Source organism: Diadema antillarum, unplaced genomic scaffold (assembly GCF_040938485.1).
Source record: "Diadema antillarum isolate AM-2024a unplaced genomic scaffold, OU_Dant_1.0 seq00000565_RagTag, whole genome shotgun sequence".
Taxonomy (NCBI): Eukaryota; Metazoa; Echinodermata; class Echinoidea; order Diadematoida; family Diadematidae; genus Diadema; species Diadema antillarum.
Window position 1 is genome coordinate 2,325,782 of NW_027271504.1, and position 144,179 is coordinate 2,469,960.

General features: G+C 38.8%; 5 protein-coding genes across 6 annotated transcripts in view; 3 read left to right on the plus strand and 2 right to left on the minus strand.

Moving 5' to 3' along the window:
- The first annotated feature begins 1,476 nt into the window (after positions 1-1,476).
- On the plus strand, positions 1,477-69,760 carry LOC139735185 (uncharacterized). 2 transcript variants are annotated; one of them, XM_071645946.1, is made up of 9 exons: positions 1,477-1,515; positions 2,741-3,350; positions 18,880-18,979; positions 21,214-21,321; positions 42,215-42,436; positions 55,931-56,071; positions 62,932-63,046; positions 63,622-63,776; positions 65,801-69,760. In XM_071645946.1, exons 2-9 carry the CDS (start codon positions 3,133-3,135, stop codon positions 67,346-67,348), a joined length of 2,607 nt encoding a protein of 868 aa, XP_071502047.1. In that variant the 5' UTR covers positions 1,477-1,515; positions 2,741-3,132; the 3' UTR covers positions 67,349-69,760. The 2 variants fall into 2 exon arrangements, with proteins under 2 accessions (XP_071502047.1, XP_071502046.1); XM_071645945.1 differs by having other exon boundaries at positions 1,489-1,576.
- Positions 69,761-79,741: 9,981 nt separating this feature from the next.
- Positions 79,742-100,191, plus strand: LOC139735166 (proline dehydrogenase 1, mitochondrial-like). The gene is made up of 12 exons (XM_071645926.1): positions 79,742-80,112; positions 82,728-82,936; positions 84,067-84,095; positions 89,544-89,693; positions 90,666-90,730; positions 92,291-92,487; positions 95,036-95,117; positions 95,912-96,004; positions 96,274-96,420; positions 97,162-97,436; positions 98,973-99,061; positions 100,007-100,191. Exons 1-12 carry the CDS (start codon positions 79,810-79,812, stop codon positions 100,189-100,191), a joined length of 1,824 nt encoding a protein of 607 aa, XP_071502027.1. The 5' UTR covers positions 79,742-79,809.
- Positions 100,192-110,490: 10,299 nt separating this feature from the next.
- On the plus strand, positions 110,491-119,591 carry LOC139735218 (deoxynucleotidyltransferase terminal-interacting protein 1-like). The gene is made up of 10 exons (XM_071645976.1): positions 110,491-110,609; positions 111,220-111,308; positions 111,897-112,002; positions 112,632-112,730; positions 113,138-113,296; positions 114,628-114,699; positions 115,422-115,597; positions 116,930-116,990; positions 117,780-117,904; positions 119,444-119,591. Exons 1-10 carry the CDS (start codon positions 110,529-110,531, stop codon positions 119,589-119,591), a joined length of 1,116 nt encoding a protein of 371 aa, XP_071502077.1. The 5' UTR covers positions 110,491-110,528.
- Positions 119,592-125,947: 6,356 nt separating this feature from the next.
- LOC139735220 (uncharacterized) lies at positions 125,948-138,502 on the minus strand. Its single transcript, XM_071645977.1, has 9 exons — positions 138,458-138,502; positions 136,281-136,419; positions 135,158-135,310; positions 134,045-134,211; positions 133,342-133,460; positions 131,753-132,171; positions 129,943-130,153; positions 129,295-129,371; positions 125,948-126,885 (listed from the first exon to the last, which is right to left on the minus strand). The coding sequence occupies exons 1-9, from the start codon at positions 138,500-138,502 to the stop codon at positions 125,948-125,950; spliced, it is 2,268 nt and encodes a 755-aa protein (XP_071502078.1).
- Positions 138,503-141,614: 3,112 nt separating this feature from the next.
- LOC139735221 (uncharacterized) overlaps positions 141,615-144,179 on the minus strand; it is a 3,038-nt gene continuing 473 nt past the window's right edge. The window contains exons 2-3 of the mRNA XM_071645978.1: positions 142,328-142,465; positions 141,615-141,855 (exon numbers count right to left, since the gene is read on the minus strand). Of these exons, the coding sequence (XP_071502079.1) occupies positions 141,615-141,855; positions 142,328-142,465 (379 nt within the window). The remainder of the gene's footprint in view (positions 141,856-142,327; positions 142,466-144,179) is intronic.

The following is a 144,179-nucleotide window of genomic DNA, read 5'->3' on the forward strand; positions in this document are numbered from 1 at the left end:
GAGGCATCTTTTGTTGGAATATATGCATTGATAATCATTTGACTTGGAAAAGTCACATACAAGCTGTAAATAAATGTGTAAGACGGAAGGTTGGTATTCTTTTTAAATTACGACACTGTGTCCACCAACATACACTTATTCTCCTGTACAAATCTTTTATCCAGTCCAACATTACATATGGAATTGAAGTGTGGGGGAGTACATGCAAATCTTATTCAAAATGCCTTCGTCTTAGTCAGAAAATGGTCATGCGAGCTATCGCTTTCAGTCCACTCAGAACACCTTCTGATTCCCTGTTTCAAAAACTGGGAGTAATGGACGTATTTGAACTGCATAAATTTTACATCTGTACATCTATATTTGATTTATCAAAGGGAAATATGCCACATGATCTAGTAGAATATTGTCAAAATATTCAACATTCTTATTCAACAAGGGGCAAAAAGAAGGCTTGCTTTATCTACCAAAATGTGAAACTATATGATCAACTCTCACTTTCTTATATAGGAGTAAAATTGTGGAATGCTTTGCCAAAAAATTTATGGAGTATTAATACCAGGAAAAATTTCCCAAGTAATTTAGCAAAACACATTGAATCTGTATAGACAATGGTATTACAAATCAATAACGTAATAACAGTATTTTTGTATGTATTTTATTTGTTCATTATGTAATACGTGTTAAAGGACCAACACCTACTAGCACCTGTGCTACCTCTTGGTTCTTTTTAGCAACCTCATTGTGTATTATAGATCATATTCAATATGTTTTTGGATCGTTTAGACAGTTATGTGTGCTATGTATTAATGTTGATGTATAAACATGTATTCAAACTTTCTTGTACATATGTTGTTGTTATGAATAAACTCAAACTCAAACTCAAACTAGTACCCGGTAGATAAATAGGTATAAGGACTTGCTACGAATGTCAGAGTGCGCAGTAACTACGATGCAAAATATAGGGGAATGCCCCCCGTTCAGATTTTTTTTTTCCTATTTTTTTTTTAATCAGCCGCAGTCTCGCCGTGAAGACTGTCCCCCTGTATGCACGAATTGACGAATTCTGTTCCGTCCATTTCCTGCATGTGATTCGTATGTGCACATGTGTACTATACGCGTGTACGAGGCCGTCTATTTGAAGTCTCCATTGATACTGTATGTACACGTGTATCCTATCGAGCGCGCGTGTCATAGTGGTGCACGTATTATCCCTTTGGCCTCATCGTGAACCCCGGGGCCCGGGGTGTGGGGTAAATCGTACGCAGTAGTCCGCGCCTTTCTATTCGTCGTGTGTGTATTCTGATGGCCCGGAATTGCGCACATATCTATCGCCCAGCTGACCTATGCAAAACAATGGAAGTCAAATCGTTGGTCCACCACATACAGTGCGTACCGTAGACCAGCGTTACGACCGTTCTCTTCGGCCGGTAGCAAGTGGGGCTCGTGTCTGCGCGGTGGACGTCATTACCGTGGGATATTTTAGTCGAGGCATAGCCGAATATTGACAAGGCTGAGGTCAGTTAAATTACGACTAGCGTTGCAGAAAGTGACGCTGGGTGCGATGTGATTTGTGGACGTGAGTTACCGATAAATGCTGTGGCCCAACGGATTCAGTACTGTTAGTGGTTCGTAGATTGTGAATACCAACATTTTATTTATGGAAAAAATGTCTGTTGTTGTGGTGGTCACTTCATTTAGTGTGTGCTGTCTGAAGAATCTCTACCTGCATGCACATTCCACAGAAAGAATGCTTACATGTGCAGTGTATTCTCGATCGATACGAGAATTGTGTTGTTCTTGACTTCCGGGGTAACCGTTAGAGCATCATCAGTCTGTAATACTAATCGTTCACATGCTAAATACAGATGTTATGTGATTGATATTGCTGACTTATATGTACTTGTAAACAAGATACAATCACATCTCTGTACTCTGTTCTGCTGTAAGACGTTTTTGCTCTGTCTCGGTTCTGTTGCTGGCTTGTAATTTTGTTGTAAATTTATTTAATCTGTATTCTCTCTCCTCCTTCATACGGCCTACTTACACTTACAGGTGTTCTGTTGACAAGACTCCACTCTCCATCTTTGCTTTGCTAGTTTGCTCACGCTCTGCAGTCTTACGCATTAGACTAACTTTAGCAGTAGAACTAGATTCTAGAGAGAGTCTGAACTAACCATATTATTTTATATGATTTATTTACCAAATGTTAACCTTTTCTGTTTATGGTTTAGTTCTGCTGGTTCAGTCTTCAAAATTTTAGTGGGAGTGTCATAACCTGTCCCAAATTTACTGTCATTAAAACTGGTTCTCAAGCCAAGGTTTAACGTTAGAAGTATCTAAATGTAAGATACAAACTGTTTTATATACAACATGTAAGTACATTGTACAAACCCCATAGTGGTCAAACATGCGTATTGCAAATGTGCAAAATATTGTCTGATTTTATGAGAATACTGTACATATTGCCCCGCACTGACAGGTGATATCCTACAGAGTTGTCCTTTTAAAGTTTAATTCAGTTGAGTTTATTTCAGCATTTTCTTTGTGTGTGTGTGTGTGTGTGTGTACAACTACCTAAATCATAATTTACAGTAAACATTGTCTATTTGTCTACTACTCAGTGTACTAAATGTCATGATTTACACAGTGTAGAATCTAGGTACGGTACACACATGTACAAGTATAGAACCAAGCAAAATTGATTAATATCGGATCTACATGCAATTCAAATTCTTTGTAGATTGGAATCAGCTGACGTGCTGTGTCAGAACTGAGGAGTTCGTCTGAGACTGGAAGGTCTACTGCTGGGGCTTGGATGAAGAGGATCAACAGCCAATACACTCCTGCTGGAATTTGGATGTACTCACAAGGATTTAATTATTCCTCAGTTAATGTCATCACTATTGCTCTCTGAAAATGGTGCACCAATAGTGACCACAAGTCTTCTGAGATAGGGTTTCTTGCAGAAATCCCTGATTCTTGAGTTTCTAGGACTTGGATCCTCGCTTATCTATTTATGCTGCTTTTTTAGCATTTTATTAAGAGTTTGTGATAAAGATACGCCTGTATCTGACAGTGACACACACAAACAGTTCTGGAAGCGTGCAGACTTTTTCAAAGGAATCTGCGGTCATGTCTATTGAGAACGAGGAAGGGTCATCGATCGGCCCTGGGGTGTCCAGCGACGAGGATGGGGAGATGAAGGTTTTGGGTGGGGCCTCGTCGATAGGGAATGGCTCGGCCACGGGAGGCATGGAAGACAGTGACCTTAGCGACGAGGAGGATGGAGACCCCACTTTGCCGCTTGTGGATCGTTACGGATTTACTGGGGGAAAGCAGTTCACGGGAGAGTAAGTCTCAGATACGGATTTCTATTTATTCAGTAGGTCCAGGATCTGTGAAGGCTAGGCACAAAATATAATAACAATCAAGTCCCTCATGAATTACCTGGCCAGGATACTGGGATTGTAGCTGTGCTACTTATATGTTGATTCTGGGAGAATAATGCATTGTGAAATGCATTCTTCAAACTATATTGTATCACAGGCATTAAAGGAGACCTCAGGATGATTTTCAGACTTTTACATTTGAACAATTATAAATTGGTTACACTGGATACAGAGTTTCAGAATTCATAGTGATTGGGTCGAGGAATGAGAACGTTTTCAAAATTTATAACAAATCACAATGAATGAAGATGAGGGCTCAAGGAAGCAGGACAAATTATGAAGAAAGCATGCATAAATTTTTCACAGGTGACTTTGTTCAGCAAGTTGTATTGCAGTGGATTTTTGAAATACAGTATGTGAGCCTCCTATGTCATCCTCCTTGTTAAGTGTAATTCGTTTTGGGTTTTTCAGAGTATTAGTATCTCTGCTCAAGGACCATGCAATAAATTCCACAAATCTATGCATGGAACTGTTGATGTACAGTGTTGGTGTATGTACACCGTGTACATCGTGCTTTGTACTACTGTACATGTACAATGTACATGATGTAAAATTCTGAAAATCATGTGGACTTTCCCTTTAATGGCCTGATACTTACAAACTTCTTCCCCCCCCCCCCCCCAAAAGAAAAAAGCATACCAAAGTAGCTTCTTTCCCAGCGCCATGTGTGTGTGGAATGCTTTACCCTCTAGTACAGGCTCAACAGTGGTTTCGGCCTGTGTCTATCAACTCTTTCCGGAGCCGCCTAGCACCGCTTATTCTTCGTTAGCTCTCCAGTTTAGATTTTTATTATTATTTTTTTAAACTTAAATGCTCTAGTTTAGTTCTTTGATACTGCACCAAGTGTCATGTGTTCTCATGGTTACGACCTCGCAAACGTAAGACAACACTCTACAAAGAAGACTGTACAGTAAAGGAAGTTTAACTACTTCTGTGTGCAGTGTATACATTTGCAATTCCTTACAATGGGCAGATTTATACCAAAATATTGTGAGCTATACAATGTCAGTGAACTCATGCAATTAAGATGTTTCAACTTTTTCACAAAGATGGGATTGAAGTGGTTACAGTAGATTGTATGTAGCTTTAAAGTGCAAGTACCAGAAAACAGGTGAATGATGGTAACCCCTCCTGGTTCACCCCAGGAGACTAGCAATACTGGGTACATGTACTAGCAACTACTCCTGCAGAGGGTGCCTATATTCAAGGAAATATGCACATTTAAAGGCAGAAGATACTAACTCTACTTGTGGCAGCAACATTTTTCCTTCAATACACTAACAGTGCATTCTCTTATAGTATACCTTTGTGAATTTGTGTAATAAACCTCTACATCCTGCTAAAAAAAAAAAGAGAAAAAAAATACTTTTCCAGTTTGAATCTTGTACATTGTATGTTAGATTGCTCAGTAGCAGCTGTGGATGTTGGCATGGCATACACCTTAACAGAACGAGGAATCATAGGCTCAAAAATCACATCTTCTGCATTGGTTTGCTGGTTTCATAAAATTGATGTGAACTTGTCAAATTTATGATAATTGGGCAAACAAGTCTATGTTGGGATCCATGTTTGAGGCGCAGTAAAAACTGGATGCAGTTTGCAAATGACCAGATTTATGAAATGCTGTACATGTAATGCTACATGTGTAGTCATTCATTGTAGGAACGTGTGCAAGATCTCTTTGAAGTGTAGCAGTCCATGGAGGGGGATTCAGGAATAATCCCATGTCATCGAGTCATGCTTAAAGTGGGGTTATCCTGGCTAATAGTCACTTTCCTTCAGGTGCAAAGAGTAGCACCCACCCAGCACCTCACAAATTGGGTCTTCCTCAGTTTGCGACTCTGTAGATTCCTTTACCGTTATCGTCTCATAGTCGACATATTTTGGGCTAAGATTGGTGTATAGGGATATGACATGGTTTACACTGCAGTGTATATTATTTGGGATGCTTTCAAAAGTACCATTTTATTTATCAATGTGCATGCTAAACTTGTAAACAAAGAGCACCTCTAAGGTCGTTGTCAATTTTTTTTTTTTTTTTTTTTGCATAGAATTGGAAAGGCAAAAAATTGAAAATGTGATGCTTGCTTATGATATACGTGTACTACCATAAAAACACTAGGAGATAGTTTGAAAGGAATCAATGTTTCTGTACCAGTTTAACAGCAATCATTATAAAATGATTGCAACAGGCGTGGAGGGAAACAAAAGTCTCAAAGCCAAAGGGAAAGGATGCAAAAATCACTGTTTAAAAAAAAGAAGAAAGATATATTACAAGTATACACATACATGTAGTTACAAATGTATGTACCTGAGCTTGTGCATGTTTAATACAGTCACAACCTGAGACCAAGCAAATAAATGCTCACCTACTTTGTACGTTTTACATATACCTCCCTGCTAAGACTTCATTATTTTGTAGAATACACAAACAATGTTCTTTGGAACCCAGGCTGATAATACTGCATGTATGTAGAAATTTACATTGTATGTGTTCCATGAATGCGCACGTACAGTGTACAGACTGTATGTTTCAGTGTATGTACAGTAGGAACTGACTCATCTAAACGTGGAACAGTTGAAGGCGACTGAGGGCATACAGCGCCTCTGTGATGCTTTGGAAATAATGCTTCCCTGGGGTTAACAGGGCTCTGATTCAGAGACGGGAGGGCACAGGCAACAGACTTTTCACTCAGTCAGCATTTGCTTGAACACTGTGTGATAGAGGAAGTTGCTGTGTTCCATGATCTGTCTAATACAGTGTACTTGAAAGAATTCGTCTCTTCTCAAGTTTGACAGTGATTTTTTTTTAAGTGATAGGTGTCTTTATACCAATCATGAAATGCCTTTGAAGGATGATACATGTACCTACAGTGTAATTCTAGAAATAAATGATAATGATAAAATTATACAGGTGTACAGTACACTGTGTATAACGTGTTATGGATTTCTCATACAATATATGGTTAAATGATTATCAGATCATTATGATTTCAATTACAATGCACATGTAGAACTAGTACTGATAATGATAAGGGTGCTGTTTGTTATTCCGAAGGTTCGCTCTTCCGAAGGTTCGTTATTCCGAAGGGTCGTGAATCCGAAACACGCAAATTCCCTATACCTACAGGTTCGTTAATCCGAAAATGAAAAAGGGTTTGTTAATCCGAAAATTTGTGGCGTTATTCCGAAGGTTCGTTATTCCGAAGATTGGTTAATCCGAAAATGAAATTTGGAACAATGAACCCTCGGAATAACGAATCTTAGGAATAAAGAGCCTTCGGAATAATGAACCTTCGGAATAACGAGCTGTAACCAATGATAATATTGAGAGCATTGTATGATAACTGAAGTGCAAGGTGATTTGATTTTGTTGAAATCTGAGCAGTGCCACAAAAGAATGACGGCCAATGTGCCACTTTCTGATAAGTGATAAAGAATGCTACACGGCCCCAATTTGGTACAGTATGTTGTCAATACATACATGTACTGTAATTGTACAGTGTACTACATACCGTCATACACCTGGAGTAGCATCTCAATCAAAGCACTTTGTACATTCTACTGTAAAAGTGGTTATTTTTGCGTGAGTAATTTTTCATGCTCGGCTGAGTGAGATGGATTTTTTGTGTTTTCAATTCCACGGAATCAAGACATTCATTGGTAAAACATAGGGCGTGCAAAAAATATTCTAAAGTGTTTTTATTTTTACTCTGGTTTTTGGTTGTGCGAAATGTGCAAAAATGTCCACGCTGTGAAAATTTCCACTTTTACAGTACCCCCTGTATGCCATACATTACATGTGTACTCAGCAATGTTTTAATTTTTCTAAATTTCACAAGGTGACTGATTTTCATTAAATCAACAATTTGTGCGAAGACTGCAACACATAAAACAAAATTGCATAGTACAACCGTGTCTATTGACTCCAAGAGTACAGTACAGTAGATATCAATGATTTTTCCGCTCGAAACAGGTTAATACAGGTCTATACAGCAGATGTGTATACTGTTTAACATTTTCATTCTGTCACTATGGCTCTCAATTGCATAACACAAGCACATGAAAATGTCTTTAGTGCTCATTTGTGAAATATTACTCTCATAAAAGGTATGATGCGTGCAGCATTTAGTGGGATACAAAATCACTTCATGATTGCCATGCTTACCACATGTGCCAGAGTTCATCAAGTTTCTCCTTCTTAATAGTAATTAGATAATGGTGTCCAGAACAAATACCTATTCTGTCAATCGATATATATGACAAATTTGTAACAGAACTGGGCACCCGAAGCTCAGGACAGCTCACTTCATTTTTCTATTTGAGGGAATGGGTGTTATATATTAAACCCTGACTGACAGAAGGCAGTTCCCTTGGAAATATTGTATGGCTTCCCAGAGAAAGGGGCTGACTGAAGTGCTGTAATAGGATGCCATACATATTTTTTAGCCGACAAATTTCTTCAAAGGGCATTGTGGCTATTTTTAAGATATTTATTCCTCATACTGAAAAAAGGGGGAAATTTTATGTAAAAGCTGCAGAACAGCCATTCCATGTAACTAGACACCAGGACCTTAAAATTTCAAGTTCAAGCAATTAAGAAAGAGCATTCATATTTGGGTAGGTATATGATCAAAGGGTGTAAATCTAATTTTTTACTGCTTTTCACTTCCTAACAGCCGAGTTACACCTCCCAGAACAAAGATCACATTTGCTACAAAAATGATGCCTCTTTGGTACTTTTTTTGATTTCACTATTTAAGGCATGTTCTATTATTTATAGATTCATAATTTTTTGATGCAAGGTCTTATTGTATACCCATTTTACCATATCAAGTTGTTTTTTTCATTTATATGTAATGGGTTTGGCAATATTTTCGATTGAAAACACCCTCGAAATGTGTCACGCGAGTCACAAAAATAAGTCTAAATTTTAGATTGCTTAAAAAGTAGTAGACTATATGAATTCTAGCTGATGAATAATGAGGATCTAAGAGTCCTCAGTCATACCAGAAAATAAGGTTTCCATTTGTAAACCCCTTCATTGTAAAAAACACCAGAACATTTGTGTCACGCGAGTCACGCAAGGATTTCTTAGGGTTGTCACGCGAGTCACAGTTTACAAGTTTGAGAAAATTAAAGACCAGAATGATTGAGATTTAAAAAAATAAATTCTGCCTTGAAACTAAATCATGTAATATGTTTACTTTTCCCAGTAAAAGTAAATTTTTATGTTAATTGGTAAATAAGTAGTGTTATAATAAGTAATGAAAAGCTAATTGGATTGTCAGCTTTCGTCTGGTTGGTCAGTAGAAAAACTGGTAGGAGGTGGGTGGCCTCCTCATCAACAAAAAAGTAAAATGCATCAGGAACTCTTCATGAAAATTACATCTACTTGTACTGTATGTCAGCTCCACTTCTGTGAAGTTCTTAAAAAATTGCTTCATAAAGTGGCAACAATCAGCAAGTTACATTGTATGAAGATGACAAGAAAATTGCTTCAAATCTTCCCTCAGATTTTGCTGTACTCCAAATTGACTTTCCTGAGAATCATTCATGCTCCAGTTAAGATAAAGTCCAATCTGCCATTTGGAATCAGGTGCAAATAGCTCTCTACATATACATCAATCATGTGACCCCAGGAGAAAATTATTACAAGTCATCATCAATGATGAGGCCTACAATGTACTTTAATAGACCATGACAAAACAGTATTATGTTGTAGACTGTAGATTTTTTGGATGAACTTCTTTAAGTGGTCAGCAGTGAAGTGCATTAGTCAAAATATGGTTATGGTCCTGCAAGCCAATTCAAAATAGCTTTGTTATCAGTGCCCTACCTATGCTGAATGGAGAAACACAACATTGACCTACAATGTAGTGTGGAATTTCAGCACTACAAGTCAAGGGAAAGATCCAGTTGAGTGGAGCAAGCCTGAAGCGACAGAGCTGTGGCTATGTTAAAAATCAAATCTTGTGCTGTATCTCCACTGCTGAGGAATTTTGTCTTGCTGTAATTCTTTAAACTCTTCCTACAACTTTCATCACAATCAAAGGGAAGTTGAAGATTGTTCTGAGGGTTTGTACCTGCCTGTTATCTTTGGAATATAGCTGCACCACATAACTTAATCATCCCTTCGATATATCACCTTCAAAAAGTGAATATCTTGTCGCAAAAAGGTTCACTTCTCAGAGAAGCAGTGGTGATCTATCCAATAATGGCCATAATGATGGAGGAAATGAGGATACCATTGGGCCTGCAATTGGCTGATGGTGGCAACTGCCTTCAGCAGAAAGCATCCCGCTGCATCTCTGGCACAAGCCTCCTAAGTGGTCAGAAGTGACAATTACTTTAAGTCACCTAGAGAAAAGAGGAATATATTCCACTGGCTGGATAAAAGAGCCATGGCAGCCTGAATCTGACATCTAATGCAAATTACAGCAGCCATATCTTGTCAACAATAGGAGACTTTAAATGAATGAAAACATTGAGTCTTAAAAATAAAAATAAAATGGCCCCAACAAACTAGGCATGAAAACTGTCTCCACGAAGCAGTGACAAACTTTCTCAAACTACAGAGGACACTTTGGCAAAGAAAACTTAATAAAGTATATACTGTATCATGTACATGTAGTTTGCTATGATTAAATAAGCAAAACATGGTGATCATTCTTCACATCAGACTCAGTAATGGTAGATAAAGAAAAAGAGTATCAGTATGTGTGAACATTATCTGTTATAAGAAGTGAGGATTCTTTGTGCATCAAAATAACTTTGTTGTCCCCGCCGAATGAGTTCGAGCAGGGGACTATGAAACGGGCTCCGTACGTGTGTGTGTCTGTGCGTCCGTGCGTCCGTGCGTCCGTGCGTCCGTGCGTCCGTCCGTGTGTGCGTCCGTGTGTGATCAAAATGTTCAATTTGCTACTTCTCTGTCATTTATGAGCCAATTTTGATTCTGTTTGCTTTATATGATAGCACTACATGGGAGCTTTAAAACTTCTACACAGAATTTCAGTTGTGACCTTTGACCTTGACCTTTGACCTATATTGTACATTTGCTACAAAATGCTACTCCTTCGCCATTTCTAACCCGATTTCGATTCCGTTTGCTTTATATGATGGCACTAGGTGAGGGCTTCAAAACTTCTACACAGAATTTTGACCTTTGACTTCTTTGACCTTTGACCTTGATTTTTGACCTATATTGTGCATTTTGCTACAAAATGCTACTCCTTCGCCATTTCTAACCCGATTTCGATTCCGTTTGCTTTATGTGATAGCACTAGGTGAGGGCTTCAAAACTTCTACACAGAATTTTGACCTTTGTCTTCTTTGACCTTTGACCTTAATTTTTGACCTATCCGCTTGGCTACAAAATGCTACTCCTTCGCCATTTCTAACCCAATTTTGATTCCATTTGCTTTATGTGATGGCACTAGGTGAGGGCTTCAAAACTTCTACACAGAATTTTGACCTTTGACTTCTTTGACCTTTGACCTTGATTTTTTACCTATATTGCACATTTTGTTACAAAATGCTACTTCCGGCGGGGACATATATTACGCACCGCGTAATTTCTACTTTTCCTTGTTTCAAAAGGAGCTTAAATGGATTCATATAAATCCATAAGCAAATATGCAAGCTAGCCTAAAGAAAGTTTAAATTTGATTCATTTTGAATAGAAGACTAGTTGATACAATTATAGTAAATAAGAGAGAAAAAGAAAATTCATTGAAAAATAATGATTTCCCAGAACTCTTGATTTGACAAGGAAAAAAAGAGGTTCAAGTTAATTTTTTGCTGGATGTTTTATGCATTAAATGTGCTATGAGCTCCCATGATTCCATCAGAGATTGGAGTTAGATGATTTCTTTGTTTTAAAGATATGTGTGATGAAACTAACCATAAATAACATGTTAGGTTAAACATTTGGCTCATTTCACTCAATAAAACTATTATATTAGGCTCAACTTTTGGTCCTGAATGATACTCATCACGCGAGTCACACCCATGTGTCACGCGAGTCACATTTTTTATATGCCATCTGAGTTCAAAGGAAAAGTCAAGGCCTGATAAAATTTTTACTATTTATCGCTTAATGTCTCAAAATTGAACGCAGAAAATTCTGTGTACATAGGACAAGTACTTTCTTACGAAAATTCATTTACGTACAGTAAGGTCAGAAATCTTCAATAGTGTCGCGTCACGCGAGTCACAACAAAAAAAGTCAAGTATCTCTTACTAGAATGACTTCACATCAAAAATTTCTATGAACCAATGTGAAGGGTCCATACCTTGATTGAAATATATAAACTAAACAGGTCTGCAAAATAAATTTTTCAAGTATCAAACCATAACAAGTCAAAATTTTGTATAAATGTCACGCGAGTCACAATGGAATGGCTGAGAACATGAATAGAGTCAGATGACTGCCTTTGTCCCATCTGGTGAGGCCCAATCAGTATAGAACAAGAGAATGATCATGTACATACTGATTACTGTAACTTTGCCCACAAAAATCAAGTGATGTACATTGTAAAAATAGCCTAGAAGACAGATTTCAAATTGTGCAATTAAAAAGCCATTCTGACCAATGAGTACAACATCACCATACAATACATTTTGGTAGTACCACTTCAACATTTGTGTTATGTTTCAGTGCTCTGTTTGGATTACCATTAAAGCCAGTACAAATATATAATGTAGGCCTATTCGCATACAGTGTGCTAAGAAAGCCACCAGCATTTAGCATTATACTGTACATTGTGCCTTTTATATACCCATACAGTATTTACCGTACAGTTATACACTGTATGTCACTTTACAGTTTGTAGGTAATGCTACAACTTTGAGGATGTCATGTTATTAGTCACAGAACTGTTTTAGACTGGACTCTGAAACACAGTTCTTGGAAAAAAAAAAAGAAGTCAAAAAGTCAAAGCTTCATCTCAGTGGTAGTGTTGCTGCCTGGTAAGCAGTACAATATACACTGTACTACAATCAGGCCAAAAAAAAAAAAATGTTGCATTGGCGTAACATGAGATTTTCAAATAGGGTCGGTCGGGCGGATTTTTTTTTATTTTATTTTTTTTTGCTACCTGCATTTTACGTGTAAAACTCGTGCTCAGCTCAGTAAACAGTTACAACTGCTGCGCCGAATGTGCTGTGTTCATCTATTCTACAAATCATTTATGAGGCCGATATTACTGGAATTATACCCCTTCACAGAATTTAAAGATGTTGAAATCCCTATCCTGAATGTGTTCACTTCAAATTTTACTATTTTGACTTAGATAAGATAGATGCAAATTGACCCATATGTACGATCTTTTCATCGCACACGGCGATCTCTATTACAGTCCCACATATACAGATTCGTGTAATTTCTCCACACAAGAAACCTATGGCAAAACTGTGCACAATACAACATGTACATCGCAGTCTGAATGCTACGTATACACTGAATAAATCTTGTTAGAGTACGTGTCCGTGTTGGAAACAGATGACGTACTGATCAAGGAAGGCTTATGCGAGGTGCTAGATCTCTCCGTCGTACATCCGATATCCCCAGAGCCATTTCCACTTCCGGGTTTGTGCGATCGCGATCGCAATCAACAAGATATTTGATATCGATAGCAAAAAAAAAATAATAAAAAAACATGGGGTCGGCGGAATTTTTAGGGTCGGGCGGGTTACGCCAATGCAACAATTTTTTTTTTTGGCCTCAACGTAGATGATGCGGATTCAAATCCCAAGCTACACATGTAGATGTACACATGGTGTAATTCCTTCTTTTTCACTTGGTGTTCATAATATTGCAGATTGAGCAAACAATCTTATTCATAGAGAGTAACAGCAACCCCCCCCCCCCCAAAAAAAAAAAGGGGGGAAAGACAAAAATCTCTGTAAGAAAGAAAAGTTATCCTGAATGCTGACATGACATAATATTTGAAGAGAATACATTGTAATGTACATTGTATGTTGTGTACTATAGTACTTGTACGTTCATTGGTTCACCCAAGGAGGTTTCTGTTGTCTCCTCAGCTCACCATGGCTCAGAACAACATTTCATGGGATAGAGGAATATCATTGTATTCAATTCTTCATGTGGTAGATTTGTTATTGTCAGATGGAATTGAGACTCCCTGTTATCATCTTTTCTTATCAGTATTACAATGTATGTAGGCCATTCAGTTGAAAAACAACATTTTCATTGAGCATTCATTATTTGACCTTCATATGTTACATAAATGCCTGTCCACTGTTACATACACACTGTAAATTATTTAAACAAATCATTTTGGCAATGATTTCTACTAGATTGCTTAGAACTTTGAAGCAATCTAAGGGCAGAGTTATGATCTCTCATTGAAGTGTTATAACAAATTGTAAATTGTGTTGGTGGGGTAATGCGCATTGGAAACAGAAAATAACCCAACATCCCTGAAATGTAAGGCCTATCCTTTAACTGTGGAAATTCCCATTTGTACACTATAGTTGTTGCTATCCCACATATCACTAGTTGTCACAAAGTTTGTAAATTAATAAAAAAATCAACAAAACCCACAGTTATGATACTTTTTGTGATATATTTCATTGTCATGATTCTGATTTAGTTCTTTCAGGCCTGCTATCACAAAAAGCCATACACTTGTAGAGATTGTATGCACTTACAATTCTGTACACTTGTAAGTCACTGGTGGTACAGTGTATTAAGAGTTAACTTAAAAAAAAAAATACAATTGCATAGTACATTTTGTAATACTGTAAAAGTGGAAATTTTCGCGGTGTTCAAATTTTCGCGCATTTCGCGCAACCAGAAACTAGCGCGAAAATAAAAGCACGCGAATATTTTTGCTTGCCATATGTGCCTGTGCGTGATGTCTTGATTCCGCGGAATTAAAAACATGCGAAACTCTTCCGACCCGGCCCAGCGCGAAAAATTAGTCACGTGAAAATATCCACTTTTACAGTAGTGTACCAGTGCAGAGTAGCAATATTTAGCAAAATCAAATTATTTCATACATTTACAATGTAGTCATTTGATTGAAATTGGTAGAGCACACATGTGTCTTGTACAGATGCCTTGACTTTATACAGTTGTACACTTGTACATCTTGTACCAAGGAGGTAATACATACACGGTTGTATGGGTTAAAGTTACATTCATCCTATAGTATCTACTGCGTAACCCGCTGGCAGTTACATTGTGCAGTATTGTTTGATACCCAAATCAAGACAGTGAATTACAGTGTCATTACAAAAATTGTAGTTGTGAAATTGGTATACTGATCATCAAACTCCATTTTGTACCAGCGAGCTACAAGTACAGTTAACACAATACATACAATGTACAACATGCTACTGTATGAGCTGTTATTTTCGCGAGGGTTTAATTTTCGCGAATTTCGCGAATCACAGTTGAATCGCGAAGTTAACAACACTTATTATGCGAAAATGCCTTCATGGGCTTTTAGAGCATTAACGTAAGCATCGGCGTGTTTGCACAGGTGTTTGTCCTATAATGTAATCATAGCAAGTGGAGTGTAATGTAGAAATAGCAGGTAATGTTTTTTTTTGCTATATGGGGTAACTACATGTTGTACAGTGTCTGTCAAGCTGTGTGCTGAACAGTTTATCTAGATGTAGGGTGCTCGCTTATTGAACACTGTGCGGATGACACACCATGTGTCATACATGGCCATGTATGTACATGTTTCACAGGACATGAAAATGTGTAATTAACTTTGTGTACCAGGTATTACTTGTGTGTGCATGTGTGCATGTGTGCATGTGTGCCACTGCAGACATGTGTAGCCGAGCACAAGGCATCTGACTTCATCACCTTGTTGATTTTAAACATACAGTGTACATGTGCAGTATCCGAACACCTCAAACAATGATATAATGTACGAAATCCACCAGATAACGCCATGTCCTATGGACCCCTAAAAATGTGTTTGACAACAAGCCACCAAACTGGTTGGCAATGGTAGTCCTCTATAATAACGATCCAAAAGATTAGTCTACAAGTATGTCATGGCGGAAAATGATGGAGAAAACATCAAGTTTAATTTCTTATTTTATGATCTGCATATCATTTATGCCGGTAGTATTGTACAATGTAGCTGCTGTGATGAAGAACATTCAAAAGAAGTTCTTACTGTATAACAATTTTTCAGAGCTACCTGTACAGTACAAATTGAAAATGGCTACATAATTTTGTACTTGCCCACACCTGGGTACCCCAGAAATCACATCTTAGACACTGTACATACATTGTATTGTACGTAGGGTAAGTGAAAAATGGTACATCTTTCCTGTACTGCAAGCAGTACACATGTGCAGCATCATGTAAAATATATTCAGCTACAGTGGAACTGGACTGTGCTTCGTGAGGTCTTTTGTGAGATGAATTGTGAAATGAATTATGATGACAGAGTAAAGAACTTTTTATAGACCACATAATGCATCTAATTCACAAAGATACACTCTGTAGTTTTAATGGAAATCAAATCCATGATTTAATTTACTTCATGGACTAAAATAAATGTGAAAAAATGTAGGGTACACTTGTGCCATACACATTACATTGTATTTACTGGATGTCTGTTGGTGTAAGCCATATGTAAAAAATAATGTGCTTTTGCCAGCATGCACTCAAAATTTGCATAATCCATGAACAATTAAACATTTAAACTACCTTTGTGAATGTTGGCCATAGTGTCTCTTTAAATGTCACTTGTACAGTGGAGTACAGTAAGGACCTTACATTGCCCATTTAGTTTCTCGCCAACTGCCATGTGAGGAGAGTGTGTAACGGATATATCACAATAAAAAAGTATTTGTAGCACAATATAATATGGACTGGCCTTGAGGAGGGTACATTTATTGCCTGAGCTAGATTGTATTTCCCTTGTCTCCTGACTCGGGCAATATCATTCTAGTGAGGGCAATTGATGTTGTATACCCAGAGAGTAGCCATGCAGTCAATTGATATCATTATTATAAATTTAAACAAAATCAGACATCTTTTAGAGCGAACTTGAAAATATCAGCAGTTAATGTAATCACATCTTCAATCGCATTCCTAGGAGGGGAAAACGGATAGACCACAGGGCAAGTTGTTATTACTGTATGCACGGTACCACTAGCCATCTCTTGATATAGTGCGCGAAGGCTCGGCAAGTGTGAGTACAGTTGTATATATTGTAACTCTTTTGGTACAAGTGCGAGATAGAATGTTTACAGCATCTATCCAACTTTATTGCCCCCCTATTTTACAAGCAGTTTGCCATTGACTTTTCTGAGCACGCAATAACAAAATTATTGACCGGTCAATAATGATGATAGTCAAAACTTGGGTAATAAAGTATAATTGAGTTGCCCTGCTCAGATGTCTGATCAGTATGGTTAAGATAATGAATTATGGTGTTCATGTACGTACAGCTGCTCTATCATACCATACAATGTAATTTGTAGTACCATGAAATGAATGAACACTGTAATACAGTGAACGTAGTGCAGTAGACTTCCAACCTACTATACCACCTTGTGTGATGTGTGAAATCGCTTTTCTTCGACCTTGAGAAAATGATGTCACAACCCCCCCCCCCATACCAGCTGAACTTCAGAGCTTGCCACCAGCCGTCATTGCTTGCTGTGTTGAAACTAATCACAGCTGTGTTAAATCCATTGAGTATCGGTTACATTGCACTTGAAGCGTAAAGTGAAGGAAGAGATGTCAGAAACTCGGGCATAGTTTGAGGCTTCACTGTACAAGTTGTAATGTGTGTTGTTCACATGAATTTTACTTTGAATGCAAAGTACTACATGTACAGTATTGTATGCATACAAGGCACTGTACCTGGAATGGCCCACGTGTACACTACACATAATTGGCAGCGCTTTCATGTATTTTTTGTGTGTTAATGCTGAATTTATGACTCAAAACACTTCAAGAATGGCAATGATAATTTTTGTGGTATGAGCTGTGTACATTGTATGTTAGATTGTTATACACTTGTTGTAGACTACGGTAGATCAGTCACTTGCTGTGTCAGTGGTACTAAATCTGTTGACGTGTTTGTATGCATACATGTAGATTTTGTTGTTGTTGTTGTTGTTTTTTAATGACATACACATTGTACATTTAATATACTGTGCAAGGTATTTCATCAGGACAGAATGCTCATAAGATTAACATACAATGTACAGTACTGTAGCCCCAGCGCCATTGGATCCAGCTTTAAGATGGGTTGTTTTTAACGTGTCAGCATCCCTATTTATTATCAGTGTCAAGTGACCAAGATCATATCCCATTATTACATCTGTATAGTCACATTTCATCGTTTCCTTGTAAATGGAGTATTTCCATGATTGAATTAAAAAAAAAAAAAGATGACAATACTGATTATATCATACAAATGTACAGTAAATACCTACAATGTACACGTACTGTATGCTAGTAATGGGACTCTGCCTACTGTTAAATAATAAAACGTGTAGATGAATAACAGTATGAAAATTATACAAAAGAAACCAAAGCAATCATAAACATGGATATAATGCATTGCATATTGTGTATCATATTTGATAGACTTAGACAATTTTTTTTTTCATAAAATATGCATACATTTACATGTATAGGGCCATACAAACACTGTACATGCAGTGTACCAGGTACGACTGTATACAATCAAATTGTACATCGTACATCCAACTGTACAATAATGTGTGTATGTGTGCGTGTTGTGGTGTTTTTTGCTTTCTGCATTAGTCATGTTTCCATGTATCATGCAGTACAATCTCATTGAAGTTTTAGTAGAAACCAGGAGTATCCCAAATTAGCACATACAAATGTAGATAAGTCAGATCTAATAATAACTCAAATCACTCAGTGCAAGTGTAGAACCTGTTAGTGGGAACAAGTTAAAGTGCTCTGTAAATTTCCCATATTTTTGGCATCATGTACAACTTACTTGCGAAAAGAGAAATTGGTCTAATTTCATGGTAATGCTGATTGTCTTTCAACATAAAAGTGATAGTCAATTCTAATGCAATGTGGTCTTTGTATTGCAGAAGGAGACTGACTCATTTACATGCAAAACACACACATACAAACTGTCCACATACACACACACATTCTCTCCTACTCTGAAAAACATTGATTGCCTTTATTCCCATACTGACAGTGCAACAGGCTTGCTGTTTCAAATATACTGTTCATTGAATATTTGCCCAATAACTTTTAGATTAAATTTATAATACAGTACAAACATTTAACCCCGAGAAAATGAGATGCCACAAGGGGTATAAACTACAATGCACAAGCAACTCCAGAGTGACTGTTTTTAGATGTTTTGAAGAGCTAAATTGATCAATATGAAAGTAATTTTCTCCCTTCCTCCCTTGTGTCTCTCCACATCAGCGATGTCGGAGTGCCGATCAACATCCTGAGGAAAAGAGAGATGAAGTGGCTGGACATGATTGATGACTGGGAGAAATGGATGACCAAAAAACCAAAGAAGGTAAGAATTGGGGATTTCCCCTACCCGAAGAGACTAATCTTTCTATTCTGTAAATCAGTCTGTAACCAAGATACGGTAATCTGTTTTAGCACAAATATCGTGCCTAGCCAATGCATGTTACACATGATACAGATCTGGAAGAGCAAAGTGTCAACCCTTTACATTGTATACCGGTACACATTACCTGGTAGTCAGAAATAAAAAAAAAAGAAAGAGAAAAATCAACATACAAATGTATAGCTCTGTGGTGTAACCTGGGAGTCGCTATAGAAATCTTAAAGGGGATGGCTAGTATCCGATCAGTGGGAATCAGTGGGAATGCTGAGGGATGATTGTTCCAATCATTGTGGGATTCATTTAAGAGTACATTATATATCTACTGCTGTGTGAAAATTATTTGCTTCAGAATGGTCTCATATTCAAGTAATGTGCAGATTAATGCCCCGTCACTGACCAGGCACGCTAACCTGGAAACATTAAACTGCACATTACTTGAATATGAGGCCATTCTAAAGCAAATAATTTTCACACAACAATAGATCTATAATGTACTCTTAAATGAATCCCACAAGGATTGGAACCATCATCCTCCAGCATTCCCACTGATCAGTTACTCGCCATCCCCTTTAAGTAGTAAATGTATGATTTACATCTCTGCAGTAATTGAAATCTGATGATTCATGTACTTTATCACAACTATTGCATTTCAAGTAGAGTCTTTCATTTTGTGTCTTACTCATAGATCGTATTCAATGATATGATGCTTGATGCAACACGAACTTGTAAGCTTTTGTTTTGATGAAATCAGCATAGAGCTGACATGTCAATATCAGATGGCATGCGATATTACTGAATAGTGTACTCTGTATGTGGTGGCTGGGTACTTTTCTCTCCCCTGCAAAACAACAAAATGATTTGATTTGATGAAACCTCCATTTTCAGCTCCAGAAGCGACACAGCATGGTTGCTTCAAATCGATCCAGCTGGTATTGGACTAGATTTCAATAATGGGGGCAAATCTGGGTTCTATATGGATGGCGTCAGAAGAGGAAAATGTTTGTACCTTGATCATTGCTGTGCTGTATGATCAGTATGGGGCCCATCGATCTGAATTCTGCTAATGTTGCGTCTAAATACTCAGCTTGTTCATTAGCAAGTGTAGTTTTGTTTCCGCAATCACCTGCAGTGCCTATAAAGCATGCACATTGGTTGATCTAAACAAACAGCAGAATTACCATGACAACCACAGCAGTCTTTAAATCAAAATTAGTGTCTTTTTTTTGTTTCCTGTTAGTGCATTTTCTTTTTCAAAATTCTATTGAGAGAAAATTGTGGTGCTTTTCCGTTGTTATTTCTCATCTTAAGGCAAGAGTTGACTAGCAAAAATAAGAAGTTGTTGCCTGAATGGAATTGATGTGATCTCTGTACCGCATATCGGAGAGAGTTTTAGGAAAATTGGCTTGGTGTGACTCAAGAATTGTGGGGACACAGAAGGAATGTGTTGTAATGCAAGGAAGCCACTGTGTTGCAGCATTAGAACACTCTTCTATCCTGTACTTCTTGTGTACAAACCTATGGAAGAGTTTTTAGGGTACCGGTATGACAGCACCACTTCTTGAAAGTTGCATTCATATGTGGTTGCAAGTACAACTGTAATAGCCATGTCATTGTGAATAACGGTACGGTATGTGAAATTTCTGAGTCTCATACCTTCCTCATGTATGACATCGATGGGACATTTACCTGTCAGTTTGAATAGGCAGTGGAATTGCAAGTATGTCAAACACTTGTCTTTAGAACTTGTCTGAGTGTTTGCGTGTACAAACATGGCCTCTTTGGTACAATTTGTAGTGAGTGCATGTATACACATGAAGTATGCCAGCTTGATCTCAGTCAACTATTAGTCAACTTTCTAGACTCAGTATCTAGACATCTAGACATCACATGAACAGAATGATAGACTACTGTGTCAGATCTAAGTTATAATTATAATTGTACATGCAAATGGTCATAAACTTCTTCGTATCAGCCTTATTTTAAAGCAAATTTTCATTAACTTTTGCTGTCATTACAGAATGTCAAAAATAATTTTCTCTGTGGGTTGCATTATCCTTCAGTTTTATGTACTGCAAGTATGATGCATTTCTATTACCGGTAGTTTACAACTTTCTCAGGGATCTTTCTTCTATCTTGTTCTTTTGTGATTTTTGTGGTATGTGTGTATATTTTATCAGGTCAGAGAACGATGCCGGAAGGGTATCCCATCATCCCTCAGGGGCAGGGCGTGGCAATTTCTCTGTGGCAGCAAGAAGTTGGTAGAGATGAACAAGGACCGATTCGCGGTAAGTTCCCCCCACCCCACCACCTAACCCCTGCATACATTATGCACTCTTAACCTTAGTTTATCTCCACACCTGTTTCAGTCGCACTCAAGACATGGGCATCAATTTTCAGTCAGTCAGTACTCTCTCGGCATCCGCCTAGGGTGGACATACTATGTACATTGTACTACACTGTATGCATGTAGAGATCTATATGACCAAAGTTGATCCCGATAACCAGAATGCTTGACACAACATGGCAACAAGTTTTGCATCTGAAATGGTTTGCATGATATATGAGGATGTATTCACTCGGAGGAGTATAAAGTAGTACCCCTTTCACACTAGGGAGATTTTCACTCGGTGCCCTCGGTAAATATCCAATCATGAAAACAAACTTGGTTGAAACACAGATGAAAGTATCCATTCAATTTTGGCTCATTTTACCCTCCGAACTGTTGAGGGTTAACACCAATGAACTTGTAGTTGTTCGCCAGTCAAAGGTGTGGCTACACGTAGGTGAAACATCTGGCGAAATACCAATTGATTGTTGGAGGTTGTGTTTTGTTTCTGGTCATACGCACTTTTCTTGCTTGTCAGTGCATACACATTTTGAAATTTCATTGATCCACATAATTTACGTATGCACAGACTACATAATGTGTAAAGTTTGTGTGTTTTAAATTTTTCTGCATTCACTCACGTCTATGGCTGGTTTGTGGAGTAAGAAGGAGAAGAAGAAGAAGAAGGGGCAAAGAAGAGGAAAAATTGTTCCAGCAGTTCCACAGTGAGCAAAGGCTAACACAGAGCTCAGTGATACTTTGGCCGACTTGGCTAGATATGACAGCATTGCACGAAAGCTCCAATATCATAAAGTAGTTCAAACCTAAAACTTAAATGTGCAATAAACTCTAGTGCATCAAAACTAAATATCTGAAACTAAGATGGCACAGTAATACAAGCGGGAAAAGAAAAAGACCTTGTCTGCTAAGGACCTGTGTTTTCCTCATTTGGGAATGTACATGTAGGGCTGTCAATGAGCCAAGTAATGTGGTTTTGTCAATGGCTGGATTCTCATACAGTGTTAGACACAAATTCATTGGAATGTTCTTCAATAGGAAAAGAATTGTCACCTGTGAACCACCATTTATAATTCAATGGTGAATGCAAAAGTTTTCAGCTGTGAATCACCATTTATTTAAATGGTGAATTCAGCATTTTCTTTTTTTGCCTGCAAACCACCATTTCATTCAATGCTGCATTCAGCTGTTTTCACTTGTGAACCTCCATGTAATTCAATGGAGAATTCAATGATTTTCAGGTCTGAACCACCATATAATTCAAAGGTGCATTCAATGGTAGTTCACCATTGGAAGCAGTGTGAAAGGGAGATACTCCTTGAAGAAACAATAGCTCCATGGATTTGAATACATTGTGCAAAACGGACCTATTTCAGGCCGTCATGGCATTAGAGAGCAATAAACTGAGCTCATAGACCTATGCTGAAATTGGTGCCTTGTAGCTAGAAAGGGCCACCTGCCATGAATCACATTATACTGTAGAATGGCCCTATGAATCTATAGACAGTTTTGACTCTGCCAGGAAATGTCAGTCTACATTCTGGTGTGGGATGATGGTTATCGGCATTGGTACCAGTATGTATCCAAAATGCTGTGTCTATTATTTGCTTTTATAAGGCACTGAGACATTTATTTTTTTATTTTTTATCATTTAGTAGATCATAAATGATGGTTAATGGGTATTTTATGCCTGTGGGGGAAAAAAAAATATCATACATGTCTACATGCATTTTTATTTTGTGACAAAGAGCAAGTTGAATGGAGCCTTAGCCCTGTGTAAGGCAGTTCTTGCATGATTCATGGTTAAATTCACAGCAATCTCATTCACTGCCATTGGGGAGTTATGATGGGAGAAGTTCAAGGACAAGACCAGACTAATGTGAGCCTGATAATGGAGAGTATGCGGTCATTAGTGGCGATGACTCGTCTATAACCTCAGGCTCTTCATGGGGCGAGATTTATTTCTCTATCTGTACCACCATGCCATGTCTATAATACATGGAAGAGTGTTTCTTTTATAGCCATAGTAACTTGGCTAGCTTACAGCTTACATTGCTTTTACGGGTTTACTTTTACTTTCGCGTGTCTTGGCTCCTCACAAAATTTGCGACAGTTTCATGCGTGCAAAAATTTTTTGTTTTACAGTACCTGGTAATTGATAAGGGCAAGTCCCACTGGTAGAGCAGTGCCAACACTGAAGATGCTGGTATGGATAGATAAGAGTGTATTACATATTACCTCCGTCAAGGAGGTTATGCTTTTGTTGGCGTTGGTTTGTCTGTTTGCAAAATAACTCATAAAGTTGTGAATGAATTCAGGTGAAACTTGCAGGGAAAAGTTGATAATCACACAAGGAACAAATGATTGAATTTTGGTAGTGATGCGGGAATTTTAATGAATTTTTGAAGAAATTTTTATCTTTTTGGCAAATAGGGTCAATGAACTCAGAAGTTCAAGCTGTGCTTCTTTTCAAGGTTTGCGTACGCGCAATAAAGTGCTTGCTCTGCTCGAGGCACTACAAATATCGTAGGCAGCATGCAGGAAGCTGATGTGGTAAACAGAAGGCTTCTTTATCATTAGTGGATTCACTCTAACTTGTACAAATCTCAAGACTTGGATCGTGATCATTATCCAACTATTTTAGTGTGAATGCGGCTATAGGGCGATTTTCAGCATGCACGTATGGGTGGAAATGAGCTTCTCTGAGTGCTTTTTTAGTTCACATGTCAACATTTTTTGTTTGATATGTGGGATGTCAGATGAACAGTGTGTACACATGGCAGTTTCCTGTTATTACTCTGTCTCAGGGAGAGTTGATTGGGTAAACTCTAATTAGGATGGAGGATGTTTTTCCTTCATCTTGGAAAAAAAAAACCTGCTGGGGAGTGTGTCACTGGTGTAGCCTTGAGGGACGTGTTCTGCAGGTCTTAACGAGCCTGAGCGAGAGAGAGACTGAGACGGAGGGACGGATTAATGAGAGAGAGACAGACAGACAGACATCCAAGAGACAGACGGGTATACTGCTGCAGGTACCTGAATCGACACAAAGAGAGAGAGACTTTTAACCGGAAGAAGAGAAATGATTTATCATGTAGACAGGTATTCAAAGTTAGTTGATAAATGCACAGAGACAGAAAGGAAGATTAAACAAACATTGGCAAAGAGAAAGAGAGGGAGAGGATGATAGTACATTGTAGATATGAAAGAGAAACAGAAACAAGGAGATTTGAGAGTTTACTTGAGAGGTGTGAGGAAGCAGATATACCAATGAAGATTGATAACTACGATGCATCTGAGTCATGAGTAGGCATAAGGACTTGTAAAAGCTGTTATTTTCGCATGTACAAATATTTTCGCAAGTGAGGAGTTCACAGACATTTTTGCGAGATGTTGTTTTCATAATTTGACACAGAGGCTGTCGTAAGTGTACTTATTCCTGCTCATTTACTCCGAAACTTTATGCGATCAAGTTCAGGTGGAGATATTTTACGTTTTGTTAAATTCAAGGCGCAACTGTGATTGGCAAAATTTGTGAAAATCAAACCCTCACAAAAAAGGAGTTTTTACAGTAGTGTGCATAGGGCGTGGTGGGTGAAAGAAATAAAAAACAGAACAAAGATTAACTGCATGGAATAACTTTTTATGTACATACAGTGTGTAGAACCAAGGAGCTTTAAAGACAGCTTATTGGTTGAACTGGCTCAGAAGAAGAGTCCTGCAAGTCATTCTGAGAAATAAGAAAACAAGACACTTTCCTTTTTCAGCCTGCAGTCTATAGACTTATCATTGTCCAAGAATATTGTATAAACATAGTCTCTGTTTCGAAAATTAGAAGGTGAAATATGATATGGCAGTATCCTATTATACATCATCAGGTAACACTCGTCTTCTTTACATGATACAAGTTGTTCATTGCTAGTATGGGTGAATAAGTGATCATTAGCGTAAAAATAATCCAGCTGTGCTAGTATGGGTGAATAAGTGATCATTAGCATAAAAGTAATCCAGCTGTCCAGTAATGAACAGAATATTAAAAGAATTCACACTGAAATATTCATTATTCAGCCTTGTATTGATTTATATTTTGCCTCAAATATGGACAATATGGGATTTTCAAGATACGTTGTAGTCCAGTGTTTGCTGGGGTGGATCCAAGAATTCTGTTAAGGGGAGGGGGGGGGGGGGTACACTTCATTCCCCATTTTTTGTTCCTAATCTATTATTTCTCTTGATTTAACAAAAAGTAAAGAGGGGGCGCGTGGCCGCTGCGCCCCTCTCTGGATCCACCACTGGTTAGCATGTTGTACAGTTATGTAGTCATTGCATTTCAATGACCTGTTCCTGTGGAATGCTGACTTATCGTGTTCTGTGTTTTGTGAGTGGTGGGAGAATTTTCAATGGGGAGTCAAACAGATTTTCCCTCCTCTTGTGCAATCAAGGATTTCCTTTAATATGATAAGCTGTGTTACCTCATTTTCCTGTATGCTATAATGTGTATTGTGTGTGTGTGTGTATATATGTGTGTGATATTTTATATGTGTAATTGTGCTTGAGCTGAGTGTGTGATTGAGATGTATGAGTGATTGTATCCAATGTGTGTATGTGTGTATTTTGTGTGTGTGATTTTACTTAATTTTTGTGTATGTCTGTGTGTGAAATGTGTGTGTAAATGACCTTATCTGGTGTATTTGCATACAATGTATGGTGTGCGTTTTGTGTGTGGGCTTGTGCATGTGATTCAAATACTTTTTGAATATGTACAGTATGTGTAAATGATTTACATGTATATTTGTGTGTATTTGTGTGTGTGTGTGTGTGCATGTGTGATTGTCTCTGAATGTGTGTGTGTGTAAAGCTGTATAAATGTCTTATCATTGATGGGTTTATTTTGGTTTGGTGAAATGGGATTGTGGAGGTAGTAGTTTTAGTAATGCCTCCCTGTTAGTAATACTTCCTTCCTTGTCCCCCCCCCCCCCCCCCCCCCCCCCCCCCCCCCGTCCATTCTTTCCTGTCAGTGCTTCTGTCATGACGCAAATCCTGCCAGACAAATGACCCCCCCAAAAAAAAAAAAAAAAAATAGAAAAAATAGAAAAAATAGAAAAATATATATAAGGTGTTATAAATTTGTGAAGCTATTGACAAAACACAAGTAGAAACAAAAACAAAAGTAGATCAGAAAACAAAAAAGTTTATTGTAAGTTTATTTATTTATTATATATTTTTCATATAGGGTAGTCTCTTCATCACATGAAAACTGCTTTACAAGAGAGCCCTGCATTACAATAAAACAATTACAATGCACTTTAATATTTAGAACAATTTGTTGAACATTGAAATATTACAATCCACAATAATACAATACAAAAGTAAGAATAAGTTATAACAGTAGAAAAAAGTATAGAATTGAATATGTAGCATTGCATTGAAAAAAAAAATATATACGTGTGAAGAAGCTGAACTTACATTATTACGACAGGATGTTTTGTGGAATACACTCGCTAGACATGCATGCAGCTATTTGCCAGAATGCAAAAGCACCGAAAAGGAAGAGATAACAAATTGTATCTCTTCCTTTTCCGTGCTTTTGCATTATGGCAAAGTCGACCAATGTGAGGGGAAATACTTGAATCTTACATTATACAGAGCTGCCAAGTCTTCCGGCTTCTGCAGAATTTGTCTTTAAAGGGATGGTATAGTTTTGATTGAGATGGGGATTCAGGTTTTAACTCTTTGCAAGATAATAAGAAACCACTTTAGAAATATTAAAGAGCATACAGTTTGATGAGGTATTAAAAGCTTGTTTGATGAAAATCGGTTTTGAAATGACTGACATATCCAAAAACAAAACCAAACAGAATGGTCTTAATAAAAGGTGGGTCCACCTTTTATTAGGACCACCTTGTTTTTTTATTCCTCGGCCATGTCAAAACCAATTTTCATCAAATCAAATTTTATTTCCCCCTGGAATCATATGCTCATTAATATTTCATATAAAGTTGTTTCTCATTATCTAGCAAAAAGTTAACTTCTGAATCCCCATCTCAACTAAAACTATACCATCGCTTTAAAAAACATCAATATCTCTTTGTGTAGACCTGTATAAGAGAAAATGGAAATCATCCTGATTCAGGAACTATTTTTGCCAATAGAAATTACTTGTATTTACATGTATCTCGTTTTTGTGGAATATCTTTGATGTGGATAATGTGTGAATATTGACAGTCCTGCCTCATACAGTAGTTCAATACCAGTGCTATTCATATGTCTTTGAATGTGATTCCCTTTATTCCACACAGGTGAATCCTGTCATACCACATTGTGTCTTGTGTCATGTTTGACATTTATCAAGATACAATATTTCATGTCCTTCCTCCAGTGCATGCAGGTACAGGGTGCGTCTTATGATGATAGTTGAGCGGTTATGATTGCATTTTCTCCTTTTTAATCATGGTGTTTTTTGTTTCTTGTGTGTGTGTGTGTGTGTGTGTGTGTGTGTGTGTGTGCGTATATGTGCAAGTTTGTGTTGACAACTTATAGTCATCTTGCAGAAGAAGAGCAATTTCAAAAATTTCTCAGAATTCATCTTTCACAAGAAAACCACAATCAAGGTTGTGTGCTTTATGAATAGTTTTATTTCTGAGGTATAATCATGGAGCTAGCTCCATGGTATGATAGACCGTTTCTGTAATGTATTAAATTTCAAGGATGTTTCTTTTCCTGCAGGCGAGTAATGAACCGTTTTGTTCACCTGCTCCTTCCAGTGAAGTTTCTTTAGTAGGCAGTAATTCACTTTAATAGCATTTATCAATTCTTGCGAGGTAGGGCAAGCCTCCAGCAAGCCGTAGTAGTTGTTACGGCAATCTTTTGTGATCAAAGCATTCATAGAATTTGAATACATTTCAGAGATGGTCTTTTGCAGACGTGGAGCTGTAGTTTCACCCTGTGTCCCAATAAGATACATCTCTATGTTGAATGTTTGAACATTGATTTTGATATAAGATAAGTGATATGATATTTGTTCCATCATGTTTTAAAATATTGGCAAAATAATGCCTCTCCTACAATGTCTTATATGTCATTTAAATGGTGATGATGTAATCGAATCCTTTTTTTTTTAAAGCATGTGGACAAAACAAATGTCCATGATGTGGACAATAAATGAAATAAAATGAAAATGTGATATTAGTATAATATAATGTCACTAGTAGATAAAGTCTGAGGCAAAAAAAAAATAAAGAGCTCAGTTATTAAGAACACTCACACGATTGATGCTTTCTTGACAATTAATGGAGAATACAAAAATCTGTGAATTTCACCACAGACGTTCCTGTCCGCGTTACAACGTTTATAATGACAGGAGAATGCATATATCGTGGCTCTGTGGTGATGGATAACTCTTATGAGCATCAGTACAGCGGTATCAATCATACAGGGCCGAATAAGGTCGCGCGGGATGTGGTTCCTTTTGATCGGTACCACAGCTGGGCTGGTCGTACCCTGGCCTCCACAAATATTGACAGTGGGGAATGCCTGGTTGAGAGGAAAGTTTGCCGATATTGGGGGAGGAAAACCTGATTAAACGCAAACAACCATGTTGGGTCGGTGCAAATGATTGCATATATACACGTTGGAGCAAAGTGGAATTGAAGGAACATATTCTGATGATTGGAATTATACAACAGGGCAAGAAAGAGCACTGGATGTACAGAGCTGTATAGACACAGTGGTATGAGGACAGAGAGAAAGATACATGTAGATAAGTTAATGAATAAATAGCATGATAGATCAATAGACATGTTACAGGGGACCACAGGGTTAATTCAATGAAGACTTTCATTTAGTTTAGCCAATGAAATATCTCTAGCATGGTTAGGATTTCTGTGGAGAGAATACCAAGAAGAAGATACACATTGTGTTTACAGAATTTATTGAGTACCTGTATTATAATTTCCAAGTGTGACTTTTATCTATGAAGTGTATTTGAATGAACGCTTTGTACTTCAATGCTTATTGCTTTTAAATTATCAGGTCTGCTTATCAATAATGGAAGAGCGCAGGGGTGGATCCAGGAATTCTGTGGGGGGAGGGGGGGGCACTGACAAAGATGGTTTCTGTAAAAATACGAAATTAAAAAGGGGGCGGAGGTGCCTCCTTTCATTTTTGTCCCCGCCGAACGAGTTCGAGCAGGGGACTACATATGTATGAAACGGGCTCCGTACGTGTGTGTGTCTGTGTGTCCGTCCGTCCGTCCGTACGTCTGTGCGTTCGTGTGTGATCAAAATGTTCAATTTGCTGCTTCTCTGTCATTTATGAGCCAATTTTAATTCTGTTTGCTTTATATGATAGCACTACATGGGAGCTTTGAAACTTCTACACAGAATTTCAGTTGTGACCTTTGACCTTGACCTTTGACCTATATTGTACATTTTGCTTCAAAATGCTACTCCTTTGCCATTTCTAACCCGATTTTGATTCCGTTTGCTTTATGTGATGGCACTAGGTGAGGGCTTCAAAACTTCTACACAGAATTTTGACCTTTGACTTCTTTGACCTTTGACCTTGATTTTTGACCTATATTGTACATTGGCTACAAAATGCTACCCCTTCGCCATTTCTAACCCAATTTCGATTTCGTTTGCTTTATGTGATGGCACTAGGTAAGGGCTTCAAAACATCTACACAGAATTTTGACCTTTGACTTCTTTGACCTTTGACCTTGATTTTTGACCTATATTGTACATTTTGCTACCAAATGCTACTCCTTCGCCATTTCTAACCCGATTTCAATTCCGTTTGCTTTATGTGATGGCACTAGGTGAGGGCTTCAAAACTTTTACACAGAATTTTGACCTTTTACTTCTTTGACCTTTGACCTTGATTTTTGACCTATATTGTACATTGGCTACTAAATGCTACTCCTTCGCCATTTCTAACCCGATTTCGATTCCGTTTGCTTTATGTGATGGCACTAGGTGAGGGCTTCAAAACTTCTACACAGAATTTTGACCTTTGACTTCTTTGACCTTTGACCATGATCTTTTTACCTATATTGTACATTTTGCTACTAAATGCTACTTCCGGCGGGGACATATATGACGCACCGCGTAATTTCTACTTTTCCTTGTTTATTTTCATTTCGTCTGTTTTAACAAAAATAAAGATGGGCGCACGCCCGGTGCCCCCCACCCTCGGATCCGCCACTGGAGCGTCGGCTACATGCATGTATACATACAGTTGGTCTAGACTAGCATATCATGCATGCGCAAGTGGTAGTTGTGACTGGGCGCATGGAGGGGCCAGCAATATACATGTAATAGTGCCCTATGTAAATATCACTTGTAACAAGTGATGTATCACCATGGGGCATGAACTTGGCAAAATACTGCACAAAAGTTGTCCGTTTGTGGAGTCGGTAGGTACTTTTTAGATGTAAAGGCTGTTCTGATATGTGTATGACTGGTGTATCTATCATTCTACTGAGTAAAAAACAGTCCATGCTCAGTGGTATCCTTTAAAGTTGTAAAAAAGAGAACCCAGAAAAATAGAAATGTAGCAAAAAGGAAATGTCCATGAAAAGTTTATAGAATATTGGCTCATGCTCTATAATCTTTAGAATGTTGTGAAATGTTAGTTTAATGTTACAGGTAAAAAATCTGAATGCTGATTTATGATATTATTAGCAGGCTCAGAATTATTTTGAGGCTCTGCAATGCTACACCTTTGATGAATTAACTATCTCGCTGAGTTTGAATTACTTTTGGATGAATTGCTGCATTTGGATTGATGTCAAATTATGGAGTTTTTCATTGAATCTCAGGTTAAAGGTTATCGAGTCCCATCAAATCCCAATTTAGTAATTTCCATATTAGAACTCCTGGGCTTGATGAAGCATTCATGAATTTGATGGATGTTGAAATGCTGATCTGATATCATACATCATACACAACTGCTCAAAGGTCCAGCCACAAGGCCCTGTTTCATGAAAAGATGCAATCAAACAAAAAAACATAAATCATAAGATCAAACATGAGTCAGGTATCAGTGAATCAGAATTGAGTATTCAGTGACTTACTGTGTGTTTGATCTCAACTTTTATGCAACAGGGCCCAGGTGCTTATACTGTATACGCCATATATTTCGCGAGTCTAAATTTTTGCTAATCGGGAATCCCAATGATTTCGCGAGTGGTTACATTCGCGATAGTGGAGTCTTGTACTGAACGGAGAAGTGTACGTGTGTACGTCACATCCACATCGGGATCAGAGTCAATATTTTCGCTTGTCTTTGATTTTGCGAATAGCACCTGACTCGCGAAATTCGCGAAAATTAAAACCTCACGAAATATTCGCGGTATATAGTAATTGGTCTTTTAGTGCTGGCGAGCCAGCTTCACACCAAGGTCTCTGTGTCAAAGAAATGTATATCAGTTATCGCAGTTTGACTGGTGCTAATCCAGTATCTTCAGTGGAATTTATCCCTCGCATCTAATGTGTATTGTGGGTTTTCAGTGAATACAAGAAAATTAGAACAGATTGTCCTATTTTCCACTTTCTTCGCTTATCTAACGTCACCAATTTTTCTACATTGAGTGATGTTTTTGAAACTTCTGAGCAGCAGCAATATGTATATAAAAGTGTGTCATAGCACATTGCAAAATGTATAATGTGAGTGTATAGATGTGTGTTTGTGTATGAATATATGTATAGTAGTCTGTTCCATATGTGTTATCATTGCTTGTGTTCAATAACACATATTTATGTGAGATACAGAGGCCCGTATTCTGCTAAAAACTTAGACCCGAGTTTAAACCCACGCTTGGGTCTAAAGTGGGTCTTTGGGGTTTAAACCTGGGTTTAAACCACCAGTTTAGACCCAGGTTTAAACCCAGGTTTAATTTGTATTCTACTAAGTCCAGATGTGGTCTAAATTGGGTTTAAATTAAACCTACCCAGGAGGAGGTTTATTTCGAGTTTAAATCGAGTCTAACGATGACTGGTAAGGGTACCAGCACACAGATCAATGCCAAAATGGCACAAAACGAGTGGCTGGCTGGATACACTGCAGCTAGCTTGCCGGCCACACGTGTGTACACACAAGATACGCCTACTACTGGTACTAGCGTTAGATCCACGGTACTTGTACACTTAACAAGTTAGAAGAGACTCGAGATCTAAATGTTAGAAATACTACTACTACCTAGTATTACACGTACTAATACGTTAGTCTAGACTTTACGATGAAAATAACCTGAAGACTAGACCAAGAACTCAATGTAACTGTTAGGACTAGAGGTACCTAGAGCCTGCAGATGAGGTCGATTTGGCATAGATAGACTAGATCAAGAACCTAGATCGTAGGACTAACGTTAGGACTAACGGTGTTAGGAGTAGGGTCCTACTAACGTTAGTAGATCCTATTCGAGTAGCTAGAGTACATTATTGTAACGTTAGGACTAACGTAAGATTTATTAAAAGTTAGGTTAGTGTGGTACGGTCCCGTCGGTAGGTAAAATCTACTTTTAACAGTTAATTATAATATCGAGACAGGGTTGATATAGGCCTAGATCTATTTCTAAATTTTAGAATGGTTTCCATTTTTATTAACTGACAATCTTAAGAGAAAAGCTTTTATTCAATTTCCTACCTCAAAGTCCTGGTTTGATCAATCGCCAATCCATTCCGAATTATTCACGATTCAATCGACCTAAAAAGCCATGTCCCATCCAGCGCACACAGCAACTGTGCCGCCGGCCGGCGCGGCGCGATGACTCTGCTGGTAACTGAGCATTCAAAGCTAGCTAGCTAGCCAGGAATATAATAGCGCTACGCTATAGTACGCTTACCATGTATCCTGTGATGTGCGTCGCACACGTACACAAACTGTACAGTAATGTACAGTGCTTCACGAGTCGTCGCAAGCAAAAGTACAGCATGCCCTTATTCGACACAAATACCCGTAAAAACTATTCAAAATCCAAGAAAGTCACGCTCATGTGGCTGATACACTGCCAATAATAAATTGAAGTGGATTTGTGGAGAGAAAAGTACTCAGAGAGGGAGAATTTCTTCTTCCAAAGAGGGCACCATGGTGGCTTGACCCAAGACTATTTCGGGTTTAATTCAAACCCGAAATAGACTTGGGTTTAACTAAACCTAGCTAGCAGAATACAAAATTAAACCTCGGGTCTAGCTAAACCATAGGTGAGTCTAAAATGGGTTTAAACCTTGGTCTACAGTAGAATACGGGCCAGAGTGTTTTTGTTTACTAGTAGATCAACTGTCTGTAATCAATTCAGCAAGAACAGAGCTTACTGTTGGATGGCTACTGTGTGAGTGCAGTCGACCATACACGAGGAAGTGTCCCATTTCCTGCGATTTGCGAGAGTTTTTGGTCTCCAGTTGTCATCCCAAAGCTTAGCGGTGTGCCGAAAATAGCCGGGCTTCCGAGCTCTCCACGCTCCCACCCTGTCGACATATATGTGGCTTGTTCTTGTATTCTATCACTTTGTTGCTGTGACACCAACACTAGTTATTTGTTTTGAGTGTGCAGAGGCTGTTGGGAGCTATATTCCGGTGTGTGCAGGAGTCTCCTGTAGTCATCAAGATTGATTATTTTGATCCTCAACCTCCACTTTGCTGGAGTGAGTGTACAGTAGCCTTTGGCTGTCCTTCCCTTTGCAGTTATTTATGGCATGTCATTGTTGTGTTGCTGTAGTCACATGCACAGCTTTTTTTTTTTTTTTCTCAGTCTAATAGAAATATTTTGCTCTTTTCCCAGGATGCACTTTTCATATGTAGATAGGAAGATGTTAAGATTTATGTGGGCAAATCATAAAATGTTATAAACCCTGTTCATGAGCAGTTGATTCTAGGTCAACCTCATTTAAGGTGCCTACCCATAGGCCCAAACTAAATCGGTATACAGCTGTCCGTAGCTTGTTGACATTCAGGAAGAGAAATATACATAATGCTTTGAGCAGTTCATTCAACTGCCATATGAACTTCAGCAAAGTGCCACTGGCATTCAGTGCATTAGGTAGACAAAACCTTTTACATGTATTTTACTTTTTGCAAGACTTGGCTCCTCACAAAATGTGCAAAAGTTTCATGCACGTGAAAATTTCTTGTTTTACACTAATGTCTTGTACATGTTGACCATAAACCTCTGTGTACGCTCTGAAAATACATGTGTAAGGTCCGTCCAACTGAGATAGGATGATTTGCTGTGATTTGGAAGACAAGCTACAGTTTGTCCCCACTCAGGCCCACAATTCTCCTCAGCCAAAAAGAAAAAAAAGCCTGTCCCACTGAAGCGGGGATGATTGTACAATGTACTTTGGCAGAAGAGGCTCATAACTGTCCTGATCCACAGGTCTCCCTCACAGGCAGGGTTCCCTGCCTATCTCTCGCTAAAGTGGGAGTGACTGTACTTCACAGAAAAAGTTTGGGCCGCTCTGACTCACTTGGGACTGAGAGGCGGTGGGTTTATTCATGTGACGGAGCCACAACCTGTATTGGAAAGAATTAGGATGAATGAGGGGACGATAGTGTGTAATGGCAGTGATTAAGAAACAGTGTGTTCAGTTGAGAAACAGAAGGGCAGTAATGCTATGATTCAGATAGGCCTTCTATATTAAGTCAAATCAAATACATTGTACCTATGAATTGATAGGCATTACCCTGATTGGTGCTGCCTGCTTGAGGGCAACATCCTTTCTTATAGTTGGCACTGCATATAAATATTGTGTCCCTTTAACCCGTTCCATACTGAATTCTGAAATGCTAAAATTAGACTTAATACGCAGGCCGCCGGGTTCGGGTTAAGATGTTCTGCTTGAATAACATGTGGCCCAAGACTCAGAAGCATACTGCATTGTGTCCCTCTAAATGTTAGAATAATTCTCTTAATTTGTAGGTTATGATTACAGTACAACATGAGAGTAATTCAAAGAAGTTGACATCAAGTGCAAGCTGCAACCTCCAGAAAATTAGGCATTTTGAGAAAAAGATAATCCCCTGAAAGATATGCCATACCTTCGTTTTTTTCTGCATTAATAGATGATGATGTCACAATATGCATTATTACATTCCAATGCACTTGAAAGGTACATAGGCCATGACCCAGAAGTTCAATGGCGACAGGTACTTCATTCATAGAATGGCTTGGAATGTTCAAACATACCAAGCCCTTAAAGGGGCACATTGTGTTCAGAGAGTGTCATACAAGTAGCTCACAAATATTTTCAGTGAGTTCATTTTGATGGAAAACTGTCCCAATGTTGTTGTTTGTGATAAATTGCCCAATTCCTCTGATCTATGCAACAAATTTGTATCCAGACTTATGAAAATTACACTTTTTAGACCAGCAGAAGATTATTTGTCGTAGAGCTCTTTCAATATTCATGAATCTGTAGTAATGATATATTACAACTGATTGAATTTTTATTTGCATAGTATTTATAATGTGTAATACTGAAATCCGGAATATCAACATTTTGTTAAAAAAAATAATATTTAATTCTTATCTTAATTTGTACCTACACATATTTAAAAGTGTGAAGAAGTCTTTTTTCTTTCCAATTTCCAAAGTAGTGGTATGACTGTATGCATGCTGCTTTTAGTAAAGCATTTCTGCAATGTATTAAAATTCAATGCATGACCAAAAGACTAGCTTAACAACCACAGAGCTTGCCTAGCTACAACTGAGAAATGATAAGTGAATTCCTGCCTTAAAAATGAACAACAACAACAACAACAACAACAACAACAACAACAACAACAACAACAACAAAACATCTGTTTTGTGGCATGAAACTTTCGTGAATTGCCAGTGATGGCATTCAATACATTATGTAGACAAACATTTTTGCTTGCATCTTACTTTCGCGAATCTTGGCTCATCATAAAATTTGTGAAAGTTTCCAGCGTGCCAAAATTTCTTGTTTTACAGTACGGTATACTGTGCTGAACCTTGCTACAAGCAAGTATAATGCTTTCTTCATCAATTCATGCATGCAAGGAGCACAACGTATCAGAAGACAGCCTTCCCCCTGAATATGAGGGCTGCAACCTTTATAAAAGTCATCACGACTCCTCCATTATTGACTTTGGCCTGTGTCTGGTGCGGTTCTGCAGTGCCACCCATAAGGTCTCAACTTCCTTGTAATGCTTTACTGTCAGTCTGCATGTCGAAATGTCACAGGTATACCCCCTGTAAATCTGTGTATAGGACTTTGCCCTGTATTAGAAAAAAAGTTAACTTGATTGAAAAACAACGACAACAACCCCCCAAAAAACAAAACAAAACAAAACAAAACAAAAACAACACAAAACTGAAATGGAAGTAGCTTGAAGGAAGAGGTGACCCTGGATGAACTGTAATAAATATGTCAGCACAAAGTAGATTTCAGCGTAGATATAGGACTTGAGCAGCAGTGATTTTAAAATGTGATACAGTGACCTTTCTGTATTTTGAGGCTCTACCAAAAAAAAAAAACCGAACAAAACAAAAAACAAAAAGCAAAACAGAAAGTAAAAATCAATAACACACAGAAAGCAAAAATGAAAGAAAAAACCAACAACAACCGTTATATAATTTTCACCTGGTGCTATGCCGTGATATCTACTTTTACAAATTTATACATTTTACCTGAATGAAATCAAGGTCCGAATGAATAAAACTTTTGACATCATGACACGTTCTTGAAGTATTCTCAGTCATATATTTTTTTATACCTTAATGAAAATTCTTACTGCCTCCCTTTACAGGTAAAAGTGAAACAAACAGAAAGTTGAATCCGAGAAAGGAATATATACAAAACTCTCCTTTTTGTTTGATTTTATTTGATTTTAATCACTAGCTGGATTTTGTAATACATTGTACAGGTGTTGTTCGTGTTTATTGTACATAGGTAATCCTGCCCCTCCTCCCCCCCCCCCCCCCCCCAATGAGAAAAAGAAACCCCAAAATACAATCTCAAGCATATTTCATGTCCTTGTATAGATTTCGTTCATCACACCTTGGTATGTCTTCCGTAACCAGTATTCTTCGTTTTTGTCACAAGTATCAGTTCACACGGTTCATGGATACAGCTAAAGGATGCTGTCTATATAGTTGCGTGTGATTATGTGTGCGTGCGTACCTTGAAGCAATCGATGAGTGGAATGAGTCACTCAGTGTCTGCAGGTTATTAACATGCGCCGTCTGGGGTGGGGATCACTGTAAACAGTCTCCTTGCACCTGGAGATCAACAGAGTTTTACACTACACAAAATGTTTGCATGAAATCACATCATCTGTTGACTGCTTTGTATCCAGAACCATGATGCTATGCAGACATTGAAAGTTGTCTCCTCACAGACTTGCTTACTGTAAGCAACATTTTATACAATGGCTGTATCACACACCCTATTGCTAGATAATCTAGCAAGCAACATTTCATATACTGGTATGATTTTACAAAAATCAGTCGGAAAACACCTCTTGACCAAAATTGGCCAAATATGATTTAAAAACCATGTTTAGAGGAAACTTGTTTCGAGTGAGCATTCGCACGCATATTGTACCAACATCACTACATTAACATGAAACATGCTTCTGAATATATGTTTGTAAGCAAGTGCTATGGTAAGTCTGAAACTGCCCCCAAGCCAGCAGTCGGCATCATTAAGTGGGTGGGGATGTTTTGGATGCCATGCTGAGGGTTCTGACCCAGTTGGTGGGAAGATGTGGTGGGAGAAGGAGAAGAAACTGAGATGTGAGGAGACAGGGATTGGATGTGGAGACTGTATTGAGGAGAGAGAGTCAATTATCCTCCTAATTGTTTAAAGGAGGACTGCAGGCCATGTTCGTAAAGTCATCCGAGCTTAAAGATATGGTTCTCTCATCTGTGATTGATGCACCTGTTGCAATGACATGGTGACCATAATGACAATAAACCCATTTCAGATGGATGCTTCTGACTGTACACTTGTGGAAGGGAAATTGGCTCATACAGTGGACAGAGTATCAAACCAGGGAGGTGTTAAGAGAAAGAGTGAAATCTCTTTGTAATTTATGCAAATTTATGCATAGGTTCTATAGCATGAAAATATGATTAATTGACAGTGTAAATGGAATGCAGATGACTGTACAGATGTACACGTATTATGTCCACACATTTTGGCCGTAATATTTTCCCTTTCTGGCAAAAAGCTAGTGTCTATTTTCAGTTCAGAGTAGGTGAGTTCTTGGCCAAGTTGTCTGACACAGAAAACCTCTGTCTCAGAAACTCAAATGCTCTAAATTTAACATAGGCTTGGCGTGCTTCATTGCAGATAGAGTATATGCTGTTAACTATCAAGTTCCCCCCAATCATTGACATGCATCCAAGGCTTATTTGGTATCATCGTGGGTTTATCTCTCCTACGCAACATCTTTAGAAAGGAGGAACATCATTCAGTTTCATGTTCACTAAGTACTTTCATTGAAGAAACCAGGTTCTGCAGTTGACATTTTACTTGCGATGATCTCTATCTTTGCTGTATACTTGTGGATAGACTGTACAGTCTGTGTTTCTATAAATAGCTGTTTTATAGTTTACATGATATTTGGAGTGAATAGAAAATGAAAGGGGTTATATTGTATTTCAGTTACAGAAAAATCTGTTCATTTTCTTCTGGCTTCAGAAGTGAGAGAATACATTCAGATGATTTTTTTTTTCTCTCTTCTTATGTTCAACTGATAACAATTGAACAGTTAAACTGTTAAAGGGATAGTACAGTATTGGTGGAGATGAAAATTGGGCTTTAACTATATTTGCAAGATACCAAGAAAACACTTATGAAATAATACAGATCATACCATTTTAACAGGAATTCAAAGTTTATTTGATAAAAATCGGGTTCGGAATAGCTGAAACATCCAAAAACAAAGTAAAACAAAATGATCGTAATAAAATGTGGGTCCCACACTTTATTAGGATCACTCTGTTTTGGATATCTCGGCCATTTAAAAAACAATTTTCATCAAATAAATATTAGATCCCTCTTGGAATTACATACTCTTTCATATTTTATAAGAGGTTTCTCACTATCTCACCAAAAATGATAAAAAACCTGAAGTTATAGCTCAACCAAAACTATATGATCCCTTTAAACAATATTCATGGTATGCAGAACAAGTGTAGCCTCCGTTTATAGTCCGTACGTTTTTAGCGGAGACCACAGCATTCACATTGGGTTTTTTTTTCTGAAAACGTGGGGGGGGGGGGGGGGGGAGGGAGTGAAAGAGCAGAGAGGGAGTACATCAACCTGTATATACATTGTACTTAGGTACTTAGTATGAATCCATAGCCTGAATGCAGTGAAAGTTCTCCACGTCCTATAAGTGCTATGGCGTGTCTGCTTGGTCCAAAATCTGTACTGAGGCGATACTTACTACGTACAGATCCCCAAATTTTGCTCACGTTTTTGCAAGTAGACAGCATGCACTTGCAAGTACGGCGGGTTGTGACCGAGGCTTGACATACTGATACTTGAAATGCAGTTCTGTAGCACAACTGAGTTCCGGAAAATTTTGAACAACTAATTGTATTCCTAGTTTCACATGTGACTTGATATGAATAGAAAGACTTTAGCACTTAGTGGTTTGTGGTCATACTCCCTTTCGAAATAATTAACGTTGGCTTTGGTACTTTGCAGAAACCATTATCAGAAGAACTGCAAGTGAATCTGATATGTTTCAGTATACTGTTGTTTGCCTGTGTGCCTATCTGCCTAGTAGGATGATGGAGGCTTTATAGGTTGTTCAACTTGTCCATTCATCATCTGCCTATCCACGTGTCATTGCACTTAAGGGGAAAATAAAGAAATGCTATGAATTTTCTGATCATGCATGCTACATTTAAGGAGAAGATGAGCTGATTAGATTTTTGGCTGAAAATTCCTCATGGTCAAAGGTCAAAGGTCCCTGAACTTTGGCTAACAACTTTGTTTTCAGCTGTAGCTTCATCTGAGAATGACCAGTGGTGATAAATTTTCAGGAAGGGTAAATCAGGAGTAAATTGATACTATCTGGTAAAAAGGATAGAAATTGATGAATAAGTTGGTTCAATGAATGCCTGTGTGGTCAGCGGTCAAGCTAAAAAAAATTATAAAAATTTAGATATAATTGTTTTCTGGCCATAGATTCCATTGGTAGATCTAGGGCCCCATTTCATACAGTTGTAAAGCTCTTTTAATCATAAGTTGCAGTATCTATGGCAGCAGCGATGCAGCTGCCATTCAGATTTTATTGTTGGAGTCATTACCATGGTAACTGCAGTCAAAGCTACTTTCACCTATTTTAAACCCCTTTATGAAGTGGGCACCAGTGATGATCTTTGTTGTAATAAAAAGAAAAATACTGGTTAAATATTTCCTTTCAACAGAATCCTTGTTCAGTGGGCAAAATCAATGAACTTTATCACAATGGAAATGGATCTAAGGGCCGTTTGCATACATATACATCTTCTTGCAGATAGTGATTATCTTTTGCGCCGTATGTCTAGTGAGTCTAATTGTTGCGAATCGGGACTTCTCGAAAATTTTGCGGGTGATTAAATTCACGATCATGGAGTACAGTAATGCATGGAAAAGTGTATGTGTACACTTAGCATTCACATCAGGATCAGATTTAATATTTCTCATGCATCGTTACATTTGTTATTAGCACCCAACTCGCGAAATTTGCGGAAATAAAAATTCTGCGAAATACATGACGTTTACAGTGCCTGAGTAGTATTAGTAGAGGCATCACAGTGGACTGTCGGTGGCAGTTTAATTATTCTATGCGGTAGTTAAAGATGGCAGAGTGCATTTCAGATAATTGATTACACACCCATCATAACTAGGTTTAACTTTTATGAGGTCACCTATTCAAGTCTTGTGATCAATGAATGTCTGATATCAGAATGGTACAGTTTTTTTGTAGTACACAGTTTATCTTTCTTCTATATAGACTTAACACCATGAGATCTTACTTTTTTTTAAAATTTGAATGCAGTCATATTCACTTCGTTTATAACTGTATTAACTGTTCTAATGCTGTCTGCCAGTGTGTACTTAAAGTTTACGTGCAAGTGACAGTGAGCTTGAGTCTGGCCATTTGAACGTTTTGTGACATTTGGTCCCTTGCAAATAAAGTTATTGCATTACTGGGACGAATTTGAGAAAATACATAGCGACAGATGTAGGCAGGTTGCCTGTGTGGACAGGAAGCCCCATTCTAGACAGACATTACTGTATTCGTACATCCCAAAGTCCTCTACGGTGTTAAAACCAAGGAGTGTAGTAACTCCTTCGTGAATCTGACCAACCTGTGGGCACCTGTGCTAGCAGGAATGTGATCTCCAGTTACAAGTACAATTAAAGAATATGTACAACAGGGGACCTTTTCTGAGGGGCCTATCAAAGAGTTAGGGAGGCCTATTCCTCCTCCTGCCCCACCCCCACCCCCACCCCCATACATTGGCTGTACACAAACACTTCTGCAACTTTGTTTTAGAACTAGTTTACAACATTTTTCGAAAGATATGAAGACGCATTTAAATATGTGAACATTAGTGAATATGTTGTGTTTTGGCAGAAATGAAATGGAAAACGAAAAATACATTACACTGTGGGAAATCCTCACTTGTATGTAAAAAGAGTGAATGACCCAAAATGTATTCAGTGTGATGCAGCAGATCTGATTTGGTTTTCAATACATTATCATCGCATGACAGTCTGTTTTGATCTGTGGAATATCCCAAACAGTGAAGTCCTTGCTTCTCATACTTTATTTTTTCTTGTCCCCTTTGTGTGTGTGTGTGGCCAGGAACTGGACGCCCTGCCCGGAGATACCAAGTGGCTGGACGTCATCGAGAAGGACCTGGACCGACAGTTCCCGTTCCACGAGATGTTCGCCAAGAAGGGGGGCAACGGACAGCAGGATCTCTTCCGCATCCTCAAGGCCTACAGCATCTACAACCCACGGGATGGCTACTGCCAGGGGCAGGCACCGGTTGCCGCAGTCCTGCTGATGCACATGCCTGCAGAGGTAGGGATGAAGAAAAATGTGACACTCAAACTGTTTCTATTCTTCTCCTTCTTCTTCTTCTACTACTACTTCTTTTTTGTCTTCTTTTATGTGTGGTTACCTTCTTGTTTTTGTTTTTCTCCTTATATGTCGCCATTACTGTTGTCTTCTGTATTTTTCCCCCCTCTCTTCCACCACCTCTTTCTTCTTCGTCTTTTTCTGCATTTTGTTTTTCTTCTTCTTCTATGGCTTCGTTGCTGTTCTACATCTTATTCCTCTCTTCCTTTTAGTCCTGTTTCTTCTACTGTAAACGCAGAAATGTTTGCGGTTCATTAATTTTTGCCTACTTCGTGCTACGTCTGGCTAGCGTGAATTCTAAAACCCAAGAAATATCTTCACAATTTTCTGTGCGCGTTGTAAGTGGGTTGACAATTGCGCAGCGTGAATTCAACAACCCATGAATATGTTTTGAGCCACTCAAAGGGAAAAATTGATAACGCAAAAATATCAATGTTTACAGTATATCTTTTTCTTCCTCTTTTCCTCCTCCTCCTTTTCCTCTTCTTCCTTTTCTCATTCTTCTGTTAAGATGAATCGACAAAAGGAAAGAAGAGAGGCATATGTAATTTTACTCGTGATTCTCTTCCCCCCACTCCTAGTCTACTACAGGGAGAGTCATGGAACCCATCAGGTTAAACACGCTGTGCGTGATTATCATCATCAGTATCATCTTTACATCATCACCATCATTATAAGATTGGCATGAAATAGGCTGAAAGGGAAGGGACAAGAAAAATGAGACATGTAATGTATACAGGTAGACGTAAAACACTTGACACTCGCTTCAAGAGATTGAAGTGTAATTGCATGTATTGTGGCAGCATTATAGAGAGATACCAAAGTTCTATCCATTACAGGACTGGAAGTTGGTGCTTAATGAGCCATTATTTAGCCAAGAGTCGGTACCAAAGACATGAATGCGAGTGAAACAAAGTCAGGTATCAGTGGAGGCTATTCCTGCAAAGACTTGCTGTGGATGCTAGAAAGTAAAAGCACATCTGTGTTTGTGTGCATGGTCTATCTTTTCAATCACACAATGAATCTAATGTCAGAAACCACTGGATGTCACTGGAGACACAGCAGTGTTAGCCTATTGGTAACTCCCAAGCTGTTGGCCTTTTGTTTCCCAATTCACCTACAAGTGTACACAATGTCAACCTCAGAGACATGACATTCACGAGTAGATTGCTCTTGATAATGAGATATCAAAAGCTTGTGTAATTCCAGACTACACTTCAGATGCAAAATTACGTCTCTGAAGATCTGGGACATTTGCAACTCCAACAACAGTGATATACATGTAGTAATGATAAGAGCTTCAGATACATATATACCTTCATCGCTTTTCTGTACCACACACAACTGCAACACATAACACAATTTTACTGTGGTACTGCCAGGTTTTGTTTGTTCTGAGGTGGACCGACTTCAACTGGTCACTAGAAAAAAAAAATGCATACCGCCCCCATGTTATTTCCATCCCACGCTGAAGCATAGATTTAGAATTGTAGACAAATAAATGGAGAGATGACTCTTTAACCCGTTGAGGACAGGCTGATTTTGCTGCAACACGCATTTCCCCGCAGACACTTGCCCGAGTATACTTGGGACTTGTCTTCAACGGGTTATTACTAAATAGATCCAGTGTTATTTGACAATACTGGAACAGCAGATTATAGTAGAGTTTGACAGTTTATGCAATGCAATTTGTGTGTGTGTGTGTGTGTGTGTGTGTGTGTATGCGCTCGCGCGCATGCGCATGTATGCTTGGTCATTTAATAGAGTATCTACTTTGTGTGTTCCTATTAATATTGCAGACTGTCATCACATTACCTTTTAGATGATATAGAATCACCTTGACAAAATATACCGTATATGCTGGCATATCTTATTTCAGTGTCATTTGCTCATTTCAAGCCAATACGCACCAATGGCCTCTCAATCACAGCTTCCACTTTGATGGCACTGCAGCCCTGTAGAGCTACATTCGTAGGGACATGTGCTGGCAGAAAAGTTTTTGAGAAAGAAAGTGAATGCCAATAGTTCATACTAGTAATTACTCACTGCAAAAATGAAATGTCTTTGATGAAGATAAAATCTGAAGGATGAAGAAACTTGCATGGACTTTCATAAAGGTTACAACCTCAGATTCGAGGTTGAGTTTCCCATTTTCACCGCAATTGTTATCTCGTTTTTCCCCATTTTGGGCAACAAATAAGGGCGCGGCATACCGGCAAATATGGTGGGCCCCAGTTCATAAGGTTTTAAGGTTATAACTAAAAATGCTTGTGCATATAAGATAAAAGACTTCACATATCTCTTCCTGAAATGTGCATAGCACTGAAATAAAGCTAGGGTAGGATAGATAGCTGTTTGTTTGTTTGTTTGTTTGTTTGTTTGTTTGTTTTTTAATCACTTGGCCAATTCATATTTCAGTAATGGTTGGGCTCAACAAATTTTGTGGACGAGTCAAAATTTTCACAGGATTTTTCTCTTTTTTTTGGGGGGGGGGGGGATGAGTTAAGGGGCAAGTTTGCAGACTATTAATAATGTAACTAGCAGCACCCGTGGAAATCCACGGGTCTGAGGGGTTTTATTTTTTTTCTCATAATACGATTTTGCACATTTTTATTGAAGAAATAAAAAGAAGAGTCTTCTCATTCTTTCGTTGATTGTGCTGTCTTCTAAATGACCACCCTTCCCAGAAATTTTATAATACATTTTTGTAGTATATGCCAGGCGATCCGGTCCATTAATTGGTAGGGATCATTCCCGCCACTACTTGCTTTTATTATAGAACTTGAGTTTCGAGGGGTTATTTGCACCCGTTGAAGTCCAACAGTTGTCTTGTTGCCCCTCACCCCTCACGCACACACACATTTCCACCTCCGCAGGGCAAAAAACAAAAACATTCAGGGAAAAATTACCAAAAACGCAAATGAGATTCCCCGAAAGTTCTGCCCACAGGTTGTTCCCGTCGAAACGGGAAGATATTAACACTATGACTTTGATTACCCCCTGCTCTTGCATCCACGCGGGCACCCGCGGGAATCCACGGCTGGTCTCAAGGCCTCGGTTTGTTTTGTGTTTTTTTTTTCATGTTTCTTTTCCCCACGTTATGAGAGAAAAATAAGATATTTTCGTCTTCATAATTTTGCTCCCTCCTTGTTGTTTTTAATCACCAAAACTTGGCTTGATATATCATATTAATATAGAACTACATCTGCTTCAGATTGTACATTATCATAATTAATATTAGGCCTACAATTATTGTTCCTATTATTGTTATTATTATATCATTATTATCATTATCCTTATGACTATTATTATTATTATTATTATTATTATCATTGTTATTATTTGGGGAGGGGGAGATCATAGTCATCAGGTTTAATAGGCACCCGTGGGAGTAGGTTCTCACGACCTTGTATTTTTTTTCTTTAATATTTTTCCCATGTTATGGAAGAAAGAAGAATATTATACATCACTGCATTCGTCTTCATTTGCTCCCTCTTTTTTTTTGTCACCAAAACTTGGTTTGATAGACCATAGAACCACACATTCTATTTCCACTTGCAATTTTAAAAATAGGCGGTCGGCAAAGCGAGGTTTTCCTCTACGTCCGCTCATCTTATGAATATGTATGATTACAGCAGCTCTGCAGTAAACGAATGGACACAGCTGCGCGTGTAATCTGATATGTAAGGGTACGATCGGCAAATATATTTAGCCGCGTCCTAAACAGTCTGCGTACAATGACACCGGACTTGAGAGCAAACGGCGAGCAAACTAAATGACGTACCTGAGCTGCATATAGTATTCTGCAGTTGTGCAAAATACAATTACATAACCAACGTTCGTTGTTTTCATTTGGGGACGCCAATAATGGCGAACTGTACGTAAATGCCCTTGTAGTCCATATCACGCACACACAGATTCGTGTAACCATCGTCAATACATTCAGTACACGTAACAGGCGGAGGCAAAGGTACATCACAGAACTATATACACACAGTGTAGAGTGTGTATAGAGTTCTGCGAGGTACATTGTGTGTGTGCGTGCGCGTCCGCCGGAAGATGTCAGAGATTTCGCTGCACCATCATCTTTAGTATCCCCCAGTGTCTCTGCAAGCTAAAAGATGGAAGATCGAGAAAGCAGCGAGGCCAGCGCAGGTTCCGTGAATATTGAAACGCTCGGCTCTTTCGTCACGCACAAAAATGCATTATGCATGTAGCTAATTAATTTTTCTTTTTCGTCCTCGACGTCGACACGGAGGCGGAGAGGGGACGAAACCCACGCCATTCGATGTAGGATACTCTCCTGCGGCCGACGGCACCGGTCGCAGCTGCCCGGAGCCGACGGCTCGGGAGGAGATAGAGAAACCAGCAACGCCGAAATAAAACAGGAAATACATAAGGCCGCGACAACAACAACAACTTCGAGTATTATAGTATAGGAAGTTACATCAGTGATGTTCATTTATTAGGAAAATGTACTTCATTCAGACACATGTACCCAGTTTCTGGAGAAATTGCAAATATTTGTAACTTTTTTCTAATTTAAGTGTTGTATGGTTTACTTCTAATCAAAGTAAAATACGGTGTACTGTAGCATGTACAGTTAATTCAGTGTGAAGAATAGTGCGTAAAGTACAAATATTGTGCTTTATTCACTGTAAATGCTGAGCTTGTATACTATGTATTACTGTGGTTGTGATTATCTGTATTTTTGTATGATTTTGGTGTGTAAGAAAAGGTATTGTGGATGTGTGTGTACATGTGTATTTGTGTGTGCACATTTTATGTTTGTGAGTACTGCATGTTGGAGAAGGTACACTGTATTGTGTGTATTTGTGTGCATGTGTATTTTAGCGTTTGTGCATGTTTTATGTGTGTGTGAGTATGTTGGAGTGGATATCATATATGTATATGTGTGTGCATGTGCATTATGTGTATGAGTCTGTTTTGTGTTCATGCGTCTAAGTATCTTGGAGAAGGTATAAAGAAAGACAGCTGGTAACTCGTTCCTTAGTCTCCGCTGGTTAGCCGAGCTCACTGGAGCATCGTGTCCCCCCATCAGTTCTATTAATAATCTGTCTGATGTTAGGACATAGTCACATGTCTCGCCATAGGGTACCAGCCATCGCTCAACATAACCAGCGCCGTTGTTTCTCCCCGGGGAGGATGGGGTGGGGGGGGGGGGGGGGGGAGGATGCTCAGCCACAAGTCTCAGCCAAGGGCTGCGTTCACACATAGTGCATGAGAGGAACAGTATCCATGATTTGAATCTCACACAGTCATAGTCATGTGGCACCGTTCACATACATGTACCAGTAGTCTGCTTTCAAAAAGTGTGAAGGGATAGAGGGATAACTGTGTGCTATAATATACTAGTGTGTATTATTTGTGAGTTAGAGCAGAAAAAAAAATCAACAAGTGTGTTCTACAAATCAATTCTCCAAATGCTACCATCTGAAAATCCTAATAGGTTTGTATTTTGAGCATGTTGCCAATTGGGCTGAAAGAAGATTAACAAGATTACTTTAGAGAGAAATCACAGATAAGGAGAAAAAGTCACGTCTTTACTCCTATGTGTAACATTAAAGTAATGGTTTGCCCTTGAAGATTCCGTGTCAAATACCAACTGTAGTAAATACCTAACAGGAGAATATCTATGTATGTGATCAAACCTGTCGAGGTACTTACTGTTGAGAATGTACGTGGAAGTCTTGTGTTACTTTGAAATTTTGTTGTACGAGTAGAGACATCATGTAAATCTGTGTGTCCAGAGCAAAAGTTTATTGACTCACGTGTGATAGCTGTAAACCGCTCGTAATATACTATGCAATGCAACACATGAAAATTTGTTTCAGGATCGTCCATAAAAAGTGCAGTCCCTTGAATAAATTGAAACTAGCTATCAAAAGTACAATGTAGTTGATAGAGTTGTGTGGATTCAAATGTCAAGCCAGTTGTGAGTCATACTGCAGGAAAACCAGTGATTGCCAAATTTTGCAGTGTTACCAAAATTACCCAAAATACAAACTCAAAGTTGTCTTGCTTTTCAGACAATATATGTATAATCCTAAAATCTGTATGGGCCTTTGGATGTGGAGTTAAAGGGAAGCAGTCCTGAGATTTTCACTGTACTGATAATTAAGAAGAGTAAAAAATATAACCTTTCACCAATTTATACGCGTGGACATCAAAAATTGTCTTCGTACGTGATCTTTAAAAAATAATTCCTGCAAGGGATCGTGTAAGAGCCTGCCAAAAGGTGCAACGTCATTGATGCCCTACTCTCAAGTTGACAGCCGTGCCTCAGAAAACCAATTTAAGTGTTCAAAATGATCATATCTGATTTTTTCATAAAATGTGACAATATGTGGTTTTATTATTTCAAACAAAATATTTCAAGCTTATCTATATATACAATTAATATAAAAATAAATAGTAAACATGTATTCATAAATAACTAGGGATGACGAGCAGAACACCGCTGGAAAGAGTTGTGCATCGATGACGTATGACTCTCCGCCAAGACTTGCTCATTTGCAGAGTCACACTTTTTGAACCGAAATGTACGAGCTTATTTGGTGATTTGAAAGTTTGTTTTTATTTGATGAAAGTAGTTCATTGGAGGTACCAACAACAACATATTTTTTAAAATTTTGTGAGGACTGCATCCCTTTAATGTCATGCAAAATACTGTGTTTCGTTGACACAAACTAAGATGTGGACTTTCAAAGAAAGGTGATGATTAATTCAGTACTTCTAAAATGTCATTTAGTTTTGCTATGTAGGCCCTATAAACCACTTCAATGGGCAGGTAATGGACGTTGATCGTTCTTTCAAACAAATACAAATTGAATATTTCTGTGTTATTGCATGTCTATGATTTATATAGAGGGGAGAAAATATTGTGATTATTACTCACATTCTGTTTGTTCTTCTTTTAAAGTCCATACTTTATCAAAACAGAAGTAAACAACCAGTGCTAATACCTCTAATTTTCTATCAAATCATAGAAAGGAAATTGTGATTTTCATTTTTGTAGGTGCTCTACATACGCACTTCATAATATGATCACAAAATGCTATCTATGCAAATGTATACATAATATGATATACGTTTTGCACATACCTACATATCAAGATGCTCAGTGTATTTGATGCTTGGTTTTCTGTACTTCAGTTTTTCATAATCTGCATATCAATCAGCTGATATTTTGTGGAAATGGCTTATGATTCAGCTGGAGGTAATCTGCGGGATTACCGGGTTATTTCGAATCGCTATCATATGACGACTTGTCCTCGGGTACCCTTCTTCAGTCACTAAATTTAGATGAGTGCTTGTTCTCAAGCAACAAATTATTTGCTGCACATAATTATATGAGTTTGAGTTTGAGTTTGCTTTTGGGAGTTGTAATGAATGGCTATATCATGGCTCGACACTAACTTTTTTGTTTGGTGGCCCGATGGGGCCACCAAAATCCTAAATTTCAAATTTTTGGTGGCCCGAGAGAAAAATTTGGTGTCCCCCCCCCAAAAAAAAAACAATAAAAAACATTAAAAGGTCTTTTTTTTTTAATGAGTCAAATGTTTAAGATTTATGATAGTAAGAATTAGAAGTTGGACATATCTATTCATAAATAAACTTCAACAAACTTGCAACACTCACTCTCAGGCATTCATTCAGTCCTTTTCATCCATCCTTTTAACAAATTTAACTGCTAATTTCCGACGCAAAAAGTTACGAATTTATTGACATACTTTTCAAAAAATTTTGGTGGCCCGAGGCGGGCCACCAAATTTGCCCCTTTTTGAAATTTGGTGGCCTGACTTTAATTTTTGGTGGCCCCGGGCCACCGGGCCACCATTAGTGTCGAGCCCTGGCTATATGATGTATCAGTCTGGCACAAATATGTTTGAATCCATATCATGTGCTTGAATTTTGTTGTTGTTTGAAATGAATAGCATTGCTGTGCAGTATAAGCTATTGCTAAAGCTGTTGATGGACAACGGCATGTGTAGTCATTCAAAATAAATGAACAAAAACGGGAAATGTACATCTCAGCATTCCTCTACCTTGAGAGCTATTTTTGGCATCAGTGGAATCGGTCCCAACTTAGAGTCAAGCGTTCACATGCTCGCAAAATGTAGTCGGAGAATGTGCACATACGTGCATTGTAGACGGGCAAATTTTGTATGGCAATCCTGGCCTTTACCTGTGGGATCAGACACATTCCCCCCATGATTCATGAAGCTACAACCACATTTAAGCTGGAAATTGATCATGGGCTTTTAGTGTAACCACTCATAGTATAGCTTTGGTACCAGGCTGATAGACATTTTTTTTTTGGGGGGGGGGGGCTGGGATTTGTAGGAATCTTTCTCTCATTTTGTTATCATACGTGAGTCTGGAATATTTTGTGCACTATGTGCTCCGTGGTATACATGCCACTAGAACTGCTGGATTATTGTGTTATCTTTTCAGACTTTGAAAGAGAAAAAAAATGGGGAAAAATCATGACAGTGTGGCTTGAAGCCAGACTACAGTGCCTTGTGAAGCGAGTCATAGTGACTTGTGAAGAATGTGGCAGGGGAAGAAGAATGGAAAAAGATTAATTCTGTTCTGAGGATTTGTGACAAAAGCTATTATAATTCACACAGGATTTTTACGATCATACATCTGAGTTGCTGGTTACAGAGAGTGTATGTTCAGATTCTTTGCGCATTCATTATCTAATTGAAGCTTTGCACATTTGAGCAGGATTTCTTTTATAGTGTTCTTCAGGATTTTTTTTGTCTGCTTTTATTGATCGTTTGGTGAAAGGGATAGTGATTTGAATTATGTGCATCGTGCCTCCTCTTGCATTCAGCTTTATACAATACTGAATGCAACAGTCATTGTACATATCTGGACTGAGCCAATTCAAATGCTATGACTGAAAGATATAGTGAAAGCTATTGATCCAGTAGTCACTTGCTAAGCTACAGAGGTCTTGAAAATGATTTTTTGGCTGGTTTAGGTTCTTGTAGCCCAGTCGGAATGCTATTCCTGGACCATAAGGTTAAGTTGAGAAACCATTCTTGATGAACCTAGTAACATTGTCAAGTAAGATTCGTAACTGTCGTCATAATCAAGTTTTTACCACTCTTTTCTTATCATTATTCATTCTTTGAATAAATTTGATAAGGATGACTATCACATCTCCCCCCCCCCAAAAAAAAAAAGATCGCCTTCCCAACCAAAAATGGGAGAATGAATCAAAAGATTCAAAAGAATGTTTTGTCATTTTAAAGAGGCATGATTATAATTGGATGCAATTGTATCCATTGGTCTTTTCATTGAAAAAAGAAAAGAAAAGAAAATCTTCCTCCTCCCCATTGGCCATATCAGGGGAAAAATGAACAATGCAAAAATCTTTCCTGGCAAATAGGTTACAGAGACATCTGCTTGCATATATCTGGAGCTATTCAACTGAAATACTGCTGGAGTATTTGATTTATTCATGTCCAGTTCATGCTTTCATTCATACTTTGGTAATACAGCACTAAAAATCTGCCTTGCACTTAAATTGACATCAAGAGCCAATTCTCAGATACCCATTCAAATGGCTGATGTCTTCAACATGGCTAGGCTAACCTAATCTAGACATGTGCATGCATGCACACATACACGAAAACGTGCATATGCATGCAAATTTCATCAATTATTGCTGCCGACATGGCAAAGGGCTCTATAAAGTATGGGGTCTGGTGAAGCAGACTAGGCGAGATGCGGAGAGGCTAGAAAACGCTGATAGTGGAGAGGGAGTACATAGTGAGAGTCATGTGATAGGTCATGTACGTGACTTTGCGGCCCTGACACTAATTCATCATCTCCCCATCAAGTGGGATACCAGCGTGGAAGACAGGCTTTCCCCTGCTGTGTTCCTGCCCCCCCCCCCCCAACGAGCAAAAAGAATGGCCATCTCCTCTTTGTTCTCTGCCTGAATATATTGCACATTACCTGAAGGCAGTAGTGTGGCATATCAGTGTGTCCACAATGCTACACATTTCATCGTCCCTGAGGACCTTACGATGGAACATTAGATTCCATTCAGTTCAGTTAGATTACTTTACTTCTTACAAGTAAAATGTGATCAGTGCAGTGGATTGTCAGTGACATCATACAAAATGATGGGATAAAAACAATGAATGATGCACATGACTTTATGTGCACTGCACTGTAAAAATTCATATTGCTTTCCTGCTTACACTACTTGAAATTCAGCATGCTGGAGTGGTTGTTGCTACATTGGGCAAGCCCTGTTTAAGTTCCGAGATTGTAAGGAACAATGCTTATGAAAGATATGCATAGAATTTGCATACGTACCGGTAAAATAGATCTGTTTTCAAGTAGAGAAGCCGAGAGGATGACAAGGCAACAACTAATGCATGCAAACTTGATTCCAAGTACTATTTGTGGGTACATTTTGCAGTGTGTAACATTTGCAAATGTTATGAATCCACCAAAAATCGCAAAATCTACAACATGAATATATTGCCTCCTTGAACACAAATCTATTGTATATTGTCTCCAAGGGGAAAAATGCCCTAGTTTTCTCTTGAAAAGGGATGATACTTATTTCCTATTCCGTCAATGATAGCTGTACATCATAGCTTCAACTACTCACAAAATTCCCTTCCAAAGCCTGATAGACCGTTTCTGTAATTCATTACAGTTTATGAATGTTTATTTTCGTACAGCGTAAGTAACAAAGTATTTCATCCACCTACTCCCTCCCAGTAATAAGTTCCAAATGCAGGAATTCGCTTAGCTGTTGCTAGGTCGGGCAAGCCTCTGACAAGCTTTGTGGTTAAGGGCAACTTTTGTGAACAAAGCATGCATGAAATCTGAATACATTACAGCACTAGTCTATTCATAAAATTATCATACATGCAGAATATGTAGAGTACATAGTATTGGGATGTGATTGATTGTGACAGGTGATGATATTATGACCACGTCGTCAAGGAATCGCCTTCCGTACATTTCAGCATCGGCTAGTATTTATGGCCCATCATCATGCAATTATCCACATTACAAGCAAAACTCTGTCATTTGCTTCATCATTGTCATTGAGAACGTTGTCATGATCTGCAACTTTCACATGTATGTGAATGACAAGGGATAACGATTTACATTTTCTTCAAGACTGTGCTTTCTCGTTGGACTCGTTTCAATGTTTATAGAAGGATATTTTTTCTAAACAGAAGTACAAACTCAATAAAAAAGTCTTGCACACATGTATCAATTCAATCATAGTTTATTTCCAATCATCGAAAATCAAAAAACATAGTACAAAGTATACATGTGATGAAATAATATTGTTCAAACGTTTGCAAAAGGTTCATGTAATATATATACGAGACAAATTATAGAACAACATATAACATGTACAATATTTAGGAAAAACACTGTATAAATACTTTGTGGGCGAGCGGAAAATAAATTCGATTATGGAAAATAGTGATCCACTAAAAAGCAAAGCTTGTCGGACGTGGATCGCTAGATAAATAATGAGTAAATGATATACTATTCTATAACAATATACATGTAATTATTTTGAGATACACCGGTTGGGAAAAAAATATAGAATACCAATGCTAGTGCCCGGACACTGCTCACTGAACCACGTGTACCGGGAAATTATGACAAGGACGACAAGTTCGTACACACATTCGATTACCCACACGTATATACACTGTAAGACGCGAGACAGTACCGAGAGGAGAGAAGACGGTAACAATACAAGTCTACGAAGAACAAAAGACGGTAACAATACAAGTCTACGAAGAACAAAAGACAGGAAAGGAAGAGGAGAGAAGAAAGAAGAGAAGTCTGCAAGTCTGTATGGTAGGGTGGGTTGTTATGAAAGTGCCATGGGGTCATATAGTGGTCTGTAACAAAGAGCTAATAAACTGAATCTAGTCAAGTCTGAGAGTGAAAGGTCGAGGGAACGCCAAAGTGTGACAGTGATAATATGACAAATACCTCACATCATACGAGCCACAGGAAGGCAATTTGTTATAAACACAGCGCCGACCGTGGGCAAGAGATAGTCATTATCGATGGCATTTTGGTGTGGAAGATGGCCTGTATCAGCAAGCTCAGGGTCTTATGATGTCCTCGGCATTCGTCTGCAGCATTTGTCTGGCCGTAAAAAGCCCTCAGGATACTTGTGAGCAACAGACACAAAGTCTTGTGATATGTCAGTATCACTGATGCTTGAATGTCAGTGATCTTCGTACAGACCAGAGAATTCTCAAAGAAAAAAAAAAAGGTCATTGTGTGGAGATTTTGCCACTGCAAAACAAACCAAAACCACCACAAAATTACAACAGACAACATTGAATACAAAGACAATTCAGAAAATATGACAGTCACTCATGATGTCATACATTAGCACATGAGTGCAAAGTACAAGCTACAGCTGTCACGCCTTTTTTTTTTCCTCATAAAATTGATGACGTGCCTACTAGCATCCCCTGTGCATCCGTGTGACTCATATTGAATGATATGATCCAGATGAGTGGGTTAGTGTATCATATGTCAACATTATGTAATGCATCTGGACAATTACTCTTGATGTCTTTTCTATGGTTACGCTCAGACAGTGATTTTTAATGTAGAGGATATGCTCTATGGGGTGGCAAGTGTCGCACTGTCAATTTTGCTATGAAATCAGTTATTGTGTCAACAGAATGATCATTTCGTCTCAAAATCAGTCATTTTGTGGACGAAATGACTGATTTAGTAACGAACTTGACCATGCGACACTTGGCGCCCCATAAAGCTTATCCTCAAAGTTAGCTTATCCTCGAGATTAAGGATCACCATCTGAACGTAACAAATCTGTGTTGGATAAGTATTTGTACACATTTACTTCTGTATGGAATGCCAGAGAGCAAGCAAGTCTGTTTCCGTGAATATGATTGGTTCATTTCAGTCTTTCGTAAACCGTACACGCATCCAAGAGAGATATGAAAACTGCATCTCTGAGAGTTTTGATTCCTAGGTTCTTCAACGAGGAAAGTAAAAAAGAAAAGAACATTACATGCAAAATGAATCAAAAGTGTTGAATTTGTATGTTTAGATTATACTTTCTATTGTGAAAAAGGACAAGCTTACATTCATCTCACATGGTTAGAAGAGGACATGAGATCTTATTTTTTTTCCCTGCTTTCCAAGTCTGTCCTTGCTATCAAAATAGTTACAAGCAACATTCATTTAATGAGACCAACTTTTTTTTTCAATGAAGCAAGACAAAGAGACTAAATGGAAGAATTCTGAAGCAAGACACACAGACCATGCAAAACATGATGAGAAGACTAGCAATAGAATTTTGAGTAAAATGAGATAAAAAGACTAACTCAAAGTATATCCTTGTTTTGTTCTTCTCTATAGGAGGCATTTTGGTGTCTGGTCCAGATCTGTGAGCGCTACCTGACAGGGTACTACAGTCCTGGCCTAGAGGCAGTCCAAGTGGACGGAGAAGTCCTGTTTGGTCTCATCAAGAAGGTCTTGCCGGCGACCCACAAACACATGGTACAGTTTTTTTGTTTTTGTTTTCTTGTTTTGTGTTACTTTTTTTCTGTTTGTTTACGATGTATTCTCAATGAATAATTTTCCTGGTATTGAGTTGCAATGTGCTCTGCATTTTTGTGCAACTGTGACACCAACTGTATCTTTTGTGTAGCAATTTTCTTCCATAGAAGTATACAGGAGTCAATTTTGAAAGATTATTCAGCAGCTGAAATTGCTTATCAAATTCAAGTTGTAGAATTATTCCCTGCATTCTTTTAATCAGAGAAAGAGTTAGTTTAGAGGACGTGTTATTAGGAAGTGTAACCTGCTCAGGTCCATTATTCATGAATGTCCTGCATATCTTATGGATTGTTAACCTCCATCTGAAAAAGAGAATAAAAAATGTGTGTTTATCTTGAACAAGCTTCTTCCAAAAGTGCTGTGTGTGTGTGTGTGTGTGTGTGTGTGTGTGTGTGTGTGTGTGTGTGTGTGTTTGGTTTTTTGTTTTTCATTTTAGGGGCATTAAAGGACAAGTCCACCTTCATATACATAAGGATTGAGAGAATGCAGCAATATTAGCAGAACACATCAGTGAAAGTTTGAGGAAAATTGGACAATCCGTTCAAAAGTTACGAATATTTTAAGTATCTGCGCAGTCACTGCTGGAAGAGAAGACTACTACAGTGTATGATGTCACATGCGTACAACTATATAAGGGAAATAAAAAGAGAATTTCACAAAACTTTACTTTTTGAATAAAGTGCACATTTCTTCTACTTGCTACTGATGTATGTTAAGGGTGATAATATTCCCCCTGCCTTCTGAAAGAGAGAAGTCGAGTGTTCTTTTGTTAAGCAAGAAAAATGAGACTATGTTGAATTTTCTTTATTCTTTCTTTATATCGTTCAGCCGTGACTGAGCAGAAACTAAAAAAATCCATGACTTTTTAACGGATTGTCCGATTTTTCTCAAACTCTCACTGATGTGTTCTACTAATATTGCTGCATTTACTCAACCCACATGTCTATGAAGGTGAACTTGTCCTTTAAATTTCCTGATTTGTACAAAATTAGCCAGATCATACTACATTCTAGGAAGAACTCTGTTGCTCATATCTGTTGAGTAGTTATTTCCCGGGATAGTTGCTTATTCTTTGAGCCTGACATGACTTGTGGGGGGGGGGGGGGGATGACATCCAGAAAATAATAAAAGCTGCTGTGGAACAGGAAATGTGGGCTCAGATTTTCATCGATGAGAAACCCAATATCACCCAACTGGATGCCAGCCTTGCCTTTGAAATCTGAAAAGGAGACGGACCCTCATAAGATTTTCCTGGTCAAACCTGCCAAATTGGGCAAATGTGAATTCATGTACATTCATGAATCTCAAGTGCGATGATACTAAAAGGAAGTGACTTTTTTTTTCCTCATATTGAATGGGTTGGAAATGTGATCACAGGCTTGGAATGAATCACTGTGAATCACTAATGGGAGTTGTCCGCTTAGAAGTACGTTTTCCGTGAGGTTTTCCGTGAGAATGCTCCCCTTTTCAGATATTTTTATTCTTTTTTATGCCTCCGCAACGAAGTGGCCGGAGGCATTATGTTTTCGGGTCGTCCGTCCGTCCGTCCGTCCGTCCGTCCGTCCGTCCGTCCGTACGTCCGTCCGTCCCGTTTTGTTTTTGTCGATATCTCAAGAACCATGTGGTGGTTTTACATCAAACTTGGTATGAGGGTATATCCTTAGGGGATAATACTTTGTGTGGATTTTAGGGTCACAGGGTCAAAGGTCAAAGGTCACAGGTTATCTTGTGAAAAAAAAAATTGAAATTTCATGTTTTTCTCCATATCTTACAAATGGTTCAAGGTATCTTCATGGAACTTAGTATATATGCTTGTACCGATGGGCAGTGATTATCTAGGGAAGTTGGGGGTCATGGGTCAAAGGTCAGGGGGTCAAAGGTCAAGGTCAGCTCCTCAAAATATCTCCACTTTCCTTAAAATGCAATATGCCTGAAGGTTTTTTTTTTTTTTTTAACTTGATGTATGGCATGTATTACCCAATATATATTTTGGGGGAAGTTTCTTGCCAAAAGGTCAAAGGTCAAAAGGTAAAAGGTCAAATGGAAGTGCTAAATTGCACTTTTTCCTCCATATCTTGAAAGTAACTCAAGGTATCATCATGAAACTTACATATTTATGCATGTTCAACCTAACAGTGATTCTCTTTGGAACTGTGAGGTCAAAGGTCAAAGGCCAGGTTTAGATAATGCTATTTTCCCATTTGATACTGAAATTATACTTTTTCTCAATACCTTCAAAATTACTCAATGCATAGACTTATAAAAGGGTCAAAAGTCAAGTAAAAATCATCAGTTCCCCAAATACCTGCACTCTGACATTTTAATCATTCATCCAATTGAACCTAGTTCTAGGAAAGTGAACATTCAGCACATTTGTGTCAAACCTGTCATTTTAATATTTTGCCAATTGTGTGAAACTGTCATCACACATTGTCAAGACATTGTACTATAGACCTATTAGGAGAACCATGCATTATGGCGGAGGCATATCAGTAGCCGTAGCGATATATCTAGTTTTTAATATATATTTCTCATCTATCTGACAATGATTTTCCTGAGACACTGACAGCTAATATGTCACAGTGTTATATGACGTGGCATCATCCTCTTGTCTTGATAGAGCGATGAGTTTATGTATGTTGTATTCTTTACCACAGTCTGAGTAGTACAAATGAATGTTTTGCCAGGCTTATCTCTAAAAAAGAACAAATATAAAGAGTGTTCATCTATTTGCATCAAACAAGATGTAGCATCATTACTTTCACTGTGTTACTGAACGTTTACCTTAGTGTATGGCAACATGAGTACAGCATTACCCATATACAGAAGAGGATCAAACAACTTTAGCCCCTCTAGATGGGAAATTGAACTTATTTTTCTCCATCTCAATAGATATCTAAAGGAGAATGACTCACCTTCAAACCCCAACAAAATACAAACTACCGGTACAAAAGCAGTTTCAGTGTGAAATTAAGTCAAATTCTAGCACACGAATTAAAGGCTGTTGAAAATATCATTTCAAAATCTTAACAGCATTTACCTGTCGGCCTACTTTATCAGAAGAAATGCAAAGATACTCAAGAAGCTGATAAAAGCAAATTATTATTACATACAAGTGTATGATGCAGCCAGTTTTAGAACATCATCACCAGCCAGTTCTGTTAGACATCAAGTAAATAAACATGTCTCGGTGTGACCCAGCAGATTGACTGTCTCTAAGTTACACTGCAGTGGTTAGCTGACATTTAAGCATACTATGGATGCCCCTTTGGATTAAAATGACAGTACAATGTCTCGTGCTTGGTGACTTCCAAATTTGAAACGGTGATTCCTGTCGTGTCTGGAAGCTGACTCATGAATTTGCATTCCTCTTTCTTGTTTTTTGCCGAGTTCCTCGTGTAATCTCGCACACTGACATTCTTGAGAGGAACTGTCCTTAATGCCAGTACCCATGCTAAACCCCCTTTTGCTTGTAATCCAGTCGGGCAGCTGAAATAATGGGTAGCCACTGTTTCCAAATTTGGTTATTGGCCAACCAAACTCAAAAGCCCAAAGGAAAACAAGAGTAGAAAGAAGGGAAAGATATTGAAAGCAAGAGAGGAAAGAAGGACAGAAGAAAGAAAGAAAGATTTAAAAACAGAATGCTGCCCTTTCACCAGACAAGGCTCTTGTCCTTTTTTTGTGTCTGTATCCTTTCATGTCGCCCTCTGGAGTTCACTATCCACATAAGCCTATCGCAACACGCGGCGTAGAAATCCCTCTACCCCACAAATCGCTACCCCACGAAAAAAGAACAAGGAATCTTTGCAACCGCCGCTCACTGGCCTGCCTATTATGCACAGCTTGCGTGTAAATGAATGACGTAATGGTACTGTTGACAGGCATTTCAGAGAGCCAATGGGAAATGTTCCATTTGAATTTGTAACACCCACGCATATTGACTGCGTTACGATCATGATGCGAATCATCCAAAGTAAACCTGGCGATATTTATGAGGTTGTCTCTACCAGCCCTTTCTATTATTGAGCTACAGAGGACATTAGTTTTAATTGGGGGATGGAAAATACGGCCCGCGCAGTGGGCTACCCTTTCACCAGATGGTTACATGTCTGACACATCACGCTGTCATTTCCCAGGCAAAAGTTTTGATTGCAAGGAATCTGTGGTCATCCCATTGGATCTTATGAGAACTAGAAAAGGACTCAGTGAGCGCAGACCTTTGCCAAGCAGCTCATTTCTACCCTAGTGCCATGCACACATGCAGAAAATCACCCTATTTCCCAATGATAAAAGGCCTTTCTGTTGTGTCTCAGAGTCTACCTCATCTGCAGCTTGTATGCTGCACCTAGCTTGAGCGAGCATGTGCTAACTACATGCACGCCTCAAACAATACAGCCTGAACTCCCTCTTTTTTCTCCCTATTTGCCAATGATAAATCTTCAAAAAAAAAATGGAGTCCTGGATCCAGATGGTTAACCGATCACATTTCTAAAGTTTAATTATGTGTTCCTTGTGTCATCATCAACTCTTCCAGTAAGGTTCATGCAAATCCGTTTACAACTTTTTGAGTTATTTTGCAATCAGACAGTCAGACAGACAGACAGACAGACAGACAGACAGACAAACAAACCAACACCGACAAAAACATGGCCTCCTTGGTGGAAGTAGTTATGACATTGTTGGATAATCACCCCTCACCCAGCACTATCATATATCTAATAAGCAGTGATTTCTCCAGCAATGTTAAAATGTCACCTGTGTACATTGCCAATTTAAGCAGAAAATGTTAACCAAAGGGAGCTTAGTTACTGTACATACAGTAATAACGTGAATCCACTATTTAAATAAGCTTACATTAGGATTGAGATACAATTCTTTGTAAGTCTCGGTATGATGTTTGCTTCCATAGGGTGATCAATGACTCTCCAGAGCAATGTTTAGATGAGATGTAAACGTGGAATGTAAACAATGTACAGTGTTTTAAAATAGTAGCTGGAAATAGATAGTGTGTTTAAAATACACAAGAGGAGACATGTGGTGTTGGAAAAAAAAATGTTATTATTATGTGAGTCACGGCTTTGTCCGTCAAAACTGTCGTGGCATTGTGCCCCTGAAGACCAGGATAGAACAAGATTAAAAGTGTTGTGTTTTGTTAAAGGTGGAACAATACTTTTCCCAATGTCAGTGCTATATACGGCATGAGTCACCAGGTTATTTCAAGAGTTTTTCTTCTGCAAACAGTCAATCAGCAAAACAGACGCTTGTGAACTCCAATAAAGGCAGTGTTTATCAGGGGAGGCATTGTTTTGGTGTATTCCTGTGTTAAAGTAGAATAATATTTTCATGTAGTCAGTACTGTGGAACATGACCCATCTTGGTTCATCAAGATTTTTTTTTCTTAATTATCATTTTATCATTACTATTTTTTTTTAAATTCATTTATCTATTTTTTTTCGGGGGGGGGGGGGGAGGTGGGGGGTGTTATTCCTCCAGTTGCTGTGCAAACACAAAACACACAGTAAATTGTCATATTCATATTCTAAGACCCATTAAATGAATTCTGATAAATGTGTTATACTCAAGTAGAGGGGCTGTTACGAACTTATAACTTCGTGGGTGCGACAATGACTACAGTTAATACAAAGAGCACCCTGGAAAATTCATCAAATGCTGCTCTTACTTGGGAAACACCACATCTACCCAGCATGGATGAAAAGGGAATATCAGTAGGCTAGGAGTGTATTTGAGTTTAATGTTTCCTTTAAGGACCTTCATGTACATCAAACACTTTAGTCCACCTTCCAGTGGTATGCATCTGCAATGCATTTTAATACTTTGAACGCAATTTGCATACTTCAGTTGTAGCTATGTTGAGCAAGCTTCGGGCAAGTTTTTTTTTAGTATTATATAGAGAGAGTCTTTGATATAAAGGTTAGCATGAAATTTGATACGTTAGTAAAGTGGTCTCCTCTGTATGGCAGTGTACTCACGGTCAATCAGTAATGGTTGTCTCTTGCTGTTTGCTGCCCTCTTTGCTTCCTCTCACAGCTGCCGTATTTCTTCTGTGTCATGATAATGTACACATGTAATGCTACGACTTTATACAGTCCATGATATGTTGTATGCCATTGGCATTGCTTTCTGCTATTACTTTCCTTCACTTTCTCTTCTCTGTTCTCTGTATTTCTCCTTTCTCTTTCGTTCTATCCATCTTTCTGTTTTCCTTCCCTCCTTTTGTTATTTTCTTTTTCTCACTATAAACCTTAGTTCTAATTTTTTCCTCTCAGACTTCCAGACCTACTTTCTGTATTACTTGTCATTCTTTGTGTGTGTTTGTGTGTGTGTGTGTGTGTGTCCTTCCAAGTTATCTTGTACCATTCTTTCTGTCAATTTTATGTTGTTTTTTTTATCGTGATCCCACTTACAAAACTTGTATTGGTGTCTTCAGCCTCCTCTGAATGATGCTGCATGGTATGAGAACACTCCATAGACCTCGCCCAAGTCTTCTTTTAAAAGGCTTTTACAGTAGAGGAAGATGTGATGGCTGATGTGGTTGAATATGTAGTATGTGATTAGAACTTTCCTTGCTTGTTTATCTAACTCTCCATTGGAGTAGGCATACAAATTAATGTGAGATGTATGGAGAACAGCAACAAATATTAGTGAGATCTGGTGTCAAGGGAATCATCACCACCCTATCTCATTTTTTGTGGTTGGAGTGGGTTGAGAGTAACACTAGGGAGAAAAAGAAATAATTCTCCAACTTTTCTGCCCTGTCTTCATCTCTTATTGCATGACAGAAAAAGCACAGGATAGAGCCGATCCTGTACATGACAGAGTGGTTCATGTGCATCTTTGCCAGAACTCTGCCGTGGACGTCTGTGCTGCGTGTTTGGGACATGTTCTTCTGCGAAGGTGAGATACTGCATTGGATATATATGTTTTATTTGTGATGGTGTCAAACATCTGTTAACCAACTGTCAGTCCAATCTTGTTGGGATATATCCTAAGATATCAACAGACTAGAAATGAAATTCAATCAGAAATGTAGTTTTTATAGCTCAACATTTTTGTGTAAATACATTCAGGAGGGATTAAGTTTCTTAATACAAGTGTCTTGTTTCTACTTTTGAAATTATGATTCTGAAGTCTTTCAGTGAAGAAACAATCTATGTGATGTACCAATATGGTTTCCAAGTGGGTTCATGTGTGAAATCATCGCCATGGTTTCAAGAGAATGCAAGATTGGGCGAGCTGTACCCCCCCCCCCCAAAAAAAAAGAGAAAGCAATGGAGACTGCTTTGTGTCACTCTCCTTTCCTCTTCTCTTTTTATTTCTTCTTCATATTCTCATAAAAAAAGAAGAAACTTCCATTTCACCATCCTCATCTTTGTATTTGTTTTGTTGTTGTTTTTTTTTTTTGGCAATAATCTTATCAACACTATTAATGAACTATGCCATCTCCCCTCTCCTCCCCTGATCCTGTGCAGGTGTGAAGATCCTGTTTAGAGTGGCCCTGGTCCTGTTGAAGCACACAGTGGGATCGGCCCAGCAGCTCGCAGAGAGCCAGGGGCTCTACGAGACCATGGAGAAACTCAAGCACATTCCAGACGCCGTGGTCCAGGAGGACTTTCTCGCTGGAGAGGTAGTTAGAATAGCTCAGGGAAGATCTGTGCTAAAACGTTTTCTTTTCTTTTTGTTTGATGACTTGGTTTTTCCATGTCGTCTGTTATCCTATTCATTATTGGCACTCTTTAGGAGAAGTATACTGTATACGCTATATATTTCGCGGGGGTTTTATTTTCGCGAATTTCGCGAGTCGGGAGCTATTCGCGAAATTAACAACACGCGAAAATATTACCTTCCAAAATGAATCCCTTGCCTTGATGATACGAACATTTCAGTACTAGTATACCATGTCATGGCTTACCGAACAGACCATACTGGCTAAGCTTGTTTACGCACGTCCACGTCTACTTACGAATACTGTAGAGAGCCAATCCATTATCGCAAAGGGAACAATCGTCAGAAATCTAGCGCGAAGGACTTAACCACTTCAAAAATGTTGAATTATAACTTACTAGTTCGCAGAGTTTGGTAAGTTTTTTTCATGCAGTGTATAACTAGTATCATTCTTATTTGCTAGTAAGTTGAAAATTCACACTTTCTTTGCCACTTAATATTTTCTCTAGTCCCCCAATCGCGAATTTAACCACTCGCAAAAATGTGTGACAGCGGCAATTCGCGAAAATTTATGAACGCGAAAATTATAGCGTATACAGTATCTTAGAGACAAGGGTCCCATTTCATAAAACTTCATGTTGGTAACAACTGCCACATTTCTATGACAAATTTGCTCTCAGCCAATCAGATGCAAGAATTTCAGTAGGTTACAGCAACTATCTTAACTTGCTATTGATAACAAGTTTTATGAAACGGGACTTCGGTTTTATGGTGATTTATCGGTGGCCTGATTCATTCAGTGCCCACGAGGATACATTCGAAAACCACAAATAGTAGCACCAGTCAGCAAATATATGCATCGAAGAGAGTGCTCATTGGTAACGGTCAACTCCAGTTGAGATTCTTTGGCCATGTGTGTACTTACATAATTATAGAGATTAATAATAAAGCTGTACACTATGGCCCGAATTCACGAAGGTGGTACAAATGAAACCATGGTTTAAACCATGGAAAAAAACCATGGAGCGCCAAGTGTCGCACGGAATATTTCGTTACGAAATTGGATCATTTTGTCAACAAAATGACGTTTCGTTAACGAAATTATCATTTTGTGGAGGAAATGTTCATTTAGTTACAAAATGTTGTCATTTCATTACAAAATAATCATTTCATTGACGAAATGACTGATTTCGTAACGAAATATTCCATGGGACACTTGGCGCTCCATGGTTTTTTGTCCATGGTTTGAACCATGGTTTCAATTGTACCTCCTTCGTGAATTCGGGCCTATCCATTTTGGGAATTCTCGAATATATCCAAGCTGGGCCAGCCTTCCCACTCCATGGTATCACCCACACTGCAGGGTCTTTAGGCAGCGTGTAGTATCTATGTGATTTCCTAGGATCTGTAGCTCAGGATTTAGCTTCGAACAGGCTTTGATTATCTTCTTCTTCTTCTTCTTGCATCTGATATCAGAGTGCATGCTTGTTTGACTATCGTAAATGTAGATTTTTTTTTCTAAAATTCCTGTTGAGTGTTGTTGGGAGCTTTCTTCTTGTTTGAAATCATTTTTGGATCATTATTTACATGTATGGTATAAGTGGCTTTGAAGTCAAATGAGTATCCTAGTACTGTATTTGGTGTTGATGAGGCTATACTATTTTGATACAATGTATCATAGAAAAATAAAAGAAATAAATGAAAATGATAAGATTATTTTTTTTTTCAATTGTTTCAGAGAGAAACCACCATCTCCTGTAAAATTTTATACATTTTTTTTTGTGTATGTGTCTTTGAACTCCAAGATTTTTTGCTGTTGTTGTTGTTTGCAGTTAGAATATCAGTGAAGCAGCCAATAACCTCAATGAGTTATTGCCAGAAATCTAATGGCTACATCTTCTTTGTGGTCATCACCCCTGTCACTTCATTGAAGACATTCCTTTATACATATATGTTTCTTTTTGTCTTTGTCCTGTCACTATCCAGATGTTGAGGATGAAGGTGTTCGAGAAGGATCTGGAAGCTGAGCACTCGCTCTCTCTGGCCAGGAGAAAGGCCATCAGGGAGAGGCAACTCTCCTCGGAGAAGGCCGCTGCCATGGCCCGTGACATCGAGGTCAAGAAGAAGACATCCAAGGTCAAGAACCCGGCTAAGGAATGGGAGAAGGAGAAGAAGCGCAAGGAGAAGGAACGGAACCGGCAGTTTGACACAGAGTCAGTGACCAGCGCCACAAACTCTATGGACTTGCTGGATGAGCAGGAGGAGGATCTGGAGAACCCCAACCCTGACCTGGTGAGCAACGGCGTTGGGGAGGAGAAGGATTCCAAGGACTCTAAGAAGAAGAAGAAGAAGGACAAGAAGTTGAAAAAGCAAGACAAGCTGGTACTTAACACAGCTTGGGCGGCAGAGAGGAAGACCAGTAAGGATCTGTCGAGCCCAGACCTGGAGAGGGAGTTTGAGATCGTGGACCGGGTGAGCATGTCGTCAGCGAGCCCTACGAAGAGCATGAAGGGACGCAACGGAACGTCCTCGGAGAGGGACTACACCAGTGAGGACATGCTGGATGCTGAGGATGGCAAGAAGAAAAAGAAGGAAAAGAAGAAGAAGAGTAAGGGCAAAGAGTCGGAAGGCCAGGGGAAGGGGGCGGAGGATGCCGGGAGTGTGGTGACAACACCAGAGGGAGTGATGGACCTGAGCGACCTGAAGAAGGGGAAGAAGAAGAAGAGCAAAGGCAAACACAAGGACAAGGATATGGTGTTCGAGGCGAGGTTGGACGATGCCAGCAGTATAACGACAGTGCCAGATGATAGGAATTATGGCTCTCTGGGGAAGGACAAAAAGAAAGAGAAGAAGAGGAAAAAGAGCTATGACGGAGGAATTGGATCCTCCTTACCAGGCATGGTCTCGAGTGCAGATGGCAGTGCAACACCAGAATCAGAGCAGCAGTGGCAAGGAGACACGGAGTCCATCAAATCCGTCTCCAAGAAGGACAAGAAGAAAGACAAGAAAGGCAAGAAGAAGAAAGACAAGGAGCCCAAAACCGATGCAGCGAATGGCTCCACCAGGCCGGAAGATGTTAGTGACGGCAATCTGTCCTCGCCGACAAACCTGAGCGACTACGAGGTGGTGGAGCGGTGGAAGACTCCGTCAGAAAGCTCGAAGCATGGCTCTGAGAAGCGCAGGGGGCTGATCTACAGCGACGAGGATCTGGAGCAGTGGAATGGGATGGCCAACATCGGCCCCATCCCGGAGATCCCCAGCTTCGAAGACCTGCTCAAGAAGAAGCGAGCCCGGGAGCAAGTGGAGGAGGAGAAGCGACGGCTCTCTCCGACGTCGGAACCGTCGAGCCCTGTGAAGGACGCCAAAGAGGCCGGCAGTGGGGGCAGGATCCCCCACTCGTACTCCAATGGTACGGACTTGGGCGGGGGCATTGCGCACATGAGCAATGGAAGCAGCGACACTGGCCGAAGCGAGCGGGCGATGCGACATCAAACAAGAGACTATCACAGCTTTGATTATGGAACAACGGTATGATGTCACAAAGTATGATTTGGACAAAATTTTTCCCCTGCAGCAGGTGCAGTGTAGCTCCAAACATGTGGCAGTTACACAGTGAAGCGCACAACAAAAGGACGCGAACAAATCGTTGTTGCTTACAAGAAGCTATTGATACATCGTGAGTGCGTCGCGGCAGTTCTTGACAATGCGCAATATTGATATCAGGCTCTCAATGTAGTATGATAACAGTGATCTGCATCTTTAGTCTTCATGTCCAGCCAGTGAAACTCATCATACCCTGCATCCTCAAATCCCTTGAAGGAGCTGATACCAGAAATAGCCAAGTGGGACCACTGAATAGGATGTAGGATTGCCGATTATTGGATGACATATATGGGTGAGGCAGAGCAAACCTCACTCACAGAAAGAAATCGCATGCTGGAGACGTGATATACCAAACTTTACGCATTACGGACAGGTAGCCATCCTGTATACTGTTGACTGCATCAGTATTGTCATCCATTGATGTTCTAGGCAGTTTCATTATGGGAAATTGTCACAATTTTATGCTCACGTAATGGCTGGGGAAAAAGATGCACATACACTTTATGAAGAAATCCCTACCTTATGATTTTGGGAAAAGGCAGTATTTTTTCCATGTCTTAAGTATTACAAATTGAATGTACCTGTCACATTGATGTTTGCATAGACAGGTAAGCCTTCAATGTATACATGTAGTTTATATAACCTAAAGGAAATGCAATGGACAAATGTGAGTGAAATCTTTGTTACCCCTTTCTGTGCCAGGAACTTCCGACAGTGCGTAGAATACTATGAAGTTTCTGTGTCGATTGGCACTCAAAAGCCCACAAAGGGTTAACCTCTTCTTGTTTTTTTTTCCCTCATCACACTTGTGTCATCAAGCACATGTACAATATATACATGCGTGTGTGCAGTGTACAACCTCACCAGTACAGACATCACATCAGTAGCATGTTATCCAGAACGATGTATGTAGATCATATGTAGTCATTTTTATTACGTTTGTCTAACAAGTGTCGCTGTGCCAGGCAATATTGTGTCCCACAGAGGTTAAAGGTCCCTATAGTGGTAAGATGCAACCTGTAAGTAATTTTGTGTAACAGATTAAGGGCAACTGTAATGTTACTTGCATGAGAGGACATGTATTAGGGAGAAGATAGAGATCTATGAAGATTTTGAAAGGGAATGAGAGATGCTGTGGATGGCTTTGAGTGCTGGTCCCTTGTGTTTTTTTCCCCCAATTTAAGATGTGAATTCTCTTGCCTCGAGGTTTTATATGTATATTTGTATGTGTGTGTTTGTGTGTCTGTGTGGTGTTTGTGTGAATGTGTGATAGATTGTTCACAGACGCATCAATTGATTTGCAAGAATGCAAAGTTTCCATCTGTGAGGCGACACCCGTGGTCACTGTCTCCCGCTCTGACGAAAAGTATTCCCAGTTACCTCAGGTTATGATACAGTGGGTAGTTTACGCATCCTCTTATGCACCCACCCAGCGTCGTCAGAAATTAGTCTTATTGCACAGCAATTTTGCCTATACAGAAGAAACTGAACAAGTCCAAACAAAATCAGCAGTTGGCCTGTTTAATTTGCAGACTTAATGTGAAAGTCTGTGATCATTTGTAAAAAACACCAAAACTGTTCCTTATGTGTGATTGCATGAAATACTGCAGATACCAGCAGTAAGTATGTGGAAAATTTTGTAATTTGCCACTGCATATTTGCTGTTTTTGTTTTGAGACTGAGGTCATCATCTTTCGTGATGTTTTCTTGTTTGAAGTGATCTGCCCCAAGTCACACACAGTGCGAAAAGGAAGGAGGGGCTGTCTGCAGTGGGCAATACATGTACCCAGAACTGTTGGTTAGGGTCAGTGCCATATTTTCAACTAGCTTAGCAGCCAAATGATATGATAATGACACAATAATGATGATACGATGAACCAAAAACAATGACAAAGATGAATGAGAGAAAAATGTTCTTTAGAGTTCACCAGGGGCCAGCTGTAGGAGTATAAAAAACAGAAATGATAAAAGGAAGTTGCTGAAAGGAGGGCAAAGCAATTTGTTTGCATATGACGACAGAAGTAATAAATAATGCTTAATCAGGTGTGTATAGAGTACGGAAGTGATGATGTCACACACTGCGTTCAGATGATCTCGCACTTTGCGGGGAATGTTCTGTTTGTCAGGACTTTCCCCGGCAATCCCATCATGTGAACACTTGGTAGGACATTCCCTGTTTCCCCGGCAAGCTTGTCGAGTCAACGTACGTGTGGACAGTCGACCGTAAAAAAGATTAACATTCTCCAAACTTCCCCTGCGAAGCGGGGGATCGTCTGAACATACTTAGGGTGTGTCTTTTGTAACTTGGGTTGGGACCAGGTGCGTGCGTAAATGCTCAAGCCAGGTGAGGTTGTTTAGAACCAGTTTCCATGGCGATGAATGGCTATGACATCACATTTGGTACTCTCTTGCTACTTGCTTCTATTCATAAACGTTGTTCCAGCTGAGGTACAAAATTTTGAATGGTGTATGTTGATGAATGACAGGGGCTGTAGTTATCTCAACAAACAAGGTGTCTGAACAGTATGTTGTCCCAGTATTGCTCTAGAGTACTGAAGTGATAATGTCACTGTCTTTTGTTATAGCTTGGGTTGGAGCCAGGTGTGTATATAAACACTCGGACCAGGTGAGGTTGTTTAGAATCAGTTTCCGTGGCGATGAATGGCTATCATATCACACTTGTGTTCTCTATTGCAGTGGCTACTCCAAGAGAGTGAAAAGTGTGGCTTGCTGTTGTCAGTGACAATCACATTGACAAATGTTCAGAGTTTGGAATATTTAAAGCTATTTAAGTTTTACTTAAAAGTACACGTGGGGAAAAGTGCAATTCTTATTTTTGTTTTCTCTTTTCTTTCTTTTTTTCTTAAAAAAATCAATGTAGCAATGCTACCAAGTAATGGACAAATGACATCTTGCCAATGAAAGGGTGGAAGGGGAGAAACGTAGAAATAGCTTGGGATATATTGTAGAAGATATTCCTAACCGATGTGCACATATATATGCCTTTTATATATTTATATATTTTTTTTTCTTTTTAATGAAGGAGAGAAAAGGAGATGAGAGAGATAGAGAAGGGGGGAGGGAGGGAGAAAGAGATAGATGTTATGTTCAATTGAAAAGCTTTGCTCTTCTACATGAGCTTAGATATGTATCCATATCATGCATCCAGAGATGTGTCTAAACTCCATTGTCTTGGGGAGCCCCCCCCCCCCCCCTCTTTCTCCCTGTGTCTAACTCTCTCCCCCTGTCTGTTTCTCTCTTTTTGCTGCTATATCTTGCTTCCTCTATTTATCTTCCTCTCGCTGTATCTCCCTCTCTCTTTATCTCTCCTCTTGTACTTCTCTTAAATTTGGCAACAAGATATCTACAGCGGGCAGGGCAAACTCGCTTTTATGTGTGTCTTGGTCCCAGCATCATAAAGTTCCTTTGACTTTGACATGCCATTGAGATATCTTATATGACAAAGAGTGTATAGATGTTGTTCAAAGCTCTATACCATTTTGAGAAACATTTAAGTGTTTTGATAGAAATGTGTTCATGATAGCTGAGAGTTGCCTGAGAAGTGAGGGTGCTTATATTACTTAGGTTTAACACCAGTGCCATTGTTATCATTAAAGTTAGCACTTGCAACTACAACAACAAACATTAGACCCATTTCTTGATATTCTTTGTCAGTGCCATTGACAGCCCCAAGAAAACAAATTGTGTATTTTCCCCTAATGTTCCGTAGCTGCTTTTTCCTTCTCAGTACAATCAAATATAACTTTTGACCAAGAGTTGCTGTTGTCCTGCACTATATATGATATTAGTAGAACGAAATTGAGGACTAGTTGTAAGCAGTTTGAATACTGAACCTTCTAAACCCAATTTACTGTTAGATATGGTGCATGAAAAATGCTTTTGTTTCACCATGTTATTTATTTTCATTGAAAGCAAGTACAAACAATATGATTATATGATGAGCTCTTCTTCATCTCTTCAGTTACATTGTATCTAGTACTTGTACAGAAGACAACTTATACTGGATGTCTTAAAGAGAAAGCAAGCAAGTGTTTTCTCTCTATCATGGTGTTATTTAAGAGATTTTAGCCCCGTGTAATGTATGAGATTTCAGTTTTATGGAAATGAGCATAGTGTAATGCTAATCAGATTAAGGGATGTTTGTACCCACATAGATACCAGTATATTTAACCCAATATCGTGACTGTCATATAACCCATCTAGCCTTATGTGGTTGTCCCAAGCTCATTTGACCCAGTGTCTCATAGGTTTTATGTGATATATCATGACCAAATCATCTTTTACTAATTTAAAATTAATGCTTGAAAGATTGCTCAATGTCGTAAGAATCCAGTGCCGAGGGAATGATAGGGGAAAAAGAGATGTATTAAGAAAATTGAAAAGGACCATTCACTGTTGTTACATATCATTGATTACTCATCCTTATCAAATGATGTCTTCTATGACATAAAGGAATATAGTGTGGACTGTTTCCTTCTGACCATATTTGTTATTCTACACTGAAGTATAAAGTCTTCAATAAAGCTTATCTCCAATAAAGTTTGTCTGCAATTGTAAGTTTGTTTTGAGGGCTTTCAACCAAAATGCGCTAAATCCATTGAAAAATGATTGATTTCGGGCCTTCTGGAAGCAAGCTCTTCATTTACAGATCGTGCACAGTGACAAGGTGGTAGGTTTTCTTCTTTGGTTTTCATTTGAACTCAAGCACTGTGTGAGGGGGCTGTTATGTATGCAACAGCAGGTTGGGAAGGTTTAAATTTTCTATGCTGGAAGAGAGAAAAAGTTTTTATGCTGTTTTGAAAAGAATTATCAAATTTCAAGTTGAATTGTAAAATGCTTTGACAGTAAAAATAAAGTACCACGTTTTGGTGACACTAGCAGCGTGTCTAACATTCCTGTTCGAGAATGCATAGTTTTCTCCAAGTAATTGAAATTATTCATGTTTCCAAGCCATTGTGTGTGTGTACTGTGTGTGTTTGTGTGTGTATGTGTGTTGTGTGTTTGTGTCTGTCTTTCTGTCTGATAGTATGATCTGTAGCCGATATGAATTATATATATTGTTCATGTACAAAGAAGCATTTGTATTTCACTTCACATGCAATATCTTCATCTGCATATTTGTTTGTTTCTTTGTAGGTTTTTTTTTTTTTAATTCCTCATGATGTAATATTTGTAAAGACTTTATGTTCTGTCTGCATGTTTATTAATGTATATTACTTTTGTATATTTTACTACACTTTGCTTTATTTATGATAAGCTGTGTTGCCCCTGGGCAGACAGAAAGTGCCAATGTGTGTGCTGTTGTCTGGTATAGCGCCCTCGCTCTGTTATTTTCCTCCTCTCTCTCTCTCTCTCAATCAAACTATACATTACTCCCAGTTGAGTCTTTGTCACTCGTCCTTCTCTCTCTCTCATCCCCCCCCCCCCTTTCTCTCTCAGCACATTTTAGTGTAATGAGCCTGGCAAGTCACATGTCGTGCATAGGAAACTTACGTATGTCAAATCACAAAGTCAAAGGTTCATTTCATTAGAGTAAATTTTATTTTTGCCCAGTCATATTGCTTGACTGTTTATGATATGTTGTTGGATAGAGTGTTTATTTCTCTCCCCCCCCCCCTTTTTTTTGGGGGGGGGGGATGGGTGAGGATGGATGGCAATCCATTCAAATGGAAATTATATTTCATGTAAAGTGAGGGGACTTTTGATGATGGCCAAATAAGCTGTAAAATAATGTGACTTTTTATTTGCTTGTGGATTGTCCCTTTCTAGTTTTAGACCGATGTAGTTTCCTGAGGTATAACAGCATATTACATGCTACCTGATATCATGCCAACAGTTTTTTCATATGGGAGTAGGGTTCTGTTTTGTGTGGAGAGATCCTCTTTAGCAAAGTATTATATGATTATACACACAGTGTATTATTTGCTAAAGACCCCACTACCATATACATGTATGCTGAAAAGAAGAGTAAATGTGTCTCAAATCAACAGTTTTAAAGGTACATTACATAAAAGTAGCAAAGAAAGCTGCTGAAATACATAAAAGTATTATAACGATATTGTACAATGTAAGTAACTAGAGTGCTTGCCATATGTCTATTCAGGATGTAATTCAAGCAATTAACGCTTTTACTATGACATCATCAGTGATGTCATTAATGACTGGTTGAAGGGTTGGAAAGTATGGTGTGTATTCTTGTTGCGTTCATGTTCCCTCAGGGGAAGAAGGTTAATATCAGGCCGTAAAATTCCCATGTGATTTAGATGGTGTTTTTGCATACATTATAATTGTGAATTACTCTCATGCCATGTTCCTTGTGAATGTGGTATTATTGTGTGAAAGTGTTCCAACACAGCACAACCGACCTCTTCTTTCCTGTATGTTTTAGCCTGACTCCTCTGTGCAGGTGGAGCAGATATAGGTACTATTTTCTCTGGTGTGATTCTGATAAAACCAAAGGCATTGTGACTTTAATCCTATCATGAAGAGCCCAGCGAGTCTGAATTAAAATAACTGATGCAAAAGAAACTGTTCATGGTCCTGTCACAAGGACGATATGCACCAATGAAAATGTACAATGACTCTAATGATAACATATCAACAGCCAGTCAGCTTTAAGGATTTGATATCATGGTAGGACATGTAGCTTTTGAATTGTGCTGTAAAAGCATATTACAATGTGGCTCTTTATCGCAGATCCAGATTTTTCCCCCTGCATTATGCATGACAACAATGAGTATAAACTGATCACATGCGGGTGCAGAACAAAAGAGTACTCAGCAATTCAAAGATACAATACAGAGGTCATGAACTTATCCAAGCCATGAGTGCCATGACTTATAAGATAAATGTGTAAATATCATGGTGAATTCAGTTTTGAATATACTTTGTTTCCAGGAGGTAAATATAAAATAGAGAAAATAATTCAGGCGTCTCGGCTTTTTATGGAATTTGTTAGTAGGTGTCCTTAATGGAAAGCTAACAGGTTGTAAGAGGTTGTATTATGGGTAGGACCTGGTAGATGGGTACTGAGCCCATGTCGCTAATATCCACAGGTTCACTCAGTGGCAGCCATGGTTGTCTGATAATCTGGATCTCATGGGGCTACATTGTTGGTGAAATACTTACCTCACCATTCCGTGAGCAGGTGGACACAAAAGCATTGGAATAATACTGTAATTGAACCCCTGTGCATTCAAAGACAGTGTGGAACATGGTGGTGGCTTAGTGTCAGAAACTACGATGTACTTCATTTTTCTGATTGTGCTCTACAATACTGTACAAATGCATAAAAAATAAACAAACAGACACTTGACCATACCAAAGTTTTGATAACTGTGCTGTTAATACTCAAGAGATCTTTGAACAAAATGTCACCATGCTAGTAAGCTGCATTATACTAATTGGTCTATTCTAACAATACCAGTGGCAGATCCAGAGGGGGGCGCAACCAGCGCACACCCCCCCCACCCTCTTATTTTTTCGTTAAAAACAAAGGAAATAAAAAGAAAAAAATGAAATGAAACCTGGAAGTGGCTCCAGAAATATTAGTTGCGCCCCTCCCTCCCTTTACAGAATTCCTGGATCCGCCCCTAAATACCGTCTATGAGAAATGAGTATGATGTATGATAAGTTTGGTCCTGGATTTTCACTTTTTGAAGCATTGTTTTATATTACGCCCCATTCTTGACCCCATTGTTTCATATTGACACAATGTCAGATTTCAGATTTTTCGAGTTATTTGTGGACAACAATATAGAGAAATGTATGAAAGAAAATTCAATGTATTTTCACTTTTCTTGCATAATGAAAGGACCCTTGTCTTACTTCTTGCAGAAAGCATGGGGAATAATAATTCCCTAATTGTATGTCAGTAACAAGTCAATGGAATATGTACACTTCATTCAAAATGAAATTTTGTAGAATTCTCCTAATTTCTCCATATTGTTGTCCAAAATGATGTTATGAAGTGTAGTAGTCTTCTTATCCAGCAATGACTACACCAAAATTTAAAAAGATCGTAACGTCTGAATCAATTGTCTGATTTTCCTCAAACTTTTACTGATGCTTTACTAATATTGCTGCTTTCACGCAATCCACATTCATGTATGAAATTTTGCTTCCTTTGAGTATATCTGTGGTATGTTTTGATAGTCACATTGTCATTTATATATTAATATGCTTTGGAATGAATTCTGACACTCCTCTAACCTGGATATACACTGTACCATAGATTACACCTGTGAAGATAAAAATTCATGTCGACTTCTGTGACTTCAGTTTTGTATGTGCAATAAAAAAAAAAATGTGTTTTCTCTCTCTCACTCTCTATCTCTCTCTCTCCCTTTCCAATTCTGCTTGTCAAAAATAAAGAAGAAAAGTAAAAGGGACTCGGAACATAATTGAGATTGTAGCTACATATGAAGAAACTCTGGTAAATGCTCAATTGGGTCTTTACATTAGCGGGGCATGAAAACAGAGCTATATGACAACATCCGTATCCAGTATTTATGAGTAGGTCAGAGCATGCCCCTGGATATATCATACCAATATGAGCAATGGTCCGAAATGATTGCTTCTCATGTTTTTGTTTTTGTTTTCTTTCTCATGACTTCTTTTCAAAGACAAGTAATATTCCAGTGTTCCTTTTCCCCACATTTCCCTCTTGGGTGGAAAGAATTTAAGATGTTTATTTGCTTGTTCAAGAATACAGTGTACATGCTAGTGATATTTTCCTCTTTTAGTTCAGTGGGGAAAATGTGAAGAACTAGTCTTGTAACGCCACTCTAGTCAGACCCAGATGTAATACATATATCCTTCAAAGAGAAATCTCCAAGCCCATATGGCATGTACAAAGTCAGTCTAACATTAAAAAAAATATATATATATTTTAAGTATTACATTTATGATTGCCAGAAAAGTCATGCAGTGTAATCAAAGATGAAATGGTTGATTTTTTAAATTCTATTTCCATATGGAGCCATTGCAGTCATAGGAATGCACACATACATAAGTCTGTCGACTTGTGATCATTGTGAGTATGTAAAAGTTGCCATAATATTTATTTGTTCATGGACTGAAGTGTAGAGACATTACAGTTTTCTGAGATTTCTGTAAAAAACTTCGCACTGCATACTGTAATTACTATATGGAAGAAGGACGCTCATGAGATTTTTCTTTCTTATGTCATTTAATTTTTCATCTCTTTGCATGAAGATGTTAAAATTTTTGTATATTGTACAGTTAATTGTGAGCAATACATCTCAGATTGTTACAAATTTGCTGGAAGAACTTTGTAAGATAATGTGTATCTCTTTTTAACTTGTCACTTTACATTGGATGTCGTAGGGCATGTGAATCTAAGAATAGCTATGGAAAAAAAATAAAAAAGGAAGGAGCATAGAGAATGCCAAGATATATGGAAATTATCATTAAAAGGAGGAATTTATACATCATAACAAACCTCAATTTGTTTTGCCTTGTGTTGCAGTGGGTGATGTGTGTAGTGGATTTGATTAGGTAGAATACTGTATATGCCGAATATTTTGCGAGGTTTTTATTTTCGTGAATTTTGCGAGTCGGGTGCTATTTGCAAAATTAAAGACACGCGAAAGTAATGACTCTGATCCCGATATGAATGTGACGCACACGTATACATTTCTCCATTCAGTACAGTTCTCCACGATCAGGAATTTAACCACTCGTGAAATCGAGAATTCCCGATTCACAAAAATTTGGACTGGCTATAAATATATGGCATATACAGTATACTGTAGAATTAGAATTTTTTGCGTGCATGAAACTTTTGCAAATTGTGCAAAGAGCCAAGATTCACGAAAAGTAAAACACAGGCTTAAGTTTTTGTCTACATAATACATTGAACGTCATCTACCAGTTCGTGAAAGTTTCATGTTGCAAAAAAAAGGCGATTGACTCCAATTTGCTAAAGTTTCATGCTACAAAGTGTTTCAGGTTTTATAGTACACATAGTTGTGGTATGTCTTCAGTGTGTATTGTGCACAGCCAGGGAGGCTGCTTACTAATACTGTAGTATGGAGCATTTTGACATTGATATTTTGTGTGCATTTCATTTACCACGTTAATAATGCAAAATTGTCACAAAAAATGAACTTGTTTCGCTCACATTATGTTGTTTACCTGAAATTATAATAGTGTATGTAACATGTCAACAATCTACAAAGTTGAGGACTTCTAACAATCATGTCATCGAGCTGAGATTGAAAAATTTGAGAAATTTCCGTTTTGATAATCTTTTACACAAATACCAGTTGAAATACTGCATTACCCCTGCCATATTTTCACCTCACAGGATACGTCTAACATTTATCAATCTAATATTTTTACTTCTCGTATTTTAGAAGTGGAAGTTTTACACAACATTTGCCAGCAACTTACCTTTGTTGTGAATGGTAGTCTACCTAAAAATTCCTGAGTTCATGATTCCAATTGTTGAATTCCAGATTTTGTTACAAACATGATACATAAATAACAAATATCTAAACACAAGTGAAAAGTTCCTGCATAGATAAAGTTATGCGATTTTTTTTTTTTTTTTGGGGGGGGGGGTATTTTTCCTTTATCTTATGATTTCTTACATGTAAATAACAAAAAACAAACAAAACATGCAACTCTGTTGCTGAGACGAAATACAATGAACTGAAGTTTCACTGACATCGTACATGACTATATGAGGGGAGTACCAAAGAAATAATAGGGATATTACGATAGGACTTATAAAAGCAACATCTGTGGTGTTTGAATGTGGAATGTAGGTAGGTGGTATGGGATAAAGAGGTGAATAGATATAATATACATGTGTGGTTAGGAATTAAAAATGTAGACAGAAGAATCATGTGTGTTTGTTTATGTGTATGTGTCAGGGGCCATGGAACCAGGGGGGCTCTGCAGCCCCCCCCCCCCCCCCCCCACACACACACACACACACACACTTTTTGTTCATTAAAAAAAGAGAAAAAAAAAGAAAAAAAATCGGGAAAAAAATCACAACTCCCATGAATTTGCATTTCCAAAGATTCTGCCCTTTCATTCTTCCCGTCTAAGGGGGTGGGGGGGGGGGGGGGGGGGGGGGGGGGGGCGGGGTGGGGGGAGGGCTTGACCTTGACACCCCACCCCCGGCTGTAAAACGTTCCGCGGCCGTGTGCAGAAATTTGGTGCCCTTCGAAATGCACTCGTATTCTCGAGAGCATACTGAGTAAGCCAAACAAACGTAGCACCATCCCCTCTCACACCCATTTTGTGGACCAATCAGCTCGTTGGAATGGCGAGGATGATATTGCAAGTCTAAAATACAGAGCGTCGATGGATGGTCAGCAGCACTCAGAGTATTTTTGTGATCGTTTTTGTACCTCAAAAATAAATCATAATCATCTTTTTAACAATATCCATTTCCTGAATTATTCATTGTGCTGTTTTTTTATAACAGGGATGACAAAACTCATAGTAATGCAATGAAAACTTGATTTGACATCCTGCGTGCAAAAACTAGCTGTCACTGACGTCATGCACTCAATGAGATGATGAGGCTAGCTAGGCAGCAGCGCAGACTGACTTCCATTGATCCGAGGGCGATGTGTTTATGATCTGAACGAACGTACCGAACGCACTGCTTGCCAATTTACTACGACGCGAGACGTGCCGAGTGTCTGGAGAACGCATCATGTCCAGCTAGGTACACAGCGTATCTCAAAAATAAAGGAGAAATAGTTTATATTCTTGTAGCTGCAACGCACCGAAGAGGAGCATCTATCAAGTCACTCGTGCTTGTCGAAAGACTGTCGGAAATCTACCGGCAGGACTCAACTCAAGGACTGACCCACTGCACATACTGTGGCACTGTGCATGCAGTACAGTAATTAGATGCGGATGGCGCGATACGCGACTGGATCTGGACGGCGGGACGGTATGTGTGTACTCTTCGCGCATGTATTTGTTATGATTACACAACTGACCATTCACGACATTGTTCGCGACATTTCACATACATTGTAACGTGGGAACAAGGCATTCATTTGATATTACTTGGAAATCCATACGGTATAACTGGTAACTCACATCTTTTGAGTAAAAACAGAAAAGAAAAAAGAAGTAGGTAGATTGGAGTTACGACATTTCCGGGGTGAACTGAAAACGTGGTTACCACTTGCCCGGTCCCCTCGCCTCGCTCGGCTCGGTCGGTGTCGTAGTCGTACTCGTACACACATTTGTACTAGTAGCCAACCATAACCAACGGCAAAATGGCTTGCCGTGTGGTGTCTCTTTTGCGACGTGGATGCGCCCTGCCCCAAACTTTCTGGAACCTTAAACATGGATCTGGAATTTTACATCCGTGTATGAGAAGTACAGACTCTAACATCAGGCTGAGATATAAGAGCGTTCCCGCCACGAACTTGGAAACAAAAGTTGAACTCGACAACAGACGTGAAGGTCAGGGTCTTGCCAACGTTGGAGTTGAAGGTGATGTAAGCAAGGAACAAATTCAAGAACAAGCCCAGGTGGATTGTACTTCTCAGAAGAGCCTTTCATTTTCTTGTCCTGTCACCGCATATCGGAGTAAGACAACGGCAGAAATATGCAGAGCAGCGCTAGTCTTGAAACTATGCCAGTTCGAGTTCCTCATAAAGCACAACAAAAAGGTGATTATGCGTGACTCGCTCCTTTGCTCCTAAGTGCTGTGTAGGCTGTCAAGGGTAGATTCTAGTAGTACTTAGTAGGCCTAATTCTAATATTAAGCAATTTGAATAAATGTACACCAGTCACTAGATGCAAGATGAAAAATCATGCAATTACGCAATACCAAGTCTTCTTCTTCTTCTTCTTCCAGTCTGGTACAGTCCGCCTCTGGCGTATTATCGTACCTTGTGCTTCCAAAGAAATGGTATTGGACATGGCCGGAGAACATGTGCATGTGGTTATGGTGTGTCCCCTTCCCCCCGGGGAAAAAAAAATGCAATGAAATTTCTATTGAAGCTAAACTATATAGGTGGGCATTGCCTGAACATACTGTATATTGGTCACTATTACTGTTTTTTCTTTATTCTGGCGTTGTTTTTGTTTTTTATGAAAATCAAAGCAGTGGATGATTTCAAGTTCAGTACTTGCGCTGTTTCTGGTGCATGTCAGATCAGATATGGTGTTGTAACTTGTTATCTCCCAAACAACTGTCCTGAATATATGAATTGAGCTTTTAACATGTCTTTAAATACACCACGTCTCTACTTATACACCACCATAGGCAATACAGTACAACCACTGTATACTGTAGTTTATGGGTAAACTCGGCCTAGCGGGTAAACTCGGCCACTTGTAATGCGTGTGCTGGGGGCCGAGTTTACCCATCCCATAACTACGGTAATAGGTTCTAAAAGGTATAAAAGATTAAAACACAAATTATAAGTATTTGAGACATGAGATGAAGAAGGATGAAAATGCCAAAAATCTCTGTAAATTACTGGCATCTCCCAAACACAAAAGATCCACATTTTGTTCACACCAGCACTATCAAAACATGAAATTGGAAAGAAACAAAAACAAAAACTCATTTGTACTTTCTGCTTTGTGTTTCTCCCCTAATAGATGTAGTGTAAATCCAAATTAATCAAATTAATGTTCAGCATAAAGAAAGACCTGCCCTCCTATAATCAGCCATGAGTCAATAGATGACTACTTGAGGAAGAAAATGGCACTGGTACAAGAGTTTGATATTTGAATAAGTGATATCCCTTTCCTCGTGATTAAAATCGTAGTACAGCTGTGTAAAATGCTTTTATCGTACCTCAGCAATGGCTACTTTCGTCTTGAGATCCAAAGTAATGGACACGGTGGTATTAGACAATGACTGTTAAATGTATTGTTTACCAAATCACATGACTTTTATTGTAAAGTTGCATACATAAATGTAAAGAGGGTGCTGGAAAAGTGTGGCTTGCATGGGATTTAGTGGGTAAAGCAGTTCATACATTGTACATCTCACAAGATTCTATGAGAGATACCAACCAGAATGTTGTTGGATTGGTTTTATTAATGTCTTGATTATGTTAAGGTTACTGGGACAAGATTTGTGATTTCCTATTAGAACAAAACAAGTCAAACAAGCAGACTGACCAAGCAAACAAACTGACGATTAATGCAAATATCAACACAAAAACATCTACAAGTAGATCTATCATGAATTCACCCCAGGCTGATCTTGTGTAAGCAGCTATTGTATGGCAGTTATCTCATTCAGAGATTAAATTGTAAGTATGTGTATGTCTGCACAACTGGTCTTATCATTGCACTGTTTGTAGTTGGGGGGGGGGGGGGGGTCCAGTCATTGTTTGCTGATCAGAAGGGAAGTGTGTGATGTACAGTATATGAAGCACCATCATTTCTTTCTTGTTCAGCTTAAATCCAGGCTCACAATACAGTTGTACATGTGACGTGAAATACCAGGTTGTAGGAAAAAGAAGTGTGGTCATTTGTTGACGATTTTGTTTCCTAGAAATTAATATCATGTCACAATTAAAGTGACAATAGTCCCACTCATATTAAAAGAAAAATGCATTGCTGCTGTTAGAATTATCCTACAGAAAATTACAAAATTACTTGGCAAACTGCATTTTGGGATTGAAAGAATGATTTTTTTGTTATTCACATGTAGGGATGGACTTGATATAGCCACTTGATGGCAGTAGACACTGATTCATAGTGGGATCCTATCAGGAACAACTTTTGTGTCATAAACGCCAATAATTCTCAAAGCAGGAGATCTTACACTGTACATCCCTTTAAACTTTAATCACTCCATGGGTCTGTTGGACAATTCTTTAATACATTGTACAAGTATACGTACATGTGCTCTGAATTTAAACACAAAATATTCTGCTCATTGATGAGATTACACATTAGTGTTGTTGACTCAAAAACTAAAAGAGAAGGAGATCTTTGAAAAGTGCTTCAATGGTGGCCTATGGTGCAAGTTACTTCGTAGTTCGGGGAACAGTCTGTATGTATACAAATATTGGACTATATTTAGGGATGAGTAAAACACACGTTGGTTTTATATCAAGTCACTACTTTGCAGTCAAGTGGGTACAGACAAGGAGGTAATACTACCTCTTTGGTACAGTTCTGAAAGATGCCATATCAAATGCAATGTAGGAAGTGATTGGGAAACTAACTGATGTACACATTAGATTCTGACCCATTCACTCATACAGAAAGTATCGGCTTTCTCTCTCTGCTTTTTAATATCAAATTTCTTCTCCAGCTTTTGTCCCTGTCTAGGAAGATGCTGGGCAAGCGGCTATTCGAGGCATTGATGAAGGCCACTTTCTATGGTCACTTTGTAGCTGGGGAGGACCAGCCTTCTATTCAGCCCCTAGTGGCGAGGCTGAACCGCTACGGAGTGGGTGCCATCTTGGACTACAGCGTGGAGGAGGACATTCCACACAACAAAGCTGTGGATGTTGAGATGGAGTAAGCATTCTTATTGGTCTTTGTTTCTTTGAGTTTGTTGACAAACAAATATAATCAAACCTTGGAGGCCTCTCTCTCTCTCTGCCATCTCCCTGACCAGATGAGCTGCATGCCGTTCCTTGTATTGGTGGCATTGTGGATGATATTGTTCCACTATTTTTTAGTTGGTGGGTGTTTTTCAATTGCCTCGTATTTGCGCAATAATTGGTGTCTTGGTTTGGGGTTTGATAAAGTTTTGTGATGAGCATACATGAACATGCGAAGAACAGTTGTGTGTCGGCCCATGTCTAGATAGTAAAGAGGTTCAGAATAGTAATGGCTAGATTTAACCGAGGTAGGACTGTATAAGGAAGCATACCACGCTCAAAAAATACCCCTGAACAAACAAACTAACAAAGCAAAAAAAAAAAACATGAAAAAAAAAACCACAACTAATGGCTGTGATGAATAGCAAATTTCATCAAAGTAAATAGCCTTTTGAATGTTGCCAGAAAGAAATTAACATGTATACAAATACCATTTTTGTGTTTGCACAGGCAGGCGTGCATAGATCTGTCAGTCCTTATAACTTCTTTCTGCTTTGGGATTTACTTTGAAGGAATAAACAATTCCACTGGTGTATGCTTTAAAGGTCTGTTGTAGAATTAAACAGTGAGTGACATGCTTCAAGAGGTTCTGAGTAGCTTGTGGATTCAAGCGAAATGCTCTGAAAGCCCTGTACTCCTTAGTATCGTAGTGTACTCTCAATAACTTTCCACAGCTTTGAGTTGCATGTATACGACCACCAAACACACACACGACAGGTAGACCACCTAATTAAGATGCTGGTCAGGTTTTAATATTGGTGATGTTGACAGGGTCAAAAGTCAAAACGTCACTGAACTTACAGTGTACATCGTAAAACACTCTGCTCATCCTTTTTGTAGTGATATGCAGCCGAGGCATCACTTTTGGTTTTCCTTTTTGGTTTGTGCCCATGAATTGTTTTCAGCTGTATTCTGCCTTTACCTAGCATTATAAGCTGCTCCAGCAATTCTTGTAAGATTCACTGCTCACAGATCAGCCATGCAGTGATGTGTTTGTCAGGTGAAACGTAATAGTATTCTTCCTTTTGTCTTCTTTCATTTCAGGTCATGCATATCCGGAGCAGAGGGAGAAGGTTTGTATTTCTCTTTGTTCCTGTCACTTTATCCATAAAAAGCTCCTTGAACATTCATGCAGTTAAATGCGCAGAAAGAGGAAGGCAAGCTGTGTTGTTTTTTTGACTGCAAAGGTTCTGTACAATACAGTTATAGTGAGTACTGTGGGATTATTTCATGTGTGGACCCTGCATACAAAAATGAGTCTATTGCAGAAATTTGCAAAGGGCGACTCATTGTACTTAGTCAAGCATGTTGAATGCAGGCTTTGTTTGAAATGAATTCACCAAATATACCATGCAATGAGAGACTGTGGCAAGAATATCACAGCACCAAAAAAAAAAAGAATACTGTTATTTCTGTCACTGAGTTACACTGTATCCATGATATCACTAGTGGCTTGAAACAGTACCTGATATACAGTACATGTGTACATGTTTAATATTCCTCCAAAAATAAAAATAAAAAATTATCCCAACCATAAATGTCACAAAGTCTAATCTTGGTCATATATGATTTACACAGTGGTCCATTAGGCTGATATTGATATCAATGCTTTACACATGGTATTGGTACATAAAAACTCCAAAACATTGATAAATCCATATACTTGATGACATGTGTGTGTTGTGTAGTGCACTATGCCCTGAATGATGCTATGCAGACCAATTACTGCACAGCATATTATTGGCAATAGAGTATATAGATTACATCTACTAGTACAATCTCCTATGCTTCCTCACCATTGTCTATGTACAGTAAGGCATATGGTTGTCAGATTTTAGACTGGTCTCAAAATTTGCTTTTTGTTGACCCATTTTGGTACCCTACAGTTGAATGCATGACACTGTGTGACCAGATTTGCATGTGATTTGCCTATATTCATTAGAGATGAATTCCATCCTGATATAATGTTGCTTTGCATGAAAATAAAAGATTCAGAAAAGTAGAACAGTGAAAAATGGGGAACAAAAATAAACATTTTAAAAAGCTGTGAACTCATACTTAGAGACCAAGGCAACTTGGAAATTGTGTGTGACATAGGGTGTGTTTATAAGATTTTTCTTCTGGCCAGAAACAGTGTTTTGAAACACTGTTTCTGGCCAAACAGTGATTCTAGCTCGAAAAAAATTCTTATAAACGCTCGCCGTGATTTGAAACAGTGTTTTGAAACACTGTTTGTAAACGCACAAAATAGTGCATTTACAAACAGTGTTTCTGTAGAATCAGTGTTTCAAAAATCTTATAAACGCAACCGCGATCGCAAACACTGTTTATAATGACGTCACAATGCCTTGCGCGCACCCTGTTTGATCTTATGCCGAGGAAAAACTGCGCAGAGTGAGTTGCGCAATGGCACAGTTTGAGCGAGAGCCCCAACACACTCGGAGAAAAAATCTTATAAACGCTCTCCTGACGAAAGTGTGATTTGAAACAGTGATTCAAAACAGTGATTCTAGGCCCACAAAATCTTATAAACGCACCCATAGATGTTAAGAGTAATAGGTGCTTGCGTGTACAAATGCAGTTTAAGTTCTGTCTGTGTGTAAATATTTTTTAGAAAAATGAAAAATTGTGAAATTGTGAAATTTTGTGTACAAAACAAATGGAGAGCTGCTCAACAATTACGTCACACAGAGTTGCCAATTGGTCTTACTTTTTATACTTATCAGTTCATATGATATAACTTCTTTTATCATACAAAGCAACATACCGGTACATGCTACTGTAATATTAGGATGGACTTTCCTTATTTTAAAAGTCCCCTTCCTCCTGGCTTCAAAATTATACACATAATTTATTAGCTGCATCCTCAAAAGAAAACACCAAATATATAAAAATGAGAAAAAAATCCTGCAATTTTGCCCATTTCAAAAGTTTTCTTTTTATATGTATACATGTATGTGAGTGTTTGTGTGTGTGTGTGTGTGTGTGTGGGCGTGTATGTTTGCATTCATATTCTCATTCACGTGTATTACTTTGCCATGATGGCACGCATTTTGCTTGATTTTGTTCCTTTTCCTCGTTTGCCGCAACCCTTTATTTTTCCCCTACAATATTCAGAAATTGAAGCTGAAGCTGAGTACAGTAAGAAATGTCCAGAGCACTGCATGTTTTGTTTTTGATTTCACACTATACCCACAAATGCTGCAAACATGCTAGTTCTTTGCCTCCCCTCCACACTACCTTTTTTCTTTTATTGCTTCTTGTGTGTAGTAGATCATTTACATATGCTTTAATGCACTACTGTCAAAGTGGATATTTTCGCATGACTAATTTTTCGCGCTTGACAGTGCCAGAAGACTTTAGCGTGTTTTTAATTTGGCGGAATCAAGACATCAGGTACTGGAACATAATAGCACGCAGAAATATTTGCATTAACTTCTCGTTGCGCGAAATGCGCGAAATTTTCAACACCGCGAAAATTTCCACTTTTACAGTATTTCTATGACTATCTCTCTGGCTAACAGCTCTGTAACACAGTATTTGTATGTTATGCAGTGATCAAACCACTGGAGAGCCTTTTCCAGTGGGAATGGGTGGAATGGAGTCAGGGAGAAAGCCCTGCAGTCTGTGCTGTACATGTACTGTATACGCTATAAATAGCAAGTCTAATTTTTCGCGAATCGGGACTTTCTGACAATTTTGCAAGTGGTTAAATTTGTGATTATGGAGTACATTACTGAATGGAAAAATGTATGCATTCACGCCATATTTTAAAATGTTTTTAAATTCACGAATGGCCCCTGACACGCAAAATTTGTGAAAATAGAAACCTCGCAAAATACAACATGTATTTGTCGCATATGCATGTAGTATGTCACAAAGAGATTGGCTGGTGGAGCCAGGGAAGTTCCGTTTGTTAGCGGCTATTGCTGCAGCATTATGTCACAGTTAACCTGTTAAGGACGAGTCCTGAGTACACTTGGTCAGGTGTTATGGGAAATGCGTGTTGTAGTAAAATCAGTCAGTCCTCAATGGGTTAAAATGCCTCTCACTTTTAGCCATTAGCCTACCAAGTTTCAGAAACATTTCTCTCTTCTTTTTTTTTTTTTGGTGAGATATTGATAATTAATTCAGCTGGTTCCATCTAGTCTTTCTCCGATATGGGTTATGCCAAAAAAAAAGCTAAACAAAACAAAACAAAACAAAACAAAAAGAAATCAGAGTTGCCATGATTAATGGTGTGATTTCTCATTTCTGCACAGTGGTTGCAGCCTTCATATTTCATCACTCGTGACATTGATACTTTTTATTCCATTGACATTTGCAAGTCACCTACAACAGGAATAGTTTCTGGTTTCCTGTGGGCTTTTTCTGAGCGCTCACCGCGAATAGGATTTTTGTCAACATGATCATGATTTGTCAATATTGTTAGTTAGTTTGTTTTTATTTAAGATTTTGCGGGGGGGGGGGGGGTGTTTTGAACAAATGGTAGAATTCTGCCAAGTGTTTTGTGGGGACAGTCCCTGTATGTGTACATGTATGTATGATGTGTACTGCACTTGTGTAGTGTTAGAGGATGTGTACTGCTGAGTAGGAAAGGATGTTATGTTTTCTGTCATTAATATGACAGGCTCTTTCTAATATGTGCATAACATACAGGTCTATAATCATGCAGGTCTCTTAACGGTGATACATCTTCAAGCATATTTAGATTTCTGATAGAGTTTGTGTCACAGTTGGTATGAGGTCTGCCTTGAATACATCTCTTTAGACTGATATTGGATCTGTACTCCTGTATTTTCCTGAGATATGTAGATGTCATGTTGTAGCTTTTAGGTTACTGACCACATTAGTACTGTCTCACACATCATCAATATATAATGCTATTTTCTTTCCTTGTGCTGGGGGGGGGGGGGGCTGGATGTATCCTCTGCATTTTCCTCGCATATACTTTGGGAATGGATAGAGAAGAATTTTTACCCCAAGAGTAAGATTAAAAAGATGAAATAAGTGAAATGGATTAGTAAGAACATTAACAGTCAAAATGGAAAGACAATGAGAATATCAAGCATGTTTCAACACATTGAAGGCTGTAAAATTTGGCAACTTTTAGCGCATTTAGAGTAACACCCTGAGTCGTGTGGCTGTGCTAAGAGTGCTTATTTGTTAAATTTTGTTGTCATATTTGTATCTAATCAAGCCTCCTAGAGTACCTAGGTATATAAACCTGAAATGCATTGAGATTACCATATAATCACAAGCTTGTTTATGGTGCCCCCCCCCCCAAAAAAAAAATGATTAAAAAAAAAAAAACAAAAACAAAACATATGATTTCCGTCAATATCTGAACATGTTGGCTCTGATTTTATGCTGTAGTCCCAAAATAATGCACTACTTGGGGTAAAAATCTTCCTAAGCTGCAGGTGATGGATATCCTCTGGCTTGAGTTTTGGTGATTTTGTAGAACTTCTCATCTTTTCTTCTCTGACTGTGTTCCTTCTTTGTCACTTTTGTGAAGATCAGTCATACCACTAGGGTATCTCATATTACATTAGAATTAACACCTTTTTGGCATTCCATATGCCATGAGCCAAAAATTGATCTCGTATTTATAGTAGATTTTAATAGCTTCACCTGTGAATGTTACATGCCCTGTGAAGCTCTTTTATGAAGTATATTCTAAAACAAGAAACAACTTCAGACACTATAGGACAGGGACATATGATATAATACATTACAATTGTAACAACAGAGTAGAAGTGCAGTTGTAAGTTGACTTGACAGTCAACCAAAATGATTCTGACTTAAACTTTGTAGAAATCTGTAAAGTCACTATACAGTAATCATTTTTCTCAACATATCAGACAAGTTGCATTTGGAAAGATGTTGAAGGTAGAATGGTTAACAAAAATTCAGATATTTCTATCGATCACCTGGTTAGCTGGTCCATATTGTGAAGCATACAGCATTTAATCCATTATATCATGGTTCTGGTGATGCAGCGAATGTCTAAAAATGCTGAAAACGTCATTATGATGATAGTTCTGAGTCATACTCAATGTTCAAGGTTTGATGGTACTGTAGCATAACCAGCCTTATCTGGTAAACCAGAGATGGCATGGAACGGTATCACTCTTTTTTTTTCTTTTTCTTTTTTTATGATGGTGAGGCATCTTTCAGTTAATCTGGTGTAAGATGATACCAGTTAATCCTGTGATATGAATATCCTGGGAGAGATGGGATGATTTGCCAAATCAGATATTTTGCTAAATGAGAGTGCTCTCACATGTTGAACATTTTACAAGGACATTAAAAGATGTGTATTGACTTGAGTGGGACCTGCATTTGCAATCCAGAGATATGCAAGGGAATGGTCTGACCTCAGGTAATCTGGTTAACAATATAATCAGGTAACGAAATAGATAATCCACTCTACACAGCAAACCTACTTGATGTGTAGCATTTTCAATGATGATTCAGAAAAAAAAAAGTGTCATTTTGGTTGTTGGCCTCTCCCATAGATGAGAGCAAGCATCTGAGACAGTTCCAGGCCCATCGCGAGTTTGGAGATCGCCGCGAGGGCGTCTCCAGCGCCAGGACCTACTTCTACACTGACGAGAAGAAATGTGACGACAACCTAGAGACCCTGATGAATTGCATCAGAGTAGCAGGTGAGTTTGACAATGTTTAAGGATCTGTCCACCCTCCTGCTTTAATCCCCCTCCCTTTACCTGTTGGGCCCCTTGCCGATGACTTCCAACCCTCCCTTTTGTTTTCTTTGTTCTGTGTCCCTAGCCCTCCCCTGACTGTTCTTGTTGTGTGTAGTCCTTATAATAATGTCATTGCTTCCCATGCCTGTTTGTCATTTTGCCTCTGACGAAGATTCTGCTAGCATGGAAAAGTCAGGCCCCTTTTGACTTATGTTTAATTGTACTACATACCTAGGGTTATAGTGAGATTCTGCATTGCTATCTAGTTAGTTTTGACTGTCTGTGAGCCACATTCGCACCCCGACTCCTTCAACAGCTTGCCAACTTCACATATTTTGATCAAATGCTAACCGCTCACAAACTGATCAATAAGTAGTGTTATGGCGTCATAGCCGTAGCTTTGTTCTAAAAAGGCATGCATGCGTTGCAGTCTCAGCAATGAGGCACACAGGGGGTTTACACCGTGGCAAAAGAAGAGTTCAATAATGAATAGAGTAGAATAAAAGAAAAAAAAACTAGAAAAGTACTTGGAGAGTGCAGACATCTGCCAAGCTGCTCATTCCTTTCCATATTGTGATTTTCCATTGACAAAGAATCCTTCAAAAATTCGAAAAATTCCTGGATCCCCACAGTGATCTAGATCACTACCCATATTGATTCGTCTGATCCATGTGTCACTATCAGTTTTTTCCTGAAAATTTAATCTCAATCTGTTCATACCATTTTGAGTTATATTTTACAAACAGACAGACAGACAGGCCAATGCCCGAAAAGATATAACTTCCTTGGTGGAGGTAGATATCTTGTATAATAATACAAATTATTCCCATAAAAGAGGGGAGGGCCATGATGTTACTCTGAATATCAGAATCTGCAATACATCAGTAGACAACACCGTATTCTGAATATAATATGTCTTTATGTTGTAAATAGGTGCAACATCAGACGATGGTTTCACTGCTATCAAGCTGACGGCGCTGGGAAGACCTCAGATCTTGGTGAGTTTCAGACTCTTAACCTGTCGAGGACGAGTCCCGAGTATACTTGGGCAGGTGTCTATGGGAAATGCGTGTCGTAGCAAAATCAAACCATCCTCAATGGGTTAATGCTTCTCAGGTTGTGACTATTAAAAGTCCCAGTCTGCCAGGTTGAAACCTGTCCAGGTGTCCATTTTTATTGTGCCTATTGATAGCCTTAATGTGTCAGAGATAATTTTAGACACAACTGAGGAAATTTGATATGACTAAGTCAATGACAGATGAATGGCCAGAAAGAAAGAAAGGAACAAACAAACAAAAACTGCAGAAATGAGGGAACTTGCATTCTCTGTATATGCTGATATTTTAAGTAACATGTAAAAGAATGATTTACAATAGTAGCTCACATCTGGTTTTGCTTTCTTTGTATGTTTGTATATTGTTTTTTGTGGTTGAAATAAATTAAGTGCAGCTAGACTTTGATATGCCATATTCATAAGGGTAGAAATTGAAGGTTAATCCAAAGCATGATAGAAATAATAACTCATGACTACTAGTATATGGGGGAGAGTGAAAGAATTAAGAATACAAACAAACAAACATTTAATACATTGTCAAGTGGAATTAAGTGACGCATGATGGTACTTCTGTTGGCATATATCATGTCAATTTTGTCATTGTAAGAGGGTATGCAACATCTGTTTACTCTCATTTGTATAAAGATTAATCGTACATGCATCGAAATTTGTCATCGTTGCAGCAGTGTAACGTGGAAAAAATTGATAGATAGCACATTAGAATTAATTCATTCTTGCGCCAAGTTGTTTTTTTATTGCAACTGATTGACAAATTGTCCTAAATTGATGCAGAGAAGCACCGCTTATTCAGTGTTGTAGTATAGTACTTTGGATAAGAATCATACAAATGTATTATATACATAACCATTGTATACACACATACTCAGGTTGGGCTTGAACCAACAATCTCCTGATTACGAGACTGGTGTTGTATCTGCTAGACTAACAGGCTTCCACCTCATAGCCGGTGTTGGTTCTTATCCCTTATAGTAGTAGGGTTGGTTTGAGTCCAAACCAAGTAAATATGCCCATGATTTTTATCACGGCTACTATGCTACAACACTGAATAATTGGTGCTTATTTATATCGATGTAGGGCAATTCATCCATCAGTTGAGATATGGATTCTGCAATACCCACTGTAGAGCAAGATATTTTCATGGCATCAGATTTTTTGCGAATTGGAGCCAATGACCTTTTTTGTGGCACAAAATTTTGGGGAATTGGCATGAAATTTTTGCGAATTGCCACTGGCATTCAGTGCATATATCGAAGTAGAGAACTTTTGCATGCATTTTAATTTCACGAATCTTGGCTCTCGCAAAATTCACCAAATTAAAATGCACGCAAACATTATTTATTTGACATATACCAGGATCCATGACAGTTACCATAGTGTCCATGAGAATGAGAGAAACACAGTTTGCATGCTTTAGGGTAAGTCTCTGCAATGAACCTAACCTGAGTCCCATCTTTCCCTTGTGACTCTTTTGCATCGTGTCCAGCTGAATCTGTCGGAGGTGATCACACGCACCCGTCAGATGTTCCTGAGGATGATGGGTGAGGAGGAGGACCAGCACGTCGACCTCCTGTCTCACCTCCTGACCCGGGACCGCTTCGTCTCCGAGCTGGAATTCATGGGCATCACCTCGCGGGACGAGTGTGGACAGTGGTTCACGTGGGTCGACGCCGACAAAGATGGGTGAGTGGTGCAGATCCTTGAATTGAATTGAATTGAATTCCACATCATGGGGTGAAACACCCTGACTAGCAGAGTTGCATGGTTTTCATAGGGGTCCGTGACTTTCCTTTCAGGAAGGGGAAAGGGGCAAAGATCAATGTGATGAAATGTACCAGCCAATGCTATCCATCTCCTATGATACGGCCCATTTCAGCTTGTCCATCAGAATTCATTGTAAGAGATGGTTGCGTGAACTCTGAGCATCTAGGTCAGTGCTGCAATCTTGTACTCATCTGTTTTTTGTTTTTTTTTCATGTCACCAGTTCTATTTGAATACCACAAAGTTTTTGTATTGACTCAATTTTCCCTTTTTGACGAGTGATGATTGACAATGACTATGAGCCTGTGATACATTGGCAGAAGGTCTTTGTATCTTTATGTGTGTGTGTCTGCACTTACCCATGGTGGAAAATGAGGACATACACATGAACTTTACATTTAAACCAAGGACACCCAGTGAACCGAAGACGTCCTCGCTTCACAGACCGTTCCAGACAGTGCTTTTGTATGTTTGTAGGTCCTCGATTAACATTACTGTAATAAGTCCGCGGTTGTATGCTAATATACGAATGAGTCCTCGGTGGACCAGATTCATGTCTTCGATTTCCACCATAGATGCGTATATGTGTGTGTGTGTGTGTGTGTGTGCGCGTATGTCTGTTCATGTCTTTTTGTGTGTGTGTCTGTATGTGTGTGTGCATATGTGTATTCACAATGACAGATGGTCTCTGTCTTTACTGTCTGTCACAAACACAGTTTTACTTGCTGTATTGTGTTTACATACTGCCATCTATATTTCACATCTTAGTGATCTGTTTAGTAAGAGTTGATATCTGAAGGGCATGTGAAGTTGGGACAAAGGGAAAGGTAGACAGTACGGCAATACTGCTACCGTTCTCTTGGAACACAGTAAAAACCCATATAGGGCATGTGATCCCCTGTTGTGTGATGTCATGCAGGAGAAAGCTCTGTCATGTGTGTGTGTGTCTTTTCTGTCTGTGTACCAGTGTGTGATAAGCTCTGTTGTTATGCAAGGAAGTGTGTACATACCAGCTATACTGACATATTACCATTTAAGCAGTATAGCTGCAGACTGGAAGAATGGATAGTACAAAATAGATTGACCTCTAAAGGATGGCTGAGAGAGATTAATATACCAGTATTAGATCAAGATTAAAATGAAGAGACTGGTTAAGAGTCTAGCAGATTGTAGTGAAAGCTGGGTGATACTTTGATGAAGCAGTTGTTTACATTTTTAGATGCACTGGAATGTACATTTAAGAGCAAAGATGTCTATTTCATGTACAAATGTATAATGGGTATATGGCATAGATATATCTTTGCTGGGGTGATAGAACCTTGTATCTCAAATTTTGGTGAAAATCACTCTTCTGGATTTATTGTCAGATAATCAGTTGAGTAATGTCCTGTCTAAATCTTTGATAGCAGTCTTACCCCCCCCCCCCCAAAAAAAAAAAGCCACCTTGGCATGTCAAAGAAAAGGCGATCCCATTTCACAAAGCGCTTTTGGCTGCCATGTTTTTTTGCTCTCCTGAACATTTGACATTGTTGAGATACAGGGTTTTGTCACCCCAACAGTGATATTGTTGTGTATTGGGACAAGTTTATTAGTTTACAGAAGTATATTCAATGAAGTATCATGGCAGACAGTTAAGTATATTTTGGAGAGCATTGTGAGAGGTGTTTGGGAGCGATCTCCTCTCTTTGAGCTGCAGATTGCAAGTCCTTTCCAATGATACGTTTCTCTTCATACATTAAATGATACACATTGGTTGACATACATTGTACTATGAAAGGGTGAATGGGGTGGAGTCTTCATATTAAGTAAGGGTTTCCAATTGAGCAAAACTCTAGTTGTAATAGAAACAAAGGTGGGACTGGTTTTAGAAAAGAGGTAGTATTCTTGGATTTAGATTCATCAACAATTCTAAGTAACTGATGGGGAAAGGGCAGGATGTTTGGGTTTGACTCAACCTGGTTATGAATTAGATGGCTAGATGTACAAGACTTTTGTATACTGCAGGGATGATAAAGGTCGTATGACTCACTGGAGGTGGAGCAGTATTGGTAGGGGTCATTGACTGGCTGGAAGTGAAGTGACATATTCGGTCATCATAGTGGATTGGAAGGGGATAGTGACTACTTTGTGTATCATTACACAACAATCTGATTAACAGATGTAGCGCTTCCCATGCTTACTTTTTGAGGTGTAAATTGGCCATCAAAATCAGGATCAGACAGGGGAAATGTGAATGCATACATGGAGCTGTCATTTACACACATTTAAGTTTGAAGATGTTGTGGTTTATCACATTATAGTCATTCTTGCATCACCAAGTATTTTTGTGTTTTTCGATGTCAGTTTTGAAATTGTTGTGCCTTTTAGCTGTGTGAAGCAGTATGCCAAGACATTCTTGCAGCATTATGAACATGGTAGAATTGTATGTTCTTAATTCTGTTTGTTTCTTTTTTATTATTGTCTTTTTAGCTGCATTGACCTGCTAGACTGGGAGTGCCTTGTCCAGCCTGACCTCAAGCTGTCTAAGATCCTCAAGGCTCCAAGACTAGAGGTATGAGGAACTTAAAAGTGCACACTGTTTGGGGGAGGGGTCCACAATCATGTTAAGGTTGACTTTAATGAGTGAGTAATATCATGCATTTTCAGACTTTCTCATGCTGTGATGAAGTACTGGTAGTGATAACAGTCACATGTTACAGTTGGGACGATGGGATGACATCATCACCTCAGATATCTCTTGCAGCTTCATAAGACAGAACTATTCTTATGGAGTGAGTTCCCTTTGAAGTTTGCCTGATGTGTTTTATCTAGGCATACTGTTGTTGGTGAGCATGGTGGTTGGAAAGAGGAGATTCTCAAAGGACATGTGTTTGATAGACGACATAGTTTGACAGGATGACCTGTAGGGTAAAGAAATTACAATATTAGATTCACAAGAATGATCCAACACTCAGCTGATCAGTGATCAAAGTATCCCATTGAGAAAGATATCTTTGAAGTGTTCCATAAAGTGGAAAGAATGCAAAGGATTGTGCTGACTCTTTTATTGAAAGTCTTTTAGGTAATTTGATATCAACTTGTCAACTTGATGTGTATGTGTTTGTAGATAAATAAATAAATAAATGAATGAATAAATGAACAAATAAAAAAATATATAGTTATCATCATCATCATCATCATCTGGAGAGCATAGAACTACTGCCAACATTTTTTTGGGTGCTAACAAATGGACCCAGAAGGGCTGCCAACATGAATGGAAGGGAGGGGACGACAGATGCCGATTCTCCAGGCATAGTAATCCAAACCTTGTTTGTGTTATTTTTTTTTGTTTTTTCAATAATTCAGGGAGACAAACTAGAGCTCCTCCAGTTCACCCTGACAGAGGAGGAGGAACAGCAGATGAAGAGGATGCTGCAGAGGGTCAACGAACTTGCAAAGGTAAATGAACTTTTCCAAATGTTCATCCTACGATCCTGAAGAGGGCCTTCCCATGTTGTACACTTATCTACTCCTACCCCATTTCCTTCAGAGAGGGAACACGAATGTCATCCAATACTTCAATAATTTCCACACTTCAGGGAGTGACTCTCTAATTCATTGAAGCTCCTGTCATTGATGGTATATATAAAAAGAATAGGAAAAAAAATTATATTTAATGGATAACCATTAACTTCAGATTTCAATTAAAATATTAATTTATTTCATAGTGTGCTCGAGACCAGAATGTCCGTCTGATGGTGGATGCGGAGCAGACCTACTTCCAGCCAGCCATCAGCCGCCTTACCATGGAGATGATGCGGAAGTTCAACAAGAGCAATCCCATCATCTTCAACACCTACCAGTGCTATCTCAAGGTAGGCCGCATGCCACACCCGTTACTTACTACTGGTACTCCATTCTTTGTGATCATGTTGTAGATGACATGTGTTGTCTGTTGATATTTCTGAAATCATACAGCTTTGTGTTGTGACTATTTGTCATACTTTGCTGACTGTCTTGCATCATTGTAATGGCCTCACAGTGGTTAAAATCTTCAAAAGACACATACAACTTGCCCCTTGGATGCCATGTTTGTAAAATGCTTTCCTAGGTACACAGTTTGGTTATCAGGACAATCTGTGATGTGAAAACAAAACCAAACCATATTTAATGAGATGGCCAAAGTACTCTGTTGACAGAGATATAATGGATGGAGACAAATTTCAGTTGTCAACATCAACAGAGCTACCAACACTCCAAGATTTGCATTTTGTGTGAACTCGATATGAAGACCAAATTCAGATCTGTATAGAAAATAAATATTGTACGGAAATTGGTCTTCACATCTTTGTGTAATGGCATTATTGATTTCATAATGGGAGGAACTAAATCACTTCAAAATCAAAGAGGAATCATTAAGATATAAATTTGTTATTTGTTTATTTGCATATTTTATCATTCATTTGTATTTATGAACTTTCATATTTATCATTTATTTATCATTCACTATTTTTGTTTTTATTGGTAGAATATATCCCAAAATCTTGTCAAGAGGCCTACTTGGTTCATTGGTTTCACTTAACATGATTTTTCAAACACCTCTTGTGACCCACCAGCAAACATACAACACCATGTGTGTCGACTTGGAGCTAGCCCGGAGGGAGGACTTCTACTTTGGTGCCAAGCTTGTACGCGGCGCCTACATGGACCAGGAGCGCAAGAGGGCGGCAGACATCGGCTACGAGGACCCTGTCAACCCGACGTACGATGCCACCAACGAGAGCTACACACGCTGCCTGGATTCGGTGCTGGATCTGATCCAGGCCGGTCGCAAGATCAACATAATGGTGGCCTCGCACAATGAGGACACTGTTCAGCACACAGTTCAAAGGTCAGTGGGACTTTTAACCATTATCATATTTGTACAAAATGGTAGGCTTCAAATCACAGTTGTAGGTCATCAATTTAGCAGCCATAAGACTCCCTGCGAAAATTAAATCAGCGATGCTGAATAATTATAACTCTAGCATGGTTTAGTGCCAAGAATATAAATTCTCCTTTTTGAAGTCATTAACCCCTATTTAACTGGGCTATTTGAGACCAAGTTTTTACTGAGGAGGGGTCAATTTGATCCCCCCTTCAGATCTCGGCTGCTGATGGTGCGATTGCCGCAAAATTTTGCCTGAATATAGAGCCGGATGTCAACCACAAGATTACATGGTCATACAATACAAAAATATTAATTTTCTATTTTTAGTAAATTAATTACGCAAAATTATGCAAGAAATCATATTTTCCCCTGTAACTCCAATAAAAAGACTGAAGGATTGCTAAATTTATGTGTCAGAATTCCTCAAGACACATTAAACAATTATCTTGTAAAAAATTAAAAGATGAATTTTCGCGTGCATTCTAATTTTGCGAATTTTTCAAGCGCCAAGATTCGCGAAATTAAAATGCACGCGAAATTTCTTGTTTACACCATATGCATTGAATGCCAGTGGTAATTTGCGAAAATTTCATGCCACGAAAAAGGCCGTCAGTTCCAATTCGCGAAAATTTCGTGCCGCGAATATATCATGTTTTACAGTATGCAAAACATTACATAACATCAGAACGGTGTACCTGGACGTCACAAATTTGGTCTCAAAATGTGCGGGAGACTTCAATGAAAAAAGTCATGAAACGACGCGACAAAATCTTTGCGCGTTGCAGAATCGTGGCGCGAAACGTCGAGGGGTGGGGTCAATTTGACCCCCCCAGTTAAAACAGGGTTAAGCACATAAATAAATGATAGGAAAGTTTGTGTTCAGTCTTTTGGGACTGTTGTTAGCCAATGACATCACTATCTCATCTGATATGCATACAATTGTATGATTATGATTATGACTTGTATCCCTGATTTTTTAAACATGTGAAAGACTAAACAATCCCTAAAGTTCCCACCTTATGTCTTATCTGAATGAAATCTACACTGTTCTATGTGATTTTACATAATCAATATGCACTTCGAGTAGAGCTCACTTTAACGACTAGGCATCAATGACAAAATCCCTTATGCATTGATATTGATCAGACCTTTTTCTGTTACTTCCTTCATTTAAAGAATTTAGCTGTATTGGAATCCGTAAAGACTTATGAATGATTTCTCTTTGATGCTCTATGAAAAAAAACCATAACAAACTTCACACAGCTGTCTCATAGACAAAAGAAAAGATGCTTTTAAAAACTGAAATCAATTCTGATTTAAGACACTGATGCAGCATGCATTATGTGTACACAGCATGCTTTGCCTTATGCAGGCTCTCATGTACCAAGAGTATCAGGTGTGATAGATATAGTGCAATTTAATTGTATGTTATTGTTGTTGTTGTTATGCTGCAGAGGCAGCAGTTTTACCCTTCTTTTTGTTTGTTGTTTGTTACAGGATGCAAGATTTAGACATTGGTCCCAGGGATAGGCTGGTGTACTTTGGCCAGCTTCTTGGGATGTGTGACCAGGTGTCTTTTCCATTAGGTGAGCTCTAGACAACCTTTAACAACCTCCATTCACTATCATTAAAAGAAAGAGAGCACTCTGCCATGTCTGTTGAATCATGGATCCAACTTAACATGTACACGAGCACAATTGTGCAGTCTGTAGACTATGCAGCTAGCATAGTGTTTCTTCGTGTCGCATACATTGAGTTTATTCTATTGGAGTGTCATTCTGGACAGGTGTTGAATCTGTGCAAAGCCCTTGGGACTAGTGAGCTTCCCCAGGTTTTGCAGAGAGTTCTGCAAGCAGATTACTGTATGCGCCGAATATTTCGTGAGGTTTTTATTTTCGTGAATTTCACGAGTCAGCTGCTATTCGCGAAATTAAAAACACGCGAAAATATTGACTCTGATGCCAATATGAATGTAACGTACGCGTACACATTTCTCCGTTCAGTACAGGAATCCAAGATCGCGAATTTAACCCCCCCCCCCCCCCCCTGTAATTGTTATGGCAGCAACTTGTATGTTTCCAAAAGGTTGATTGTCTGCAGGCTGCCACTCATAGTATCTCTAGTTATTACAGCTTACAATGACTGCACATCTGTCTGTGAAACATGCATACGTTGTCTAATAAATAGATGTGACATGTGTTTGTTAATATCTTTTATGTAGTCGGCAAGGCATTGCGTTTTTATAGTGAATGAAAGGTTGATTATACATGTAAATGTATTTGTCATGTGAAGGAAAAGATCTAGTCAAATATCAAATCCATCATATATTTACCTTATGGTCCAACCAAGTTCTGACTACTACATATAAAAAAAAAAAGGTTCTGATGTCAAAAAAAGCAAAAGGAAGTCGTATCAAGTTTGAACAGACTTTGTAGTCATGACATGTTAGATGTTTTGTCAAAGTGTAGTGGTGTTCACTGAACTTGAAAGTGAGTTTCCCTTCTGTTCTTCCGTTTCGTCCCCATCAACAGGAGAGATGGGCTATGCGGTCTACAAGTATGTCCCGTACGGCCCAGTGGACGATGTGCTGCCGTACCTGTCGCGACGGGCACAGGAGAACAGCGGGATGCTTCAAGGGGTGACGCGGGAGCGCGAGCTGCTCTGGCAGGAGCTGAAGAGGCGTGTCAGGCAGGGGGAGGTGCTCCACCGACCGTGATCGTCTCCATGGCGACAGCCACAACCTCTTCCTCCTTCCGTGCATCGTCTCAACCGGTGATGGAGTATGCCAGTCACAAGAATTTGTGGCTCATTTATTCTTCAAAATTAGTGGGTCTTGAGTGATGGAGGGACTTTTAAAACGTGTTTGGGCCAACTTTCCACCTGACCTCTAGCTGGTGGAACTCTCACAAGAATTATTTCTGGTTAGAAAGATTGACTTGCTTTTACTTCCTTTGAACTTGTAGAAGACAACAGCATATCAATATTGGACACCATGCAACTTCTTGAGAATGAATATTTTTGTAGATAAATTATTGATACTACGGCTGTAATTCATTTACAATTTCTGTTTTTTATGTTGCACATAACCTCAACTGATGCATTGGCCTTTCTGCAGTGTGCTGAAGTCTGGAACGTGAATATGGCACTAGTTTTCTTGGTTTGATGGATGTGCAGTGAAAGATATTCACAGTATTTTTTTTTTAATTAGTATTATTCTGGGAGGTTACCAACTATTATCAAAGTGGAGTTATATGGCAATAATGCATATTGTTTGCCTTGACAAAGTTGAAAGTTTTTTGGCTCTATATTGTTATGAATCTCATCATACTGTCAGTCTACGCTCTAGCTATGAAACAAACAAAAAAATGTGTGAAAGTTTGAATTATCACCTTTAAATGAGGCTTTAACGTTGAAGACTGCATATGGAATCGTGATGTTTTAGCCATTTGTTATTATATTCATATCACTGTTATGTATAGTGACAAAGTCTATGAGAATATTTTGACTTTATTCCTGGCGTTCCATGTGTATGTGTGTGCAGACCAAGGTGCTTTACCCTTGTTATATTTATCCTCTTGAAGTGGTATGTTGATATTCTTTTTTACTGTGAAGGAACCCAATAATTATTCTATCATAATGTGTATTTTTTTAGTGATAAGATAATTTATTTGTGAGGTATGTCATGTGTGAGCTTGCATGTACTGAAAGTGGATGTGAACTAATAGCAATGTATGATACTTGAATGTTCATTATGTGCCTGTATACACGCACTGAGACTTTTTTAAAGGACTTATTTATCCATATAACTCATAAAGTTCACAAAAGCTCTGTAGAACTTGAGGAGAAAATGTTTAACATGCTATTGAATATTTTCAGTGTGTGTTGACAGTGTTGACTGTGTATAGCAAGCTGTAACACTTATTCTCTCCCATGCTGTGCTGAGATAAGCATTGTTGAACTAGATAGGCATGGATAACTTTGTTATTGCTAATCTCCCGGCATTTTATTGGTTGCATGACCTCAAACTGCAGTCACGCTGTGTTGGGCATAGGACAGCTGACCACAGCAATACTAATCATGTCAGCACCCCTTCACGGAGGGCGTAGTTCAGCACAATTTTGTAATGTAAGACTGAGCAATATTAGTGAATTTGACGACCAAAGATGACAAGTTTTGTTGGTGGAACAAAAGTGGTTTTCAGTCATATTCCCAAAAAGTCCTGATATATTAGATTAATGTGCAATAAGGAATAATTGTCAGATGTACAGGTAACCTCTATGGACTAATGTTTGACTTGCTATAAGTGTGGAAAGTTTTGCACTCATACTAACATTAACACTTCCTGCTGGGCCAATGTTAGTGAACTTTGCTTCCTTTATGCCTTAGGCATTATTATTTACTTTGCATTGGGATAGAAAATTCATGCAAATTTTACTACCTCCAAGAATCCATGCTGACAGTGTTTGTGAGTGAAGACCCACCGAGCTGAACAGACATGTGTCCGGGTATTATATTTAATCCTATAGTTCATTTCTCTTTCAGTGTTCTCTTATGCTGTTCAAGCCAATGGCTCTGTAAAGCTCATCCAGTTCTCCATGTTGTGATGGGTTTGTTTTCAATTAGGTTTAGTTATTGAATTTTCATAGTTGAATAGTATTTCAAAACAAGCTCAAGTGAGTTTTGCTGACTTCTAATATTTGCAGTGAATGGACATTGATAACAAGGAGACTTTCATTTCTGAATTCTCACAGTGACTGTAGGCCCACATGCTATTAAATCTACTATGACACTTTGCATATTGTTTTAACCCTGCATATTTTTCAGATATGTTGGATTGTGGATGACATGTATATATCTGTCATTGTGGGTGTAGATGGAAGTACCTGAAAATGTCAGTTTCTAAAGCCCAGTGCATGATCCATCAAAAAAGACAAAAGGGACTCACTGTGAGCAGTATTTATCATAATTATTCACTACTTTGTAGTAGTATATTGCACACATGTAGAGTGACACTGAAGGCTTATGTGAAAATGTTCACCTGTAGGCCTACTACATTATAGTGTACATAACTATGGGTGATATTGCTGTATACGATATTTGTGGTCCTCCGTAGTGTTTGTTGTTGTTGTTGGGTTTTTTTTTTTTCATTTTTTTAAGCATTCAAGTGGCAAAAAAAAAAAAATTAGAAGAAGAAAACCAAAAAGAGATTCCTGCGTTTATACTGTCGGTGTGATAGTTTCTATGCTCTAATGTCCTTGATAATATTCTCTGTATTCAAGTGAGTGCAAGAAGGGAATATTTAAAGAACCTTTTTAGCCCCATTTCTGTCAAGAGCACCTGAGCTTTTGAGGCAACAGGAGTAACATGCCTTGAATTATTTATATATTTGTCTCTCACTAATGTTCACTTACAACAGCATGTGTAGTTCTGATATAGTTGGAAAGGTCATTGTTTTGTTATATTTTCCGAAAGGAGAAACAGGGTTTTTGTTTTTATGTACTAAATGTCAGGAAACACTTTTTTTGTTGTTATTTGAATCTCTAGACTGGTCAGTAGCACCCATAGCCTCAGAGAACATTACAATTACAGTGCACTCCCTTTATAATGCAGTTTGTTACAATGAAGTCAAAATTGAGATTCCAAAATGATCGTCTGTATTATACATACGTGATTGTTCAGCTGTGATGAAATTTCGAGATGACAAAATAATTCCAATGGTGCCGAGGACTTTGTTATTACAGGAGTGCACTGTATCAGTTTTATTGTCTTCTTACCAATGTAAATCAAACTTAACTGTGTATGAATTGGAGGGATATGGTTCAGTACTACCAGTTTATTCCACAACAACAACAAAGAATGTATTCATTGTCCATGAGAGGGAGGCGCATTATAAGCATTCTGAACCAGCAATAGGTCTCTGCTGTGTGTTTGCTTGAGCAGTAGTACATAATTTCTATATCTTTGTAGAAACAACCCTAGATAACAAGTACAGTATTCCTGTCATGTAATTTACTAGTGTGTATCTGCACATATATCTCTCTCCTTCTCTCCAATCTACAGCAACTAAGAAATGACCCCACAAAATAAGGGGGGGGGGGGGGGGAAGAGTTTGAAAGGGAATTCCGTGGTCCAATAAATATGTGTACCTCTACACCGGTGATATCAAAACAATGTTTGAATACACACTGTGTTGTGTTCTATAGTTATATAATTTTTTTCAGGCTGATCTTATATGTCAAAATCTATCGCTTAGCCATGAAGATGCCATTTTGTCTTCTGTGCTTTGTGCGATTAGTTTTAAGAGCTAACATGGTCAGAGGTCCTACTATGTTGTTTACACTCTCCCCGCTTGGTTGATCTCTCACCTTTTTTTCCTTTTTGCCTTATAAAGGTAGGCATGCACTAACTCTTCTTCTCCCATTAATCTGTTGATGCTAACTTACATTTCTTGGTGTAATAGTCCAGAGCAAAGCATTCACAAGTTTTGACTTGTTGACAAGTTGAGTTTCTCATGGCATTTGTTATTCTTAGCCTTATCTTTCTCAGAAGTTGGTATGATTATCATCTTCCCCTGCAATATGTAACAGTGACATGTAGTGGAGTTTTGAGTGTGTTGTACAAGTATATTATGTTTGTATATTTAATCATAAGTGTCAAAAGTCATAAGTAAACAGAATCTCATCTTGTGTATATCAGTCTCTGACAAACCAAGTGAGGAAAATGTGTGTTTGTAATGTCCAGTTTGTAAAGGGCCCCCGAAGGCACAACTGATTTGTGTTTTGTATGTAATAGATGCATCCACATGTGTATCAAGTGATTTGCAATGTGGTGTTCATGGTACACCATATAGATGTTGAATTTGAACATTTATTTTCCCCCCTCATTTCTCATGTGGAACTCAAAATTTGGAGGAGAGTGTGCTCTACCATAAAAGTAAATCTTTACCCACTTTTTGTGACATATGCATACTTTAAAACTTGAATGGTTTGGAATGCTCATGTGATAGAGTCTCCTTTCTTGATAGGAAGAAAGTAAAGTTTTTGTTGATGTTGTTGCACAAGTTATGGTATATGTTTTTAGGGAAGCCCTTTGTTAATGTATATGGATATACATGTCTGATTTGAAAGGTGTGGATTTTAAGTGCTTCCTGACTTTCAGTTGATGTCATTGATATGAGTTTGGTACATTTTTAGGCATCAAGTTTGTACATCTGCAGTGTGCTATGATCTGAAAGAGACATGGTTTGGGTTTGTTGACTTTCAGAATGTGCAGTGAAAGAGATCTGCAAAATTGTGTGTGTATTGTTTTTTTTTTTCTTCTTTTTCCATGAAGATACCAACAGTGTTCATATTTGGTAAAATGGACTGTTGTCATTTCCTTTTGACGGCAGTTGCCATCTTCTGCAAGTACAGTACAAATGTATGATGTAATTAGTCATGATTAGTGTCCATTGTACACATTGGCTATAGATTTTTAAAAAAAAATAGGACTCTGGCTGTAGATTAAACAAAAATAGGGGGAAAGGGTTAAAATGTCATCAATAAAAGAGGCTAGGCTGAATGATAAGTGATTATGTCGTATTCACTTATTCATGCTGACTTTGACGGAGTGATCAGCTGTATAATGTATTAAAGGGATGTGTTATCCTCTTCAGTGGCTCCACTAGTTGGTGACAATGCTACTAGTATGCTAGTCCACTGACTGAAATGTCTTTTTGCTGCTGTACTGGGTGGTATAAGAAAGAATAGAGCAGTTGCCATCTCTGACAGCGTAGTATGTGGAAACCTCCGTTTCGGGGCAGCAGGCTCATGGACATATGATGACCTGAGGTGTACTCACAATGACAGGTCATGTGCAGATGGTTGGGGTTGTGAATTATAGAAACATCCAGAATCTGGACTATCGGCATACCGGCACTCTTTCGGCTGTCCGTCATGCAGAATTTGCTGCTGAAGCAACTGCATGTGAAGGCCTCCAGGATTTATCATGAAATACTAACTGTTACCAAGGAGCTTGTGTTTGAAGCTACTTGCTGTTACTGATATCTGCAAGGTACTGTAAAACCAGAAACATTTGAAGAGTTTATTTGCAAAAACCGATAAGTCCATATTTGCCAAATGGAGATATTTGCGATTAAAGGTCAAGAAAAATAAAGAGAATAATAAGAAAATTTGTGTTTCTTTTGACCATAACTTTAAAAATGTACCTTTATATGTAGTGACCAGTATATCATTTAAAAGGTATTTTTTTGTACTTTATGACAGAGACAGTACTTCAAAATCTTCAAAAATGGACTTATTGGTTTTTGCGAACAAACTCTTCATATCGGAGAAAAGGGAACTGTGGTCTTTTCTTTTCCTGTTCAAGTAAAGTCATCCGTATGTGTCAGGGTAGACATCAGGGTGAGTGACCATTAAAGTGAATGATGCAATGGCTTAAACGTATGTTAGTTGTCCTGCCAAGCTACCTTGATCAGATGACTGGTTCTATTAATTTCATGTTATTCCTCTGCAAAAAGATATGTGTAACCTATGAGCATACTTTTTTTCTTTGTTTCTAGTATCAAACTGCTAGCCAAGGACACTTGGTATATATGTTACAATGTAATTTTCAGATTTCTTGATATGTCGTGTTGATCTGGCTGATGATCTTAAGTGACATTTGATATGTAAGTTTAAAGAAAAAGAAGAAGAAATTGTACTGGTTTGTACAGCTAGTGGATGGTGTATTTTGTAGCTACTGTGAACTCGTATTTCAGAGTCCTCATTGGGACTGGGTTCAATGAGCAACTCATAGTATTCCTTTCCTTTGTGGCTGGCACAGATGGTGTACACTGTTAATTACTTAGAAATGGACACATTAAAAAATTGAGTAGCACCATGGAAATGTATTTGTGTAAATTGATGTATTGATGATGTTGTGTTGGCCATGAATGTGTAACTTCTATTTTGCATCGTAATGGATTTTTTTCTCCCTCCACCAGAAGGGGGTAAAAATGCAAATCCTCTGTGCTGGTATATGTTGAAAAACTCAATACATTCAGAATTGAGAACATGTACAGTACAGTAAATGCGATTTGCTTAAGGGTGAAGCTTTATTTTCAGTGTTATTTTATATTTCAGTTGTGACTTGAAAAGTTGAATTGGAACATATTTTAATAAATGTACATGGTGTTCAATTTTAACCTGTTTTGAGTACATTTGTTCACTGTCTTGATTTGTTTATGTTTTCTTGTATGTAGGAAAAGAGAGAACCCCAAATTTGCATGACAAGTGCATCTCTTACCTAACAAATATGAATATGTTGCTAAAAATTTTATAAACACCTTGTGTGTTCTGCCAAGATGTGATTCCCTTTCTGTGGCACAGATCAGAGTTTTATTCTAATTTTGCTTTTCCAAGAGTAAAACACTTGTTTTGACCTCTTTCTGATTAATGAAATTGCCCCACATGCATGCACGCATACACATTAGGTCAAACATCAACATTTTTTTTTTTTGGGTAAAATAATCTATATTAAGATTTCAAATAAACAGGCACATGTATGATATGCAACTGTTATATTTGACATTGCCATCTTAAAGATGTTCATATTTTCTTTCCGAGTTTTCAAAGGTTTCTTGTTTGCGTGTGTGCGTGTGTATGTGTGTGCGTGTGTGCTTTAGCCTTGTGTATTATGACCACCTGAAATTCTCTTAACCCTGCTGAAGATAAGTATCAGGAAAATACAACCAAACACCTTGTTCTTCAAGCATCCTCCTCCAATACTTCACAATGCCTGAAGTTCTAGAAGGCAATAAGGATCAATGATGATTACAATAATGATAATACAGTATTTGCATTCTTTATCTTGTCATTTTCCTAGAAGTCAAAGCATGTACTCTGTGCGTGTGTGCATATTACTCTCCTTCTGGTCCTTCTTTCATTCATGGTAATACAATGTATTTTGCATCGGATGAGAAGCTCCTGAGCGCTGAACATACTTCCGCGGGGGCAGGGGGATGTTTTCGTCTCTTCACTGTCAAAATTGGGATTTCCCAAGAAAATTGATAATAATCGGACACATTGCAACACTGCATGTCAGTCGGCAGCTCAAATTACTAGTACTAGTAGGCTGCCCTCTTGTGGTAATGGTGTGATCGACCATTGTGTAGCTAGTTAGTTGTAAATTGTGTGCATTTTATTGTGTGCCACTGAGTTCTGTGGTTGTATGCAAGAAGTGGACATCCGATGAGAGAGCTCGAAAACGCTGCTGCATAAACGTACCCGGGATCGGATCGATCGATCCGAGACAGACTTCACTAATCACACCACGACCTACCTGCCTATAGGTCTACGTGACACGTACAGACGGCCGGCTGAAAATACAATTCTACTTTCAACAGATATCACAAAAGTGTTAGACTCCCTAGAATCAACGCGAACATATTCCTTTTTGGCCACTCATCTGTCCGAGCGTGTTAACTTGGTAAGTTTATCCCTCCTGTTGGGGTGTTCTTCCGAGAAGACGGATAGTTTTACTACATACAAATGTACTACTACTTAACTAACAAGTGCTAGCTATGTATGGAGAAGTTACTCTGTGACATGACAGTGTGGTGTGGCAGGAATGGTTGACACCTTGTGTGGTAGTGTACCGGTATTCGTTCTCATTGGTTTCTGCACCACAAGCTAGCTTAGAAGTCATTACAACTTCTTACAGCTTACAGCCAACATTGAAAGACAAGGGACTTGTGAGTGTGGGTAGTACTCTGGCTAACTTGGCTTGGTACTCGTGTTGGTTCCCGCCATAGTGTCAGTGACTAGGTTAGGCCCTAGGGTAACATCCCCAGTATTCGGTCACTTAAGCTTTTTTGCAATATTTTTCAAACTAAAATAATATATACATAGTTCTACATCATATCTACAGCAATGTATGTGTGAAATATATCAAATTTCTTTAATCTCAACTTTCATTTTGTTAAATATCTCACAGAATTGCACAAAATCCCGAAATATTTCCCCTTGAAAATTCCCCAGTATACGGTCACCGGCACCAGTATTCGGTCACGCGATGTGCGCGTTCAAAGTCAATGCATGTTCAAGGCAGCTGAAAAATGCGCTCGCGCGCTACCTTGTTGGCGCAAAATTGCATCGGGGACCTTGCGGCGACCGTTGGTGACCGAATACTGGGGCCTCGGCACTTGCATTCAACCCTTGTACATTGGGACACTGTATCGGCACGTACGGAAATTTTGTTTTTCTTTTGCGTTTTTGAGGATACCATTACACTCCAAGCTTGCGATAAGCGAAAAATCCCGCGAGAGAACGGCGTATTTCTCAATTTTTAGCGCTTTTTCAGCGACCCGTACTCTTAAAACTGGGCCTTATTCGCGCGCTTTTAGAAAGTAGCGCCGACTCTGCACTTTTGAAGGTAAAATTTGGGATTTTAGATGGATTTTTGGAGGGGGCTAAGGGAGTTTCCTGTTGTGAATGAGTGTGCAAGTATGTGAATTAATGTGATTTGCGTGTGTTGTGACAGTTGAACTTACTGGCTGGTGACTAGTGATAAGTGACCGAATACCGGTGGCTGACTGAATACTGGTGCCCTTACCCTAATGATTATGACAAATTTAGACTAGACTAGATCTAACATAGAGATCTAACAAAACATGTTAATTTAGACTCTTTAGACTATGCCGTCGATCGTCTATGTTATTGTTAATGACAAATTGGTGGTGCTTCAAATTCATGAAATTCTTCTGTCGAGTGTTTTCATTGCAACTGATTGACAAATTGCCCTACATCAACGTAAATAAGCACTGCATTGCATTGATCAGTGTTATGGACCGATATGGTGTTACCTGTTATGGTAGATTGGTGGTGTAACGTTGAATTCATATATGATAACAATAGTAGGAAACATTTAGAGTAAAACCACCAGCCACCACAACTGACCAGTTTTCGGAGACGCGCAAGCTTTTCTGCCATATTTGTTCAACTGAAATAAAACATACAAAATCATATCCATAACAATGAAAGGTTATCTATGTTTATATCATAGTCATATTTATCTATCAGACTAGAGTATTTTAATATCATCAACCGTAGTTATGGGTAAACTCAGCCTAGCGGGTAAACTCGGCCCGCAGCGCGGGCATTACAAGTGGCCGAGTTTACCAGCTAGGCAGAGTTTACCCATAACTATGGTATCTATTTATCTGTCTATCATTATCAGAGAGGTAGTTTAATATATTACATTCTATTTCATTCTCTGCTAAATGGATGCACTGCGCACTGTGCTGAGACATCGCAAGACTGACATACTTTTCAACTTAAAACTCTTTTTGACTTGCAAATTTCATGAAAACTCTCTGATATGGTTGTTTTTAGCATCTGCAACGGTTGCACAAAATTCAATTGACAAACAGTGAAGCATGGTGTGCATTTCTACATGATTACCGGCATGTGTTACTATGTGATTTTAAACCACAAACAAAACAAATCAAATAGAGTTACTATTTAAACAGTAGCAATAGCACTACGAGTTAGTCCAGTTGTCTCAGGAAACCATCATACAGTATGTCCTGTGTTAATTTGAAGGTGAATTATGACTCTCTGTATTTAAAGTGTATTAATGTTTATCCATGCTGCTCAAATAGGTCTATGCGATATAGAATCTACACCTAATTAAAATGAGTAGACAACTGACTCTGCAACATGTCATCAATCTTTATAATCTCTTGAACTCGAGGATTTCTGTAGAATGCTTTCTTGTGTAACTTTGTTCAGTGCAGAAGCCAACTTGTATCTCTGTGGCATGTTAAGAACATTGCAGAAGATGCCTAGACAGACATACAGCAGCATTAATATCAATGGTTGTGTTCATTTAAGGTGTTTAATGATTACCCCAACAATGTTTACCAAAAGTCCACGATATCGAAGTTGGATTAGAGTTACCGGTAGTTGGATTTTTTTTTTCCATTCTTGCCTAAATTTGTTTTTAGTGTTTTATGTTTTTTATTTTGCCTCAGCCTCTTCGTAAAGCAGTACCAGAGTGCGGCGACATTTCACGATGAGTTTCGTAGAAAGCCTCCCTCCTCATTGGACCAATGACAGCCTGTCTAAGAAGAAGGCACTCCTTCGCCACAAAATCGTAAGTTTTCCTCTTGGGCACAGAGAGATATGAGAACATAGTTTAGCAAGTACCCTGTGGGCTAGTTGTGTCTCATGCTGACAGAGAAATCTTCCACAAATCTGATAGCAGAGGACTCCCGTCATAACAAAGCCCTTGGGACCTGCAGTTTTCTTTCAATGAAAATACATAGACTGAATAATGTTGTGGTCTGAATTTTTACTTCGTCGTAACTGGAATTTTGTCATAACTGTGTTCATTATAATGGGAGTGCACTGTATGATATCTACATTAGTTTGGATACCTTTGATGCTCCACATCTTCACATTGAAGAGGTAATTAGTGTTCATGTATTTTTTTTATTTCATGATGTTGTGCATTGGCTGATTCATTTGTTTTTTGCCCTCCACCACAGTATGTATGTTATAGCCCTGCCTAGAATAAGACATTATTTTTGTTTCAAAAGAATAAAAGTATTTGGCAAAGTCCATGGATAGTGCAGAGTTAAACAGGATGATAGACTGTAATGGATGTGTTGAACTACACATGCAGTGTTCAGTTTGTTGTGAGATCATCAAAAGACTGCAAAGAATTCTCTTTCCCATTATCCTTTCATGTTTACCTTTGGCAGAAGAACCCATTTTGCATGTCTCTGAAGACGTTTCCAACCAGCAAGCATCAGAGACTGACCAGACAACCTGGTGTCAACTTCAAAACAAGGTCAGAGGTCAAATACTCACTGTTATCATAATGCTTATGATGTCATTTAGAAGTGGACCCTGTGTTGCTTGATATGTTCATGAGTCACAACCTAAAAAAAAAAAGAATTTTATTCTCTGAATATCTCTTTCAATGATTATCATTATTCTTTTGTTGTAATGGATACATTGAAGCATAATTTTCATGGATCATTAAAATAGCTCGGCCTCCATCCGTACAGGTATGTTCATGATCACCTAAAGGACATTATTTTAGAACATTTTGCTTTCTAGAGTATGGTACACTGTATCCACATCCACTGTATACATCCACTGTATGATAGATCAGTATCAATGATCAGTATTTTCTATACCGGTATAAGAGCAGGGTGTTCCAAACCTATTATAGCAGAGGCAGAAAGACTATTTTCTTCCATTATTTGTGATTGGTAGTAAAAGTAAGTGAATAAATGATACATCTTGATGATATGCATATATATTTATATAGTACATACACCTGAAGCCTTTAATTATGTATTTTCTCAGTGTATCTGTGTAATTGTATGAAATATTAGTAATTGATCTTTTTTGTTTTGTTGACTTTCATCAGGAGTGGAGTGGTATTTGAACCCATTCTGCCCCTGGAGATTCTGCGAGAAACACTGCAGAAGAGAATCAACAAGGACATCCACTGTATATTCCAGTATTATGCCCAGGTGAGAGAAATAACATCTTAGCATTGATTCACTACAAAACAGGTTGATGTCATTTCTGCAGAGGTCTAAGCAAGTTCTGCTCAAGTTTGAATTTTTGTATTAGGGGTGCTTGACACCCATATGCTGATTGCTAGGAGCGACCAAAATTCACACTTGTTTAACTTCTCTGTCCAGTAAGCCTATACTCAGTTCTTGCTCTGTGCAGTGTAGAAAGTAGATGTGCTAAAAGACCAGTTAAACTTAGAGTATATTGCTTGTTTGACAATTACTCTTCTTTCCAAATCTGCATAGTAGGTAATCTGTTCTAATAATGTGGTCTTTATTGCATCATCCGTTTATATTCATACCAGAGCAGTGGCATGCCTTTAATGTCATTTGAACATGTGTAGACTGTTATAACTGTCTACTTCTCATGAAATTAATGCATCACAAACTCATAGGGTAAGAAAAATGATGAGTTACATAAAGTTATCTTCATTAGGGACCAATGTTGGAATGTTAGAATGACACATGAGAACAAGATTCTGTAGCTCTTGTTCATTTTAATCAGGTATCTCCCCTCCTTATTGAGAAATGTAAGCATTTGTTATGTTTGTCATTATTCCTGTCATACTATTTGTGTATTGCAGTTCTTTTACATGGCTGTTGAGAATATGAGAGAGAACTATGGAACCGACAGTGTGACCGAGGAACATGTGTTGACTGTATTCAGGAACAGCCTGGAAGCGGTAAGTTTAATAGCGAGCGTGTGTTCTTTGATGGGCTTATGACTTTTTATACTGGTGCTAATGGAGAGTGTGTAGCATGAACTCTACAAAAGGTGATCATGCTCATACAGAATCATAGCTGACCTGTTTTTGGTTGCACCAGGCAACCTTTACCTTGCATGTTTGTCATAGATAGATCTTCTGTCTTATTTTCTCCTTCTCTCTTTCTTTCTTCCTCCTATCTTCTCTCTCTCAGTCTGTCTCTGGCTCATGAATGTGTTTGACATTATAACTGTCTCATTGTTTGATGTTGTGTCCCTCTGTCTCCTCTACTTGCCTCTTTTCCCCCTCCCCCACCTTTGTCCTATTCATGTGAGTTGTCATGGCGACCATTATCTAAGATTAAGTAATGTTCATCTCACTACCAGGCTAAGGACCTCTTCAAGCCCACCAAGCATGTGTCGGGGAAGGACGCCAGGGAGCATCACCATGCCAACGACGTCAAGATGCACCTTGACCGCATGAGGACAACGGACGCCGCTCTCAGGCGCAATGACGAGGACGACTGCGACGAGCCCGACAGGAAGGTGAGCCCCCCCCCCCCCCCTCCCTGAAACTCGCCCTCGCCTGTGACACAATGAATAGAGATCCTCCTGTGGAGACTAAGCACAGTTGACAAGTCTCATTGATTCTTCAGCACGCTCTTACGTCTTGACAAAAGACTATGTGCGTGTTTATGCAGAAGTCAAAATATCCGCTCATGCAGGCCGATGCGAGCCGATGCGAGCGGACCTCAGCTGAACCGGACCTCTCGAATTTGGGGTCAAGCATAGGTCACGTTTGCAGTGCAGTTTATTGCATGATGGGAAAAAATGAAGAAAAAAAATCAAGATGGCACCGGCAAAGTCATCAGGACCACCAAGCTTGAAGGTCATTCTTGTAACGTTCCTCTTGACAACCACCCGGCCAAATGATCAATTGAAATCCAGTTTTTCAGTAAGAAGGAGAAGACGTGGTTCGATCATGACAGATATTAAAATACGCGCTTTCCGGTTACCTCTCAAATTTCGGTCGTCTGTATAAACACACAGCAAAATACGCGAGGCTCCTCTCGCATCGGCCACCTCAAAAGGTGGCGGACGGAACCTCTCGCATGAGCCTGCATTTGGCGCCGTATGCCGGCATACGCCGTGTTTATACAGAGCAAAATTCGAGAGGTCCTCTCGCATGAGCCGGCATGAGCGCATATTTTGCTTCTCTGTATAAACACGCTCAATGAAAGCCTCCGTCCTTGATTTTCGGCAACATCTGTGCCTATGAAGATGTGTGTTATACACAACTTTCTCCCTGTGTAGTCTTTGGGACCTCCTTGACTTCTGGGGGGCATTTCATGAAGCATTTTGTCCGACAACTTGTTGGACAAAATTTGCTTTCAGCCAATCAGAAGCAAGGATTTCAGTAGCTTTTAACAGTTTGACAGACGAAATTTCTGACAAATTGCTTCATGAAATACCCCCCTGATGTGTGAATATTGGCAGCCCAGGGACATGTCAATTTTTTTTTTTCCATTCATTGAGGAATGTTATTATGAATCAAGGAACAAATAATTGTGGTGCTTACAAAAGAGCAAACTATGGCTTCCTTAGACCCTTTTGAACCAACTATTATTACACTGTAGTTTACAAGGTTGAAGTGCATTTATAGAGATCAGATTCATAAATTCAACAAGATAGAAGGTATAAACTGTGGGAGAATGTAGCAACTACTTCTTTTATTCTTTTGAAGTGAGAATGCCACAAGAGGCCATCAAAATCCATTGCTTGTATTGCAGTTGCCCATGTTGCATTAAAACAAAGTTTTTATTGAGAGATTATGATTCAGAAATTGTATGGTAATGAAAAGAATATGTCTTCCACAGAGGTCAAAGTACAACAGTGATGAATCCACAACGTTTTCCCTGAGGCCGACTCCCACGATTCAGACACGGAAGGTAAGATAACAGAATAGTAATGCAGTATAAAATTCCATTCTGTTAGTACCTTCTTGAAATGTGCTTGTAATATTTATATTATTCCTCAGGGCCCTGTTGCATAAAAGATGAGATCAGACATTAGTCAGAAAATCACACATGAGTCTGTGAATACTTCATTCTCATTTGCCAATAGCTGACTTATGTTTGATTTTCTAAATTTTTATGCAACAGGGCCGTTTGTGTTGCTCCAGTATTTGACTTGCTCACGTACTTGACTTTTGGTGCAATGAAATGCTATGCATCCCTATTCCTGATGCTGTTATGATTCATCATATGAATCATTTTTCTGATGTTGTGAGTACCACATCCTCTGTATTTGTGTGTGTGTGTGTGTGTGTGTGTGTGTGTGTGTGTGTGTGTGTGTGTGTGTGTGTGTGTGTGTGTGTGTGTGTTCAGGGATGTTTCGCCACATTGATATGATCTGCTAATAGGATGGTGAGTGATGTGTATATGGAAATGGGAGAGTGACAAATAAAAAGAGCTATAGATACTCAGAGTGCTGGCAACCTTGATACATTGTTACACCATCACTCAAGTATTGCAACCAAGTTTCATCAGGAAAACAAAGTGTTAGGCAGTAATGTGGACTGATGAGGTGTAGGAAAACTGTACTATTTTCTCAGAATAGACACTGTGCGGTGGCTCTCACTGATAATAATCCCTCTCCAACCCACCCACAGAGAAAGGGCCGGCCACCAGCCCACCACCGCGACTACACCGACGTCATCACAACGTCGTCAGGCAACTACAAGCCCAACAAGGTGAAAGTGGAACCAGTGAAGAGAGAGGGCCCAAAGTGGGACCCTGGTCGACTCCAGTCAGACACCAAATTCGTCATGGGGGCCAAGGCAAACAAGTAAGCTTCTTTGTAGTACAGACTTTGTATTCTTTCCCCTCAACATATGAAGAGTTTAAATGCAAAAGGTAATATCTATCCTTTTTTTCTCAATTTGAGATATTTGAGATTTAATTAGCTAGAAAGTGAGGAAAATAATTCAAATATGTGATAAATTTGATAATATCTTCTAGAATGTTTTTTTGAATATGTAACAAGTGCAGTGTCATGGAAAAGATTTTATTTTTCTCTATTTGATTATGACAGTACTTAAAAAAGAAAAGAATAATGAAAATGGGGTTTATTTTTGAAGTCAAACTCTTTATATGTACAAGTGTACCTTGAATGTTTTTCCCACAATTTTTTTTCTTACTTTGTGAAGTAGTCACTGAAAATATGCTCTCCTCTGAAACTGACACATGGATCTCTTCATTGGGGCACTTTTTGAGAGACCTTACAATATATACAATATATAAATATAAAAATATAATTCGTTGCTGGGATGACAAGACCTTGTATCTGAAATTTTGGTGAAATTAATATTTTTGGATTAAATTTAAGATAATCAGTTAAGTGACGTCCTGTCCAAATCCTAGCTGTCTTACCCCAAAAATGAAACTACCATGGCATGTCAAAGGAAAGACTATCCCATTTGATATAGTGTAAAACAAGGAATGTTCATGTGCATTTTAATTTCGCGAATTTTGCGAGAGACGAGATTCGCGAAATTAAAATGCACGCGAAAGTTCTTGTCTATACTATATGCATTGAATATTGGAGGCAGTTCGCGAAAATTTCATGCCGCAGAAAAGGTCGTAGGCTCCAATTCACGAAAATTTCATGCCGCGAAAACATCGTGTTTTACAGTTTTATATTTGACATTTTGTAGATACGAGGTCTTGTCGCTGGGATAAACCTTACAATATATACAATATATATATACAATGAATATACTATTTATATATTTATGTATATATATTTTTTCAGTAGGTGTGTTTGATGAATGCATGGAGAAGGAATTAACATTGTTGCTTGATAGACCAATCTGTGGTTGAAATATAGATTGAATATAGAGATCAGTTTAACCATTTTAGGGATGTTAGTTCACAGTAAATTTAGCTATTAATAGGAAAAAGAGATAAAACATGGAATTGCTAATTAACTTTATTTTTTTTTGGGGGGGGGAATGTAAGGTGAGATTGAGTATTGATTAATTTGAAATTTATGTAGTTTTGCATTAAAGATTTCTCCAGGTATTACGTGAATATGAGAGTATAGATATTGGGACTTGAGAGTCTGGCTTGTGATCTAATTGCATTGATTTACTATAAGCTTGCGTCTTTGTATGATTAGAGCTCTTGGTCTTGGTGCAACACGAGGCAGACTGTACATCAAACATCCAGAACTCTTCAAGGTAAGAAGCAGTGGCAGACAGTGAGGTGATACATTTTTTTTTTTTTTAAACATGGTTGTAGTTCTCGCAATTTCTTCAGTACTTCTAAATGTCTATTGGGTTTCTTTTTCATGCCTCCATCCGGAAGGCAATATAAATTATAATATGATAATGGTGGGATGGATGGAAATTAAGGAACAGTTGCTAAAAAAATGACTGGTCAAAGGTCAAGGTCGAAGAACACGAGAAATCTAGCAGAAAATGTCATTTCCACCCTAAACTCCAACAGGGAGTCAAGTTATATGTTTTATCATAATGGATAGAAATAATGTGGGAAATGTTTGCTTTGTGTGGAGAGAGTTAACAGTCAATCCTCAAAGTCAGTGGTTGAAGCCGATGAACTTAGTCACACTGTCAATGAAGGGCCATGTACATGTGGCAAAAAAAAAAAAAATAGTGATTGCAGGGGAAAGCAGAGGGCATACTAGTCAGTTGCACTGCTGTAGTCTGGCTGGTCTATAGTCTTTTGATGGGGATTTTGGAGATTTGATTGATTAGATTGATTGGATTTGCCCTCCACCAAGCATAAGCCACTGTTGGCCCATTAAATGTTGTATCCATGCAAGATGTATTTCAGGTGCAGAACATGGACCTATGCTATAAAGCCAAAAGCATTGCCAGCCATATGCTCAGCAGTGACTCGCATAGAATTTTCAGATGCATATAAATTGCACAGTTATACTAGTTGTGGAAGAAATGTGGTATACAGTATGTGCCGAAAGTATCTCTCTCTGTCTCTCTCACACATAGTATGCCGGAGACCAAGATGACAAGCAGTGGCTGTACGACAGACACCTCATGCCTGCCACTGGGGGCAAAGCTTACATACTGCTGCTTGATGATGTCTTAGACCTCGCCGAAACCGATGAGTACAGGTCAGAAGATTGTAGATATGATTGCAGAGAATCTTTCTTTACGGTACATCTCGTGCCAGATAGGCCTGTATATGACTTTTTGCCCGTATATCAGAATCACATTACAGTGTAGACCCGTTAAAACGAACACAGTTATAACGAAATTTGGGTTACAATGAAATAAAAATCTAGGTCACAAAATCATTGGCTCTATGTTTTTTATTATCTATTTGTTCAGTTATAACGAAACTTCGATATAACGAAAGATAACTGCTTGTCCCGAAGACTTTGTTATAATGGGAATCCACTGCATTGTATCAAGTTGGTGAAATGTAGACTTTTTATAAAGTTGATTCACTTCAGTAGATCATTTAATTAAGTACAGTGGACTCCCATTATAGTGAAGTCCTTGGGACCTGCAGTTTTCTTTCGTTATATCAAAATTTCATTATAACCGAACAAACAAACAGTAAACAAACATAGAGCCGATAATTTTGCAACCTGGATTTTTATTTTGTTGGAACCGGAATTCCATTATAACCGTGTTCGTTTTAACGGGAGTGCACTGAATATGTGATGCAAAGTTGTTTTTTCGTAAGCTTAGTGGAGGTGGTGCTGATGAGATCATAGTGAGCTATAGATCTGCAATGCTAATCCTATGAGGCAGCAGTATTTGGCACATTGGCCAGACATATGTTTCAATTGTCCACCCTAGGAGGAGATGCATTGTAAATGTCGCAGATCTAATGCTCACTATTGGCCGACACAGAATTTTGTGTTCTTGACATTTTTTAACTAATGGTGATGAAAGAGATGATGTGTTTTGCTGATAGGAATACATGTATGCAGAATATCCTTATCATGGTTTTGAAACACTTTTTGGGAATCCAATTCCTCAAAACATTGCAAACCCTTTAGATGGAACATTCTGTAACTTTCTTTCCTGACCAGTCATTTTGCACACAGAGATACAGAAGGTAATTTGGTAATTCAGGCATGGTCAATCTGACATGAATTACTTGAAATTACATAAGTCTTAGATCAAATACTGTCTCAGCTGGAGTAAATTGTCTGACCACTGTTTGAAAAGTGTGTGGTGATTGTATCATACAAGTTCAGTTATTGTAGAAGTAAAAACTAATCATTTGGTCCCAGTAGATTTCTCTCAAAAGGAGAGCTGACTGCACTGAGTGTATCAGATCTCTACCCAGGGTCACCCCTTTTGTGGCACTCAATAGGACAAGCTGTGTATGCTTTTGGCACTAACCTTCATCCATCTCTTTCTTCTCTCAATCCCTGCCCCCCTTGCACACCCACCCGACAATTCTGCACCACCCCCTTTCCACACCCACCCAACAATTCTGCAATCCCCCCTTTCACACCCAACCGACAATTCTACAACCCTCTCCACCCTTCCTCATTCTTCCATGCCCACTTCCACCTTCCAAACACACCTCCACTCTTTCACACCCCCTCCATCCTTCCACACCCACCCCATATTTCCACACCCCACTCTTCCCCTCTCCAACCCCATTCCTCCTCCTATCCTTGGCTGAACAGAGAGGCAGACAATGTGGCCCTGGAGGAGTTACAGTGGTTCAAGCTGCCACTCGACATCCTGGAGAAGATGAAGCACTACATGGAGACCCATCGAACCGACGGCGACGGCAGCAACAACTCCAGTGACGTCAACGAGGGCTGCGAGTGAGGGCGCTAACAGAGAGAGACACACACACAGGATAAAATGTAGCTAAAGACAGCACTGAGAAGATTGCCTCATTCGTCCCTGCCAGAAGTCCAGGTGATGTCAGTCAGGAAAGTAGGCATTGCAGCTGCCAAGCATTTGCAGGATTTTGTCACTCACGATGCTTTGCTTAAAGTGAGTTTTCCCCCCTCTTTCTACATGCAGAACTTTGTTAAGGGGAAGATTTTTTTTTTAATTTTTTGTACAGTTGTATGTCTTTTTTTATTTTAAACAGAATGATGACTGCCGAAGTGCAGTCTTGTAATATGTTTATGTGCAATGCAATGAGACCTGTATTAGAAATGTGTAGGTTTTCAAGGGGCATGACAGCTAGTGTGAAAAGTTCGGAGTTTCGCGTGCATGAGTTATACAAGCATGGTGTACGGGTAAATGTGTTTATGTAAAGTTGTCATACAACTTGTTACAGTAGTGAAATACAAACTAGCTTGAACGCACACAAAGTAGACTGATGTGGAACACAATTTTGTATGTTTGTTGAGTTTATGACCAGGTGATAAAGCTTTGAAAACAAAGTGCCTGCCAGAATAAGCACTCTTCAAAATTTTAGTGTATTTTATCAGATTAAGAGAATTAAAAATTGACTCGGATACAATCAATTTTGCACGAGTTGAATTTATTGGGTACTGGAGAATAAGCCTCCACTGAGGTAATATTCAACTGAAATATGTGATGGGGCGTAACACACACTTATCATAATTTCACTCCGCCAACTTGTGCAGAGTTCATTGTACTTTCTTGCGACATGGGATCAGTTGGGCTCCCACACAAAGCAGTCAGGTACATGTAATATACAATACCAATTTTCTGAAACACAGTCAGCCTTGCACAAGTAGAAGTATGCTAGATATGGCTCCTCTTCATTTTGTAATGGCTTAGCTGGTCAGGTCTACAGTTTTCTGTTTCTGTAATACTGTGACTGTATTGTTTGTTCTTTTAATTTCAAAGGATCTTCACATAGAATGCTTCTCTATCATTCCCAATGATATTAGCTCAAAAGTAGGAAAGAAACGGCAATTCCCAAAGAAGGTGTGTATTAAAATCATCCAGAAAAATGGGAAACTCGTACTGAAACGAGAGCAGGAAATGGTCAAAATTCACATTCTTTCCTCCAAAATCAGAGTAGTTGGGACGTCTGAACAGTGAATTAGTTTGGGTCAGCAACCTGACCTAGTGTGCATGGTAGAAATTAGTATCATCAGGAAGACCCTTATTTACAACTTTGATTTAAATCTCCTTTTCGAAACTCCACGGGAAGGTTAGTCCTGCTTCAAATTCAGAAAAGCAGTGATGTTTCCAGAATGAATTAAAAAAAAAATGCTGAGTGATCAGAAAAGAAGAGTTTGCTTCTTTGTGATTTTAAGTTAATCTCCTTAAAAAGAAAGAAAAAATACTGTGTGATCAAACAAGAAATGTTTGTTTCTTCTTTGTCATTCTAAGCTAACCAATCTGACCCCTCTTGCTACTTTCAGTACACATTATTCGGCACAATCTGTCAAAAAGGTTTTCAGGATAATGAATCGAGTAATGTTCAAGGAAAGTTTAAATACTGTATCATTATTGAAAGCAAATCATGCGGACAATAAGACAACGCAAAGTAGCAATCTCATGCACTGTAAGAGTGGATATTTTTGTGTGAGTAACATTTCGAGCTTGGCTGGGTTAGATGAATTTTGCATGTTTTTCATTTCACGGGATCAGGAAATTAACTATTATAAAATGGGTTTTAGTATCTCTGCTACCGGATTGTTCAATTGTCATGCACTGATTTTTACTGATCCACACTGAGCCATGCGTCCGGTAAAATCCGAACGCATGGCTCAAGTCTTGTATAGTGTTGTAGGTGTAGCGGACGCACGATGGGGAAAATGGTTGTATTTTATGAATTTACGGGCCCATTTTATAACACAAATGATGCACAGGCCTATTTCCTGGATCAGTGAGAATTGGATGTTTACGTTTAACTTTGAAACAGTCTAAAACCTACTCGCTGCGCTCGTGGGTTTAAACAGTTCCAAAGTTAAACTCACGCATCCTATTCTCACCGATCCACTCTGTCCTGTGCATCATACTGGAACACGTGACATGTAAAAATATCAGCATGCTTTTATCTTCCCACTAGCTTCTGGTTGCGCAAAAATTTCCACTTTTACAGTATATATCGTCTTTTTGTTTCACAAAAATTGAACATTCCTTGTTTCCATGCTCTATGATGCAAGACATGAACTCTATACTTCACTTGTAAAGTCATCCTGACTTTCAACACTATCAGGGCTGCTACAAACTGTTCATTGTATGTACCAAATCGTAGGTGTAAATGGAGGATTAATGTTATGTGTGCTAAGTTTAGACTTGGCCAGAAAAGGAATTTACAATGTATTAATGCATGTACACGTTGTTTTGTGTAAGATCTTCAGAAATACACTATTTTGCTCTAGAAGATGCCAGTGTCTTTTGTTGATTTGTGCATTTGTTTCTTGTGTGTGTTTATGCATTTGTAACTGAGAATACAGTTCACATATGTGCATGTACTATTTACTAGATGTTTCTGTGTAATAGAATGTAGGTCCAGTAATCAGGACCTCAAGTGACGTACACTTCTATGATAGCTCCACGTTGTCCAAGATTTGACTTGGCCAAGTCGGATGAAAGAGCCTTAGGTTGCTGATAAGTCTTTGGTGTCTGCAGTATATACAGCAAAAAGACAAAAAAATAAAAAAATAAATAAATAGATCAACACCACCACCACCACCTCCAGCATCAACAACAACAACATAGAATACAATGTTGTGACAGGCAGTGAGCATATCATATGAATTCTTACAGCAACTAGTACAATTTTTGATTGTCCTTCATAGCCCCAATATACAACAGAACTGACTGAAAACACAGTGGACTTTTTCTGAAAGCAAAAGCTTCTTTTAATGATGGTAAATGTATTCTTTGGTGTACATCAAAGAAATATCTCCATGCAATATGTACAAGTGTTGACAAAGACACTGTACAGTATGTCAAAAAAAAATTGCAATCGGATTTTCACATTGATAACTCACAACATGATTTAACTATCTAAATGCTACTTCAGGGTCTTAAGATATAACATCTTAGCTCTATTTTGCCAAAAACCCCATTCAATTCGGTTAAGTGGTCACAGACAAATGTGGATTGTAAAGTATGTCATGGGTCTGATTCTTCCAAGTTTAGCACTTGGATGCTCTTGGAACTGCATATTAATGTGTGAACACAATGGACAGAACTTGGAGGGAAGGGATTCCTGACATGCTATACAAAACTCCTCGTTTCTCTTTGACCACTGAAGCAAATCGAATGGGGTTTTCTGTAAGATGTGGGCAATGAGTTATAGTTTCATACCCTGTAATTGTATTTGGATTGGTTCACTATTTTCAAAGTTATCATTGTCGAGGGTCCCATTGTAATTTTTTTGGGGACATACGGTAGTTGCATTATTGCATGAGGGCAGACATTTGAAAAATTGGATTGTACTCCACATGACTGCTGCATGAATATACATTTGCTATGCAGCGACATTAAGGTTTTGTATCTGAAAAAGGTGGATTTTCAAGAAGTCCAAGTATGACATTAACTTGTATCATTGTATAATAGACACTATAAGAGATGACTATACATCACACACATATTGATACATATACCTAGAAAAGCATTGAAAAAAAAAAAACAATACAGGCAAACTCTGTCATCGCAATCAAGGATACAGCAAGAATCAATTACAATGTATTACAAAATTTTCCCAGTATGGATTTTTTTTTTTTTAGCACACGTCTTTGGCACAACTCACACCAACCTAATTTTGGAGACACTTTAGATTTTACCAGCACGAGAGGAGTTTACTGGTAAGACTGTCATTTCCCTTGGTTGCTGCTTTGGTTATGAGATTTGGGAAAAAAAGGGGGAAATTCTCAAAATATATGTGTGAGGACTCAAAATTACACGCCACACATATCTCATACATAGACTATGTCTCACACAAGACTGTCGTGTATGTTCACTTGAAAGCTTTATAATATATCAATTGAAATGGGTGTAACATTCTCACCCTCCCCCATCTCTTTCTACAAGATGTTTACACTCACAGACCCACAAATCAACAGAATAATCATGCTGAATAGTTGGATGATTTTACCATTAGTTTATAAATCTACAAACTTTTTCTTTTTAAAATACTCTGACGAACCAATATGCTAATGTGACAACTCTCACCTACAAGTTAAAGATAATATACAGTTTTGGTACCTCAAAAGTTTCCCTGAGTTTCCTTGTCTTAGTTTGTGTTTCAGGTTAAAGTACAGTGCACTCCCGTTATAACGAAATGCTCGGGACCGGCAGTTTTCTTTCGTTATAACGAAATTTCGTTATAACGGAACAAATACAATGTATAACGAAAACAAGGAACCACGTATATATATCATAGTATGTTTGCTGAATACTCATCATACACTGGAAAGCTATGTGAAATGTGATGGGATAACTGTATTACAATAATAAACGCAAGTTCCCCTCAGAAACTGTGCGTGACACAATGAGCAAACACACAGTGGTGTGAAGTGTTCACCCATGCACAGACGCTATAAATGCTTGTTCCGCTACGCAATATTTTCGAAAGAAATTCGCATTTCGTTATAACGGAGCACATTTCTTTTGTTTTTCTTTGTTGGTGGCGCTTGGAAAAGACTTCGTTATAACGGAAATTTCGCTATAACCGTGTTCGTTATAAGCAAATTTTGTACCATAGACTTTAATGGTGATAATTTTGGGACCAGAAGATTTACTTCGTTATAACGAAATTTCGTTATAACTGTGTTCGTTGTAACGGGAGTGCACTGTACCTTTCATGTAACTAACACTGTGAGAATTACTCGCCCCAAAATGCTCTCATGTCTTAGTAATCATGCAATAATGGTTTCGTACCAGAGCAGAGCGGGCTCTGAAAAATTCGAACGAGCCGTTAGTTTGACTCAACGCAGTACCGCGACAATCAATATACACGTATTGTATCTTTAAGGCCTACTGCATGGGAAGTTCTACTTGTGTGTGCTTATGCAGCAACCTATGGACATCTGTTAAATACAAATTAACAAGATTTCTGTATAACACAAAAATCTATGCAGTCCAGACTATCTCATCATAAGGGGTCTGCCTGTAGAATATGTTTGTGCAGCTATTCACAGTATACACATAAACAACTAAGGAATACATGTGTAGTCTAGACTACTCTTGTATACGTTGAATATTTCAACAGATTTTCTCTTTCGCGAATTTCACAAGTCTGGTGCTATTCATGAATTTAAAGACATGCAAAAATATTGATCCCGACATGAATGTGACATGCATGTGTACATTTCTCCATTCAGTCCTGTACTCTACGATCGTGAATGTAACCACTCCTGAAACCATCAGGTAGTCCAAATTCACAAAATATTAGACTAACTTGCTAAATATATGGTATATATTCAGTATCTTGTGTCTTATGTTTACTTAGAATACTGAAATCTTTACATCATGACATCACTTTTGGCAAGAGGTTTTCCATGGCACTACATAATAATTTATAAACATCAATTGCTCAGTCATGTGTTAAGGGGTTTCTCCTTTTAATTGGTTTGAACTTTAAATAAAACAAGAAGGGAGTTAAAGAAAAAGGGAACATGCTCTTCTAGGATAACAAACCACAGACATTGGTAAAGTCTCCCTAGTATACAGAATAAGATGGTTGTCACCTTTATTTGTATCCGACATGTAGGTAATGGTTATCCCTTCCAGTAAATGGAAATAGTGTCAACGGTGTGGTGTTCATCTGGTTTGTGGCAACACCAATTTCAAATGGCACTGAAAAATTATTTCACAACATAATTTTGATAGTAAAAATTAATGATTCTGCGTATTAACATCTGCACAAGTCACTTAATCTAATCTAAACAGTTTGAATACAGTCATATACTCAATATAAAAATCCCTATAAAAACTACATGGGATCAGTTTAAATAGTCATTCTTAGTCACGGTAAGATAATTCTAAAGCACACTGTGTACATAAGCCCACATGATTCTTCCAAAGATTCATATCGTCAAGCAATGGTCACCATCTCTCCAGTGTCTGCATGCTAAAGACATCACTGCTGAGTGAATGGTAGCATCAATACTGCAGCACAAAACAATCTGCCATGCCATTAACCATTTTTGAGCCAGTGACTTTGGACAGTGTGTATAATACTGGAGTTTTCTGCATCAAATGACACTTAAAAAACACAAAGGGTAAAACTGCAATCAATCTACCCACACTGCAGGTGCGACATCCCTCACAAAGCCAGCATCTTGCATCGATGGAGCTCCCCCAGTCTCGCCACAGAGGGCAGCATGCACGGCAATACAGCTCTGTGGGTATTCCTCCATGCAAATGGGGCAGGGCACGAGGTCAAAGGTCGTCCCTCCATCACCTCCCCAAGTCATAGGGTCATCCATGTGACCGAAGGATCCGTCTCCGTAACTCAAACCATGAGGCAAACTCTCATCGCTGCCGCTGCTGTCTAAATCTTGCCAGTCATGGCTAGCACCCTGCCCCTGACCCCTTCCCCTACCTCTGCCCCTGCTTCTTCCACCTCCAGTGCCACGCCCTCCTGCTGTGGGAATGGTTCGAGGTGTTGCCAAACCGTATGGCAAAATGTCCCCTCCAGGGATCCACTCGTTGCCGCTATCACTAGAACTGTCTGAATCAAGCCAAGCACTGGAGGATGGGGCATTCATGGCTGGGGTTTTCCCTCGCCCCCTTCCCCTTTTGGAACCCCTCCCCCGACCGCCCTGAGCTCTATCCCTTGTGGCTACCCGGTCCTGGTCTGTGTGTTCACCACCCCATCCATTCCCACCCCTCCCTCTCCCCCTTCCCCTTCCCCTACCCCTTGATCCCCTCTGAGATCCATCAGGAGTCTTCCTTTCACTTTGGGCCTTCCCAGCCCCACGACCCCTCCCTCTTCTCCCTCGCCCACCCCTTCCAACTGTATTTACATCCTCCATAGTCCCACCTATGGGATCTGGTGTCTGGCCCTGGAGATCTCCATTATGCTTTGCCACTTTGGGGACCTCGCGGTGCTGTACATTGGAACTGTCTGCGTGTCGCTTGAGATTGTTGAATGAGTTCAGTGGAGTGGCCTGCTTCTTTCCTCTGCAATCTAAGATGTGGACATTTATCCTGGACGCAGGGTACAATCCTAGACAAAGTAAAGATTCATTGATGGAGGTGTTGTTATCTGCAGTCAACATTATAAATCTCAAGTAGAAAAGGATTCGTTAATTATACTGCTTATAGCTTGAAATAGACAGCCGCGAAGCAAAGTTGTGTCCACATATTTTCTCCAGAGATATGCATACAGTTAAACTCGCCTAAGTCGACGTCGCATATGTTGAATAATCGCTTAAGTCGATGATTTTAAAAAGTCCCAATTTTTCCCCATTGACTTACGTGTATTAATTCACTCACAAGTTGAATTTTGTAAGTCGAATACTCGCCTAAGTCGATGAAATTCCAAGAACACTTTCACGGAAAAACCATTAAATTCACTGTGCCTAAGTCGAATAAGATTTTATTGTGTAAAAAATCACTGTCAAAATCACGAGACGCCAGTTTTTGTTTACATAAGACCTAGCCCGACCACACAGGTGACAAAAAAATGATCTAAAGTATCAAAATTCAAAGCGATCGCATGCGATCGTTGAACTCTCTTCCTGTTTTGAGGTCCGCTGGTAACAGCCCTGTCGCGCTACGTACGTACAGCGACTGGGCTGTGTATAGTTGTGCGTACAGCGACTGGGCTGTCATAGTCGGTGTATGTTTGCAGTCTGCGCTGTGCAGTGGAGTGGTATGGATGAAGCTGCTGAGTTGTCAAAGCGGAAAGTAGGGGGAAAGTTACGGGCACGGGTAAATCAGAATTACACCTCTACACGCATTTCAAGCCACGGTATGGTAAACTGGAATCAATAACTGCTCAAATATCGTTCATATTCACTTCCCCAAGGTTTAACAAGGGTGTAAAGTAATCGGATCTGTGCCAATACTAATGCACTGTCCATGCAAAGTTAGCCGCGGCCCTGCCGGGCGACCCGTGCTGCGGCACACCTCTCCAGCTCTCGGCTCCAGGAGTAGACAACAAACATGTGTACATTTATACAATGTACGTGTGGTGTAACTGTAAGTCGATGTGTTTTGCTCAGTCCCGAGAAGATCGACTTATGCGAGTTTAACTGTAATTTTATTTTTGTCCCCGCCGAACGAGTTCGAGCAGGGGACTATGAAACGGGCTCCGTACGTGTGTGTGTCCGTCCGTGCGTCCGTGCGTCCGTCCGTGTGTCCGTCCGTGTGTGCGTCCGTGTGTGATCAAAATGTTCAAAATGCTACTCCTTCGCCATTTCTAACCCGATTTTGATTCTGTTTGCTTTATATGATAGCACTACATGGGAGCTTTGAAACTTCTATATAGAATTTCAATTGTGACCTTTGACCTTGACCTTTGACCTATATTGTACATTTTGCTTCAAAATGCTACTCCTTCGCCATTTCTAACCCGATTTTGATTCTGTTTGCTTTATATGATGGCACTAGGTGAGGGCTTCAAAACTTCTACACAGAATTTTGACCTTTGACTTCTTTGACCTTTGACCTTGATTTTTACCTATATTGTACATTTTGCTACAAAATGCTACTCCTTCGCCATTTGTAACCCGATTTCAATTCCGTTTGCTTTAAGTGATGGCACTAGGTGAGGGCTTCAAAACTTCTACACAGAATTTTGACCTTTGACTTCTTTGACCTTTGACCTTGATTTTTGACCTATATTGTACATTGCCTACAAAATGCTACTCCTTCGCCATTTCTAACCCGATTTTGATTCCGTTTGCTTTATGTGATGGCACTAGGTGAGGGCTTCAAAACTTCTACACAGAATTTTGACCTTTGACCTTGATTTTTTTACCTATATTGTACATTGGCTACAAAATGCTACTCCTTTGCCATTTGTAACCCGATTTCAATTCCGTTTGCTTTAAGTGATGGCACTAGGTGAGGGCTTCAAAACTTCTACACAGAATTTTGACCTTTGACTTCTTTGACCTTTGACCTTGATTTTTGACCTATATTGTACATTGCCTACAAAATGCTACTCCTTCGCCATTTCTAACCCGATTTTGATTCCGTTTGCTTTATGTGATGGCACTAGGTGAGGGCTTCAAAACTTCTACACAGAATTTTGACCTTTGACTTCTTTGACCTTTGACCTTGATTTTTTTACCTATATTGTACATTGGCTACAAAATGCTACTCCTTTGCCATTTGTAACCCGATTTCAATTCCGTTTGCTTTAAGTGATGGCACTAGGTGAGGGCTTCAAAACTTCTACATAGAATTTTGACCTTTGACTTCTTTGACCTTTGACCTTGATTTTTTTACCTATATTGTACATTTTGCTACTAAATGCTACTTCCGGCGGGGACATATATTACGCACCGCGTAATTTCTACTTTTCCTTGTTGCTATGTGAATTGAATACTGTTTTTTCTCCCTTCAATTTAGAAAATCTTGATATGTGGCCCTTGAATACACAATGACTCATGAAATGCTGGCCTACCTTGACACTTGGGGCATGGCTTCCCTTGACTGGCTGGTACAGGACTGTTCATCCACGCTGGAAGATGACGACCAGTGCTGCAAATTTAGATCAAGTGACAGGAAGCAAAGAACTGATGTGATGAGGCTGCTGTTTTGAGCATATTTGTAGGACATATATACATAGAAGACTCAAAAATATCAACTTTAACGACAGGGAAAGACTTACTGTACCTAACTTATCCTTACTTTGATGTAATGGCTAACTAAGAACACAATGCCTTGATAGAATTTGTGGGGATTTTCAAAAAGAAACTGATTTTGGGAAAGGAGCTTTACTTGATGATTGGCAGCAGACATCACAACTGTCCCAAAGTTCTGAATTTGTCAAGTGCTGAAAAAAAAAAAAAATGTTCATAGACTTGTTAATGAGTTAATTGACTAGTTAATAGCAACACTTACATAGAACAAGAATCTTGGAGAAAAACAAACCCTTTTCCCATGCCCCAAATCTTGACACTAGTATGCATTATTCAATGTCATTAATTGAATGCTGAACAACCAACAGGGCGACTAGTTTAATCCATTCCCACCGAGAGCCTGATACCTTTTATAGACTCTGTGTAGGACCCATCAGTTTCCAGAAAGCAAAAGGGTTAAAGCACACTACCTCTTGTTTCCAGGACATGGTGGTGGTGTTGGCTTAGCCTGGAGCCAGCCATTCTCCTTATTACTCGTTCTCCTCAGGCCCATGTCCGGCAGGTCTGTGCCCGGTGGGTCATCCATCGCCTCCACAGCATTGATTGCCACACGTTTGAATATCGCCCTCTCACTCTTATCTAGTCTCCTTCCAAGGCGGCTCTCAAACTTTGGACGCAGCTCTGTCAACAATAGAAAACAACAAGACCAACACCGTGGGTTAATCTGATATTACTAAACGCTACTCTGTGAGAAGCAAAGACAATTAGTTTCATCTCTTATTATTTTGAGAATGGAACCAATTCCATTCCCTCAGGAATGTTTGTAAAACAAACCGGCAATGCCTGCACAAGGATAAATTTCAGAGCCTTGATTTATTTTAACAAATACCTGAATTTTCTCACTATGTCAAGAACAGTAACATTTTTTGATGTGTTCATACAATGCTTTAATTTTGTATTTGGAAACTAGGAAAAATATCATCTTATATCTGAACTAATAAAAATCTGATGACAGTAGACCTTCATATGCTTCCATCATAAAAGCAGGATTATAATATACCAGTAAGAATATGAAATTTGTATTGCTATTTCTAACCAGTCAGAGTGGCATCTTTCAAGGATGGTCCAAACTGGGCCAGGAAGTCTCTCAGCTGACCGTCCAGCAGTCTTGTCATCTCATTGGGGGATTCCTCCTCACCAGACCTCCCATCTCGGTGTAACCGTGACGACGATGAGAGTGATGATGATGATGATGATGAGAGATGAGTTCTCTTTGGCACAGCTGCTGCAGTGAAAGGAGGTGACTTAGAAGATGCGGAGGTGGGGAGTGATGATGGAGGAGATGATAATGATGATGACGGAGATGATGATGATGATGATGATTTTGATTTGGATGATTTGGATGCTGAATGGTTTGAAAATGAAAACGATGAGGATGGCAGTGTTCTGGTGGCAAAGTTTGATGAAGATCCTTCGTGATTTCTTAATCTCCCATTCTCAGGTGATGAGCTTGACGAGCTGGACCGTCCTGGCTTGGCTGCCAGCCATCCGTTCTCTTTGTTGCTCACATCCCTCTGTTCCAGGTCGGGTGGCTCCTTCCTACTGAATGGGTGCTCAATGGTCTCAACGGCATTGATTGCAAGCCGTTTGAAAACTGCCCTCTCACTCTTGTCCAGCTTCCTTCCCAAGCAGTTCTCAAACTTTGGTCTCAGCTCTACGGAGGGTTAAGAGACAGACAGAGGTAATATTCACGTCATATTCACAGCGTATAGAGAACACATCATGCAAAACAACATGTGTGTAAGATAACTTGACAGAGAGCTGTCAAAAAATAACAGAAAGAGAAACTTAAGGTGTTATAAAAGCATTTAAGTTTTGACGAGTTGTTTTCTGTTGGTATAGGTCACTGTTTATGAGTATTCTGTGTGTTCATGTGTGTGCTTGTGTATGTAAGCAGACTTTAATAAAATGTCTCCCAGTTTGAGAAATCTCTGAGAGTTCATCCTCAGTACCCTTCAACCCAATGAAGTAGTCATTTAAAAAATAATGCAGAAAAAGAAAAACACATTGTAGGGTTTATTCTAAATTGTTGTAAAAAATAATGGTATGTGTATACACAGTTCAGCATCTGAAGATTCTTCACACACTAAAAACAATAAAAACGTTCCATCCCAGCCTTCTAAATTTGAATATTTGTTTGTGTCAGGATCAAATATGCACCTCTCACTTTTGACTTTGCGTGGCACATAAACATAACACAAACCTCCTGACCAGTCTCACCTGCTAGTGTGGTATCTTTTAAGGCCGGCCCCACATGGGCCAGAAACTCCCTCAGCTGACCCTCCAGCAATCTCCTGGCCTCATCCGGAGGTTCATCCAGGACCGATCTCTTTTCCCGTCTTCCTTTCGAATGGGAGGATTTTTGGACGGTCTCCTCAGCTGGAGCTGGCACCCTGACCTCTGGGAGTGATGTCCGCGAAAACGATGGTGGTGGTGCTACTGTGCCTTTAGCCCTTTCGTTCTCCTCCTTCAGCGATGACTTCAATGCAGTAGAAGTGGGTCCGGGGCTTCCCTTTCTTTCCGAGGCTGCCAGTATCAACTTTGCGGCTCGTCCGAGAGAATGGCCACTCAGGGACTTTGCCTCTGATGTCGATTCGATCTTGACGAGGCGGCTCTTCAGGTCAGCAGCTGCCGCACTTCTGTTGAGAGAATTCGAAATGGGAATTTCAGCAAACCTAAAGCACAAGTACATGAACACAAGAGGGCATCCTCCTAAAAATGTAATCGTTCAACTATCAGCGAGTGTCACATGATCATGAATAAATATGGGACTCTGCCACTATATCAATGGAATGTACGCAGCATTGTAATTATTGCGATGAGATTGAGCCTGTCCACTCTTGGAAAACAAGTTTCTGAGGTCTTCTTGATTGCAAGAAGTAAAGCCATACACCCTTCAAAAAGTCAACAATTTATCATACCACTTGAAAACTCTACTGAAAAGTGCTTGGGCTGAAACCCTCAATGCCACATTTTCATTTCCTAAACTTCCCTTGATATTCACAGAAGTAACGACATACCAAATTATCATCTATAGAGGACGTTTTAGCGGCGCATTAAAAACGCGTATTGTTGTCCGTTCAATTTTCACCGTTCAATATCAGAGCATATTGAACGAAACGCATAGGCCAACGTATTAATTCCCCATAGGTTACCATTGTTACTTGCCGTTCAAGATCACACCATATTCAATTCTGTCTCGTCTGTTGCGCGAGCGCTTGTGAATGCGCAAACGCTTGCTACTAGTGCGTGTCATTTTGTTACAATTCACAAGCGTGCAAACATCTTGCTACTCCCGAGTAGTTGCTTGATTCATACGCAGTTTTAGGGGCTTCCCCTTTTCAGCGCTGGGGTGTGACTGCCGAGTTAACTTCAAAGTCTAGTTCAAGCCCCGGGTAATTTTGTGCAGTTTATGCTTACTCTGCTAGATTGTATAGACGATAATAATTATATTGGATGGCCTTGATTCATGGAATACCAGGGAATATTGCACTCATCTTCGAATCGTGCAATATTGGCCTTAACTCGTGCAATATTCCCTGGTATCCCATTCATAGCCATCCAATATAATATAAATATTGCCTCCTGCAACACAGATGCAGTGAATACTGTCTAATGGGTAGGAAATAGCTGACTTTATTTCTTGAAAAGGGGCAATGCTTATTTCTCATTTTAGAGTGGTTGTCAATTGTAAATTTAACAACACCCAAAATGCCGAACAAGTTGTGATTCTTGAAATACAAGGGTATAGTATTTACAGTAACTTTATATTGTCTGAAAAATGGATACTTCTTACACTTTGCACTTACTCTCCTTTGTTGATTGCAGCAAATGTCTTTTTAAAAGCTGTGTTTGACTTCCACGAGGGTGTGAGGTGTTGGGTCTTCTTCTGCTGGCTTGGAGCTTCCCTGACTGACTGCTTTGTTTCCTGTTTTGTTTATGAAAAAAAAAAGAGAAAAATTCCTCAAAATAAGCATGCATAAGACATCAACTTGCCCCCTGTGGAATCGAGGATACCTGGAGGGACAGGAACATGATGTATCCTCCTTCTCTATGTTGTATGGACTGAATCAAAGCAGTATGCAGTAGCATTATTACACGTATGATTCTGTTAAAATAGTTTTTAAAATATTCTGAATATTGCATTCCTGATTAACACCCACCAGTTACCTTTGAAACTTTGTTCAGTTTAGTGTAGTTTTCTTTTCTTTTGTTGGTGAGAAACTCTTTAGAAAGGCAATTCCTTTGTTAACATCCCTTTTGGCTCAAACTGCTACTGCTGGTTGGTGCCCTCTTGGACCTTCACAAGATGATCAAAATTGATTAGCACCAGTTGTAAGTTTCTGTAAAACAGAGTGCATGACAGCAAAGGAATCAAGCCAAACACGCAAAGATTAAGCAGCTCAAGGTACTAACTTAATCATTTGAGAACCTCAAAATGAAAATGACTTACTTCCTTCTGGCTCTGGAAGAGATGACAGCATACAAGTGACTACCTAGGAGTCCACTCACCCTGTTGTTGAGTGATTGGCGTGGGGCTTCTAACCCCTCCGTCTTGTCCCCTGTTGAGCTGACCGTGATGAATGCCAGTCCAAACTGGGCGTCCTTCTTGAATGGCTGGCGGCAAATGACCTTCACCCTATCCCAGTAGTCATCGCGCACATCCGCACAAAGCTGGTCTGCACAGAATTATTGCAGTGTTGTTCATAAGTTGGAGACACTACAAAATCAAATTTATATAAATGGCCAAACACAATTGCCTTGACCAGGAGCATCAGATTAAAGATATTTGTATGGAAAAATGGATTAATAATTTTACATTCATGACCAGAGAGACATAGTGATCTCAGCAAACAGCATGACTACCTGACAGTTAGCTTGAGTATGAGCCTTGTCAGGTCCAACCTGTTCAATTTTCATTACTTCTCTGTCATTGAGATGAAAACTATGATTTCTGTTGATCAGTATAAATAGGACTTGACATCCCTTGTTTTGGATGAAGTGTCAAATATAACATGAATATATACCTTGAAGTGGAGTTATGATTTGAATATTTCTCTCATAGAAAGGTGATACAAAAAATGAATTATGTTAGAAGCTCCTCAGTACCAAAATAACTGAGAAGTATTTCTTTTTACAATAATGCACATATATGCACAACAATCAAGACAGAGCCCTGCTACATGCTGACAAACTCATATATCTTTTTTTGTCTCATATTCTTGCACTCAGGTGCCACCTGTTTCAATGCCTTTATTCAAGTGAATTTAGTTTGGGGCAAAATATTTTTAGATTATTATACTGACATTGATATTCCTTTTTTGATAAATTTGTTTTACTTCTACTTCTATAACAACTGGGAACTTAAAACAACAACCTAGATGTCTTCTGTAAATGTCACTGTCAAGCCTTTTTTTTTTTTTTTTTTTCTTAAACCTGGTATGTGACTTATGGAAACCTGGGACGATTAGCACACATTTCAATACTTTATTTTCACAAAACTTATTTGCACATCATAAAAGTATGGGTGGAAAACTGGTTTGAAAATGAATGAGAAAGTTTATTCATGCTGCAGTACTTCAGAATATTTAATTCTGTGCACCCAAATGCACTGCAGGACATTACCTCTGGTGAACATTTTCACCCCAGTCTTGTTCTTGCCCAGCTTGCTGTCCATTGGGGTCATGCAGCTTGTGGTTGGGACTATTGTCTGAAAGTCCATGTCTGCGGCAGATGACCGTCGCACCTGGATCTCGATCAGGGCTGAGCCATAGTTACCTGGAATATCAATGGCGTAAGGATTACAATGTGTCGTCAAACTTATGCTTTGCACTGCAGGAGGTTAGGTAGAAAAATAAAGGGGTAACACTGAGTGAATGTCATTCAACTCTTACCAGCCTGCACTGGGGGGAAAAATAACAATACAGATAAAACAGACTGAACACACCAATAACTTCCAGCTACATGATATAATATTTTCATATGCTGCTCCAGTGAACGACTCAATCCATAAAGGCCATGAGATCTGCTTCTTTGCAAATTACAGTAAAAGTGGATATTTTCGCGCGACTAGGTTTTCGCGCTTGGCTGGATAAGAAGAGTTTCGCATGTTTTTAATTCTGCGGAATCAAGATGTCAACTACTGGAACATATGGCATGCAAAAATATTCACATGCTTTTATTTTCGCGCGAGCTTCTGTTTGCACGAAATGCGCAAAAATTCAAACACTGCGAACATTTCCACTTTTACAGTACATACTGTAAAACCAGTAACAATCACTTAATGAAACTTTCACAAAGTGGTGCCAACATCCTTTTTCAAGGCATACAACTTTTGCTACTTGCCACTGGTATTCAGTGCATTGTGTAGACAAGAAACTGTTGCATGCATTTGACTTTACTAAAATTTTTGCTCTTTGCAAAATTCACTAAAGTTTCATACGAGCGAAAATGTCTTGTTTTACAGTATTCAGCCCATGCATCATGACTGCTTGAAATGCCATAACTGCTATGTATTCTCTCTCCTGTAAGTGGCCTCTATGGGAAATGTGTTTGTTTGGGTTTTTTCCCCTTGTATACATGTAAATCGAATACCAAGGCCTAAAAGGTACATAAAAAATTTGAGCAAGAGATGAGTTTGTAGTGACAGAGAAGGAGAAGACAGAGAAAGATAGCACATGGTAGCCAAATAAATGAAATTTGAAATTATTGCCATGATAGATTTAAGATAGGAAAAGCTGATCCTTACCAATATCAATGAAACCAATCTTGACCGCCCTTTCCAGCTGAATTTCTACCTGGACTGACCCTGATCGATCCCCTGGGGCACAGAGCCAACGTCGCCATTGACTCGGTCCAAGTAAATTTTCTGCTCGGTGGGTAGAATCCTATTGTGAGGTATACAAAACAAACAAAGTGATGAAAAAAAAATATAAAGAGCTAGTAGCAAATGCTTTCAAAACAAGATGTATATTCCTTTCTTCCTTTATTTCAAAAAATTAGAATGCTGAGGGTATGCCAATTCAATGTGAAACATTTATTTTGAATGCACCACACTTACTGTAGTGACAAGTAGTGACAAGTAGTGACAAGCTAATCTTTAGCCCCTAAATTAATGAATGAATATGTAATCGCAAGAAGGAAAAAAGAAAGCAACTCGGTTTAAGTGGGACAACTTCACCATTTCTCAATTCTTCTCGGTCAATTAATGACAGATCACTACTTCAAATGCACTAGAATATTTCCTCACAAACAACAGACGACTTCCAAGGCAAGCAGTGATGCACAGCTGTGTAGTGATTGCATGCCTTTTAGTTTTTCAAACTGAGGGTGACACTATAAACTTGCTGTCACTCCACTAATCAATATTTTAGCAGTGTTCATGTTTGACTGTGAGATGAAAACTCCAGAGATGTCAAGGCCAGAGACCAGCAAGGGTTGAGATTTTGCGATATGTCAGCGCCACCAGAAAAAATGAAGTGTGAGAATGGGAGGAGGGGGAAGGGTACATGTGGGGGGAGGGGGGTAAAGGAGCTTAACATTTCCAAGCTGTAAATTATGTGATCTGGTGCATACTAAATGTAATACTTCAGACAAAAAAATGTATCTCTATTGGTGGCTGAAATTCAGCTGTGACTCTATTGGTGGCTGAAATTCATTAGTGTGTGTGTGTGTGTGTGTGTTTTGGAGGATTTACTTTGTGAGGCATGAGAAAAACCTTGACTGGCTTGTGAGTGTGAGAAAAAAGAAAGACCACCGAGTGAGACTTTAACAGCACACATGTATGAAACTTGTTTGCGTTCTCTTGGTTTGGGCTGGGTGAATCCATATGCAATGATATCAATTTGTGACGATGCATGGTATGGCAACTCAGAAAGCACAGAATTCAGAACATGTGCATGGCCACATATCATCATGGTCTATCCAATTACTGTCCAAACAAATCGATTTTGTGGCCCCTAATAGCTAAAGGTAAAGCCCCTGGATTTTGTCTCTGGATTGCCCAAAAAATAAAATGTGCATCTTGTAATAAAAAGTTTAAAATAGAGACATTTATCAAAGTCATCAAACAAAATCACAAACAGCAGATTTTCACTTTACACAGCAGTGCTGTTGCAGCGAAGTGACAGCAGACTACTTTGTACATGTAGCAGTCTAACCGTTACTCTCCACTCCAGTTGAGCATGACTCAACTAACCCCGGGGCGCTCCTTCACAGCAGTTATCTTATTGTGGTGTTCGGGCTGGTCGCAGTCCTAGTTAAGATCTAGATAGATCACAACACCCTATAAACATGATGAAGTTGCTATCAAACTATCGTCTAAGGTTATTGAGGGTTTTTTTTTTTATTTACATCCTTATACATTTTGTATCTCACACTGTATTGCTATCCAGATTCCATGTTGACAACATCACACGCGCACAAGACTACAGCTGTAAGTTGTTAGACAAGAGACGTAGAGTCAATGACACGTTGATGTCTTGTATCACTCAGTGACAGTGCAGTGGTTCACACAAAATAAATGCCTTATTTATTGTAATTTGTATAGATTCTGATAGGCTACCATCATGATAACACAGAAGCATATAAATTTCAATTTATATGCCTCTGACTAACACTCAGAATCTTTACTTTTTGTCTTACTTTACTTTAGAATTTAGAACCTTAAATTTAATACATATAGAAATTTCATAGTCACACATACCACAGTCATTATAAAATTGCGTCCACAGATATTCAGATAGGTGGGACTAAAAGAACCAGACTCATTTATTTACACGTAAATTTACACAGTATACACCACCCAAAGTGATTGACGAGTGGATTAATCAGTCAATAATCAGCCAAATAGACACTCAGTAACTTAGACCAGTGTACCAAGTCGTAAATTACGGTAAGATGGATTATTTTCTAAAATAAACTTACCTGGGAGCTGAAAGAAACGACATTTTTGAGCTTCACTGGAGCCATCGCTTCGCGGATTTTATAATTGAAAGTCGCGCGCTTCGCGACTTCAGCCAGCAGCAAACCTTGATTAAAATAGCGCGCGATCGGCAAATTCATTCAGTGTGTGTACGTGTACGTGTGCTGTGAGTGTACTAGACTCCGAGAATCGTGTGTGCGTGGATCACACAGAAGAACTTATATAATCGCTGTCATTTATATCGCGACTCTTTTCAGGGAGACGGCGGGGCTGAGGGCTGGGGGCTGGGGGCTGTAACCCCCTCCCCCCCCCCCCCCCCCCCCCGTTTTGGTCCTGTAAAAGTTTATTTGATGAAAACTGACCTTGAAATGGCTGAGATATCCAAAAGCGATCCTAATAAAATTGACAGACCACAACTTTTATTGGAATATCTTTGTTTTACCTTGTTTTTAGATATCTCAGTCATTTCACAACTGATTTTCATCAAATAAACTTTTGATTCCACCTCAAAATTGTATGCTCTTTAACAAAGAGTGGTTTCTAAATATCTCGCAAAACGTGACAAGCTGAATCCTCACCTCAACCAGTACTGTACAGTCCCTCTAAGGGGGGACGCATGCGCCCCCTCCATTTTTTCTTTTTATTTCTTTGGATCCGCCACTGTATCCTCAGTAGTCTGAATTAATTCGTCAGGCTTTACCAATAAGCACGACAGTAGATTTCATCTTTTTTTTTTTTCTGTTTGTTTGTCGTTGTTTTTTCAAAGAACATCAAACGAAAGCACAAAGCTGTAAACCCTAAAATATTGCAGGTGGCTGAATTTGTGATTGAAAATCACATTGACAGAACAAGGGGAAAAAAAAAACAATCCCTCTTTTCATCAGAAAAGGAAGCGATATCCTACATCATAATTAGGGACATACAGCGCACTTGTAAAATGGGAGGCTATATTTTTATCATGAGTTATTTGTTTCACAAATGTCAGTTGACTCACAACACTTTGTGAAAATTAAAACACTGTGACACATATTACAAGTACAGTATTCAGCTACTACACGATCATAATATATGCAATTGATATGTGCATATAATAATGAATGATCATGTGGTTAGCTAATTAGAATGTATATAAGTTTATACCCTTTTTCTTGAAATGTAAAATGCTAACGGTTTATGTATGTATTTATTATGTAGCATAATGATCAGACTGTAAATCAATGTGGAGCATCCACACCTAAGACTGACATGCTAAAAGGCAGCATTGAAGCATCTGTGTCATTTTGAATCAAAATATTTGTTGCCATAACGTCAAATTCTTCCTCATCTAAAATGGATTAAATTCAGTGGTACACAAAGTATGGGAAGCAACCCCCATTATGAAATGGTAGTTGGTTTTTACAAAGTGAAATCACAAACATACATCTTGGTGTATCTTGCCTTTGTTGAGATACTCAAATATATTCCATTCAAAAATCATACGGAGAATTACACACTGATGCATGATTATAGTCAAAACTTTTCTTTTAATTATCAAAACATCTCATTTTTCATGTGACAACAAACTTCAGTGTCCATAAACAATGGAACCTGAAACAAAACTGAACATAACAAATTAATTATGAAATGAAATAGTGAAAAAAAATCCATGACTGACACATTAATACAAAGAAACCAAAGTAATGTAAATATTTGCTCAATAATCTTATTCTGCCACATTTTTTCCTGATGGAATCCCATTTTCTTTGCTCATTTTTCCACTAATAAATTTTTCAACAGTTAGTACTGCAAGACATAGCTTTCTGATAAGCTGGCATAGAATGTACCTCTTGGCATTGTTATATATAACTTAAACTCATGAACATATGCAAATGATTCACAGTTTATTTCTAATACTAATTTTAATTCAATGTGGCCCTATGCAAAAAGAAGGCTAATGAAAAGCAACTCTGAACTTATAATCCTACTGAATTATCCACTGTCCTTTGGAAATTATAATATCCCATGCCATACAGAGGCAATTCAGAAATATTAAAAAAAAAATCTGAAATATTACAAACAAATGATGTTTTTTGAAACTGGCCTGAAGGGAAAAGTTAGTCCCATGACAGTTGGTACAATTATACTTTACTGTGGGAATATGCTTGTACTCTCAATCTCATCTAATAACTTGTGTAAATACTGGTAAAATGTAGTAGATTCTCTTGAAGTGTCCCTTTTTGCCATCCATGCATCAACTGTCTTTGATACAGTAACAAGAGTTAATGAATTATGAGTCAGGTAAGAACATTTAACATCTATGCATCTGTTGAAAGTTACTCTTACTTCAGTTATATATCTAGATTAACTTTTGACACTTCATGCACACAGTACTTGACAAGTTGGTGCACTAAATTGTGTCTTTCAATCTGAATTTGTAAAGATTCAATATCAGCGCAAGATTTAAAATAACACTATATCTATCTTTTCAACAAAAAGAAGTCTTTGGCATATCTTACAAAATCTCTTTGGTTTCACTCAAGGCACTTAATAATGTCCAAGATAAAACATTGGACTTGATAATCCATGTATTGCACTATTTCATTGTTATTAATAATGAATGATTATATAACAACAATTTTCACCCCTTAGTAGTTTGATTTTATCACGTCTTGAATAACGGGCTATCCACAGAGAGTAAAAATGGGATTGAATTAAATTTCATAGCCTACTGGAACATTGTAAAGCTGATTTTGAACTAAGAGAGAATCTTTTGGAACAGAATGAGGCTCTCGAGAACACAAAAATATTCTGTGAATATACAAGGATGAAATATACATCCAGCAAAAAATTCAGACTATAAACTGAATTTTAGGGACTCTAATTAGTTCATGCATTATACATAGCTCCATCCACTCAGTGTTAAAGAGAGCTGTTAAGCAATGTCTACAGATGTAATAGATGAATTTACTGACACACATATAGCTCATTCTCTTCAGATCCAGCTATGTGAAATCAAAGTGAACCATTTTTGTGAAGAAAATAAAACAATTTTCATCACTTTAGATGTATTTGGTGAACTTGTACAATGATGGACCGATTGCTTTTTCTATTTTTTCTTTATCTCATTAACTCACACACTCATTCATACACACACACACACACACACAAATGCTTTCACTATCAGTCTACTTTGGACATGTACTCCACAACATTTGCTATACGCTGCAGTATGTCATTTTGTGATTCCGTGGCTCGCTGCTCTGTGAAAGAGCTTGTCGGCCATGGACACGTTATCCTGCTGGTGGAGCTCAAGTAGACGCCAGGGCCCTTGTGGCCCTCCCGCGGCTCGATCGTCCAAGTCACCTGACCAATCACGGTGCCATACCAAATGGAGTAGCTGAAGGTCAAGACCTCGTCAGGTCTGCATGTGAAAAGTAAAAAAGGAAAGAAAAATGTCTAGGAGCTATTGAAGCATTTTTCACTGATAAAAAGTCTTTCCTAAGGAGCTGGAAACAATGTACATTCATAATCAGCACTGCACTGCAATGGTCGGGCAGTCCCTGACCAGTAAAAATCACTGTCGGACCAGTAACTTTTTCAAAAATGGACCAGCAAAAAATTTGAACTGGGTACACGGTCCAAAAGACAGATAGGACCACTAAAAAAATGGGTTACTGTGCAGCCCTGCTTTTGGGAATAGGTTTATCCTTGCATCAAGAAAACAAAGTTTTAACCTGGCCAGACAAAACAAAAGCAAAACAAAACAAAACAAAAAACAGCAAAAATGGAAACAGCTTTCATCTTCCCTCCCCAATGCCATACTGCTAGAATAGGGCTGATAATGGTATGATAGCTTCTAACTACACAGGTACAATTTGTAGCGCACCACTCACTTCGTGAATTCCATCTTGACTTCAAAAAGAAGAGGAAAAGTCCAGTTCCACATCACTGGAATATGCTCCTCAATATTGTGAAATTCTGTCACCACTCCCTCTGGCGATGTCTCTTTCCTCACAAGCTTTGTCGAGACACTGCAGAAAGAGATGATCAAGAGGTCAAAGTAAATGTATTGGTAGTTTTTTTTTTCCTTTTTCAAGGCCAACAGTATCCATCTTATCCATCTTTGTTACAGCTAGTGCAGTATTCTGTTAAAGGACAAGTCCACCTTCATATACATTTAAGGATTGAGAGAATGCAGCAATATTAGAACACATCAGTGAAAGTTTGAGGAAAATCCGTTCAAAAGTTACGAATATTTTAAGTATCTGCGCAGTCACTGCTGGAAGAGAAGAATACTACAGTGTATGATGTCACATGCGTACAACTATACACGGAAAATAAAAAGAGAATTTCACAAAACTTTACTTTTTGAAAAAAGTGCACATTTCTTCGACTTGCTACTGATATATGTTAAGGGTAATATTATTGCCCCTGCCTTCTGAAAGAGAGAAGTCAAGTGTTCTTGAAAAATGGAAATATGTTGAATTTTCTTTATTCTTTCTTTATATCGTTGTACTCATGTGACATCACAAGCTATGGTAGTCTTTTCATCCAGCCGTGACTGAGCAGAAACTTCAAAAATTCATAACTTTTTAACTGATTGTCCGATTTTGCTCAAACTCTCACTGATGTGTGCTACTAATATTGCTGCATTCACTCAACCCACATGTCTATGAAGGTGAACTTGTCCTTTAAACTTTCCCTCCCGAAGACTTAATCAGTTTTATGGTTGAAAGATAACATACATATATCAAATCTGAATGTGGAAGACAATGAAGCATGAAAGTCATTGCTGATACATTTCTGACAATAAGCTGCCAATAGTTTCAATGGTTAATCACCAGAATACAATAACATTTAAGATCCTCTTTCATCATGACCATTTGGCAGAAAACATGTTCATACACCGCACTCAGTCGACAGCATGCCAGCTAGTTTGCGTACTTTGCTCAAACACAACCCCGCCGAACCCCTTTGTACAGTTCACATTCGGGCCGGTCGCAGTTAAACCCACCCAAGGCGATAGATAGATGGCTAAATGCCACATTCCAATGAAAGCTTCACTCGCCATCCCATTCCTCTCACATGTATCTTGCAGCGCGTGGTAATTGAAAATCAAGCGATGTTCCCGAAGTAGCATTTCAAGTTACTTCTAAAAGTCTCTGTCACTGTTTATGTATGCAAAAGTCATGCCTAGACAAATAGTTATTGGCCATATGAATGATAAATATTTTAAATATTTTGCAAAAGGCATTCCCCCTTTACGGAATTCCAGGATCCGCCCCTATATTGTGTGTGTGTGCGTGTGTGTGTGTTAGTTTGTGTTGTAGGCTACTGTTGACAAATCAAATCAAAACACACAAATAGAGAGACAAAAACAGAAAAACAATTAACTTTCTCTCCACATAGAAACATAACCAAATTTTAGAGATCGGTGAGCTTTGCAATAGCACACCATTAATTGGGCCCTACTGGCTCAAACATGCTGTTGGCCCTTGGGATCAAAGAATTTAACTCAGTCAAATTGAATAAGTTAAGATTGATTTTAAATTATTGTATGTCACTGGTTCCTTTTTTCAGTTTTATCCTCTTCAAATTATCATCAAAATTGACAGACAAAAAAATCCTTTGTCTTTTAACTTCAAACTGTACCTGCACATACGATGGTCTCCAAAATTTTGATTCTTACATGAAAGTTAAAAAAAGCCTCCATAACTTTAAGTTGAAGTTAAAATTCAAGTTCAA

Excerpts from the sequence above, each read along its gene's own strand:
- LOC139735185 (XM_071645946.1), top strand. The coding sequence starts at position 3,133 with ATGTCTATTGAGAACGAGGAAGGGTCATCGATCGGCCCTGGGGTGTCC. Across the intron at positions 21,322-42,214 it reads TGAACAAGGACCGATTCGCG|GAACTGGACGCCCTGCCCGG; the intron begins GTAAGTTCCCCC and ends GTGTGTGGCCAG. Across the intron at positions 42,437-55,930 it reads TGATGCACATGCCTGCAGAG|GAGGCATTTTGGTGTCTGGT; the intron begins GTAGGGATGAAG and ends TCTTCTCTATAG.
- LOC139735220 (XM_071645977.1), bottom strand. The coding sequence starts at position 138,502 with ATGGCTCCAGTGAAGCTCAAAAATGTCGTTTCTTTCAGCTCCCAG. Across the intron at positions 136,420-138,457 it reads TCGTTTCTTTCAGCTCCCAG|GATTCTACCCACCGAGCAGA; the intron begins GTAAGTTTATTT and ends ACCTCACAATAG. Across the intron at positions 133,461-134,044 it reads GCCAATCACTCAACAACAGG|GAAACAAAGCAGTCAGTCAG; the intron begins GTGAGTGGACTC and ends TAAACAAAACAG.
- LOC139735166 (XM_071645926.1), top strand. The coding sequence starts at position 79,810 with ATGAGAAGTACAGACTCTAACATCAGGCTGAGATATAAGAGCGTTCCC. Across the intron at positions 80,113-82,727 it reads TCATAAAGCACAACAAAAAG|CTTTTGTCCCTGTCTAGGAA; the intron begins GTGATTATGCGT and ends TTTCTTCTCCAG. Across the intron at positions 89,694-90,665 it reads GAATTGCATCAGAGTAGCAG|GTGCAACATCAGACGATGGT; the intron begins GTGAGTTTGACA and ends TGTTGTAAATAG.
- LOC139735218 (XM_071645976.1), top strand. The coding sequence starts at position 110,529 with ATGAGTTTCGTAGAAAGCCTCCCTCCTCATTGGACCAATGACAGCCTG. Across the intron at positions 113,297-114,627 it reads GCGACGAGCCCGACAGGAAG|AGGTCAAAGTACAACAGTGA; the intron begins GTGAGCCCCCCC and ends TGTCTTCCACAG. Across the intron at positions 117,905-119,443 it reads GCCGAAACCGATGAGTACAG|AGAGGCAGACAATGTGGCCC; the intron begins GTCAGAAGATTG and ends TTGGCTGAACAG.